We start from the raw sequence: 144,179 nt of genomic DNA, 5'->3' as shown, positions 1-144,179 counted from the left end.
GCTTCTTTAGGAAAAGTGTGGTAAGGAAGTATGGTAAGAAAAGAAACGAATAACTGCTCCTGACTGTTGTCTCATTAGCCAGCACTCAGGCAGAGGGGGTGATGGGGAATGAGTTTCTGGGAAGTCAGAGTTTCTCCAGATTTCATTTGGCATAGATAGGGCTTACATTATCCATTTGCTAAATTCCAGCACACACGTGCACTATTTATTTGAAACTGTGAGATGATCACAAAATAAATCATTCAAGCAGTAACTGGCTTCCTCCTTGGTGATCTCTGCAAAAGTCAGTGATTCAGTGGGAGCCTTTCTGCCTACTTCCCAAAGTCAGCCTGTTTGCTTCACTACCATTGGCATTCCCAGACACTCCTCACAACCCTTTTTAGTCCTTTCAGATTTCTCTCTTTTGAATCTTAACATTTTTTACTCTAATCCACTAAGCATGACTCCTGAAGCGTGTGAACCAGGGCTGCTCCTCAAGCTTCCTTCACCAGAAATCATCAGAGAAGCAGTGTTATGTGTATCTTTAATCCCCAAAATCATCTTTTCCTGAGCATATCTGCTTCTATCAGGCCACAACTTTACAGCACCAGTTTGCCAGCTTCACGTCTGCCCCTAGGGTGTATGGTTATCTGGTGACCCAGGCCAATGCCCAGTGTTCTGTCACACAATGGCTACATAACACTGCTCGGTAAAAGAATCTACTTTTTATTAAAAACAACTGAATTAGAAGTTGCATTGTAAATTGAATAGAATATTCTCTTAGAAAAGGAAATGCTTTGCACATATTTATTACAGTTCACCTGATGACACAATGCCTGTGACTGTGAGGAACCAACAATCTTCTTTCGGAGACACTGTAAGTAAAGCAGTGAAATTACAGATGATACTGACATGTGTCAGCCCTGGGTGTTCCCATAACCTTATCATGCTCACTGTACTGAATAGTGGTCTTAATAACTAATAAAAAGTAATTCATGGCAATGTAAAGATAATTACAAGAGAAAGTAATTATATTGTGTAGGTGAAATATGTCCAAATAAATAAAAGCATTGTCATCACTATGAGAGTGGTAAGTGCAACTCAGCCATCAATAACTTTCTGGATGTGTTTCTGAATGTGTTTGTCTTTAGGGTTGAACAGTTACCAGAATGAAATAATGGCTCTCTTTCCAAGGCACTCATAGATCTGAGTAAGAATCTGTTCATGGAGACCAGATTTTTACCTGCAGAGTCATGACCCTTCAGGACTTCTGGAAACACTTGAAGATACTCTTTGCTTGAACATCAGAGACATATAAATGTTCTTAGGTAGCCTAGTCCATCACACAGTAGTTCTTTGTGTCATATATTATAGTTCAGTCTCATCTCCTCAGACATCAACCTCTGAAGCTCACCATTCTATGTCATCCAGCAAGTTTCAGGGGTAAATTCCATCTTGGTTTACTTATTCCTTGACTTTAGAGGTTCTTAGTCAAGAAACAAATTGTAAAATACCTAGAAGCTGCATGAACTCAGGCAGACAGTGCAGGTCTCACACTCAGAAAGCTCTTGTGGCATTTGATGCTTTGCCATCAATCTGGCAGGAGGCCTTGGACAAGATGTTTTACATCTCTGTATCTTAGCTTCTTGAATTTTCAGGTGGGTATTGTGGCTGCTGGATGCAGCTACACAAATCTGGAAGGGTACTATTTGAAGCAATTTTTGTGGATTTCCTAGTGCACCACTGCTTTGTCAGGTTAGAAGATAGCTTTGACTAGGTAAAACTGACAACTAAAAGCATCTACAACAAATAATGACAACAGAAGATGCTTTTCTTTGAAGAAAAAACAGAAGCAATAAAATTTTTTTACAGAAGTGGGAGCTTCCAGTACACAGGCAAAAGAGCAGAGAAAACATGTATTTTCTCTCCACTAGGACATCAGGTAGCATGGAGGTTTTGGGCCATGGACTACTGGTAGCTCTTGGAAAATGAACCATGTTTAGCTCACTAGGAATCAAAAAGAGACTAAAAGAACACACTTCAATGTGTTAGAATTATTTTTGCTGATCAAAGAGAACTGAATCTCAATTTTTTTTCTGACAAAGCAGTATTTTCAATAACCAAAGGCAGAGCTGTGGAACAAACAGAGGATAAACAGCATATGTGCATTAAAGGGTAGAAACTATTCCAAAAAGAAAGGCTAAAATCAATCCATCATATTTTCATTTCTTTTCCTTAATGGGGCTTTAAGCAGAAGTTACTATAAACAAGCCGTAAAAGAAAGTTAAACAAACAAAAAATGGAGGTCTAACTGGTAATGAAAACTTTTGCTAAAGGTAGCACAACTCCCTGTACATGCAGAATAGCAGCAGTAAATCTCACATGAAGGAAATCCAAAATCACTGAGATGCATTAGGAAGAATAAGGCCTTGTTTTTACATAGTGTAAGTAGAGATACTGCACCTCCCTGAAGAGTCCTTACAGTCTTTCAGTTGCCACTACGAGAACTGCTAGAAATGTAAACTACAACATGGAGTGCAGTCCAAATTTCTCAGTCTGTTTGGATCCAAAAACATGGCTGGGCTTTCTCAGCTAGAACGTGCCCTTGAATACATGTATACTATTTAGTTTTATTTGTTTGTTGCTTTTGTTATTGTTTTGTTGTTGTTGTTTGTTATTGTAAAGCTTCATAAATTCTCCAGGAGAAAGAATGGAAGGAAGTTTATAAACAATAGGAGGGTCTCCCATGTACCTCCGTTATTCATTTTGCTTCACCTTACCTCCATCTTCAACAGAGATACCATAAGAAAGGTACACTATTTTCCTTCTTCTGCTCCTTCAGCTGCATGGAAGCTGCTGCCTTCCTTGGTCCTTTCAGTGCTGTCTCAAGGGGGCACAAGAAGAGCATAATAAAAAGGACCTGAAAGAGGAAAGCTCAACAGATGGCTCTGGTGAACAGTGGAAACAGAGACAAAATTCCTCTGACTCATTTTAAGGCAGTCTGAGCAAGGTTAGGGAGTAAAGAAACAGGGTAAGCCAAGGAAAAAGCAACTGCAGCAAAGGGAAGAGCAAGCATTCCCTCAGCAGTCTTTTTTCCTACCAGATGGAAAAGCTAGGCAGCTATTTCCCCCTCCTCCCCTGTCTCTACCACTGCCCCTTCCATTCTTGTTGCTCCAATTAGTGCATAATGTACTGTTTCAATCTTTCCAAACTATTGAAAGAGAGCATTTGAGTTGCTGATATGTAGAACCACGATGTTTTCAAGTTCCTTTGAGGTTTAAGGGCTAAAAAAGAGTTCTTCAGAAATGCAAGACAAAGCAGAGCAAATCAAGATTATTTCACACGGAAAAATGTTAGGCCTCAGAAACGGAAATGCTTTGTGGGCATGCCTTGCTTCTTAAAACTTTTCTATTCAAAACTTTCCCATGCCAAGACAGATATTTGGGTAGAATCTAGTGGAACAGCTTTAAGAGGAGTTTTACTCTACAAAGCCTTTTCTGTGGTTAGCACACAAAATAGTGGTCTTCGTATTACAAACATGTCTTAGCCCTGCAGTTTTGTCACTTTTGTTTCTTTCAGAAGAAACTTATTATGAATTTGGCTTCACTGTTCAGGACTCTGGATTTGCAAATTCTCATCTGCACTTTCAAGTTGCCCACCAGATAGATCCATTGTTGTTCATTTTATGGGGAAAATGCAGGCCACGTACAGGGGCTGATGATGATCAGAAGAAAATGCAGGAGTTAGAAGCCTGGTAGCTTAGCCTACAGACAGAAAATCACACCTTGTTCCTCGGTGTCCTGGTCATTCTCTCTTGTTGCTCTACAGAGATCACAGTTGCCATCTTAACTTCAAACTAGACCATGGATTGCCTCTGTTCATTTGCTTGACTGTGTTTCCTCATTTACCAGAACCTATGCTAGTTTATGGTGATCTCTTCATCAAGCTCTTTTTTTATTAAATCCTGAAGATAAGAGAAGGGAAAATAACCAAACATGAGCACCAGTATTTGGTATGTACAGAAGTTATTGGCAGCTCTGGAGATTTTTCCAGGAGGCTGCATCTTAACTTAAGTAGTACAAGACTCAAGTACAAGTAATACGAGAGTCAACATTTTATAGCTGGTAACATCAGCGCCATTACAGATTTCAGTGCGCACTCTGTACAGACTTCGTCTTTTCACATTGGCACCAATGCATAGCAACTTGATTAGGAAACACCTAATGACATTTTACTTAAAGGTAAAAGCTCAGTCAGCTCTCTTCCCTGCTGATTCACAGTCAGCTCTGCTAAGGCAACACAAACTAAGCCGTATTTTGAGGTGAAAGGTGCTTTGAATTAGAGAATCACATGTAAGAACAGTGATGTGCACTGCAAAGCTATCTCTAACAGACTGAGTTTTGTAACCTCCCCTTCTTCTGCTCATAGATTAATCCTTACCCAACAAAACCATCTATTCCCAAAGGAATCACTTTTTTTGTACAACAGCTCATCAAAGATTGCTTGAACTGCGGGACAGAGGCTGTGCTTCTAACACCGACTTTATTTAAAGCTGAGGAACAAAAACCAAAAGGAGGAATCTTAAATATGCATGTATAAATATTCTGCCATCAGCCATGATAGTTATGATGTGATTGAAAAGCTAATGTATGAGTGTCGATGTATTATGTTGCTGGTAGTTTGTGCTACCAAGTGTCCTCAACTGCCAAACTTAACCTGAGTGCAGTTTTTGTTGCCCACTTGCAAACCCTGTGCATGTTTCTCTTCTGGCAGATAAATCACCCAAATGCAGTCAGCTAATGGATTTGCATAAACCATATTTTGAGAGATTTAATTAGAAGAACATTCATTACTAAAGCATTTGTATGAAGGGTTATGAGTATTAGAAAGGAAACAAGAAACACAGAAAGCTGATCTGAAGTAAACCTGAGAAATGTCTCACTATGTACAAAGAAAATGATTCAATAAAAGGGCACTGCAATCAAATATACTTTTATGTTTCAAATGGCTCAACCTAGCATTGCAGTTTCATTTAACTTAATGGCTTTTTTGGACACAGTAAGAAAATACACTAAAACCAGGGATTCCCCATGGATACAAGTTAGATTTAGGTTGCAAAGTCCCATTTTTTTGCATAAAGTCACTTATACAGTATAATATGAAGTTAGAAAAAACAGTGATCCTTGAAAGCACAACATGCAGCTGGCAGCTATGCTTTTCCTTCAGGTGGAAGGCTCCTCTCTCAGCCATTCTTCAAGCACTGCAAGCAACTCACAGCCACCTTCAAAAAGCACAGGGTTTTACTGCATCAAACGAGTGTTCCTCATCTGTTAAAAACTTGTCATAAACAATAAGGCTGAGCCAGCTAGGTATAAGTCTACTCTTGGAGGGTCTTTCTACATCTACTACAGTACTTGGTTGCATCCCTGGTCTATTCCCCTCTCCCAGAACTTCTTCTTTTAAGGCCATATGTTAGGAAATGTCTGAAGTTGCATCTTTTGCCCACAGTGCCAAGTATTGACAAATGAGCAGCCACCAGAAGTGCTAGGTTGACTCAAAGGGGCCTCCCAAAACTGCACTCCAAATGGCTATGGAGGAAGGAAGGTAGGGAAAGGGAGATAAGGGGAGGGGAAAGGAGACGAAAGGAAAGGGGAGGGGAAGAATGGGGAGGGGAGGGGACGGGAGGAGAGGTGAAAGAAGATGAAAGAGGAGGAGAGAGGAGGGGAGGGGAGGGAAACCCTCAGAAGTTGGTGTGTTGCTGTCAGTCACAGTCAATGTGCAGCACTGCTCATTGATCTCCATTTCTTCATCCCTGGGTGCACGTCAAGCCAGATGCCACTGGCCCACTGCCCACACAGCTGCCTGTGGTCAGGCACTCCTGTCCTGTTGCTCCCCAGGTGCTTTGTTTGCATAGCAGAGAGATGACATCCACAGTGGTGATTTCCAAGCTAATGTGGCTGTCCTGATGGAGTCCACCTGAGAAAGGATCTGTTTCATTGGCCATGCTAGCAAGGCAAGATGGTTTAAGTTAACCCGATGAGATTGGTCAGTGGATCTCTTCTTTAGTTTCTGCCTCACCTTGAATTCTCAGAAAGCCTCAGAGGGATCTTGGCCTGGCAGGCAGCTGCAGGTAGAGACAGGTAGAAGCTGTCACATTAAAATGTGTCCAGAAATACTTACTACAGACATATCTTTTGAACTAACTGCGATTTGACCCCACAGGCAGTTACATAAAATGCTGTGTATGCATAAAAGATTGCACAGGTACATGAGTAACATCTCAATCCTATAGCTCTCAAATTCAGGCTTTCAATGTTTCTAATTCCCTGTGTGTCAAATGACTTGTCAGCAGGTTTAGTATTAAATGAGATTTAGCTCATCAGAATTCAGCTCAGCATATATTGGTTTTGAATAGTACCACCTCCAAAAAGGCACGAACACCAGCTACTATTTGTGTTGTCCATTGTTTTTATTAGAAAGAGCAAATAGCAGAACACTGCACTAGAAAAAATCTGCTTGGAACATCAGCAGTCTCGTACACATCTTTATAGAGAGATTCTTCAAATAATTAGGCAATATTTTTTCTGTCCATTCTGCTGATAAGGAAATACCTGTTGCAAATGAAAGCTATCCTAGGTAAATAATAGCATCTCTCTTTATCACAAATAAAATTTCTTTGCCATTGCCACAAGAAATTGCTTCTGAACGTAGAGTCATGTTTTACTACTCACTTTTGTTTATTAACTATATTGTTATGTGAGTTCTTAATGCTCACAGGCTATAAATCACTTATCATCCCATCTCCCTCACCCTTCTCCAGCCCCTCCCAAGCATAGGACTACACCAAGCTTTTGCAAACACTGGCCCCATCGAGACCATCGAGAATAGAAAAAATGAGCATGAGTCCTCCTTGGACCCCGGTCTACAGCCAATGTCCTGCCCTGAACTGTTCTGGAAATGCACTCTGATAGCAGCAATGTGCTAAAGACAGCATAAGACAATAAAACAGGTTTGGTATCCCCTTCCCACAGCCTGCAGAAATCCCTCAGAAATTTGAGGCAGTAATAATCATCATGCCATCAATCAGTTACTGTTATTTCAATCTGCATACACAAGATTCAAAGTGAAATACTTGCTGAAGACTTCATCAAAACAAATGATTCTTGCCTTGTTTCCTTTGTTACCAAAGGAAGGAGAAAAATGGATATGGTGTTAATATTCATATAGTGTAGAGATGGTTGGAGAAATTTGACAACATAAATAAACACAGAATTCTAAAAAGAAAAAGAGCAGGACAACAACAAAGAGAAACAGAAAACATAAATTCTGTCTTGATCTGTCTGTACTCAAATCATGGGGTGTTTCAACAAGGAAATACGAGAACAAAAAAGAAAGTTTTTGAGTCCAAAGAAACTTCATGAGTAGACCTTATAGTCCTTGTCCAGAGCAGTTCTGAAAGGTGCTGCAAAACACAGTGTGCAGATCTGTATTTCTTGCTTGAAACATTGCTTGCAGATTTTCCCCATGTTCACACCTGGAGAACAGCTGCACTTCAAGGTCACATCTAGGACCCTGTGCAGGAGCAGAGAATTCACAGAAAATAGAGTCATTGCTAGTGTTGAGTTCTTCCTATGAAGAACTGGATTTTCTGCAGTTTGCAGATGCTTGCTGGTTCATGTGATGCTGACTCTACTGAGTTTTCTTGCCACAGCACTAACACAACTATAAACCCTTTGTAAGCTATATTTTTATACAAAGTGCTTAGCTGCTGTAGCTTCCACATCATGCAGCTAGGATGTGGCAAGAAAGGAGGGCATAAATATCCATTTGCATACCAATGAGGAGAGAAATGGACAAAGAAATAGCAGCATAAGCTGCTCTCAGACCGGACTGGCTTTGAGGTCTGTTGAGCAACACCATGCCTGGTAGTAATGATCACACACTGAGCATCCTGGTGAAGGAGAGAAAAAGCAGACAGCATGAACATGAATTTCTGCATGTTTAGATCAATCTGAATTACTCTTATTGCTTGACATCAGGGAAGATGTGTGCAGCTGCCAGGCAGGATGAAGTAGCTTGCATCTTCTGCTTTCTTCACTGTCTTATTTCTTCACATGCTCAGCTGCATTCTGATCTCCATGGTGTTTTTGTTTGTTTGTTTGTTTGTTTGTTTTTTGTTTTTGTTTTTGTTTTTGTTTTTGCTTATTTGTTTGCTTTTTAAATAAAGAGCATTATAGTCATTGAATGTGAAAAAGGCCATCATTAATTACACACATTTTCACTTTTCCGCACTCCCCTTTTCCACTTGGGAAGTTAAAGAAGATTTAACGCAGTACACAAGACAGCCAATGCTTTCTCACACTCAGGGCGGAAGGAACTGCTTGGGCTGTCAAGAGCCCTGGCGTGTAAGCTCAGTTAACTCATTCTAATTTAGGGGTGGATCAGCTGTCTGCCAGCTCTAGGTAAGGAACATTGTATGTACACTGATATATACTATACTATACTCACTATATATGCCTACACTATACTCACTGAGCATGAAGTCACTCCTGAGGAAGAAAGAATGAAAGACGTCAAAAACGCTCAGCAGATGCACAACCAAATGTTGTAAACATTGCTCGTCTTCACTGCCATGCAAAAGATCTGCTTCTTATTTTCAGCTACCAAGTAATATAACAGATAAGCACTTGTTGCTTATAGAAGTATATAGACATAGCAGTAATGAGCTCAGTAAGCTGTGGCTACACTCAGAGATGAAAAGGCAAGCTGAGCGTATCTGTGGCCCCTGTTCAGTCCTGTTCCCTGTCTCACTGTGAGAAGGCACACATATAGGCACCATTTCAACCACTGGCAATCCTTATAGACTTGCAAAAATGTCATTGACATCCACTTCCTTATTTGGTGGGACTGTTTTTCAGTTCAGAGTGGCATGAATACGGGCCCAGATGCTTACAAGAGCAACGATTTTAGTGGCTAGGCACAACTGCATGCACAGAATACCGGAGCGGGAGCATGCACAAAACTTTTGATTTGACAGCATGGTTTACAAGAGCAAAAGGTACAAGCACAAAAGGCACCAATGTGCAGTGTTTGTTCATAAGAAATGACTACACACTTGAAAACAAGTAGTTACAGTATTTCTAGTAATATATATGGATGAGCTGCAACTTGTCTGCATGCACTGGGACATGCTATGAGGTTTCTCACTCTATGCAGTTGTCAGGTTTGCATGTGTCACAGTTTTCTAACTCTTCTACACCTTTCCAAATGCTAGTACAGGTTTGCACCTTTTTCTGCTACCTCTGGAGCCAGGCATTCAGTTCTCTGCAGACCTTTACAAATGAGAAATAATGTAGCTGAAATTAAAAGTGAAGATATTAGTTCTCATATGCACACAATATCAACAAGAAAGACAGATACTGAGAACATCCTGTCTTTTTATGTAAAGCACACTGGCAGTTCACAGTGGAAGAATGCATCACAGTTTTATTCCCCTCATGATGATTTACGCATTAAAAAAATTATTAGACCTCAGCAGGAAAGACCTCAGCATGTATGTATATACTTGTAAATGTGTATAACAATATATCTCCTGCATAATGGAATTTCTACTGCAGGAAAAAATTATATACATGAAAACAAAGTACTGTTGTCTGTAAATGTGCAAAAGACTGTGATGGCTACTAAAAAGCGCATAGAAGTTACTGTGCATTTTAACTTATTAACAAAGTTTTGTGAGACTAACTGTATTCAAAAGCAAATGGCAGTAGTTATTGCTTAACCACATATTATTATACACTCTGGTTTTTTTACATTGCTGTGGTTCTCCCAGGTCAGAATTTGTTGCCAATAACCATATGGATATATGCGTGTATGTTTGAAGAAGACTACAAGCACATTTTGCAGTGCACGCTAGCTAGGATTAGGTACAGAGCTGTACAGCAGAGGTTACTGCTGTCCTATGATTTTGACTGCCAAAACCCAGCCATAGCACCCAGGTGATTTGGAAAGATCTCAGTTCTTGGGACTTCCTCCTCTTTTGAACTTCAGAAAGCCCTTCTCATCTTACACTTTCTTCTCACACTTCTGCTACAAGTGAAGCCCATCATCCTCCTTAAGAATCAGAAGCCCCCAGCTCCACTTTGATGACATGTGCAGCTGATTTCAAGGTGCTGCCAAGTTTGTTTGCAATGAAGATAGTGAGGACTGGCCCCCACCTCAGGTACAAAGGGAGAAGGCCCTGATGCAGTGTTCTGCTCTACTGGTCCGCCTCCACTTCTTCACAACATCAGGCCACTGCAGTCCTGAGCCTTTACAGACAAAGCAGTCTGCATGTCACTTTTAGTTTTTCATGGCTTTGTAGTAAGCCTTATAGCCACCAATCACTCTGCATATGTGTTAGGAGAAAGAGAAAAACTGAGGAGGATGTGTGAGTTGATATCAGCTCCTTTCTGGTCTTCTGGGCCAGAAAGATCAGATTAGCCAACTTTCAGCTTGCACAGACATCAGTCTGATGAAATGTGTTGGATCAGCAAACCTCACATTACTGGAAGCAAGGTTACTGTCCTGTGTGCATTTAGAATCACAGAATCATAGAACTGATCAGGTTGGAAAAGATGTTAAAGATCATCAAGTCCAACCATGACCTAACCATACTACCCTAACAACGCTCCGCTAAATCATGTCCCTGAGCACCACATCCAAAAAGTTTTTAAACACATCCAGGGATGGTGACTCAACCACCTTCCCAGGAAGCCTATTCCAGAGCTTAACATCCCTTTCTGTAAAGAAGACTTTCCTGATATCCAACCTAAACTTACCCTGGTGCAACTTGAGGCCTTTCTCCTTGTCCTGTCACCAGTGCGAAGAGACCAACCCCGCTCTCACTGTAATCACCTTTAGGGTATTGGAAGAGAGAAATAAAGTCCCCCTCAGCCTCCTTTTCCCCAGACTAAACAATGCCAGCTCCTTCAGTCTCTCCTCATAGAGTACATTCTCCAAGCCCTTCACCAGCTTTGTTGCCTTCTTTGGACCTGCTCCAGCACCTCAATGTCCCTTCTGTACTGAGGTGCCCAAAACTGAACACAGTACTTGAGGTGAGGCCTCACCAATGCCGAGTACAGGGGCAGGATGACTTCCCTAGTCCTGCTCACCACACCATTCCCGATACAAGCCAGGATGCCACTGGCCTTCTTGGCCACCTGGGCACATTGCTGGCTCATATTCAGCCAACTCTCCATCAGTACACTAAGGTCCCTTTCCTTCAGGCAGCTTTCAGCCACTTCTCCCCAAGCCTGTGGGATTCCTGGGGTTGTTGTGACCAAAATGCAGAACATGATGCTTGGCCCTATTGAAACTCATATAGTTAACCTTGGCCCATTGACCCAGGTCCCACTCTAGTGCCTTTCTCCTCTTAGGCAGACCAACACTCCCTCCAAATATGGTGTCATCTACAAATTTACTGAGGGTACGCTCAGTCCACAGGCGGGCACATTCACGTTCTCACATCATCTTTTCCTGCCAGAGAGCAGGCAGTCTGTCATGCTTGAACCATCTTCAAGACAGCTATTCCATATTCTGTGCAGAAATAAAAACTGTCCCTCAGGTCACAGTGTATGTGGTGCCTTCCTCAGTGTCCCTAGAGTTGAAGTTCACTGAGGGTGACAAGGTATATGTCAGGCATGTCCAGCCCACTGCACAAGGTCTGCATGCAGCCCTGGACAGCTAGTAATGCAGCCTCCTAAGATTGTAGAGAGTTAACATTATTAGGTGACTTCTAGTGATGTAATGATTAAACATGGGTTGTGTTAGTGAAATAATTAAATAAGACAAGATGGTTACTGTGAAAGAAAAGCACACGTTATTGTGCTGATAAACTTTGTAATTTTCAGCATCTTAAAAAGCTCACAAAAAGCATAAAATAATTTGTGACGTGTTTTTTGATGGGTTTGACAATTCATTTAAATGAGTTAAACTACTATCTTCAAGGTGTAAATTAAGTCAACTGTGCTATCTTTCAGGAAGCATTTGAAATGAACTACTTTTGACTGAATGTATCAGCAACCTTTCTTCCCCACTGAGTCTGAAGATCCACAAACCCTTTTGTCTGCTGGCTTGTTCTGTAGGGTCATGCTGATGTTTTGATTTTTATTCCTGTTCTTGTGCAAGATTTCAGTTGCTGGTACTGCTGTGGAACTAGGCATGAAAGAGGAAGATACTTGTCTTCTCTCTCTAAGAAAACAACAGCAACAAAGAAGCAAGAACATAGAATACTTCTCCATGTCAGAGAGAAGCATGTTTCTGTATAACTGCCACTAATTTTCTCCACAAATTTTGCTTTTCACTCCCCTCAGTACTACCTTGAAGCTCAAATGAGAATTGTGGCAATAAGAATGCATGTCAGATTGCATATGGCCCACAAGAGGCAAACAACTATCACAGTTATTACTACAACAGTACATGTGAGACTGCCGCAATGCAGGCTTAGTGCCTTTGTACATACAACTGCAACAGTCAGCAGTAAGATATAGCCCAAGAGGCTACGGAGGATTGGAAAGAATACTGCATACTACCAAAGGCTCAAAATTATCACCTTCCAAGCATCCAATGGCCTCATAGCAAATTAGTACTTCATGTGAATGCTCTTAGACATGTAAAAAGATAGAGTTAGAGCAAAGGGACATTTGCAAGGAGTAATGACTTCCTCTGTTTGAGGGAATGGAAGTAAGAGAGGAAAAAGAAGCCTCTAAAATTATTCTAAAGGCAAGAAACTTGAGATCAATATTTTATCTTTTTCTTTCTTTAATGTTTAAACTTAATTATAATGACTCTTAGTAATTCATTCCTTGATTATAGAAAGCAGAAAGATGTCACTGAGACATAAATTCTAATTCATTTTCTGCCACTGACCTTTCAGATGACCTGCAGCAAATCATTCTCATTTTTCTTTTTCTTTACTCAAGAGAGGACACTCAAGAGAGCATAGAAAAATACATAATAACTCACAATTGCTATATAATACATAATGCTATGTATGTAATATCTCACTTCAAGATAGATCGCCTCCGAACGTTGAAGAAGTAATGCTGCATGGAGCAATATTACAAAGGGGAAATCATGCTTAATCAACCTGATATCCCTCTGCAAGGTGAAATGTTCAGTGGGTGATGGAAAGCAGTGAGTGTTGTTTTCCTTGACTGTTGTTACACTTCTGACATTGTCTTCAGTAGCATCCTTGCAGACTAATCAAGGAAGGTTAGGTAAATGGACAGTGGGTAAATGGACAGTACTGAAATCTGGCTGAACTGCCAGGCTCAGAGAACTGTGGTCCATCTTGTTAGCAGCCACCCCCTGCATGTCCCAGAGCAGGATTCTGGGGATAATATTATTTAGTATCTTCTAGAACTACCTGAGTGACAGAACAGGTTGCTTCCTTAGCAAGCTTGCATACAACACGAATCTAAGAGGAGCGGATGCTAGTACAGCTGAGTGTCTTAGCAACTTAGAGGGACTTGAACAGGCTGTATGAAAATGCTGACTGGAATCTCATGAAGTTGACACACTTAAATGACGAACTTTGCAGTTGGGAGATATCATTTCATGCACCAACACATGCTGAGTGCTGTGTGAAAAGCAGCTCCATGAAGGTCTGGGGTGTCTATGTGAACAACTTCTGACTGTGAGTTAGCAACAAACCCTTGCTCTAAAGAAAACCAAGATCCCTCTGGGATGCACTGGGAAGTGCTCTGTCATCAGGCTGAAGATGGTGATCCTTGTCTTCTACTCCTCTGGTAGGACATGTCTGGGTGGTAAGTCCAATTCTGGGTTCCTTGGTAGAAGGAGTAGAAGTTGTGAACATGATGGAGCAAGTCTATTGAAAGCCATGAAGGTGATGAAGCTGCCAGACCACTTCTCATATGAGGAGATGCTGAGGGAGCTAGGATTTCTCAGCCTGAAAAAGAGAAAACTTGGAAGGATCTTACTCATGTGCATAATGGAACAATGTAAAGACAGGAGTCAGGCTATTCTCAGTGATGTAAAGAGAAAGGAAAGGAAGAAATGGGTACAAGCTGAATTACAGGGAATTCCACGTAAACACAGCAGCACACACTGTTGTGGTGAGGGAGGCTGTACATAAACAGGTGTCTCAGAGAAGCTGTGAGTTCTCCATCCTTGAAGATACTCAAATCTTAACAGACAATGACCTCAGTAATCTTTTGTAGTGAAATCTGCTCTGAGTGAAAGGATTGGTTTAAATGATCCTAAGGCATCCTTTCCAACACCTACTCTTCTGTGATCCTGTAAATGTTGGGATTAGCTGTAAATGTTGAGATTAGATATGACCTCCAGTAGTTACTGAGAGTTAACGGAATTACCAGGAAGTAAGAGGAATGGACTGAAATACTAAAACATTCCACACTGCTATGGATATATCCTCAAAGAACATTTTCCTGATCACCCCTGCCATCTGCAGTGAAGAAAAAGGTATACTATATATTTATACATGTATAAGGCTCCCTACATTGAATATGTATTTTCAAGCTTTTATACATCTCTGCAGAAAGTTTTATCAAATGATTAGATAATTTTTTTTTCTATTTATCCTGCTGTTAAAAAACTGTTGCTACAAGCAACAAGAAGAGAATTTAAGAATTTAAGAAATTTAAGAATTAAGATTTAAGAATCCGCTTTATCTGCACAGCACTGTCAGGTTTGCAGCTCAGGTTAGTTCCATGCTGAAATAAGAGACACAGATTTTTTTATTATTATTTTATTTTTAATGACATTTGAAGATGATGCAGGACAAGCCTGTGGTCTGGTATGCAATATTTTAAACTATTATCAACATTTTGACAGTCTCAGTTTTAGGACAGGCATATTAAATGTGATTTCAGCTGCAAAATACCCCAAGGACAATCACCTGCTGCTGAAGCATTTTCACCTGTTTCACTCACAGACAGCTCCTTGTCATTTATATCAATGAGAGGGCATAGAATGCATTCTAAACTCCAATTCTGATCATAATGCAAGTCTAGCCCAAAAAAGATGTGCATTTGTAAAACAGCCTGCTGAAACTGCCATCTGCTTCACCACAAATCCAGAGGATAAGGACAAGCAAAAGCAGTTTACAGTTAATTAATGAAGTGAACTGCTATGTTCTTTAAACCATCATAAAATTTCCTTCTGAGGTTCACCAATTCCTTTTCACATATTAGGGAGGCAGAACACTGTATCAGGTTAAGTGACTGCAAGAGCCTGGGATTGCAAAAACATCAGCAAAAAGGAAGAAGAAAATTATTCATTGAATTAACAGTTGTGATGTATAAAATTTTACAATGATTACATTACTGTGTGAAGATGAACATGTTAGCAAGGATTTCTTTTCCAAAAGAGAAAACCTTTTGGTAACATTCTCAAATTGTTTTGATTTTTAGCGAGGATTCCAGGCATTTATGTCTACCCCCTCTGTGTGAATATTTTACCATGAGGGCTGCAGTTGTTTCAGATTTCCTACTCGCACCAAATGGAATTGATGCCAGACAGCAGGTTTGCTTGTACAGCTGAGCTGAGTTTACAGCCATTCCCACTTTTATGGACCCATAGTGCTGACTGGCTTGCATGCCTCATCCACTTGAAATATAACTAGGGCATGCTGGTGGAGAGGACAACTGGTGCCTAAATCAGAAATGATTAGATTTTCATCAGTTCATTCCAGTAAAGCAAGTAGTGTTCCCAGACTGTTTAAAATGAACTGTTGTCAGTCCTTTAAAAACATTTAGGTCATGAGTGTTGCTAACTGTAATGCTGAGAGCTGGGAAGCTAAAGTTAGTGCAGTATTTGTATAAACTGCTGAACTTCTACATCCCCTGATAACACTGCAGTGAGCTGCAGGAAGTTCATTACAGAATAACGATGCCATCTTTAATCAAGTGACAACTTTGAAACAAAGACTAGAGGAGCTGTATCATAGAGAAAAGCTCATCAAAATAAAATAAGCAATCAGAGCAGTAAGCATGAGTCCAAAGGAGGGTTCCAAAGATAATGTGGTTGAAAGTTAAGAGTCACGAATATTTTATACGCTTTCAAAAAGTGACCATCTTGAGATTTCCATAAGGTAGCTGAGAAATAATTATCAGACTTTATTTTTCTAATTAAAGATATTAATATGTGTTGAACTTATTAAAATATATAATCCTTGATTAAGTTTTTTCATTCTTAAAACAGTAATTACATTCAAAAGACAATTTTAAAATGTTACAATCTATTAAATGTCAGCTTGTACACAGTCGGACAACACAGTAGTCTTTCTATATAATATTCTCTTCAGTGTGGTTCTGTCGAAATCCGAGATCACCCTGTGGAAGTGGTAGGCTGCAAAAAATTCAGAACTGGTAAATCCAGGATAAGAACCAGATATCCCTCACCAGAAACTTGTGCAGCTGACAGATTTGTAGTGAACTGGCTGATCAAGTTTGATGTGGCTCTTGACAAAATCCTACTGATCTTACCCATGTCTAGCCCTGACTCTGTGCCTGCCTCTGGTTGGCAGGAAGTTTACTCATTCTGGTCTAGTTGTTTCAAAATATGTTAGCAATTTCTTCAGTTTTCTAAGGCACAGGACACAATTGCATAAATATCAGTAAAAACTGCACTCCCTTGCTGCTTGGACATCTGATACCTTGGTGAGATATGGCTTAGGAGTTTTGAATAATTTCATTCAGTGTTTGAACACATCCGGCTCTGAGATACCAGCCTGCAGCAGTTGAACAGTGCATAGCATCACGTAAAAAGCACAGCATATCATTTCCAGTTGATGTGTGATGGGAAATAAGATAGTCAGAACACAGATTAACTGAGGCTGATGCTTGTCCAAATAACGTCAAAGACTAGATTTCAGTATGCATCTAAGCAACTGGGAAAATATGCCTATACGGGCAGAATATGATGAGAAACTAAGAAGTAAATAATGCAGCACCTACCCTGTTGTTAGGCTGCAATTATTTGGCGCAGACCATACTGAGAGTCATCGTTTTGTGATTTTTATACTTTTTACATGAAAAGGAGAATGTCCAAATTATTGCTAAATTGGAGCGTACTGTCTAGGGTGTAAGCAGTGAAAGTCTTGACTTGCAAGATATGCATGAGCTGGGTAAGTGGCAGAAGATGATCAAGGGAAGCCTTGAAAACCTGCTGCCAGGAAGAGAGAGTTTCCAGCATCAGTAAAGGTCAAAAATTTCAGAGGGTGAACATCTTGCATTAAATATGGGTTTGTCCAGTACCTCTAGAGAGAGGCATTTAAACTGTCATTTGGAAAAGTATAAGTTTATAAGTGATTTTTGTAGGCAAAGATCTTCAGACATACCTAAGGGTATAGTGACTTACCATTCCTGGACATTTCCACCTGTCCACCTCAGATGGTGTTTTATGCATTCACTCCATAGCAGCAGCACTATGTTCTAGCAATTGTACTGAATATACGTGGACAGAAATCCAGCCAAGAAAACATGTTCTGCAAGTTAGTGCTGTCTTGCAGCCATGCCAAAGAAACCGCTGTACTCAAAGTAAACGATATGCAGTGCACCCATCTAAACAAACACCTTTGGCCAACATAGTCTCCACCTTGGAAGGAAGCAAATGGTAATGCTTTATAAGCTACCTTAAAAGAGACCAGCTGTTAGAAGAAAAAGGTTCAGTTCAAGATTAACTGTATAAAATTTTCATCTCTTGTTCATTGGGGATCAGCATCAGTGATTTAATAACTTTCTCTGGTTCTACAAACCATGAGCTAACATTCTGGCCATCCACTATTAAGAGGGCACTAACTGAAATACTGAGAGTCATTTCTAGTCACAGCGTGGTCTTTCTGTGTTGAAGAAAAAAGGATCACTTTTAGCTTGTGAAATGTGTCTGTCTGTCCTATAGCCACCAAAAAAAAGAAAATCATATGGAAAATCATCTGGAAAGAAGCTTACTACACAGGGAAGTACTGAGAAGAGAACATATATAAAAGAAAGAAAAAAAAGAAATCTGTAATAATTTAAAAAAGAGACTATTCAAGTCCAATTAATACTCTAAAGTAAAATATATATATATCAAGCCCGTTGCCTCAATGTCATCTTTGAATCATAGGTCAAAGAATGAAGTGTGGCTTAAGGTTTATTTTCTAAGCAAGAGCTTGCAGTACAATGTTTGTGAGATTGTTAGGATAACCACACAATAGGAATAGAGTTCAATTCTATTTTTTCCTGCATAAAAGCAATCAAGCTCTAAAGAAAGGTCAATGTGGTAACAGGGAAAAAAAAATAAAAATAAATAAATAAATAAAAAAGGTTGGAAGAATACCGCCACTTTCAAATTTGGATCTACATTTTGATTACTCTTTGGTTGTACTGTCCATTTGGCCTGCTGAATTCATACTCTGTGTTTGCCAAGAGGTCGTGTCTCCATGACTAGTGACCCCAAAGATGTCTAACTGACAAGGTAATCACTCTTCTAAGGCTACCTTTAAAGAACCAGTGGTAGCAGACTGATGCCTACTAACCTTGATTATCATATTCTGTTATCTACCTTGAAATTACACACAAAGGTATTACACACAAAATGAGTTATAAAGTGTTCAGACTATTCCCACTTTTCAAGAAATTTCCATGGATTTTTTTATTTGCAAAGATAAGTCTTTCAGAGGACAGAATTATCAGAAGGAAAAGAGCAGTAGTTATCACAGAAGCTCCTCATGCTACAATCCAGAGAAATGCTTTGTTGGGCACAAGCCCCTAGCTTTGCTCCTTGCCACTGCTGCATGTCTACATGACCTTTAGTCTACTTTATTTTTCAGGGACATTGGTTATATTGAGTTTATTTTCAGATGTGCTGAAAATTTATTTCACTAGGTTTGTGGATAATATTCGAAGATTTACCTCTAACACATTATTGCGCTTTACACAGCCACTTGCCCCTGTTTAAATCTCAGATAATGAAAACTGTCCAGTGAGTTGAATAATACTTTGTATTCCATCCTAAAGTGGATGGAATTTTCATGGACAGCCATGAAAATGCAACTACTTCCACTGATCTTACGATCAAACGCTCTGAGCCCCACTAAAACTTTTCATATGGTTTTTATTAATTTTACAGTTGTATGCTTTTTTCCATGGAGCTCTTAGGTGGGTTTCCTCACAGGTTTTTGAATTTTTGTTGTGGTCTGGGTGTGATATTTGTGAAACAATTGTCCAACGATATCACATAATACTCAACACACAATGATTATACAAACCATACTAGATTCCATGATGGTGTTTGCTAAATTTAATTACAAGGCTATAAAACAGTTATGTGAATGAATTTTTTAGTCCTGGGTTACACATGTAGCAATTCAACTGCGTGCACCTAAAGTGGTTAGCTCGTTTCCACATGTAAGGCTGTTGGACATAATACAATATAGCACTTCTGTGATTTATCTTTAAAATATTCTTCCTTTCCTATGTCTTTGCTCTCTCAGTGTCTAAAATACAAATTCCCCGTGGCCTTAACTGAATACCACAGCCTTTCTGATAGCATAGGACCATAAAACTTGACACATCAGGTTACAGCTCACTGTCCATCAAATCCAGTATTCTGCTTCTAACGCAGGTCAACTACCACTCAGAAAGACTCAGGAAACCCACAAATGGCAAAATACATACCATACAAAGTGCTGTGATGTTGCACATAGAGCCAAAAAATCACCAGATTTTCTTTCTTTTTTTTTTTTTTTTAATAGTCCTTCTAGAATTCCTTTTTAAACTACTGAAACTGTAAAACGAACTACACAATAAATAACAGTTAAGTACGATGTAAAAGTTGAGCGAGTTTCCCCAATACATCTGCAGCATACAAGTTTTCATTGACATGAAATGAACTGTTGGATGAAAAAGTAGAATAAACTAGGGAACAAATAAAGAACCTCTGCATTATCAGGGCCTGATGCAAGCTTACACAGCAAATTTTAATTAACCTGAAGAAGACAGGGCTCAGATGATGATGCCATCTGTGTAAATATTGTGTGTCATTTCCTGCAACATTTGAAATGCTGATGAGGGAGAAGTAATCACCTCTAAAAAGGTAGCATTCCTGAGATGCTGATCAGGAAAACAGAGACCTGCTGAAGGACATCACACCTGTTGTTGGCCACAGGGAGGCTGTGAAGGCTGGCTGAGTGTGTGGAACCACCAGTGGAAGGAGGGAAATACCCCAGCAAAAGTTTTAACTGCAACTCATAGCTTACATGAGATGCTTTTTGCAGAACAAACCCACCATGGCAGCTTCTGTTTGAATGACCAATGAACTTCTGCCTTGCCAGTTACAGATGGCCAGATCCATCAGTGTTCCCAGTTTTCATTTTGTAGTGTAAACTCTCACTGCTGTCAACAGAAACTTGACTTTCTCTCAAAGCATCCTCCTCTCATGCCTGACAAACTCCATTGTCTGCGGTGACAGGACAGGGGGAAACAGCCATAAACTGGAGGACAGGAAGTTCTGCACCAATATGTGAAGGAACTTCTTCATGCTGGGGGTGATGGAGCACTGGAACAGGCTGCCCAGGGAGGTTGTGGGTTCTCCTTCTCCAGAGATACTCAAGACCCACCAGGATGCCTAGTTGTGCAGCCTGCTGTGGGGAGCCTGCTTTGCAGGGGTTTGGACTCAGTGATCTCTAAAGGACCCTTTCAGCCCCTACGATTATGTGATTTCTGTAAATTTTTGTTACTCTAAGCCATCCATGAAACATCTCTTTACATCTTAGCCGCAGATACGATAAAATTTGCTTTAAATGCTGAAGCAAGAATTACCTCTGAATATATGGCATTTAAAACACAAGTACACAAATCCCGTGGCTTTGTGCCAAGTGCTTTTGATCTGATTTGGAAAAAAAACCATCATCTTTAGAAAACAGACTTCAGTTAGCATTTGTTCTTCAGGATTCCTATCTCCCTAATGCCTCTTGAACTAGACATATAAAATATTCATAAATCAAAGAAAATAAACACATCCCCCAAGGAATTTTACTACACAAATGTTAAGTTTGTAGAAGGCAGATCAGTTCTTGCCAAGATGTCAGCGATCTCTGTTTCCATTAAATATAAGGTAGCTGAGAATAAGTCAAGGAGGATTTAAAATTTGAGCAATGTTATTCACCATACAGATGTCTATTTTATCCATTTAGATATGCTATGAGCCATAGCAAAAGAGATTTCTTTACCTTTAAGAACAGAAGAATGAATACATGCAAAGTTAGATATTGAACACAACTACCAACACAGTGCAGGTGCATGCAGAGGGTAGTGTTGCCAAGAACTTGAGAACTTTAGCATTTGGTTTTACAGCACCGAGGGCCTGACCCTTGCAAACTGATCGGCCAGCCCTCAGCCCCTCCTTTGGCAAAGATGGGGCCCCTTCGGCTCCTGGACAGAAGAATGGTCTGTGACAGCCGCTTTTCATTAGTGCGCTTTGTGTACTTCATCGTTCTTCACAGAGCTCTTACAAAAAAAAGACGGCAGAAATGAACTAAGTGGAAAGTTTTCCCTCTTCATTTTATGCAAGCCATCTTGCTAGCTAGCTGTGATGGGAAAAAAAAGACAGGCCCATTTGCTCCTATCTTCCCCCCTTTAATCTTCTTTTGCTCTCTCCAAATGAGTCAACATGCCATTCTTGTGCATTGTTAATGATTCAGAAGGACAAGCACCTTGGATAGAGAGTAGAACTATACCCTGTTATGATGTTCATGAATGGATAAACTGCCCATAAAAATCACTGATATTAATTTGCCAGCTGTGTGGTTTCCTTTACCTTCCTCTCAATAATTTTTCAGTGGTTCTTAGGAGAAACAAAGCGTTGGAGGTCTCTGCCTGACAAGGATTTCAGGAGCGTAAGTGTTTCAAATGAGCAATAGTATTGCAGCTATGTGTTTCCCATGAGATCAGGTATTTAATCTTGCAGTCCTCTAAGCAACCAATAGGAGACTCTTTCATCTCACATCATGAAAATGAGTGTATGACCAAGCAAAATGTAATGGATGTTTACATAGACATGTACACAAAATACTGCCGCACTCTCTTGCTCCCAGGGGTGCCACAGGAGAAGCAGCAACTGGCAACATTTAAGTGGTTCCTTTGCTTATTTTAACATTTACGTACCAGAGTCTCAACGCAGGGCTGAATCACATTAGCATAAATGCATCTATATGGAGATCAAAAAACACACACAAAGATGTTTAGAAGACTGCAAACACTGAAAGAAAAGTTTTAATTGAATGAAAGCACATTTTTCCATTAGATTCAAGAAATATAAACAAACTGCAGACTTATAGGTATCTTATTCCATTTTAGGAAATTTAAGACCATGCAATCTCACTTGTGCTAAAGGGAATAACAGATGATCCTAAGACACTTGCTGGCACAGAATCACTCACAACATTGAAACAGCTTTTAAGCAGATTAATATGTTTTGTGCCATTAACTTCTACTATTCCAATTTTCCGTGTATTGAAGCGTCGTTACAACATCCATAGCAAGATTACCCAGTATAAAAAAGAAAGCTAGAGGACAATAAAAAGGTAATCAGCCAAGGCAACATTTTTAATGCCCTTGCATGTTTATGCATCATTTGTTTTTGAAATTAGATTTCACTCTACCAACCACCCACCTAGTTTCCTACTGCAATTATATTTTATTGCTCTTTAAAAGAGCAGGGCCATAATTATTAGCCACTAGTAAATTTCTGCATCCATGCCAGAGTCACTGGCAGCATAGGAGGGCATTCTTCCCCTACCTAAGCCAACAGACTACTGCATTTCATCTGATTTTAAACCTTATATCTATGTTTTCTTTTATCTCCTTTACCTAGGCGTTAATTTTGGCCCCATGTTAAATAAATATGATGGCACAGAGGAAACAGAGCCTGAAATACAGAGACAGACGTAAGAGAGCTCCTCAGATGACAGATGTGTTTACTTTATCAAACACAGCACTGCAAGCTGGTTGTTTTTTTAGAGCTGCAGACGTGAAGGCAATGGGGCAGAAGACTGGGAGGTAATATAGTTCTTCCAGCAGCTCTTTGGACAACTGCTGTCAGTGGTTATGCATGACTTGGGGTCCTCTGTCACAGAGGAAGCATCTTCAGGCAGAACATATCAGGCTGGAGGTCATAGCCATCTCAGAACAAAGTTTCTTCAAAATCTGATCGACTTTCATGTCTGCATTCATCTGCCAACATCAAGAGAGGACAGTTGCATTACTTTTGCACATTCAGTATTTGGGATACTGCAACACAGTATTTTCAACCTCCACAGCTCACTGCTGCTGAAGGAGAACTGCAAGTGCCAAGTTGACCTACAAAGCTACACATCCTGCTCTACCTCACCATGACTCTGCTCCTTAACAACTTCCATTCTGGTTGCTGGACCAGAAACAGATAATAGTAGAGACATGAATCAAATGAAAAACTAAGAGAAAGGAATCAAAGCTTTAAAAACTAAGATAGAGAAAAGAACTTGTTGATATATTTTTATAAGCCAATGTGATTAACTTTTCAAAGAAACTTTAATGAAAGACAAAAGTCTTGAAACTGCTTAAGATTCCAAATCAGTAACAGACTCATGTTTGCACATGCCTCTCTATGAGTGCTATACACATTTACTCACAAACTCTTTCAAAAAGACATTTAAATACGATTTAATTGTTCCTTTTCTTCTTCCTCTTTTTTTTTTTTTAACTACTAAAGCCATCTCCTTCTCTAATTGCATGCCAAAGGCCTGAGAGAGCTTAGTGTTACTTGAAAACACTGCCCAAATAAGTGAACCAATTAGATTAATTGGCACCAGAGATTACTGTATGCTTTTGGACCATACACAGATGGAAAAGGCTCTCAATGTTCCATAGCTATCAAGTTGTTAGTAAAGCTTTGTTTTCTTTGAGGATTGTGTCTGTGTATCGTGCTGCTATTGATTTTCACAGAAGAATGTGATGCACACATCCTCCCACAATATGTGTCCACAAAATAGGTTCCATATCCGGAAGTGCACACTCTGGAAAATATTTTTCTCTGCTTATTTTTGGTCATGAGACAAATCAGAAACTATAATGTGAGTGTTGGAGAAGGTGGACACAGAAACTGAATCCTCAAATAATTATTAGATGATTTACATTCATGTTTCAGCAGTACCCTAGCAATCAAACGCTAAGCCAAATTGGCTTATAGGCACAAGCCAAGTTTCAACACAGGAAAATTCTATGCTTTTTTCAATCCTTTTTTTCTTTAGTCCTTAACCTTACAACACTTGAAGGAATGGCAACAGGAACACTCCTTTGGGTTTTGCAACATTCTTATTTTTCAAAGGTACTCACATACACTGTGCCTTATACATTTCTGCATCAATAAAAAGGAATTCAAACTTTTTGCAGTCTTTGCACCGAGCAGCTCCAAGTGCTCAGAAAGCTTCCACAGCTACAGTAGATGGATGGGCATCATGAGATGAAACAGCCAGCTCAACAGCTATTGCAGAATTGATGGTGTTTTGGACAAGTTAGGTAGCCCTTTTGAGCATGTTTTTTAATAGCTCTGAACTCTCTCAGTTTAACTGAGAAGCTATAAAGAGAAAAACTGAATGACTGTAAAATAACAATAGGAAAAGTTTCAGAAACTTACATTCAGAAAGGAATACCACTTAACCCTTACCACAACCATTATTGAAAACAGAGCGTGAGCCACAGAGAACACTTCATGGAAGTAACACTAAATTCCAGCAATCCTTCCCACCCTGTGCAGCTGTGCATCTATTTGCACCTCTTCACCAAACTTACAGTGAGCAGGGGACATACCATCAGAGCAGTGAGATTGGTAATTTGGTGGCAAGCGGTTAGCAGTTGCAGTCCTAAAGCTTCAAAATACTTTTTAAAAGTTAGCCAAAGTTGAATACAGAAATGATCCATGATTTTGGTCGCAAATAGCACCATAAGGGAAAGAAAAATACCTAAACCTCCCCATGACAGTTTTTTTTTTTTTTCTTTGTGTGTGTGTGTGTGTGTGTGTGCGCGCGTGCGCTATAGGAGGGATTAGAAGCATATTTAAAATGCAAGTTGGAAGTAACTGCATGATGGGATTACTGATTCTGGACCCTACACACTTCGGAATCCAGCTTGATCCCCTAACGTGATGTAAACTTGCTATGGAATAAGATAAGTGGCTATGGCCTGTTAAAAAAAGAAAGGATAATTTTTGCTCATGAGATAACCTTCCTCAGACAGATAGAAAGAGAAAAGTTCAAGGAAGATGAAGTGCATTTCTTCATGATATTTTCCACAACTGTTCTCAACTTACAGTCGTCTCATTTGTGAAAATGTTTACCTTGCAGATTTTTCCACTGAATGCTCTTCTGCAGTCACATCTCCAGGCCAAGGTCTGTGATGGTACAGCACTATCTAGAATCAGGCTTAGACTGTCTAGCCATAGGAATATGAGCTAGAGGAGACACGGAAAGAGAACAGTATTTGATTCTGTTTCAATTGCTTTATCTATTTGTTTCCAAAAATACAGCATATGGGTTGAACAGCCTGGCATTGCTAACTTTTCCTGGTACAGCAGCACTTTTAAAACGGGCATATTGCCTACAACAAATTCAGTGCAATTACTTCTGAGCTTCTCAATTTTATTTTTTTACTAGCTGAATTACATCCTATTTAGATGGTACATTTCTCTGTGATGTTCAGGCACCTGTGGAGTGTCGGATTTACTCACGCTGAAGTGCAAACAATACTTTGATCTTGAAAGTACCGTAAAAATGATTTACTGCAAGTAGCTGTAAGTGATTTAATAACTGTTTCAATTAAACCTGTAGGGTCTATAGTAAACACCTTCCCTGCAAAACCTATTTCACCTACTGTATTTCTCCAAAAATCCATAAAACTCATGTGTTTAGTTACTTAAATTTAGACACAAAACAAATTCTCTTGAAAGCTTCAGATGCTATAAAGTGACCACACCATTAACAATTAATTTAAATTTTCTTGATTTATTCCTGTGCAATAAACAAATAATGCCTTCTGCAAAAGCAAGGAAACACAACCCCAAAGACTTACATTCATTTTTTCCACTAGTAGAGGTTAGTTGTTGGGCTTTGATGATAAGAAAATTTAATTGGAAAAAAACAAAAAAAACAAAAAAAACAAGTGCAAACACCCCAAGGCTTGAGGTAAAAGAGCAGACTAAACTTAAACATTTTAGGTTCAATAACGTTTCAGACTAGTATCGTATATGCAAGCTGTACAAAAAAAGTTGGCAAATTGATTTTCTTCTGTACCATAATAAGAGTAAAAAATCTTATTTACTGTTTTATTCTTCACTTTACTGTTATATTCTTCAGCTTCACAGTTTATAAAACCTCTCTCTTGAGACTGTTGTAAAGATTACATACCAAACACATACTCAGACCTACAGTTACACCTTTATTTCTTGAGCACGTTGCTCAGGGTCCAGTGTCCTTCTATAAACAGGTAATTGCATTCAGTAGAAGGCACATGGGTGTTATTCTACAGGTCCCATACTGTGGTAAATGATTTGAGCAAGACAGAAGGATACCAATGACAAATACTTTAAACACTTACGCACATGAAAGTAAAAGCTCAGTGACTACGGTATCTGACTGGAAAATATCACCCAAATGCTGTAGAGAATTTTACCATGCAGTCTTGGCAAAAAATCTTCCTACGGTTGTTATGATGGAACAGCAAGTTGTATAACCCCAACACTTTTCTTTCATTTCAGAAAACCATGTGCAAGTCCTGACTTAGCTGCTTTTAAAGCTAATATTCAGCACATAGTATGTTACACTGGTTAAGAAGAAATGCATTCTCTCATGTTTCAGCAACCAGGGTTTAAGAAAAGACAGAAGGTTCTTTGAGAGCTATTTTTGGCTTCTGTTGTTTAAAAAAAAAAAAAAAAGAAAGAAAAGAAAAAGAAAAAGGGATAAACTGGAAAATTACCAATAGGTTAAGCAATCATTAAGTAGGACACAATGAATCAGTAGCTCAGCTGAGAGTTTAACAAAAGCGCCATTGTTCCGCCACTCTGCAGAGGTGAAAGGTTAATCAGAGGTAAGAGCATACTAAAATTTAGAGACAGGAAAAGATACTAAGCCTTCTGAAATATATCAGAAGCTCACGCTTGAACTTTTTCACCCTATTTCTTTGGCATCTTTGCCTCCTAGACCTTGTTCTCTGGAACAAATCAAGATAGGCTGATCTCATTAATAGATGGCTAAAATTGCTTTTCTCAGATATGTATTCCATGTCACCATAACGCCCTAAATGAAGAAATACTGTCAGTTTTCTGTATTGACTCAACTTCCTACAACACAGACCTTATCTGTGTTTCAACTCTTTATCAGTTTTAGAAAAAGTTGAGGTAGGGTCACAACTCCATTATTCAGTTTTTGAAAGTGCCCACAAAATTATACCTGATATTCTTCAGCTTAAAAATATTCTCTGATAATTAGCCCCACAAAGTCCCATTTTCTTAGTTCACATCTTGCTTTCTTACGAGCCTTTTGATTTTTTCTTTGTCAGAAAATAAATTATAACACTAGTATTAATGCCTCATACTCCCCAGTCTGAATTCAAGCTCTTATCTGTCAACACCCTGAATTCTCTCCTCTCCATCCCTAATGATTTCTGGATTTTCTTTGGGTATTCCCCTTGAAAACGTTTAGCAGCACCAAAGCTCATTTCCTCTTTCCTCTTGGCAGTTGAACTGTACCTTTCTTCTCTGCCTGTTTGCCCTTCAGGCAGGAGAGTGGCAAAGACAGTGTTCCCTGTTCTTGTCACAGCTTTTGGTGGGGGCAACCTGTGAGCTCCCCTTCCTTCCAGGAGACAAAGTCAATAACTTCAAGATGGAATTGTTGATCAGCTTTCAGCTTTGGTGTTACAACTGCTTGCTCCTTCAACTGCACTGTGTTACCCTTCTTCTTACATGCATCTGTATACTGTGAAGGGGTATTTATTCTTATTCCTATTTATTCTTCTCCCTCTGATCTACTTTGTATTCTGCAGTAAAAATAGCAGTTTCACCAGTTCTTTAATGGTCCTATTTTTTTCTCCTTTTTCCTTATAAGTATACTTTTAAAACACCTTAATTTAGCACATATTTCAGATGAGTTCTTAGTGCTCTAGGGGATAATACTTTGTTTTGGTCAGTTTTGAAGTATAGCTGCTACCAAGTGCTCTGTAAATGAGTTATGTTTGTTCTTTCTGCAATTGAGGGTTAAAGGTCAAATCCGGACATATGTTTTCAGACCTCCTGGATTACTCTTGACAAACTACTTTGGTAAGATGAACAAATGTCATAGTAGAAAAAAAAAAATAAAAAAAAATAAAAGAGGAGGGGATGAGTATTTTCCAAAAACTGTACTCTATGCAACCAGATTAAGCAAAGGACAGAGAGTTAAATTACGAACATTGATTATAGTTACTGGAAAGATAAAGCCATGCCTTGCAGACAACAAAGGTTTGTTATGTCTGATTCAGAACATAGAAGTTATGCACTAGAATAACTAAAGAAGTATGTAGTCTAAACACCTCAAACTGCATGCTGAAGATGAAGGGAAGGTTGCTGATTTTAGGGACAAGGAACAAATGGACATTTTTTGCTTTCTCAGATAAAAAATAAGTATCAGTCATGTCATAGTACAGCTACATGCTGTTGGGAACAATCACTAAGAGATTAGTATTATCACAGAGTCACAGAATGGTCCGGGTTGCAAGGGACCTTAAGGATCGTCAAGCCCCAAAACTCCCACCACATGCAGGGCTGCCAACATCCACATTCAATACCAGACCAGGCTGCCCAGGGCCCCATCCTATCTGGCCTTGAACACCTCCAGGGATAGGGCATCCACAACCTCTCTGGGCAGCCTGTTCCAGCACCTCACCACTCTCTCTGTAAAGAATTTCCCTCTGACATCCAACCTAAATCTTCCCTCCCTCAACTTAAAACCATTCCCCCTTGTCCTGCAGTTATCCACCCTTTCAAAGAGTTGATTCCCCTCCTGTTTGTAGGCTCCCTTTAGGTACTGAAAGGCTGCAATGAGGTCACCCTGCAGCCTTCTTTTCTCCAGGCTGAACAAGACCAGCTCCCTCAGCCCCTCTTTGTAGTGGAGGTGCTCCAGTCTCCTGATCATCTTCATAGCTCTCCTCTGGACCCTCTCCAACAGCTCCCTGTCTTTCTTGTACTGGGGGTTCCAGAGCTGGACACAGTTCTCTAGATAGGGCCTCACAAGAGCAGGGTAGAGGGGGACAATCACCTCCCTGTCCCTGCTGGTCATCCCTCTTTTGATGAAGCCCAGGATACCATTTGTTTTCTGAGCTGCAAGAGCACACTGCTGGCTCATGTTAAACTTTTCATCCATCAGGACCCCCAGGTCCTTCTCTGCAGGGCTGCTCTCAAGCACCGCTCCTTCCGGTCTATATGGGCCTGGGATACCTCTGGCCCAAGTGCAAAACTCTGCACTTTGCTGTGTTGAACCTCATCAGGTTCACGCAGGCCCGCCTTTCAAGTCCAGTAGGTCCCTCTGAATGGCACCCTTTCCTTTCACTGTGTCAGCTACACCACTCAGCTTGGTGTCATCAGCAAACCTGTTGAGGGTGCACTCAATTCCGTCACCGATGTCATTGATAAAGATGTTAAAGTTCATTGATCTTTACTTCAAGTAAAAATGTATGACCACTAAATGACATTTTCACTAGATCTCCTAAACAGATACTTACCCAGGTTTTTACATTTTCTACTTATTTCCCATTCTAGTTGTCCTTAATCTTTCTGGCCAAGAAAGCCCACTGTCATTCCTGATCGTTTATGATACACAACATTACTAGCAAAGCAAAAACTATTTAACTCATTAAGCTTCTATACCATTGTGTTCCTTGCTTCTGCTATTTCTGAGAAAATGATGTATGCAGCCCTAATTTCTGGACTCTTCCTTGGGGAAAAATAAAGCAAAAACAATAACACCCACAGCTCCACATCCAAGCCCACCGAAAATAAACAAACAAAACAACCTGAAACCAGCACAATAACAACAAAACCTGGAGAGAATCACTACTTATTTTCAGTTAAAAGATGAACAATTTTCCTACTCTGAACTGTGAAGTGGTCCCTGCTCAGCCTGTGTGTGATGAAGCTTTATATTCTGACAACAGTCCTAGATTCTGCTTAGTGGCTGTAGGCACTGTGTGTTTGTGCTGTGAGAAGGCCAGCATTTTCCCAATGGACTTCACTGAAAAGGCTTTTCAGTCTTCTGTTTTTAGGGATGAGTTCAAAAAGGAGAGATGCTGCTGACAGCAGATGATGACTAAGTCTGATGTCTCTTGGGAAATCCTTATCCTAAGGTGCTGTTGCATGCTGTCTGATACCTTAGCAAGGCTACTCTCTAAAATCTTGGATAGATGTTGGGGGAGTATCTCCTAATAGGTAGAAAAAGACAAATGTGGTGCAGATCCTTAGAAAGAGCAAGAAGTGGAAGAAGTAAGAAGAGCAAGTTCTGTTGAACCACAAATCAGTGAGCTTCTTTGCAGTACCAGGGAAAATCACGTGAAGAGTCTTCTTGTAAATCTCTTCTAGCGACACAAAGGTGGTGGTGGTGGTGACAGGTGATAATCACCATGTGCTTACCAAGAATGAAACGGAGAGGAGTGAATGCCACTTACTGTTTAGTGAAGGCTTCAGTTCATTCATTTACAGTATTTTTGTATTCAGCTTTGGACATTTATGGTCTGAATGAGACAGCTAACATAGGTTAAAAAATCTAGTTGGGCAGTGGGGCTTAAAGATTATTAACAGTGTGTGCTCTACCTGAAAACCAGTTGGTGGTGACAATCCTCAAGAGGTATCTGTTCTGTTTAATGTCTCTATCACTGGCCTTAAGGAGGAGATAAAGTACACCTGCCTCAGCTTTGCATATAGCTAGTTATGGGCCTACTGTTAATCACCTAAGAGCAGGACTGCATGACCAACATGACTGGGAGGAAGAGAATGACAGTGACTCCAAGAAATTCTGCAAGAACATACACTGAGCTCTGCCCCGGGAAGGCAGAGGGACTGAGGGCGGGTAGAGACTAGGAGCAGCCTCTTCCCGACCAGGATGGCCCAGCCCTGGAGCCAGGGCGCAGGCCTAGGAGTTTCACTCCCTGCTTAGGTAAGGCCTTGAGCAGTCCAGACTGAGCCCCCGCTAAGCCCACTCTAGTCAGGATCTGGAGACCTCCCCAGGGCCTTCATTATTTTATTTTATTAGTATTATTATTTTGCTAGCATGCTCTCTCTCTCTCTTGAGATTACAATCTTGTGCTAGAAATTGAAACCGTCAAACGTTAGTGAGTGAAATGAAAAGTGGTCAGGAGCTTTCAAGGAAGATTAACATCATCTACATCACTGTCTCAATCCTATAAAACAAAGGTCTTTATACTAAACTCTACAGGGAGTACTCACAGTTCCTACGTAAATGTGCTACATTTCCTATTTCTGAAATTACCCTTTTAAAAAGCACAGATTAAATCTTTATCCAAAGTTGCTGTAACACTCAAGTCAGAATTATTATTTGCTCAAGCTTTCACAATAATTACCATGGTAGGCAAGTCAGGTTTCACATTTGCTCTTCTTGAAGTAACTACTGAAAGTTTACTATGGTGCTGGGGAGGCTTACTGGCAGTCAGCCATGGCGATGCAACAGCATTACAAGCTTCCACCTTAAGTTTCTACTCTTCTAAATAACTAACAAGTTTGGTAAGAATACTGAGATCATTCTATAATTCCACTGTTAACAGCTTCATCATTGCAAAGAATCATGAGAACCTCATAGATCAGAGGGCAAACCACATGCATCTGTTTTCACAAACTTGAGAAACATCAGAGCAGTATCATTAAATCTTTCAGTTAATAGCTACTTAAAAATCAATCCCCAATACAACAATGAAGTACTGGCACAAGTTGGCCAGAGGGGTTGGGGATTCTCCCTCCTTAGAGATCTTCAAGAAGGTCCTGGGCCATCAGCCTCATTTAGGTGGCTGTTCTTGAGCAGGAGGGTTGCAAAAAAAAACACCCCCAGAGGTCCCTGCCAATCTCAACCACTTTGTGATTTTGTGACCTCCACTTCACTAGACACTGTGTGGCAAACTGAAAAGTTCAAAGCAGCCACATTCTTTGTTAATAAAACCTTTTAAAAAAAAGTTTTAAAATGCAAGTTTCTTACTAATAGCACAGATAGTTTTTTTCAAGATAGCTAATGACACAACTGTTAGGGAGAATAAATAGCGAGCTTGAGAGTTTCTGTAATTAAGTAAGTCTTTAATTCTGACAAGAAATACCTCATGTAATACTGGTACACATGAAAGGCTAGATCCTCCCTAAGTTGAAAAAAGTAAGCATTCAGCAAGAGACACCTAACATTTAACCACACATGCTAGCACAAACGAGTTCTGCAAAGGATGCACTCTGACACCACTGGTATAAAAGCAGGAGATACTCATCAGATGTAAGATTGAATGAGATCTAAGGACAAACGATTCTCACAAAATCCCTTGTTTATAAGAGACTCCTTGAATACATCTCTTTAATCTTCTTCAGCCATCTAGGTGATGAATACCAGAAGAGCTTTTTTCAGCAAACAAGAGCAATATCTACAGTATCTTAAGGGACATCACCATTCTAGCCTCTAATAATGTGAAAGGCATTTTGTAGCTGGCAATTTCACTGAATTCCTCTTCGAAACCCCATGACTACTATGAGCAGATTATGTGAGCCATAAATTAATCAAGTGAGTGCTCTGATAAAACTAGAATAAAACAATTCCACAGGTCATAGGGTGAAATTTTCTCATAGTAATTAAAAACAACAATGATGAAAATGATTGCTGACCAACCACAGTAAAACAAGATTTTCCCTAAAGTTTCCTCTAAAGGTTCATCCAAAAGTCCTTTCATAGCTTTGAAGTCAGATGACTTGTGCTACTCTTCTCTGCATGCACCAGCAAGAAAGTCCCATTCAAGGGACATTAATGTAGAAGAGAGCAAGATTATTTGGAGATACAAGAGTTTAAACTCATGATGAGTTTGATGACCCAAAATACACTCAACTATCCTGTGCCAAAGTGAGATTATCTCATAGTATCTTTTCAAAAGCATAAAAGAAAGAACACAAGATTAGGTGACGGATGGAAGGAAATCTGGTTATCTCCTGAATAAACCTGAGATTTTTCTGCTGCTATAATATTGTCAAAGAACTGTCAGAAAGCCTTATTACAAAAATACTGCAGTTAAGACTAGGATAACTTTCTATGAAATCACTTCAAGACAATGGGAATTCTGATGCTCAGTGAAGATGGCAAATTTTTCATAAGTTCCAAGGAGAGATCCAATACTGAAATGGCACAAAGTATTTTTATCAAATTTAATACGTCAGAGGATGATATAGTACATGCATAATAATGATACAACAAGTAGCAATAGTTAGTGTAAAATCCATAGCCAAACAAGTACATTAGGACTGTAAGGCCAAATACTTAAATTGTCAAAAAATAAAGCAGCACCTTTAAGATAATTTTCATTTACTGCACATAGTAGAGGAAGACCTGAACCACATCAGGCCTTGGAGAGAAAAAAACATACACATCCAGAAAGAAAGAATCCTGTTCAGAAAGTAACAGTAACATGACAGCTTTGAGATATCAACTTCATGTTCATAGCAGTATTTACTCTACTAGGACAATGATAGCATGAGAAAGGCTCAATGCCAGAAGTTTCCCAAATAGTCTGCTCAAGGCCAATCAGATTTGCAGATAGAAATCATGAAATTGGACAAGATGACCCTGCAAATGTCCCTTCCAATCTCAACAATTCTGTGAAATAGCATCTTGCTGTCTTGCTTCAACTCAGAGGGAGCTGTTGAATCAGGCCATCAAATGGTTGGTCAGATATATAGTATATCAGATTGCCAAGACAGAAGGAAAAAGTGCTAGCTTCGATGTTTTATTGTTAATTATTTTAAGAATCTGAACCTCTATGGAAGACGTTGCTAGGTGGTAAAAGAACAATTAATTCTCTCCAAAATTTTTAAAAGATTAAGTTCTGTAACTGCAAAGGGTAAAGGACAGAGACTTATCTGAAGAATCAAGATCATGACTACTCCACAACACAATTCAACTTAATTCCAAGCAATACACTGCAGAGCTCTGTCTTGTAGTTGCAAGATGACTACAAGTGCCTGCCCTAGTAGAGACTCTTATTACACATGGTATTTCAAAGAGAGTGCTGTGAAGTACTCAAAAATCCCAGCAGATACTAATAAAAAGTCATTTATACATAGATGGTGTGCACATGTTCTAGGGAGCTTAGGCAAAAGACAAGATCTAATTCCATACCTTAATCACAAGTACCTCTTACCTCACTTGCTCACATGGTGAGAAAGTCTAACTCACACATTTCTGTAGTAATAACAGCAACACTGCTAGGTCCCTCTGCTCACAAGCCACATCCTATCTTACATGTGTACACATTCAAGAGGAACTTCATCTTAATTCATCTTCTGAGCCAAAAGACAGTGACACTAGTGAAAGCAGCATTAACTTCTTCCAACACCTGAGCGTTTTCAAAGGAAAACATTTCATGTTTGTGTCAGCTGAACAGTGCTGAGAAGAAATAAAAAGATTACCACCTTCTATCTTCTCATTTTCTGCCCAAATGAAGTAACCACAGAAAAATTATCCCACTCCTGACCTAACCCTATCCCTAACAAAGATCAAATTCCTGAATGCAACTAATAGCATTGGAAAAAATAAGGTTTATTCAACTAAATATTTTCAAAGTGAAAGCTTAGCTGCTCAAGAATACTGGAAGAAAACTGCTTTATCACATATAGTCTGGGTGGTGCTGGCAGAATCCACTCAGAATGTCTTCTCTGCACTGCACAAAAACTAAGCCCTCCTGCTGCACTTCGCACTGTTTTCTAGACCACCCACGCAGACATGGATACACAAACCACATGTGCTAGGAATGTCACCCCTGCACTAAAAGCAGTATCAGCATTACAACCTTATTGCTTGCACAGTCAAGCTTTTAATACAACTCATTTGTTTTATCTTTTCAATACCTTTGATTTCTTAATGGTTTGTATGTAGTTTCTCTGCTGGCCTTGAGATGCTTAAGGATTTAGAAAGGGAATGTTACTGTGGGAAAAATACATTACCACTGTGAAAATATTTTTTGTGCATTTTTCCTCACCACATTCAAAGATGAGAATTATTTATAGGTAAGACTAAAAATGTAACAGACAGCTTCAGAAACCATTTCCTGAATAGGACCCAGACCTCTAATTTTCTTTCACTGTCAGCAGTGATAAAAAGTAATCATTTATGCCTCACAGCGCAGAGGAAGGCAAAAACTGGTAGGACCAGTTTTATAGCATCAGTTCTCTGAAGGAATGTAGGAAAATGCACAACCCATTTGATGCAACATTCTGGAAAGGGATGCCTCCACTCGTAACTATACTGACAGATGGTGAAAATAGATCTGCTGTATCCACAGGCTTCCATTTGACTTTGCTCAAATCTCCAGGCTAAAAAAAAAAAATAAAGGTAAATGAAGAATGGAAAAAAAAAAAAGCGAGATTATCACTTTGCAGTAAAATAAATTCAAATGGGGCAAAACACAGACGCAATACTCAAACGTGAAACAGACATTACCCTTTCAAATCGTAAGGCAACTCAGATTATTGTACTATACCGCAATATGTCTAATCAAGCCAGCAACAACATAATTAGTACAGCTGTGAACTGAAGAAGCTGCCACTTTGCAAGCTTTGTCATCGTGGTATCTTACAGCAGACAGAACCAGCGAACTGTATTCCCTTTGTTCACATAAGAACCACTTTCAGTTACTAAGAGATGCCTTTAACACTACTCCCCTCCTTTGTCCTTTTTTTTTTTCTCCTTCCTTTTCTTCCTTCTTGAAAGGGTATTGTTCTCACTCTAGTAATATTTCTTCTTCCTGTCTAGTCACAGTGGCATTTCTGCTGTTCAAGTAAATGTAAGGCCCTTATACGACTGTGCTTTGATGTTAATTTATCTGCTCACTCACACAGAGCTGCCTTGTAAATGCTATTGTTTTAGCAGTGTTAATGCACTGATTAACTCCCAAGCCACACAAAAGCACTGCAGAAATATGAGTAGTAGTCCCTCCCCATCATCATGTTTGTGGCCTTTCATGCCCAACAGTACAACCCCTTGTACAGTATACAGAAGAGCTTCCTAGCATACACTATATACAGCTGTATACTGCTTAGCAGTTAAGCAAACTGAGACACAAACAACAAAACCAAAACACGCAAAACACAAGCAAAAAAAAAAAAAAAAAAAAGGCAAACACATGCACTAGCTGAGCTTAGGAACATGTTTTACACTGCTTATTTTTGCGGATCCTGCTAGCTTCTGCTATGGATGAAGGTAAGACAGAATTTTCACTAATAAGCCCCAATTTCAGTGCAACATACTACAACTGCCAAAATATATATTTAAACCATAGAGAGTGGTGTTTTTGTCTTTCCGATTTAAAACCACTTTCTCAAGGCTACCTCACAACAAAGCACACAGAGCAGCACTGAGAAAATAACAGCAGTTCAAAATACACTCCAGCTTAGCACTGAATCATGGAAATTAATGGACCAATTAGCAAGCACAAATAAAAACTCTTTCAGACAGAAGCAAGAATCCGCCTAAAGATAGAGGGCTTGGCATTAAACAGCAAGACATAAAATACAGAAAATGAAATGTATGATCAAAGACAGCAGGAAGCAAATCAATACATTACTCAAGATAATGCTCTGATGGTAAGATAATGCGTATGACCACTGAACAGGGCGGTTTTCTATTCAGACTGGTCTACAGTTTTCCCATTCACTTTGCAGACTAATGGGACTCAAAATCAGTGGTTTGCTCAGGAGACCCAAAACAGTAACACAATGTTTAAGAAAGCACAATTAATACTTCTAGGGACCTGAAACAGATTGTGGAAATACTTTACTTCACTGAAAGAAAGGGAAAAAGGGACAAAGGGTGAGGCAAAATCCAAGAACTTGCCATTTTCCTTCTCCCAGACTAAAACAAGCACTAATAGAAATAAAGTAGGGCTCTCCAAATGCACTGCAGTCTGTATACTCTGCATTGAAAATTAAAAGAATAGACTTAACCTAATGAACCAAACCAACAAAACAGTAAATTCACCAAGAGAAATAATTGACTGCTTCTTACAATCCAAATGTTCTGGCAGAGGAAGCACAGGTTTTATTTTATCTTGAAAGACTCTGATAAGAGTACACTCTCGCTTTCTTTACTGTGAATTATGATGCCTTTCAAATTTACACAATTGAATATCATGTAAGGCCTTTCAATGAACCCAGACATCTAGAAAGATACTAAAACTTGCCTACTCATCTGGATGTAAAAATTTAGTGTCAAGAAAGAAAACTGTCCTTACCAGCTGGATAAAACATTCTAGTGACTCACTGGCTCTGAAACTTGCAACTCACTGATAGCCCTCTGTCCAGTTACTTCAGTGAATTAACCCAAATTCTCCCAGACAGCTTTGTTTAAATAGCTTGATGTTACATACAATTCCAAAACATTTATTGCTAGAACATTTAACCAGTCCCAAACAGTGTATTTATATGTTGGTAGGGTGTCTTACAACAATTTCTTTAAGAGAAATATCACTGTTTGAAATTAATTGAACAAGAATTTATTTTGTTTCTGTATACAAAATTAGACGAAAATAGCTAACGTATTTTTCAGATCAACATTTGGTAACTTATTCTATCAGAATTTTGTGGAAAACTCAACATGCATACACACACAACTCTTCAGTCTATTTTTTTTCCCCTCTCCCAACCTCATTGAATTAACAAAATTAAGAGTTTATGGATGCTCCATGATTCGCATTAAATTCAGCAGTAACTTGATACTACAATTGTGTAGTCTCTTATACCTGTTTTCCTACTTGCTGTTTTCTTCTACCCTTGTCAATGAACATTAAAGCTTATCCAGTAGTTTAAGGGTAAAAATGTATATTTTACCATTTCTAACAAAACAGTTCAATATTCTTACACTAGCAGTACCATTGAATCCTTCCCACTCCCCTAAGACTGAAGTAGTTGTAAACATGAAACTTGGGAAAGTCAAAATGGAGAAAATTCCACATGTATATGGTGTAACTAAGAGACAGGATGTTGAACAACCACTAGTAGACCAAAAGTTAAGGTTGTTTTTAGATTTCCAAACATTTTCATATAAAATATTAATAAAAATTGAAGTTAATCCCCCTCACATGCACCCCTTCCTCCTCCCAACTATCACCTGCCTTATGCTAGAAGTAACTTTAAAATGATCCCCATTTCCCTCCAACAATTGCACATTAAGACATGGACTTAAAAGAACAACATAATGCTTCAAGTATGCTTCATGCCAATCGTCAATAAGAGTCATAACATTACTGAAAAAGTACACTTGTTCTTTGGAAGCCTGAGAAGAACTTCCTGCAGAGTGTGGTCAAACAACGTTTTAAATAGGAAAATAGCCCCCAGCCCAATACCCAGCTCACCCTCTCAGAAACAGTAAAGTGTAAAATTTTCTTTGGACTTAAAGAAACAGTATTAAGATCTACTATTTGAATAAGAAATAACCCCAATAGGAATTTAGTTTTACAGTGCTACACAAACAGTGCGCATGAAACAATAAATCATACAGATGCTACTGTTCAACACTATACATAGAGCACATGTGGCATAAAAGCATATACATGACATATACTGGCCTGTCCAGAAATAAGATACATTTTTTAAGGCTGGTAAATCTGAATAAACTTTTGCATCCAGAAGTATGTATTTTTTTCTTCTTTTCTCTTTTCAGTAGGGGTTTTATTTTAGCAATTATTTTAGTGTTCAGTCATTAGGAAGGTAATGATTTCATCAGGAAACCATCAGCAATGTAACAGCACCAAACTTTGTTATGAAACACTTCCTCTAGTTTATCATGCGTGAACAAGGACTCCCATTTTAAAGAACAAAATATAGCATGAAAGAAAACTCATTTTTATAGGCAAGAAATCCTTCTGGAAGCACAAGCATGTTAGTGAATCTGGGAAGTGTAAAAGACAGATGTGTGTATGTATATTTATATATGTGTGAATATGTGTACATATACACACATATATATGATATATATATTTATCCTAATATGTAACTGTGTAACAACCAATTTTTTATTTTCAAATAAAGGTTTTTAATTTAGCAGTTGTAAAAAAAAAAAAAAAAAAAAAGCACAAACAAAAACAACAACAAAAAACCCACAAACAACAAAAACAAAATCCCCAAACAGGCTAAGGAGACCATTTACTACATGAACAAACAAAAAATGTTATGTCAATAGTTTTATGGTAAGAAGCAAAGGAGTGCAGAAACTCATAGTAATAAATAGCTCCAAATTAAGAATTTTCTACAACATTTCCATAGAAGACAGGATCAGTATTTCTTCTTTTACGATGATCCTGCAGAACACCTTCACTCATATATAATTAATTTTATAACATTAAAACAGACAAAAATGCAGACTGCAAAAAATTCTGGTTTCAGGACAGTATACATAACATTTTTTTTTGTTAGAAATCCTAATGGTTTATTCACTAAGGCTAGACAGGAAGTCATATGATCCTATTTGGTGCATTTTCTACCATGACCAATATCAATAAATGGATAGAGCCAAGGACCTGCAGTCCAACCTGCCATGGTCCAACTTTGGCAGATTGGAGGCAAAATGTAGGACCATCATTTGGTCCCTCACGTTGTATCTTGATTTCTGGAAGTGCAGAAATGAAAACAAGACTGCAGTGTTTTCATTGTCTAGAGAAAGTTAGCAAGAAGTGGGATTTCAACATGAATAAGATTACTAGACTTTTGATGAGACTGAATCAAAAAAGCATACATGGAATACCACTACTTGCAACATCTGGTAGTATCATTCAGTGACTCACTGACTTTGAAATACATGTATGCAGTAATAAATAGATCAGTTATGCAATAAGGCAGTGTGTTGAACATGCATTCATCTTGTGGAGTGGAACACCACAAAGAGACACATGATACCATACACATTCATTAAGACCAAGTTTTCTGTTTGTTATTGTATTTGATTTTCAAGGCTATCCAGGTAAACTCTTCCGGAGCATTTTCTTGTTGAGAAGAGCAGTCCTCTGAGTCTTGTCACTTCTCCTCTTCGTTATTAAGAGATGATGACTGGCTTTAATGAAAAATAAAACTGAACGAGGTTGTTTTGTTTCTCCATCGTTTTGGTTGCATCATTCTGAATGTTTCATTTAGAGAACAGTTTTTGATGCATCCAGATGCTGAATCCTCAGGAGGATCCAGATGTTTCCAGATAACTCTGTAGTTTTCGGACTGTGGTTTTGTCCAGTGAGCAAAGATCAAAGTCAAAGGTTGTATTTGTGATATGAAAGTGTCCAGTTTCCTCTATTAGATTTACTATCTGAAAGGAAAGAAAAGATGCAGCTGAAAATTTCACTTTCACTGAGTGTATTAATGGCATAAAATAAACCCACTTCACTAATATATGCATATTAAACCATTGTCCTTATCACTATGTCACACAGAACCATAGTCTATACTACAGCTTTTTTGTTGTTTTTCTTTTTTTTTTTTTTTTAGAACATTAACATCTTCATATTTTTAAGGTCAGTCTCTACTATGAAAAATAAACAAAAAAACCACCTAAACTAAAAAAACAAACAAACAAAAACCCTTCATCTTCACAGCATACAACAACAAAAACCAATCACCGTAACAACAAACAAACTAGGTAGATCTCTATGGAATACATACTTTGTGCTTAGCTTCCAAACAAGTTACTTTAGAAAATAACTGGTATGGACCTTTCCACAAACAAGAAAAAGAAATCCTTAAAGAAGCTAGTCTAAATCAAACAACAACAACAAAGTACTCAAGAGCTCTCACATCTATGGTTAGCTTGTGTGCTAGTATTATTTTCCTCAAATAACGTACTTAATTTTTTTGTAGAAACAGATGAACCATGAAGGACTAATATTAATGGTTTAAAATCTATGGTGACCACTTAATCTATAACCACAATTTTCATTCCAAGAAGAAATAGAAGAGCTGTTAGGAGTCCTTGAGAAGATCAAGAACTGGTACACTTCATCTGTGATGAAAGGCTGATTTGTTCAGTCTGGAGGAGCAAAGGCTCTTGGCGATGTATTTCATATGTAAGTACCTGAAGGGTGCAAAAGAGGATGAATCCAGGTTCTTTTCTGTGGTGCCCAGTGATGGAACAAGAGACAATGGGCACAAACACAGTGGTTTCTGTATAAACACTAGGAAACATTTTTTTTTCTTGTGATGGTGACAGAACACTGGCACAGCTTGTCCAGAGCATTCGTGAAATCTCTCTCTTCAGAGATCTTCAAAACCTGGACATGGGCCTGGACAATCTGCTCTGGGTTTCCCTACTAAAGCAGTCGGTAAGGACAAGAAGGTCTCCAGAGGTTTCTTCCAAACTCAACCAGTCTGCAATACTGTGAAACCAACACTAATATCCTACTTGTGTTTCTACACTTTCAACATTTTGTAGTCTCTTAATTGTAGTGTGTATTTTTAAAGTGCTCATTTTCAATACTGAATTTCCTGTAACAAGTAATTCCACGTGTATTATATGCTAGGATTTTCATCCACCTAAACATACACTCAGCATCCTGGAAGGCTGAAGTATATTTATCTGACTGGGCTGACATGGTGCCCACACTATAGCTATTGATCTCTTATGCATTTCTACATTCCAAGAGATATATTCCAAGTGAGCACTGAAAAGGCATACCATCCTGAAAAGAGTCTCTTTGTAATGGACTGACAGAATATTGTTCTGCTTCACCCTCCCAACCATTTCTTCTGTGCTCAGGCTAGTATCAGTATTTCTGTCCTTCCATTTGAAACCCACATTGTTCTAGGGTTTCCAGATAGTCCTCTACTGAAATGCTGTTGCTAAGTATTCTTCACTTTATTACTCTGATGAGTTTTTCTATCGCTGAATGAGCTACCTATTAACTCATGGCAAATAGAATATACCTTAAAATAATAACCCTGGAAGGAATATACCACCTTAGAAAAGAACTAAATGTTGGAACTAACTGTGTTATAATTTCTCCCTCTCCATTTCATTATATAATGAGCTGTTTGGTTTTTTTTTTGTTCAGACCACAAAAAGAGAAGATTATGTTGGTGATAAATGAAATAGCTTCATGCGTACTGTCTGATATGGAATGATACAGCCCAGAGTGGATTAAATAGATTGGAAATGAGAAAACATAAAGAAGAAAATGCCTGTTACAGTAAAAATCCCTTTCCAACCATTGCTTTCTACTTTCCACGGACTGGGGAAAAAAAAAAAGCAAACTTAATGTCTAATTTCCTTTGCAGATGTGCAGAACTCCAGAAAGTACAAAGAAACAACCCTCCCCTTATTAGCACTTTGTTTAAATCTGTGCCACTTGGCTTTTTTTGTTTGTTTGTTTTTTCCCCATATGGGAATTTTTATTTTAAACTTGCATATTTCATTTGTCCACTTATTGATTCATTGGTTCTTGTCACACTTTTCCATCTCCTACTGTCCCACAACCAACATGAGAGAAAAATTCAAATGGAATACAACTGATTGTTACCATTGGGAAACTTCCATATATATTATTCTTATCTTAAGGCACTCTCTGAAGCCTCATTTAAGAGAGAATCCTACTTTGTAAAGTTCAGAATCTAATCATAGACTTGGTCCCCAAATATCCACTGTATGATAACTAACTAGCTGCAAAACTTTACAGAAGCTGTGGCGAAGAGGACATAGTAAGGCTAAACAATTCTGCCTATGCTTTCTTGTTTTACTGTGGAAGAACAGCACCTCCCAAAATCCCCACAGCAATATTCCTGATTTTAAGAACAAAGATTATGCTGAAGTGTTACCACATGTATTTTTAAGCAGCACTGCATATTTAAAAAACAAACAAACAAACCCGATAAGCACTTTTTACTGATTAGGTTCTGCTTTGGGCTTTTAAGCCCTAGACCAAAGGAAATATAAACATTTTTAATATATTCCTCATTCTGCCCTCACAAAATATAGCCACCGTGTCATGGCACCACACTGAAACCACAGTAAAGACGATTGAAATGAACCCCAAAAGCTTTAATGGATGTATAAAAATATATCAAGATAAACCCAGACAGCTCAATGAAAAACATCTGCCTGTATGCCCATGAATGAGGAATTCATGAATTACAGTATTAGCATTTGCATCTCTGTACTATTCAGAAATATTTGAAAAAGAACAAAAGGTTGAGATTAGTTGCCAAGTAGTCTGACAGTTGCAATCTTAAAAACACAGCACTAAAATGTTATATTCAGAGAGCTCAGGCAGCAAAATACAAAAATAACTTCATTTGCTCCCAGTGTAGTGATCTTTGCTTTTCTGCTGTAATGTACATCTCTGTATACATCATGTTTCTCCAGCTCAGTTTGATCATTATCCATCATAGCGCAACTATTTATCAGCCTTTAAACAAGCAAATGAGCGTGTATGTTTAAGGAAGCCAAAGTGCAATTAATGACATAGTCATTTTTCAATTTATGGAGGTTTTAAGCCATTTGATAGTTTCCAGACCTGCAAGCTGCCCCTTGAAGAAAATTCTCAGAAGATAGCTGCCATCTGAAGTTAAGCATCTTGTAGACATGAACAACACAATTTTAAGCAGAGCTGCATACTCTCAATTTCTTCCTTACGCCTGTACTGTCTAGTACACTGGCTTTAAGATGAAGACATACCTTCTGATGCATCAAAATAAAAGGCAAAGCCTACCAGAAATCTTGTTTTCTTTCACGAGTCATGATAACACCATCTGGTCAGCAAGCGCTGCTTTAGGAGCCCAGCTTCAGAAAGCCAAATTTGAATATATGGGACATCCAGCATTAACCATAATGTGATTTCAGACTCAATCATCCCTACTTTTTCATGGCAAATGATGAAGGGAAAATAAAATGCCTAATCACTGTGAAAGATGCTGGAGAGAGTGCTTTTTAAAATGTAATTTCAAACCAATTTCTATCTAGTTATGGTCCAATATCTAGATCAAATTGCTCAGGAGGTTCTCACAGAACTAATTTCTTGGTCAAATGTTCTTTCTCATCCACCTTCTCCCTATTAGACATTTATTTCGTATCTTTAAGAATCACTTGATATCACAATTACTTAGTTCTTATTTAGGCACTTCCACCTCATCATCACACTTTTGTCTTCTCTTTCTTTTGGTGTATTAATTTTACCTTTCTTTAGAAAGCAACTCAAAGAGAAATACCTCTCTTGAGGAAAAGTCATATTCTCAAAAAGATGCATTTATGTCATTTCCAGCCAAGCCACATCCCTACTTGCTGTCACTATCTATAGACTTGTTAACAATTTAGACAGCAAAAAACTTTCCATTCCTTTCCACATCCCTCAGCAGTTCAAGTAGAACTTCAAGTTCTTTGACATTACAATTCCTTACAATCCTGATTGATATGTTCATTATTCTTGTCACACACTTCTGTAAAAATTCCCTACAAATCTGCAGGTAAGACTTTGACATGTGAAAGAGACTTTCACCTGCTCCAACAAACTGTAGGTACTATAAACATCACTTAAGAACACACATGCTGTTGCCATTCCACTTCAATGCCAACATTATGTTTAAAACTACTACAGCTAGCACTGTGCTTTGACGTTAAGAATGTACTGGTTTGTACTAAGGACAAAATGAACTTGGGAAACAACAGTACACTAAATATGAAGGGTACCAAATACAAGACAAAGGACACACGACTGTGTATTATAAAACATGAAACTTGACATAGCCATCAGTATTTTTTTTTTAACTAAGAATATTCTTAATCATGATCTTCCTTTTCATTGACCTCTCAATTTTTTTCCTGATCTTTGCAAACAAAGCCAGGACTAACGAGCATTCACAAATTATTGCTGAGGCTTACTAAAATATTTTTTTCTCCTTTTCTTTCTTTTTTTTTTTTTTTTTTTTTTACACCCTTATCCAAGTGTTGAGAAATTTGATGAGTGATTGCAATCATTTAGAAGTGGTAAAAATATCCATATTTATAACATGTCCACAAGAGGCATTTAAGTGTGAGAAATATAATATAACCATCTGTGCTAGAATTACATCTGTTTTGCTACTATGCCTTTATTGCTTCATCGTCACTATTTGAAATCCAATGGTGTCTAAAAATGCCACCCAAAACAAAGAATAAAAGTTCTTACTATTGTGTAATTTGTAAATATATTTCAAGCATTCTTAGTTCATACTTTTTTTCTTTTAACTATTTCCAAGACTTTAGAAGACTCAAACTTTTTTTTTCTAGATTGAGATCGGCATTAAATTCCATGCTTTCTGCTTGCCAAAAAGCACATCTTTAAAAGTGTATTTGAAAAAATGCCTGTCCTTTTCAGCAAAAAAGCAACAGTACTTTCATGAAGAATGGTGCACAGATGAATCTATTCACCTATCCTGTTTCCATTATTATTGGTACAACACATTGAAAAATATAAATACAAATTGGTTAAAAAAAATCATCTCAGATACGCTTTTGTTTGCTTAACTTTTAATCTTACCATTTAGTGTGGCAACACAATTTAAATAATGTCTAAAAAGCCCCTAAGCTACACTGAAAGTGTAATGGGCAGGAAATAGATTACACAGATTTTAAGGCTGTCAAATCTGATGATAGAGACTTAGACAAAGAGGAAAAAAAAAAGTGACTTCACAACTTCAGTGAGCACGCTGTAACTTTTCATGAGAATGCTCCTCACCTGCTGCAGTACATGTCTCTCTCTCAATGTCATTAATCTTCTGTGGAGCTCTACCAGTTCATCAAGATATGCCTAGAAACAAATCCCCCCCATAAACAACTTGTTAATGAAATCATAGCCATGTATTTCAAAAAATTCACACACAAAAGGAAATTTTATTGTACACCTTCCTTAAGCTAGATTTTCTTACTAAGCAGGCTAGTTTTCTTAAGCTTCATACAATCCACCTATAAATTTTTGTGGATTTCCTTAGATACTTTATGACACTGAAAATTTTAAGGCACTTAAATTTTAATGGGAGAGCTGCCTCTTCCTTTTGAAAGCTAGGTGACCCTTTACTCGAAAATATTTCCATCTTAGCTATGGCAAACAGTATGTAACAGACTTGAGCTGCCCAAGCAGCATATTTAAAATAAGACAAGATGAAAGTCTCACAACTGATTTCCTCTCTTCCTCTAAAGCTGAATAATGAATTTTCTGCATCAATAGAGAGACATAAGGGGAGAAAGATAAAGAAAAATCAATCCACTAGCAACTTTCACTTTCTTAATTCCTGGGGCATCACATATGCCCCATCTGTCCATCCAAGTATCAAATGTCTCCTTCAGTCTGAGACATCAAACACCATGTTTGCTTTTAAGCCCAGAGAAATACGTCACCCTGCTTAAGAAATTAAAGAAGTGTATGGATCATAATGCTGAAAATCCAGCAACAGATACTGCAGCATTGGTCTCCTACATCACATTAGCACAAAGAAAATACAACACTATACAAAATTTAAGAGGAACTTGTCCATGCTGGAAAATAATGTTCTCTCTCAAAAGGATTGAGAACTCTTAGCAATGACCAGGTGACATGATTTTGAACAAAACCACCTAAGTAGTAAATGGTAACCGTTGCTTCACATTATCTTGGTTAATGCCTTAAAACACATAGGCATTCCCTACTGCACACTACCAAAAAATGATTCAGTAAAATGTTTATTTCAGTTCCTCACTGACTAAAAATACTACTGTAAAATTTCCTGTTCAAAAACCATCATTTCATCTGAAAAGCACAATGCAAATTCATGCAGGAGAGTAGACAAAATAAATAGTATAGGGCAGATTCTCATCTGATGATACTTGCTAAATCACTACATGTTTTCAGGAGAAGGAAAGCATTTTCAAAATAGCACAGAAGAAAGAATTACAGAAAAGGAGAACAATCTCCACTTTAAGGAGCCCGAAGCAAAGATGTTGCAATGACAGCCTTTCACTCTAAGAAGTAGTATTTTGTTTTTAGTAAATAGATAAATATTGAATAATTTACTGTTATTTCATTGGCATTTACCTTATCACAATCACCATTCTTTATTTGTTTATCAGATTTGTTTTGCTTTATTGGACTTTTCACTTCTAAAATCTGGGAAAAAAAGAAAATCCATTAAAAAAATAAATGCATAATTGGATACAATGACATACCAAAAAAAAATCTGCTGTTAATAACACAAAAAATACAGCATTTGGAAAAATCTAAACTCAAAACCAGGCTTTTCATTATTTCTAGACTACCCAGAAGCTTAACAGGCAGCTATCTTAAAGTTCTTTCTGATTTCTACTTCACTTGGCATAAACAGTTAGAATTGTATATATGTTCCCCAGTACAACCAGCACCATAAATATACAGTGGGGCAGCAGTAAAAGTGCTTTTACTTAGTCAAAAGCAATGCAGAAAGTAAAACGTAATTTTCTGAAGAAAAAATTAATTCTTTGATTCAGCATGTACAGTGTAGGCCAGTGGAAAAAAAGTGTCTGGTCTTGAAAAGTGACCTCTAGGCAGGGATCTAGCAGCTTTTAGATACTTTCCTTGATTTAAAAAATAAAAAAGAAAATTCTTTGTATTAGATAGGAACTCAGCAAGGACATACTGCATTTGAAAAAGCTGCTTTCTTAGAGTGCTCTTGATGCATAATTAAAATAGAACATCTTGTTTGAATGAGATAAAGCACTAATCATACTAGAAGACACTTCTAGCAATGTTAACTTGTTCTATAAATGGACTTACTTTAACACAAGCCTAATTTCATCAGGTAGAAGAATGATACTAGTAAGCAGCTTTACGCTACCAAGTAGAGATTTCAATTGCAACTAGGACCCACACAAATTGAACTCCTGTAATAGAGTCACAGAATCCTCAGAGTTGGAAGGGATCTTTAAAGACCCTCTAAGTTCAACTGCCCTGCAATGAACAGGCACATCCACAGCTTGATCAGGTTGCCTAGAGCTTGGTCCAGCCTGATCTTGAATGTCTCCAGGGATGTGGAATCCACTACATCTTCAGGCAATCTGTTCCAGTGCCTTCACTACTCTCACTTTAAAATACTTTTTTCTTATATCTACCTACATCTTACATCTACCTACATCTACATCTTATATCAACCTACATCTACCCTCTTTACGTTGGAAATAATCTCCCCTTATCACCACAGACCCTGCTAAAGAATCTGTCCTAATAATTCCATAAATTTCAGATTCTCAGCTCAGTTGTAAAAAAGCAAGAAAATGAGACATTCCATTCTAGCTAGCTCACTGCTACTGATCGGCAAGTAGACATACTGTTAGCACAACAAAAAGGAAAGGAACGTGAAATACATGACTGAGTGAGATGTTGCATATTAGGACTTATATTTATGGACTTAACATTTATATTACTTCTTTAGAAGTAAACACCTTCATTAAACAAAAAAAATTGAGAAATATGTACAGATGATCTTCGAAAAAACCTATAGAATCTGTATCTCATTCAGTAAGAATACTTTTTTGGTCAAGGATCCTCCTTCCTTTGCTAAATACAGAACCTACTCCATAGGTTCTCCAACATATATTTGACTTTCAGTGACATGAATAATGCCAACTTTTATTGAAATGGATTAAGTAGTCTTTCTGTGAAGTAAAGACTACTGTATCTTGCAGTGAAAGAAAAAAAAATACTCCATCTTCAAGTCAGAAACTGGTGAGGGAGAGGGGAAAAGCGGAATGCATAAACTTGTGAGATTAATCCTATCAATTTCAACTGGGTCTAATGCTAAAATAAACCAAAAATAGTATGAACTGTACAACTGATGTTGTAAAGCCAGTTTAGACTGTTTACCTTATGAAATTAATTCATATGCAATGAAGACATTCCTTATAACAGAGATAAGAATGATAACTTGCTTTTACAGTATTTTCTAAGCCAAATATTTCTCCATCTCCTGAAAAAAATGGCTTTGTCAATTTTCAGATTAAGTGACTTCTTTTAAGTAATCAAAGCATTATATGAATTTGTCAGGTGCAAGGCATGTTCCATGTGAGGCTTGCATTTATGAATTCTGACTTTACCTGGTTGCTGTTAGTTTTTAACAAAGGTGGTGCTGGTTCATGATGTAGTGGTGAGGAAGCTGAATTGCTGTCACTGTCACTTCCATCACTCAGACTAACCCTATGGAAAAACAGAGGCAAGAGATTACACTGCCAGTCAAAGGGCTACTTACAGGAGTGAACCAAGCTCATATTTGAGGGAGGAGGCCAAGAATAAATCCTTTCCTATGGAAGTTATTATTCAAAGTAAATTGGAAAAGTGCTGCTCAGTAGCACAGCAGCAGCCAAGTAAGGCAGCATTCTGGAAAAAGTCCAGTGTAGCATGGCATCCTTTTCACTGGGCTGAGATGTCACTGTCCAGCTAACAACAGTTAACATCTAGAGAAAGAATTAACTATTTTTGAAATATTTATGCTGTTTCCTTCGTAAGTGGAGTAAACCTGTATCTCAGACACATATAAGAGAGATGATGTTTTTCAGAGATATTTTTCTACTCTTGTAAAAACTTTCTAAAAACTGTGCTTTTGTTTGGAAAATTGCTTCAATTAACAGTTCTTTGTTTCTTGACATAAATAACATTATCTTTCCTGGCTAAAATTTAAAAACTTGGTATCTCAGGATATGTAAAGGCCATGTAAAAAAGCTCTTATTCTAGTAGTCTTATCCTTCATTTACTGAGGAACAACAGGAAATATTTGCTAATTGGAAGAAAAAATACGGTAATTGAGGATAAAAAGAAGTTAGAAAAACACAACCTTGAGTTTTGTTAAAATTAGGAATAAAATCTCTACACTGAGATTAAGCTGAGCCTAAGAATCCTTTCTAGAACATAACCTGACATGAACTCTCAAACTGCTAGGCTTCTTACGTTTTTTTTCCCTGTGATTTCAGCTGCTGAAGTGTTCCAGAGAAGCAATTAACCTTCACTAGTACTTGCCTATCACCTTCCCATTTAGACCTGATGCTGATGGAGTTGCTCAGGTGCTATGCATCCACAAATGGTGGAACTAGCAAAACGTTTTGGAGCAGATAAAGTATCCACTATGAAAAACTTGAGGGAGTCCGGGATTCAGCAGAAAGAGCTTTCAGCTGCCTGAAAAATAGCTGACTTTTGGAATGCCCACATGAAATTGTAGCTAGGAAGCAGAACCCTTTTTTAAGGAATAAATTCTGTGACTGACAATTGCTTTGCCATCTGTCTGCACTTTTACTTATTATTTACGATATGCAGTGCAGAAATTGCTCTGAATTCAATTTCACTGATTCTGATCCAATTTAACAATCTAAAGCTGGTAAGCAGAGGGGTTGTGACAATGTGACATTATGTACAGGCTGGCTCACTCAGCAATCAAATTCCTTAATTTTACCTCTTATACCAGAGAGTAATTACAACTGCTCTCTGAAGTCAAATGCATGAAACAAAAGTCAGATGAATGTGGTTCATCATATCCATGTGGATTTGTACAGAAACAATTTTTACTGGGAATGGCTGATTCTAACAGTTTTTTGTTTGTTTGCACATCCTTTAAAAATAAGAATCTAAACTTTGTCCATTTGCTACTCAGTACTCTATGAGAACATTAGACTTCATTCCACTAATAATAAGAAAAATGTTTTAGCCACCAAACTATCTGCCATCAAAAGACACTCACCTACGACTCCTGCTTCCTCCTCGTGTATTTACAGGTCGTTCCAACTCAGAATCATTATCGTTGTCATCCGGTTCCTCTGATTCGTCTTCATTATCATCCGAATGCAGATCTTTCATTATAGACCTCAATGGACCTGAAACAACAGAAACAAACAAATTAAAAAAAAAGAAAAAAAAAAAAAACAACAGGCAAATGAAGCTCTCTTTGCAGTGTGACTACCCAGATTTGTAGATAACAGAAGCGACTTTCCCAGCATTGAACTGGGAGGGGAGAGTCAAACATTAAACATATGAAGTAAGGCACTGGGGGCTTATGCTGCTGGCATTTATTTATGAATCATTTATTTACATGGGCAACACAGGAAGCTTCAGGAGACACTCATGACAATGAAGTGACTTTGCAGGTTTGGTTCCCTGGAACACAGACGAAGTAAATAAAATGCTGTCACAAACAGGCATTCTCTATGCATGTTTTAGTTTAGGAGAAATTTATTATTACTATACTATTAGAAGCAAGATTATTTTACATTGCTAAGTTTTAGTTTTTCTTGCTTTATCAGATGGTATTACTTGCCAATACAGATCTACAGAGACCTACTGGTAGCGGTGTATTTGTTAGGTTAATCCACACACTGAGAAGCAAAGTCCAATAAATCATTCTGACTGTAACTTGTACTTGTGAAGGCAGACTTTGACTTCCTGTTTTTGATAAACTTAGATTTAGTAGCTCCCCTTATTTCAGGATCAGTTCCAGGTCAAATAAGCACTTTGCTGATGTTCATATGTAAAAAATATAAATTAAAAAAAAAAAAAAAAAAAAAAAAAAATCAGTAACTCTCCCAGCCCAGGAAATACAAGTACTGATGTGAATGAACTCCCCATTGTTCTCCAAAGGGAGATGAACCTTTCCACTCTGTATTTGCTAATGGCAGAACAAAGCCAAGGAGCATTACCTTTGGTCACAGCCAAAAGAACAGACAGACATCTGTCTGCCTGACCCTTTAACAATAAGGGTGTTCCCTCCTCAGGAGTAATAGCTTTGTGGATTGCCCAAAACCTGGCAAAGCACAGGTCAAATAATTTTGGCCAGTTTTCTGTATGTGACTTCAAAGCCACTGCTGAGTATGGTTTACAACCAAGTCTGCACAAAAATATTTATAAGTTGAGGCAGTTTGGTTAAGGTTTCTTTTATGTGTTTGCACACCTTGAGGGGTGGCAGCAGGCACAAATGGTGCTGCTGGGCCCGGTCCTGGTGGACCAGACACTCCACAGACCACAAAAGAAGGCAAGTTACACAGAATTCTTGTCCGTACAACCATTGCTGATCTGCAGAAGCAGCTGAGTTGTGCTTTGCTTTCTGTTTCTGTGTAAGTAGGAGACAAACAGTGCTCAGATATTTGCAAATGCTAAGTTGGAGACAGATTATCTAATCACTTGACACCTTGGAAAAAGGCTCTCTCCAGCACATGGCTGAAGGAAGAAATCTGCCTATTTCCAACTTTTGCAAAAGCATTCTTACTGAGAACTTTGGCTGTTGGGACGAAAAAATGAGACAGGAATAGGGGGCTAAATGAATTGAGATGAAAGGTAAGGAAGGAACATTAGACTGCAAACATACAAAGAAGGAATATACGTTTAAAAAGAGATAAAAGGGAAGAACATATGGGTATTTCCCATAGGCCAGCTCTAACCTAGAAAGGCTAGTTTCCTTACTGCACAAAGAGATACTACTAAATACTGTAGAAATTCTGTTGAAGACAGTAGTCTTCTGTCTGTTCTGGCAGCAGTGATGTCCTGCTTCAGTCCATAGGCCAAGGTCAGCTCTTGAGAATATATTCATCTCCTCTCCACAAAGAGGAAAAAAAAAAATAATACAGAAGAGACTAGGTAAAAATGTGGATAAAAGAAAATCTCCTTAAGGAAAGAGCAGAGAAGAAAGACAATGACGTGGAAGTTAAAACAATCAACCAAAACCCAATTTTGTAAAAATATTTAGTGTCACAAAAATAGTTCACTTTGCATTAAAGACCAGCACATAACTCAAAACTTTGGAAACTGGTAGCTGTGTTGGCAGTGAGCTGGAAGACATTCCAAATAACAGTCCTTGATTTTATTTTTAAATAGAAGAAAACCAGCACACATACAACACTCTCCCCACACAGTCTGTCCTTCCAGGTTTGAGCTAATTCATTATCCCTGCATGTCTTTTTTCCACATGCAGGAGAGGACCATTTTGACTTGTTCCATGCTGCTTTCTGGGGCACACAGTCCCATCTCAAGCTGGAAATGGTCTTGTTCTTCTGCCTTGAAGAAAAAATGAATGCAGACTCCTGACAAACAGCCACAACTGACATCCCCAGCCAATCAACAACCTGCCGTTCAAATATGCTTTCACTGAACAGAGGATCAAGTCTGCAACTCTGAACAAGACATTTCTTACCTAGCTGGTTGACTTCAGTCGGCCTTCTTAGCAATCTGCAGTGTTAAAGTTTTCTGTTTCTAGCACTGGTAGTCATGCTGCCATTAGTACTCTGCTCCTTGGTTGTACTTACAACTTTTTTTTTTTTTTTTTTTTTGAAGGGTTGTAGAAGCTGTTCTCTCCAAAAAGGTCAGAGTGGCTCACAAGAAACTGAAAACTAAGAGCTGTCCAAGAGAAAATATTCTTGGCAAGGAAACACAGAAAACCCTAAGTAAGCCCTGCGGGCCAAGGAACTTGAAAAAACTTCAGTTAGCCCAGTATTTACCCAAAAAGTGGTGGAAAAAGCCCATCTTGCAGTGGTTCTGACAGTTGAGTGAGCACTTGATTCTGAACCAAACGGAAAAAGAGTAACAGGCCTTGTAAGTTTTAGTTAGAAAATAAAACATGAGTTTCCACGAGAGCACAACATATACAGGGCAAACATGTGCTTCATTGCTTGCTGTACAAATGCACAACCTGGGCAACAGATGTTTTTAGTTAACTGAAATTCCCAGTAAGAAAGCATAATTGCTATTTACTGTGACAAGGAATCAAAGAGGTATGTAATATGTGTATTTTAAAATAGCTCCCATCAGAGGGAAAATCTCCCATCTACTCTTCTGAAGGTACAGAAATGAAAGACAGTCTGTGATTTGCTTTATATATGACCCAGGAGAAAACGACAAATAGTTTGCTCAGAAAAAAACACTACATCAACAGGATTTTCCTCCAAATAATGTTTCCTAACAGGAATACTGGTATCAAAACCTACTGGATTGTAATAGACAGCTCACATCACTAACGATGTTTTCATGACTGCAAAAATGGAGTTTCAGCAAAAAAGGGTTTTGTTTAGCATTCATTATAAAAAAATGCCTAAAGCCAGCCATCAACCACAGTTCATTTCAGCTCTTGCTTTCTTTCACCTGCAGTAATGCTGCCAGAAACACATTAGAAATTCAGTGCCAGTCACCTCCAGAAAAGTAGCAGGACAGATACAGATCATACTACATAAACCTTTGTAAAAACAAACTGTCTTCCTGAGATACTAATGTATTTCCATAACCTTAAAAGCAAGTTAACCACTGAGGAATATAAATAGATAAAACAAATGCAATTTTAATTAGCCCAAAGGCTGTGTTTTTTTAATGCTTCTGTATCTAAAGGACAAAACAAAAGCTAATTAAGAATGTATCAGTTGTACAACCTTACAAAAGCAGGGGAAAATGCCAAAGTGAGGACTAAGAGGTTTGATACATTGTGCATTATGAATCTCAGCTGATCCACAGAAGTATTTCTTTGGAAAGATCACTGAGAATAAGATTGCATTTCTTTACTGAGGTCTGAGTAAACTGCAATTATTAGCCAGAAAGCCAAAACTTAACGTCAACTTCTAACGTCATTCTTCCCCAATCACACTTTCAAAGGAAACACTGTATGATCTTAAAGCCTGCTTATAATACAGAATATCACGACTCTTTGAAAGGGCCCACATATACACATCCTTGCACTTTCCAAAGAAGCCATGTCAGCCTGAGCAGGGCTCCGGATGGCACACAAGTGCCACGCGACATGAGCCTGCAAGAGACAGCTTCAAGAAGAGAAACTCTTTTAGGTTTAACATAAAAGTTGACTGGCACATACCTAACGCTTCAGAATATTCTTTGTGCCCTTTTCTCAGAGATACATATCTTCTCCCCTTTTTTTCTGCCCTTACAGTCAGATTTGCAAACACTTGAGGAAAAGCCTCTAAAGAATAACCATGGCCAATTCAGCCTATGAAAGTCAGTAGAAAAGTGATAATGAGATGCCATCAGTCTGTTTTTATTGACTCATTGATTTCACATGTTCTTTTCATATTTGTTTTTCCCTTCCTGGGTACCTTGTTGTCTGCTGTTTTGAGATGGTGTAAAACTGGAACTGGAACTGGAGCTGGAACTGGCAGGACTGGGCTGTTCAGACTTAAAAGAAAGAAAAAAAGAAAATAAATAACATCATAATGAAATTTTTTTTTTTTTTTTTTTTTTTCCTAAAACACTTACTGTTAGCTACTGCTTAAGGCATTCTGTGAAGAAAATAGAACTCCTGAACAGAGCAATACTTTCAGATCTTTGCTTCAGGTGCCAGCAAGCCAAACAATATAAAAATTGCAAAGCGCTCAACATACATATGTACTATATAACACACAGTGCTTTAGTAAAGTGTAAATCCCAACACAAAGTTACCATGTTTGAGAGGCTCTACAACATGTAAGCCTAAATGACGTTATAACAGAATGCATGGATATAAGGCTACTTAGCCCTGCAGATATGACACTTTCCAAATAAATGATGCTTTAGTGGAACATAAAAAGAAAGACCTGAGCAGATCAAGCAGAAAACTCCAACCAGTTTTCTTTCAACTTCATTAGAAAGTAAGACTTAAGATGAGCAGTTAAAACAAACTTTTATGCTGTTAATTGATTTCCTCTTATGTCAATATTTTCCTTACATAGTAAGGTCCTATAAACTGCAACAGTGATTAAACTAGAAAGACTGCATTATTACACAAGAAAATTCTAAGTCACTGAAAACTAGATTTTTATCTCTCTTTAGAACAGAGTAATTAACATAACTTTATATGATTTTACAAGCAGTCACATACATAGTTTTCCAGTGCTGTTTAAACTATATTCTTCTCTAATATTCATAAAAATTTCTTAGACAAATTAATCTGTTCTGATTATTATTCTGATTGTTCTGATAATTCTTGCCTCCTGCTGGTATACTGTATGCCTCTATACACCTCTTTGGTGGTGTATCAGGTTTTAGGTAGGTACACACACACATAACTGCACATGAGAGAAGAACAAATCCGGTATACGGGGATAGGGAATGCTAACAGAACACAGACAGGAAATGTCCACCCACAAAGAATGGTGAAATTTGAGGCAAGAAGTAATAATAGAAAAACCTACTACTGAAAACAAAAGCTGCTTAATCTTATACAGTTGCATTGCTGTGAATTGTTACACAGGTAAATCAGAGATTTCAGTTTCTCCTTGCCTATACAAAAACCCTTATGATTTCTCTAGAACTAAATCCTTCTAAAAAACAACAGCAGTAGTATGCAGTCACAGTTGTCTTTTCTCCATAAAGCAATCTATTGTTGGCATTCATAAAGAGCAGGCAGATTTACAGCATCTTAGTGCCTTTTTTCACACTGCAAGATGCCTCGCTGGACAGCAGAATGTTTAAGAAAAAGACCATTGAGATCTACTTTCCTGAAATGTAAGCTTTCACAGAAAAATCAGTCAAAATACAAATTCTAGACAAAGACTCATAGAATCATTAAGGTTGGAAAGACCACTAAGATCATCTAGTCTAACCATTAGCCATGACTGAATGGCTATATATCATTTGTATACATGGCAACCAACCCTCTGCTGAGAAACACAAACCAAACAACTATAAAATCCCTTTCTGACTAGCAAGTTTGATTCTAATGTTGTTGACATGATTGGACCATTTTGGAACATATGGCAGTATCACTTGACACTCGTTAAAAAAAAAAAAAAAAGTAATTTTCTGAAGCAAATTTTTACCGCTCTTTTTTTTTTTTTTTTTTTTCCCCCACAAAATAATTTATTTTTTCCTGCCTGGATTTCTGAATTTAATTGTAAAATAAGTTTAATGACATGATACAGACTGTACTGGTAAAGAACAGGAGTTAATGGAAACTTATTACAATTCTGGAAACGAATTTCAGCCTTCTAGTTGTAGGTTACCCTTATACATCTGGTTTGCAGCAAAATTACTGGCTGGCAGCCAGCGAGGTTTCCATTAACTGCATTTTTTCCTTTATTAGTATTCACATGAACTGTAGCATATATAAAATCCATTCTTTTAAAAAATTCCAAACACTAATGACATTATATTCAACTTAAAATGCTTAAAGAATTTCTAAAGCCATAAAAAAAAAAAAAAGGACCGAAATAGAAACATTTATTTGTAAACTTCACCACTTCCATTTTGAACTAGTTTACTAAAGAGAGAAAAGGCCTGATTATGAAATTCCTGCAAACGTTTAGTCCCAGCATTATCTTAAGCAAAAGGATCTCAAGCAAGAATAGCTAAGAATAGATATAACACTGGTATAATACCCTCCTCATAAAATTTCCTCATTGCTTCAGTAAGAGCACTTTGAGAGGTCAAACCATGGAAACTACTAATGAAACAACTCATCCCTTCTCTTTTGAAAAGGATGCTCAATGCCACTTGAAGCCATTATTTTATTAGACTGCCCTACCTGAAAATTTACTCCAAGACACTCAGATTAGCACATGTATGTAAGAAGTGTCATTTGCTGGAAAAGAAACTTTTTTCTGCATTCTGATGTTCTGAATGAACATCATTAAAAGACCTGCCTTTTAGAAGGAGCTAAAAATCTTCCTTCCATATATAAAAATGGATTAGTCCCCATAGCATTGACTCTTCTTTTTACCAGAGGGTATCTTTTGTCACTTAACCAAGGCTTTTTGACAGCTTTACAGGATGCTACCCCAAGAGCGTAGGTATTTATAGCTTTATTCTCTTCAGTTTTCTGCTCTTACCCACTAGTTACTAATCACCAAGTTGATTTTTTAATGGGTCTGAAATGAGCTAAAGGGTATCCTTCAATGATAGAAGCTTAAGACAGCACCAGCAAAGAGCTTCTGTCATATGTCCTTTTCCTGTTTTACTCATTTTCTCTTCTGGCAGACAAGCCAATGAGAGCTCAGACTCAAACTGCTCATTAGTGCAATGAGCTGATACAATTTACTGCACTCAGTTTATTCCCCTTTACTGCTTTCACACTGATGTACAGGAGACACTGCCTTCTTTATTAGGCCCAGCTGAGGGATTCTGTGTTTTGAAACTGGCAAGAAAAGGAACTTCTCTCTGGCTGAAGTTTTCCCAGAAAAGGTACTTTTTCTGACCGGTTCTAAATCTCCTGGCTTCAGTTAGCTCAAAACATTTTTGTTTCTATAAGTAGGACAACAATTTATTCCCAGGCAAGAAACAGTTTTAAGGTGAACTCACCTGTTTATGACGTTCCATATAAAAGGACTGTTTCTATAATATTTTGTGGTTACTTGGAATCATATAACAATATTAAAAATAAAGTCTATCATTTAAAGCTGTTTATTCATATTAAAAAAAATAGAAAATATCTCTACATGGATGACAGAAGCTTTTCATGCCTTCCTCTGAACTACTACTAGAGGACCTTGCATATTACTTCATATTATCACAAAATATAAAAGTAATACCCCACATCCCATCATCAGGTCTGCACATTTTCTGCTTTTATGCAGAACAGTCCTAAGACCGAGGTCTCCCTGTACTGTACACACTGAGAGGTTAAAGCAGTCAGAGTATTATTTGTGTTCCCATTTTTCCAAAGTGTCTTCTCAAGAAAAGGGCATACTGCATTAAGAGATGCCCTCTTCTGTAATGGAGCTTCTGGACTTGCAACTTCTACTGCCTCACAGGGGCCTGTCATCAACCACCACTTCAGCTTTCAAGAGAGTAATCACAGCCATCTGTAGATCAACAGAGAGAGCAGCAGAGTAATTCCGCCATGTCCACCAAGTGTCCACATCTGTCACAGCCAAGGGAAGACACTATTTCAGCATCTATAGTTCTGTAAGCCTGCCCCCATCAAGTTCTACACCACCACATTTCCTCTCAAGCAACTACAATTGCAATTAACCTGCCAGGCAGGGCAAAACTGTTCCTTTGTATAACCAATGAGGAAAGTTAACTTACTGAATGCAAGCTCACAGAGAAGATGGAAGAACGAGTGTACTGAGCAAAAAGTTGAATTAATTCTGTTCTTATAGAACAAGAAATATTTATTTCTAACTATCATGTTTAAAGAACCAAAAAAATTATTGGGAAAAGTAATTTGAAGTGTAAGATTTTAACAGAAAATGCAAGAATATTTGTTTTGGAGAGAACAGGTAACTAAAATGGAAGTTGATCCATCACAATGAAAACTAACATACAAGTCACATACCAACAGAACCTTCTCTTGCATATTATTGTGTTACTCACTTTAAAAAGGAAAACAAAACAAAAAAACATCACATGCCCATATACAAATACATACTAATGCGTGGAGGACATTTTACCAATTAAAACAATCATTTGGCAGAACATGTGACCCTACAATTAGTTGCCTTTATTTATAGTCTTGTTTCTTAAAAAAATTCTTAATGAATTGGTGGGGATGAGGCTATTTGTTGATTAACATGACCCTGAATCTGCTAACTGAGCAGTACAATGCTTCTCCAGGATCATCTCTGGGGAGAAAGTAAGAGAAGCTCAATGTAACTATAATCCATAACATGCAGTCCTGGGGATGTTTGGCTCTAAATCAGCATTACATTCTACCACCAGTAAATAATATAATACTAAGATTCTCCAATTCTAGTACTTAGAAATATTACACAATACTTGTAAACTCTTTTGAGGGAGAAGGATACCATGAGATGAACGCTATACTGATCAGAATAAACAGTGTTAAATTAATACATACTTCGGAAGACAGGGGAGAGATACAGGGACAGTGATAAGTAGTCAGTTCCTTCTCAAAGAATGGCAATATAAAGTATACTTTTGACAGCTTTCTCCTGTGTATAAATCTCTTTACAGAACTGTAGGGGTTGGAAGGGACCTCTGGAGATCCCCTAGTCCAAGCCCCTGCTAAAGTAGGTTTCTTACAGCAGGTTGCACAGGAAAGCATTCTGACAGATTTTGAACATCTCTAGATAAGGAGATTCCACAACCTCCCTAGGCAGCTTGATCCAGTGCCCTCTCATCTCCACAGTAAAGATTTTCCTTGTGTTCAGATGGAACTTCCTGAGTTCCAGTTTGTACCCACTGCTCCTTGTCCTCTTGCTGGACACAATTGAAAAGAGGCTGGCCTCATCCTCTTGATATCCACCCTTTAGACATTATTAAGCACTGACAAGATACCCTCTTGGCCTTCCCTAGACTGAGCAGTCCCAGATCTCTCAGTCTTTCCTCATAAGGGAGATGATACAGACTCCTGATCACTTCTGCTGGACAATCTCTAGGAGATCATTGTCTTTCTTGAACTGAGGAGCCCAGAACTGGACACAGTGTTCCAGATGTGGCATCACCAGGGCAGAGGAGAAGGAAACGATCACCTCTCTTACCTGCTGCCACACTCTTTTTAATGCATCCTACCCTTCTGACACAATTTTTTAAAAAATCATATGTTTTGTGATACATTGCACACCGCAGTTTAAAGGATGAAGCACTTATTACATCTGTTGTCTGTAGGAGTATTTTAGCTGAAAAATCTCAAGGATATTGTGACTGAAAACATACAGAAAAGCAAAGAAGCTCAAGATAAAAGATTACTGCTTCTGATGTAAAGCAGCTGAACACTGGTTTCCAAGAATACTATGCCAACAAGATACTGCATAAAGTTAAAATACACCAAAAATGCACATTACCATTAGTGTGAACATGGTCCTTAACATAGCTGGAAGAAGTTGAAGACAAACTAATTCAGGTTCTTGTTAGAGGACTCCAACCAACACAGATAAGAACTCTGTTCTAAAGGTGAAGAAGGTATGGCTATCAAAGACATGGGCATATAGTATAAAGTACTGGGCATCTCAAAATTGGAAATAAAATCTGTGTTTATCTGGACCACATTTTCCCAGAACTGTACAAAAAACTTCATTATTTATGAAGCATTAATACAGGATGAACACCATAATATGGGGAAGTTAACAGCTCTACATTCCATTCAAAGTCTGAACTATGCATACAAATTCATTTACATATTATAAAAACAAACCAAAGTATGAGGGCCACTGATGAAAGATGAAAACATCCTGAGTAAATTACTTGCGTGTTGAGTTCTCTGCATCTGTAAGCACAGAGTCACAAAAGTCCTGGGTGGAAAGAATGATGACTACTTACACAGAAGGGCCAAATTAAGCTAGAAAGCAATATTTAAGTGCTGATTTTCTGAGAATATGACTTTACAACTTCTTTACTTTTTCAACAAAAATTCTATATGCAAAGCTCTCACAAACCCACTGGGCACAGAGGAGAGAAATGTGTTGTAGAAATAAAAGTCTAACTCTCAGTTTTAGAACTACATAAAAAATAGAAAACTCAGCCTAGGTTTTAAAGCCGATTAGACCATTTTGCTCAACTGATCTGTGTTTTCTGTTGTATGACTGAACTAATAGCTATAAAAGAAGCTGGGTGGTAACTGCTCTGGTCAGCCCTCACAGCTGCCATGCAGGAAGAAAAAAGTTCTTTATTTTCTTTTGTTGCCCTATTCTCTGCTGTGCCCTATCTTACGTATCAGTGCTGAGAAGGACAGATGTTGATGCCATCCCAGTTCACCATTCTGGAGAGTAAACAGACAGTTTGATGTCACTTTTGGTCTAGTAAGAAGGCTGTTCATTTAAGTTCTCCCAGATCCAAGGCTAGGTATTAGAGAAATCCACACACTCACATTGACAAAGAAACAGCTGGAGAACCATGTAACTACATGTTTATGTCCCTTTTTCCATGTTATTCTGCACTCTGGTACATTTCCATAGCATTAGAGAGCAGGTCTTCTCAGCAGGTACTTACACACATCGCAAATACACTGTAGTTCCTCTCTTATCTTGTTTAGCTCGAACTCTATACAGTGCTTCCAAAACAGCCCTAAACTAAATACTCAGTGTGCAAAAATCTATGAAAGTCATACATATGAAGTTAACACACGCCTAAACATCTGGAAAAAACAGCTTCTCTTCTAAATTGCTGCTGCAGAGTGCCACTGTAGCTTACATATCATCTTAGCTATTGTAGATCACAGGCTCCTAAATCCATGTCCCAAGGGGGGAAAAAAAACGACAGATATTCCCAAAATTTCACAGCAGGCTCAACAGAGTATCAAAGCAGCACTTTCCATGCCATTGGTGTTGACCCTGTCCATTTTACAGCAAGTTTTATTATATTTAATGTTTGCTCAAACTTGACTCCTGGAATTTAAACAGTTACATTAGGATCTCAGCTTTCATCTCCGTGTTTTCCAGAGTTTCAGTGAAAAGACGCAGGGAAAAAATATAAAAAGCTTTGTTATGCCCTAAAAAAAATTCTCGAGTGCCCAGAACAAATAAAAGCCATGTAAATGGCTTACTCTGTGCTAACATTATCACACATTTGTGTTGCGCTTTCACAAAAGTTCATGTGTATTATACATATGCAGAACTACATCATGATGACTGTCTGAGAAGAAAAACACAGGCCAGACTGCTGTCTTTTCAATAGCCTTACACTAAACTTTCAAAAGTTTTCTTTGGGAAAAATGTCATGTACAACTGTAAACTTGACAATTCCGCATTTAAAAAAAGAAGAAAAAAAGGAGAAAAGGAGGAAAGGAGGAAAAGTCATAAAAGCCTCAGTTAGATCTAACAAGACATAGTTAAACTATTTCAGCTGGTAACTAACAGGTGTTGGATTTTATAGTAGTTATATGGAACCATTTCCCGGGATTACAACATAATAGATGTAAGCAGATAAAGCAATTTAAAAGTAATGAAGTCCATACCACGGAGATTTCACATGATCATGAGTAAAATAGCACATTTATAGCATTTTTGCTACAATCATCTCAGCTCCAAAACTGCCGTGATTTTTCTGTCCCAGCCATTTATGCCAGAAAAGCACTAAGATAATAAAATATTGGCACTGCATACACTTCAATAAAATGCTTACTTGCTGTGGGCTAATGGGAGAATAGAATTTTCTGGGGCTGAAATACAGAAAAGGCGGCCCCAGTAAAAAAAATAACAACAGTGTTTATGCAAATGATTGGGTTAATCTACATGATTAGTCTACACTTCAGGAGATGCAGTTAGTATGGTCACATACTGAAGACTAAACCAGTAGCCTAATATGATGATATTCCCACTTTTTGTATGTCATAATATGATAGTTTCTAAAATTAAAAAATAAAGAAATAAAAAAATGTAATACCCATGACTTTGCCTTAAAAATGTAAAATTTCCTACATTTTTCAAGATTGTAGTTGTAACATGGACTCTTTAGCCATATCTATATAATTTCTCTCCTCTGTTTAATTCCTAAATCCTTACTATTTTTGTAAGTCAGTGAATTCCAAACACACCATAGCAATAAAACCACAATATACCAGCCTGCTTCCATGATGGAATCATTGCCTGTTGATCTCACTGCATCCTTATCCTGCAGCGATTCATCCCATCACATAGAAAGCAGTTTAATAGCTTCTACAAGTGAAGCAAAAACATTTTTCCCTTTGTGACTACAGCTGATGAAAATAGGCTCAGTAGAATCTTTTGAGTTGGAAGGGGCACTTGAATATTATCTGTTCCACCTCCCCAGCAATGAACTGGGACACCGTCACTCCAGAGACAGGACATCTGCCACATTTCTGGGCAACCTGTTCCAGTGCCTCACCATACATACTGTAAACATCTGCTTCCGTATGTCCAACCTAAACCTCTCTTCTCTTAGTTATGAAACCATTTCCTATTTCACAAAATTCTGATTCTGAATCTTGCTTCAGCACTGTTACAGTGAAGGATAAAATAATAAAGTGTGTCTGAAAGTGGCATAATGCCTCCGCTTTTCAAATAGCCAAAAGTTTCTGGTTAGGAAACAGATGCCAGGTAATTAATTTACTAAGATTTCCCTGTTTTTCCTCACTACTTGACCGATTTCTTCCTCTACTCTTACTCTGGAAGATATCTTATTTACACCAAAAATTCCCAGAAAAATGTATACCATTGGGAACACATTCCCTGAGAAAAGATTCTTAACAGTTAAAAACCTTTCAAAAACCTTACACATCTTCTAATATGTTTACAACTATTGACTTTTTGAAGGTTAATAGCCTGGCTGAACAAATGATAAATCTGAATTGAAGGACATACTCTGCCAGGTATCAAGTTGTCTCCAAACAATTGTTCAGAGACTTGACTTTTTTCCTATATTTTCCTTGGTCCCACTGTTCCAAATGCTGACAGATTTTCTGAAGGGGCTCTGGGCAGGCTACCCTTAAAACCAGGGAAAGCAGTCAGTCCAAATTCTGCAGTGGCCAAAGGTGTCCACCACTGTGGAGGTTTTCTCTTCCTCCATTCCACATGCTGACCTTGGTGCTTTTTCTTAACTCTAGATGGAAGATGGGGTTTGCTCTGTTCTTACCCCATACAGCAGCTAAACGGTGCCATACTAACATGGCACTAACAGGCACTGATGGCCATTCAGGCTTCTGCCTACCATCTGCCTAGCCTTTCTGCAAACAGAACAGATCATCTTAAGCCACTGTTTATCTCCGAATACAATCTGGAGGGAAATATCTTGGACTGTACAATATTTTTTCTGCTAACACCTACTTCTGATTGCAGTAACTGTATGGGTTAACTACAAGAAAATACCATGTGGAGCTGTCTTCAACTACTATGAATCTAAACTGTGTTATCTGAAAAAGATCTATCTTTGGCTCCCAGCCCTGGTTAATAGCAGGATTTTTCAGCTAACAAGGGCCTGGAGGTTTTAAAAAACAAAAAGGCATTTTCCAGATATTCTTGCACATATGTAATAGTTAAATTAACAAACCTGACTCCAGATCTAAAGTGGCATTTTATGGATTACTTTAAAAAGGTGCTCATGTTGCACCTTTAAGACTGCTTAAAGACACACAAGCAGTTAATTAAATACAACCCATAGTCTATAACATCACTGCTATATATTCATTGTTTGGTAATCGACTTACTAAGGAGTTTGTATTTTACTGAAGGTAAATGGTTTGGCTAAAGTAACTCTGCTTAAAAATGAAAAGTCCTCACTCTTGAGCTGTCACAGTTTATTAGCATGCTTTTCTTCCTGGGTTGTATTCCAACAGGCTTAGGCATTCCAAAAAACTCCTACTACTAATCACAATGTTATAATTGCAGAAAGAAAAACACATTATGCACAAAATAATTGGTCTGGAGACAGAAATTCATAAAACAGAGCTGTGTGTCTTCAAACTCTGCCTTCACACATAGTGAACTTTGAGAGTTTCAGATCACTGCAATTGCAGACGAGTGAGAAGATGAGCAACACTGACCAGCAAATTAGCATACACAATCTGTTTGATCTTCTTGATGCCACTGTGTTGCTGCAGCAACAGAGAGAGGTGTGCACTACTTTTTCTCCCTACAAAACCTATAAAAATGGGTACAGAAAGTATCAAAGCATCCCTTCTGCAACCACTGCACCATTCAGAAGGGACAGCTGTCTTCCAAGGCCTTGGAAGACACCTCCCTTGGATCTAAACCTTTGTATTTCCCTATTTCACAAAGCCTACAGTTTACATAAATATTATGAGAACATCACCATATTTCATGGCCAGAGAGCAAAAACAAGGTCATGTCTTCATTTTTATTTTTTCAATCGTACTGCTGCACTGTCCCATACAGAAAGCAAACAGAAAGTGTACTTCAACTAAAACATCCTGTTACTGAATTTAAAAGCATGATCTTTAGAGCTTCCTACCTGAGCTAATATTCCTACACCTCAATAAAACTATAAATCCTCCACGTTTTCACTCACTGTCCAAGTCAGGAAAAATGTGGAGCTGTTGGAGAGGGTCAAGAGGAGGGCCACAAAGATGATCCTTGGGCTGGAGCACCTCTCCTGTGAACACAGGCTTAATGAACTTGGCCCTAAGGTGCTTGTTCAGCCCAGAAAAGAGGAAGCCACAGGGAGACCTCGTTGCAGTCTCCCAGTATTTACAGGGAATAAACAGCTCCATGCCAGTCCCTCACATCATGTTACTGTCACCAGAGAGCAAAGTTCAGAACTGCCCCTACACTCCCCCTATGAGAAGCTGCAGCTGCCACAAGGCCTTCCCTCAGCCTGCCCTGCTCTGGGCTGAGCACACCTAAGAACCTCAGCTGCTCCTCGTAAGTCTTGCCCTCTAGTCCTTCCACCATCTGTGTATGTCTTCTTTGGATGCTACTAGTTTTATATCTTCTAATGTGGTGCCTAGAACTGTGCACAGTGCTGGAGGTGAGGCTACACCAGTGCAGAGCAGAGCAGAACAATCCCTTCTCTTAAATGCCTAGCAGTGCTGTGTTTGATACACCCCTGGATATGGTACTTTTACTAAATTTCATGTGCTTGGTGATCACCTAGTCTTCCAGTTGTCAAGTTCTCTCTGCCAGGCCTTCCAACACCTGATGAAGTCCACAATTACTCATAATTTAGTGTCCTCTGCAAGCTTACTTACTATGTGTTTGAGTCCTGAATCGAGATAAAAACATTACAGAGGACTGGACAAAAAAATTAAGAGCCCTGCAGAACCTTTCTATTTACTGCTCACCAGTCAGATGTTACTCCATTTATTATAACCTCTGAGTCCAATCCATCATTCAACTGTTAGCCTGTTTTAGTATGTACTTGTTACACTGGATCTTTTGTCCAGAAGGATACTGTGAGAAACAGCTTTGTTGAAATTCAGAAAGATTACATCAACTGCCTTATCTTGGTCAACTATGTGGGTAATCTCACATAGAAAGTAATTAACTTTCTATGTAATTAACTACATAAAACAAGACTTTCCCCTCAAGAACCTGTGTTGTTTATGAACAATAATTGCACGGTCTTTTAGGCATTTTTCAGCAACTCACATAATGACCTCCAAATTTTATCAGGCACTGAAGTGAGACTGATGTAGGTACCAGGGTCTGCTTTCTTGAAAACAAGGACAATATCTGACAGCTCCCAGTCAGATGGGTACTATTCATATTCCCAAGGTCACAGCAGAAAAACTGAAAGGTCTTGTGATTACATCAGTTAAGTAAATAAGATTGGAATGAATTTTATAACATGCTATTATGTCAGAGCATGCCACTGAAGACACATCATCCCAGCTCCGGGCAACTAAAATAGTTAATATCACAATGCACAAACAGACTGTAACTACTGACATAGTAAAACTCTCTAATAAACATTGCAACTTTTCAATCTTTTTTCCATATTACCTTGTTTATAGCATATATCATTTGTTGAGTTAGCTGTATTTTTTTTTTCTCTGAAATACTTAGAAACCCACCAACACAATAAAAGTTCATATTTTCCCATCACATAATTACCTCTATTACATTATAACATTGCTCAAATGCCTCTTATGGTGCTCCTTGGTTAAAACTAACAAAACGTAGAAGGACTTTATGAAATTCTGTGGATATTAGTTAACCACACTTACCAGCTCTCCCATAAAAGTGTGAATCCACAGGTACCTTCAGGTACTTTGCCAGGATTTTTAGATATATTTCCTATAAATAAATATATTACTGGTATTCTAAATATTATCTAATCACTGACCAGAGCCATAGTCATCTTGATTTTTCGGTAAGCATGTTCCCAAAGCTGTTTTCACCCATACAATGACATGGACCATACTTGCCCTCCCACTGAAGAGCCAACTGTTCCATGATTCAGGATGTCAATATTAATATAAACCAGAGCCCATATCTGTAGATTCTTCTCTCTGAGTGGAATTTAGTACTTTACTTTTTCAATAAGAGAGGTGTGAAAAACTAGAAAACTCAAAATCTGCTTTAGTACAGAATTAAGGCACCCCTCATGTCCTGCAGTGACAGCATTCCAGTTGGATGACAAACATCAGGACAAGAGGATTTGTGTAATCTATGAAAAAGACAAGAGTGTGAATGTTATAACATTGATAAAAGGCAGGAGGTTGCAATACAAAGATGGCAACACACATTAACAATTAAATCATCTGCAAGCTGCTATTCAGCACACACATCTGCAACGTCTGCATGTGTAAGATTCCAGTTATACTGCAGTTGCTTTTCTTAATTCCTTCCTGGGTGAAGAATATTGAAGGTCTTATGTAGAATGTGAAGGTCTTATGTACCTGAGTAAATAGGAAGTCTAAAATCAAACTCGGTTCTGATTGGCTGGCTACATCAAGAGTAGGTAGTGAGTCATAGGATATTGCCATGACTCATAAAAAGCTAAATATTCTATTTTAAAGACATTTAAATATTATTTACGCTAAGGCTGTTAAGTATGAACGTTTTCAGGTTTAAAGGGAAGATCACAAAAACAACTTCAACAGTGCTTTAGAGAGGGGCCTATCATTTTACACACCTTCCAAACTGTATAGCCTTTGCATGACTTAACTGTTCATGCATTAAAATGCCAATTTAGAAACTCAACAGATGTGAGATCTTTCCCGGCTACATGTTTCTATGAAGAACCTAACCACTGCTACATCCTCACAGGTGTAGTTCCAGAGAGTGCAAGCACAGCTATGAATCTGAAGGCAGTAATGGAAGCACAAAAATATAATAAAAATCAAAGAACTGTTGAATAAGCTAAACTAGTCGGATTTTCTCTCCATCCTGCTTACTGCCTCAAGCCTTAAGTACAAATGAAGACACCAAACAGGCCTTCTCTTCCTATTCTCTTCCTTCTCTACTCATGTATCGATAAAAGATGCTCCTAAAGCTGAACTCTGCCAGGAGAATGATTTAAATCCTAATCATCAAAAGAATACTGTGCTTGAAACAGATGAGCAGGCATGGAAGAAATATTTTCAGGAAAGCAAACCTCCATTAAAAAAAACTTTCTTGTTGAGTAAGTCTATTAACTTTGGATAGATTCCCCCCTTTCAAGGAACTCTTTGTCCAGTAAGCTGGCATCATTTACAGAACTGCCCTTTTTAGCAGAAAAATAACAAACAATACTATATTACTTCAGTCTTTTCCCAAATTCACTGAATTATCTAGTGTCTGACCATAAAAACCTTAGCATGTGAGATATAAGTATTCAAACCAACTCCCTTCTAACTTAAAAAAAAAAAAAAAGCATGAAATTAAAAAAGAACAAGATCAAAAGAACACTACTTATAACCATCTCCCCTTTGGTCATTGGTCATAATGCTGACATTTATAAATTACATACACTTGATTAAGAAACACAATTCGAACACAATATGTGTAAGTTTTCACAGCCAGTAGTCAACACCCTTCAGCTGGAACAATTTGCCAGCAGAAAGGAGAAGAAAAATGAAAATACAAATATGACACACAATCCCGCAGACTAGAAATGCTTTATACATACGAAAAGAAACAAAACAGCTCTTACTTCAGATTTAGAAGACATGTTTTCCTCCATGTCAGAATCATTGGGGTCTATAATATCATCAAATGGTGGCAGAGTAGATGTCTTCTTTTCCAGTGTATCACTTTCAATTTTGACTCTCCCCATCTTAAGCTGAGACCTGTCCTTTGTTTGTTTTTTGTCAGCTGAACAAGTAAGAATTAGTGATGGAGCATTAGAAAAGCTTTTAAATAGTGACTCTGGCACACTTTTTTTTCTCTTTTTTGCAGAAGGTTCATCAGAATCCAGAATGGAGGGCCTTTTTGTAGGAGTCTTCTTTTCTTGCTGTCCACCTGTGATGGTAAGGACGGGGGTGTTTTCAGATTTTGGCTCCTTGGACATGGATTTAGGTTCCTTGAAGGCCATCTTAGGAACCATTTTTTCATCTTTTAGTGGTTTATTTTCTTTGGGTTTCTTAGAGGATTCTTTGGAAGATTTATTGTGTTCCCTGGAAGGTTCTTTGAAGGCACTTTTTTGTTCTTTTGAGTCTTTAGAAGTTTTTTCCTTGTGCTCCTTTGTTAACTTGTGGGGCTTTGAAAAACTGTTACTACTGCCGCTACTGCTATTTATGTTCAGAATCTTAGTAGGGTCCTGCAAAAACGAGATGTAAAACTTTAGATAAAAAAAGAGATAAACAACACAGACACAAGATTCATGTCAGAAACTTTAAACTGCAGGGTGAAAAAAAGAAACAGTAAATGACCATATAAGAATTGATAAAGAAACTATTACAAAGCTGTGGAGCATGAGCAGTTATTACTGCCTTTTGGCATTTGCAAGACAAAGGTTAGTTTTTACCGCTTAAGAATCAGATATGGCCTTCAAGAAACATTTTAAGGTGAACATAAAGATTAGTTCACATTTCCTAAACTATGATCATTAAATTTCACAACAAAGATCATCATATCAATCATATACTGTTAACAGAATTACTTCAGGACCAGTGTAAAACACGTCGTCCTACTGATATTTCAGGCAGAGCTTGAGTGCCATACCGTGATCCCCTCTTCAACTTTAGCTAGAGCCTATCCTTTATACGGAATGGTAACTGTGGATCCAGCCTGGTTATGTCAGACATGATTTGACATGCAACATCTCAGTAGTAAATGCTGTTTAACAGAAAGCCTCTACTAAGAAGGTTTTCCTTCTTTGTATTTACTACTGTTTATATTGAGCATTTGATTGCATTTTTTAAATTCAGTAGTTATACAATGAGATGGATCTCTGAGAGGGTGACAACTCAGAGGTCCTGCAAGACAGAAAAAAAGAGAAAACTTAAACGTTGGACAGAAACATCAACTGACCCTGCAGATTTCAACAAAATAATCATCCCTAACTGACTGAAGAGATGCGGACAAGAAGAGGATTGTCTCAAAAGTAAAGTACAGTGCGTTATGGATTAATTCTAAAAGCACCTCTAATGCTTGCTAAATGTCTGGAGAGCCCATCCCTAGTTCCAGAAAGTAAAAAATGTTCTACCAGTAACCTGCAACACAAACTTGGTGGGGAAAATAAGAGTGAATGGAAACACTATTTTTTTTTTTCCTCCTGTAGACCTATTTTAAATGTTGGGAGAAAAAACTAATTTAAAAAACTGAAAATGAAATAATTGCAAAATAGTTTGAGGAAAAACTTCTGCAGTACAACCGAAATTTTTTATCACAAATAAACAGAATGGGTCTATGATTAGCAAGCCGAAACAAAGACTCTTTGGCAAGCTTACAGTGCCAAGCTACTTCTAGCAACAAGTCAATTTTGAAATTTCCGTATATGTATACATTAATACAAATACTAATATCTGCTACAAATACAAATACTAACATCTGCTAATATCCCATACTAATGAAAGATAAACTACTTTGAAACACAAAGTTGTAAACACAAGTCACTATATTTCTAAACAATAAACAAGGTTCTGGTGACATCTGAACATATGAATGTGAAGCACTTCCTTGTTTCCCAGGCTAGTAATTAAAAACAGAAATCCCATTTCCATCCCTGAATCTCCTAATACTACAACGGACAATTAGTATTCCATCCGGGAAAAGAGGAAAATACCTGTGGTTGTTCAAAATCTAATAAAGCAATACTTCCCCTAGCACCAATTCTCACTTACATCCCTGGTCTGCATTATTTTGATGCAGCTAACAGTAAGTTTACACTAAATAAATGTTCTTACCTATTGATATCACTGGATTATGTCACGATCTAAAAAATACCTAGAGACACCTTTCTTCTCATGTTATTTCCCAGGAAAAGCCTTATTGGCTCAAATATTTTCTATCCAATTAAATCTCACCTTTGGCCCATGAGATGATTTCTTCTTCACTTCAGAAAAAGATAGGGAGTTACTAGGAAGGTTGGGGAGATGCAGGCTCTGCCCTGAAGAGAACGATGTGCCATCTGTCATAACCATAATCTGTTACAAGAAGGAAAGCATGTTAAATCAACTACCAACAATCTCAACTAAGTAACCTACAAATCACTTTAGTATGAAAACAAAATTCATACAGCAAACAGTATCCTTGTTTCTTTTCAACAAGGAATGAGTTAATGAAATCACTCGGCCATCCACTATTGAATGAATAAATTATATCCTTCAATTTCATACAACTACAATGCACCCTCAGAAAACTGCAAAACTTCTTCTAATAGTTTTTTATATGGCACTGTGTACTTAGGCTTCTTCCCCTTGTCCCAAGCAATGTCTGGTAGAACACTTGAATGTCTAGTCTACCTGCTCTAGAAAGATCTGCAAGCCACTGATGTCCCATACAGAAATACAGAAATGTGTATATGTCTTTGCTCTCCACTAAACAAACATACATACAGAATATACATATGTATATATATATGTATATGTACATAAATACAACAGAAGATTATTGGGCAAGGGTGGCAAGGTGTGGTGGCAGGGGTGACCTCAGAAAAGAGACCCATACTGGACAGAGTGAGTTCCAGTTAGTTCCACCAGCCTCACAGCAGGACATAGCTGAATGTCAAAGCAAAGCTAGTTATGCCTCCAGGAAAAAATTTAAGGCTGAGATGAAGAAAATCAAATGTTAAGAAACTGCAGTGCGAATACCTAAACTGGAGAGGAAGCAAGGAGAGAAAATGCTCCAGGTGTCAGAGAAGATATTTATCTGCAGCCAGTGGAAAGAACAGTTCCAGAGATATTCATACATAACCCAGAGAAGATCACATACCAGTTCAGGTGGATATACCTAGAAGGGCTAAAGCACATGGAGAGCCCTCACTAGAACAGTTCTTGAACTATGATCTGTGGACAGAACCCACACCGAATCAGGCAAAAGCTTAGAAGAGGAAGGAGCAACAGAGAACTGTTAAGTTCTCCCTTGTACTGCTCATGGAGGAGGAAGAGAAAGAGGTGTCAAGAATGAAGGAGTAATGTGGATCACGGGAAGGATGGAGAAAGGAAAAGTTGTTATGATGTTCAATTTTTAATTTCAAGCTTCTGCTTTACCTGGTGTGCAGTAAATTGGAAGGCTGACCAAACATTTTTGCTGAAACGAGGGTCTAACTGCCTGTCTTGATTTGAAGGGCTCCTAAGTACAAACTGGTAAACCTCAGGAACCAGAGATAATTCAACCAATCGTAGAATAGTACCCTATAGTTAGCACATTCAGTAGCACATCTAGGGTATAGATATGTATGCTTTATATTTTAACTCTCCAGTCAGTACAAGTCAAAAGGGACTATTATTTACTATCCACTGCTTTTTCAAGCCAGGATTTCAATTTCTTTGCTTATTCATTTATTTATTAAACATAAGCTCAAAATAAATCTTTCTGCAGTCAACACTGTTCAAAAAATGTTGTGATAGCCTAGAGAATATTAAGGGACATGCCTAGGTAATAAGTATTACTTTTTGTTTTTGCCTGTAACTTCGACATATGTCAACACTGCAACTACAATTCTGAGAAGGATAATGCAGGTAACTTAAGTCAAAACTTCCTTCCTTCCTTTTCCATAGGCTCATGTAATTAAAAAAAAAAATTAAATTATCAACTATTCAGCAAATGTTGTGAAGTAACATTCCACACAGGCACATAAATTTAATCTCGTTTCCCTTTTTCATTTCCCAGATTGGTAAACGAGAACATACGAGACAGAAATTCAAAGACTAACAAGGCAGAAAACAGTAGCATCCATCTCGGTGTCAGGACAATGTCAACTGCAACTAGCTATTGTGAATCACAGTAAGAGAACTTTTTTGGCCTTGTGAATACTATGTAACCTCCACTTACCTAGGGTTTTGGCTGGATTCAGCACAGCTGAACACAAGGAAGGGCAAAAGTAACAAATAATCAGTGATAAGAAATGTGTAGCCGCATATAAATATCTATTGTGGTGTAAGCCAGCAGGTAGCCAAGCATCACACAGTCATTTGCTTACTCTTGCACAGTGGAACAAGGGAGAGAATGAAGAACAAAAAAAAAAAAAAAAAAAAAAAAAAAAAAAAAGGTAGAAAGGTTGAGATAAAAACCACTTAAAAGGACATAAAAAAAAGGGAAAATTAAATAGATAAGAATAACACACAAAACAAGTAATGCACAATGCAGTTCTTCATCACTTGTTGACTGATGACTAGCCAGTGTCCAAGCAGTGCAATCTTCCTTGGCCAACTCCCCCTGTTTATAGTTCAATATGATGCCATTTGGTATGGGACACCTTTGGTCAGTTTGGGTCACAATTTGGTTTTTGTTTCCTTCCAGCTCCTCACACCCACCCCCTCAGCTCCAGTCTCCTTGCTGGCATGAGAGTGTGAGAAGCTGAAATACCCTTGGTTCTGTGCTGCACTGCTCAGTGTGTTTTCTCCTAAATCCAAAACACAGCATCAAACTAGCCACTATAAAGAAAATTATCTATCCCCGCTGAAGCCAGGACAATACCATAAGCCTGTACTGCAGATAATGATAGAGACAAATTCATTTTCTCTATCTTCTCTAACAAAACCAATCAAGTGGATTGTTAAATAAGATTGTTCTCCTTTAAATTGCACTTAATGAAATGTTTTAAATCCACCAACTTCATCACAGAGAATACCACTTGCATTAAAACTAATTAATCTTTCAGCAAAAGCAGATACAAGATTACCCATTATTACAGAGTTTAAGGAAATATTTTGTTGAAACAAGCAGTTCTGTTCACTCACTCATGCAAGAAAATGATACATAGGTATGTTGTGCAGAAACGAAGTATGGAAGATGAGGTTTTGTCCTATCTTCACACATAAAAGCAAAGAAACAAAAAACGCTGCTAAGGATCTTTCTCCCATAGTTGGAAGCTGCCATTTTCTCCCTAAAGTACAGAATTCTGACTCACCGCATTAAGTTGGAATTCAGTAATTGCACAAATTTTCTTTTTAGAGTTAGGAAAAGTTTCAGTTTTGAAATACTTATATTTTCTGTATTTCTATTATTTGTACAATACACATTCTTAAAAAGCTGACACTTAAAAAAAATAGATGGACTCCTCAGATAACTCAGTTTCTAGACAAGTATTAAAGAATTATTTGGATCATTAACAGCCTCAGCATGCAGATTATATATTTAGAAACAGGATGACTCTCTAAAGAGAAATCTACAGGGCTTGGACATTAGTATCATCTGAGGTCAGGCAGCTACAGCAAATCTGTCATAGTTCTACACATATGGTTTTTTGAAAACAAAACCTGGACATTCCAAATGGTGAGCCATAAAATTTTCAGATTATTAACTCCTGTAGCCTACTGGTTCATTATAAATCCCCCCCCCCCCCCCCCCCCCCACACACAAAAAAAAAAAAAAAAAAAAAGGCAGTTGTAGATTTAAACTTTTATTTTGTGTGATTAGTAATGTGTGTGAGAAGGCAGAAATCAGTTTGTCATTCCAGGTCAGCTCTGTAAAGATGACAAAACACCAAGAAAGTCTTCTACAAGTTTCATTTCTTGGGTCCTGTGATAAAATACACACTTCTACCTTCCAAACTGATCACTATCAGATTTGTTCCTAATTAAAATTTCCTAAGTCAGAGAGAATCACCGGTCTTTCCCCTCTCAAAGAATAAAGTCAACATTAACAACTTCACAGCTCTCCTAAAATGTTTGATCTGGGTGAACAAAACATCAAAAAAGAGCAAAAAGCCTCCAGAAACATATATATTTTTAAGTGAAATGCATTTCCTCTGTGGCTTAACTTAGGAAAGAAATAGTTTAAACACTAACAAGTGAAATAAATGAGCTGTCAGAATTGCAGCAGCTTCTGCAGTAGGTTACTGTTCATATGTTGTATGTACGTACATAGCCACGTTAAGCCAAACCTACACAAAAAGAGCAAAGGATGAGAGCATATAACAGCAAGATAACTGCATCAAGAACGTAAGGTCATCAAAACAAAAGTAGTCTCCATTACATCCACTCTATTTAGAGGTTTTTTTTACTCAGTTCCTGCTTTCTGCACTGTAAATCCCCTGCTAGTTCAGAACTCAGAGAAGAGTTTACCCTAGAAGGGCACCATAGCCAATGCTTAGGCCAGGAATCCAAGACCAGCCGGGACTGGTGTTGCCATGCTCTACAATTAGTTTGGAGACATAAGACAGCAAAAGCATTAATTTCTCTTCTCAATTGTTGCACAAGTTACTGCTCTGCTTTGTAAAGATCATCAGCTCATTAGGATCAGACAAACTGGTGGGATCAGATACCAGTAAGGGTGTTAGTGAAGAAAGGTGAGATGATAGAGGCAAGAACCTAGCTTTAAATGAGTAAGTTAACCAGCCATGTAATGACACCATGAATTCATCATTACATAAAGCATGAAGTTCTAGTTATAGCCTTGCTATTGCCTCAGAGATTTAGCTTAATACTGACTATACTCTAGCAGATCAAAGGTCTAACTTAGTTCACAGCATGTCTTTGATGTGCTCAACAGGAACGGTTTGAGGAAATATACAAATACAGGACAAACTGCAGTGTTACTCCTTTCTCTAACACTTTTCCCATTGTTATTCCTACCTCCTTTCAGGATTCCTTTCAATAAATACCAGTTCACAGAATTTCCCCACCAGAGGCTGAATCCACACTGTTATTTTTAACAGCCTCATGGAAGTTCATTATACAAACTGTTATACCCTCATCTCACTGCTTTATATCCATCATATTTATTTCCTGGATCTGAAATGTGTGGCAGCGAGTTCCACTACTTAATCATGCATCTTCAAAAAAAAAAAAACAAAAAACAAAAAACACACACAAAAAAAACCAGAATCGTAGCATGTTTTAGAATGGAAGGGATATTTAAAGACCATCCACATTCCAATTCCATTGCCATGGGCAGGGCTGCCACCCACCAGATCAGGCTGCCCAGGGTCTCACCCAATCCGGCCATGAATGTCTCCAAACAAGGCACATCCACAGCTTCTCTGGGCAGCCTGTGCCAGTCATCACCCTCTGAGCAAACAATTTCCTCACATGCTGTAAGATGGAACAGTCAGAAATCAAAGTGGGAAAGGAGAAAGGAGAAGGGGGTCCCATTATGAAAATGTTTCTCCTCCCAAATAATGTCAACAAATGTCAAGGTCCTGGATCTGGCTAAACGTCACCTGCTAGTGAGAGGTAGGAAATAACTGTTATCTCTCTGTCCTTTCTTCCATACATACTTTACTCCCGCCCAACTAACACAACTGAAGTGACTGTTACCTGTGGTTGGTTTTGTGCATGTGGGGAAAGCAACAGCTGTTGTGTATCTTGATTTTCAGCAAAGGTTTGTGAGAACTGCCACAGCCTTCTTAGATCCAGATCTATGAGATATGGACTGGATAAAAAGGAGATGAGGTGTGGAGAATTGGCTGGACTGCTGAACTCAAACACTACTGCTGACATGTGAAGGCCAGCTGAAGGCCAGTGACTACTGGTATTCTTCAACTTAATCAACACTTGATTCAAAACTATTTAGTGTTTTCATTAATGACCCACAGGGAACTCTCAGCAAGCTCACAGATGATATACAGGTAATTATTTCTCAGGGAGGCCCCTGCAGTCTCCAGAAGAACATGAGAGTTAGAATGGAAGATCTTCAAGGGAGAGAACAAAAAATACTAGATTAGCTATTTCCTAACACGCACAGAAGGCCAGAGGATGACACCAACTCCCAAGAAAATCAGTCTTAACATTGTGCTGCTATTGTCTAGTATAGTGACTAACTCCCACTACATAACAGCACACGTACAAGAGATAAGCTGTCTTTTACACTCATTGGCCTCACAAGCACATAGAAAATGGCATTATGCATTTATTTTTAAACATTCTTCTTAATAGTCCAATGCTAGAGAATGATTATTTTTTCCTCTGTACAACTGTATGTTATGAAGCACTATATACGTAATTATTCAAACTGATCTGCTGGCAATACTTTCTGGTCTCTAGCTCAAACAGCCTTGACTAGCCAGCAGATGTTGAGTTTGTAATTAAACACCTTTGTCCAGGAGTTGCTTCCCAGACAAAGGCAAAATGTATTCTATCCTTGCCATGCCCCCTTCCCACCCCCCACCCCCCCAAAAAAACCAAAACCAAAACACAGTAGGTTTTGAGTAGGAATGATTCCACCTTATTCATACACCTGAAGTGACCAGTCTCCATAATACTCGATCTGCAGGCATCCTCTAAACCTATTCTAATTTCCTCCTCAGAAAACTGAATGCCATGGAAAGAAAAGTTGTTATGCATTTTATTTATGTAGTTCCATATGCCACTGAACAACATAACAACTGTATTCTACCAGCTAACTCTACATAATCACAGAATCAGAGAACAGTTCATGCTGGAGAGGACCTCAAAAGATCATCAGGTTCAACCTTCTATGGAGAAAGGGAGCCTAAATAAGATTATCTAGCAGCCTGTTCAATCATGTCTCTGAGTCGGATGTTCCAGTGATTGTTCTTACTGTAAAAAAAGTTATATCAAGACAAAACTTCTGCCATTGCAACCTTGTCTTCTCCATGTGGCTTGTGGAGAGAGAGACCTCTGTATTCTTTTAGCCACCTTTGAAAAGGCTCCCAAGCATTCCATAGTAAGAAGACCTACATTCTTCAGTCTTTTCTCATTGTACAGGCTCTCCAGTCTTTTGATCATCACATCCCTTCATCTGGCCCTCTCCAATCTGCCCATGTCCTTTTTGAATTGTGTGGACTAGAACAGGAACTAGAACTATACCACAGTCCCTGTGAATCCTGACAAGTACTGAGTACAGTGGTATGATCATATCTCTGCTAGCAATGCTGCTGCTGGTGCAGCATAGAATTGAATTTGCCTCTGTTAGTATAGCAGTGCTCTACTGATACATTGTTCAGCCTGTCCCAGTCTCTCTATAAGACAGTTTTCACTTCTGACATGTCCATCCACTTAAGCATTATCAGTAAACTTGGTCACAGTGCTTTCAATTCCACCAGTCAGATCATTTATGAAAATCTAGTGGCCTTCCATGACAGAGTAAATACTTCAGTGTTCAGGGCAAAAAGAACATATATGATCCATTGTACTTCTCTAAGGCCTCTGACACAAACCCATACAACATCCATGTCTTGAACTGATACTGATGGATTCACTATTCAGTGTACAATTACCTCGATGGCTGAAAGCAGAGGCTGGCAGTAAACAACTTAATGTCCGCACGCAGACGAGGGACAAGTCAAGTCACTCTGGGGTCTGTACAGGGACTGGTTCTGTTTAACATCTTTGTCAGTGATGCAGACAATGGAATGGAGTGTAAGCTTAGCAAGTTTGTGGACAACATCGAGCCGAGTAGTGCAAAAATAACAACAGAAGGAAGAGACGCCATTCAGAAGGACCATGACCGGTCAAAAAGCTCAGCTCAGATGGGGCATTTCTAAGGTTGAATACAGTGTGATTAGTGCATTAAGAGCAGACCTGCACAGTAGGACTCAGGGATACTTATGGATGAAAAACTATGAGCTGGCTGTGTGGGCTTGTTATCTAGAGAGCCAGTCATACATTGGGTTGCTTCAAGATAATAGTGACCAATATTTTCTCTCTGCTCTGTTCTTGCAGGGCCCCACTTGCAGCCAGCCAGCTCTGGGGCACCCAGCACAAGAAAGGTGCAGAGCTGTTGGAGTGCGTCTAGAGGACAACCAGATTACGATCAGAGGGCTGAAGAACCTCTGGTATGAGGAAAGGCAGAAAAAACTGGAACTGTTCAGCCTGGAGAAGGCTCTGGGGAAGTCAGTTTGGATGGGGCTCTAAGGAAGCCGATCTAACAGAAGTTCTCCCCATGTATGGCAGGGAGATATGAACTAGATGATCTTTAAAGGTCCCTTCCAACCTAAACCATTCTATATCAAACTGTGAGCCATTTTTTGTCGACTCTTTTCTGGCAAACACTATAAAATTGTAATACCTGTACAGAAACCTACTTAAAACTGATTCTCAAGTTGCCTTATAAAAACTGACTTGCCAAAGACAGTAGTGTCATCTACCAACAAGAAGAACATCTTGGAGTACCCACATAACCAACAAGAAAAACCTGCTTTCAGAACACTAAACACTGCTTTTCAGATCTCAGCAGAGAAAGCAAGAGGAACAGTCTCAAAGTCTTCTATTACTGAAAATTTCTAAAAACACACATACTGTCTCCCTCTGATATGCAGGAATCACAGTCCACCATTCTATACAATCACTGTGTTAGAAACTGTCTGAGCTGCCACAGTTGTTCCACAATAAGACTATGTTAAGGCACATCAGAGCTCCTGCAGGGGAATGGAGCACTACCAAAAAGCTTGTTTGTCTTCTACTTTTTATTTTCCTTAATGCAGGGAGGCCATCAACGCTGGAATAATCCTGTCTCCGTGGAGTCTACACCTAGCTACCTGTGGTTTCATCTAATGAGCTGATAATTTATCAACATCTCCACGAAGTAGCTTCTGAATAGGTAGAAAAATTTCCCCACACTGAGCTGCTGAAAAATTTAAATTGTACTTTTAGTCAAATCTGAGATTATCTATTAGAATTCCAGGCAAAATGACCCATTACTACTGCATTTCTGCAGCAATAAAGACACAATTATACTTGTCTGGCATATGGAATAAACAGATTTCTTTGTGTGGTCCTGGGCTGCTGCCACCCCACATCATTTTACAGTGAAGAATAAATTCATTCAGTACTGAAAGCACTAAGAGTAACAACGAAAACAATTGCTCTGAACAACTGTTTCTATACAAGAAAGTAATATTAGCATTAAAAGAAACCCACAGCCTAAAGGAACAGAAAACTTCTTTGAATTCTTTTAAGTTATCTGCCCAAAACTAAATTAACATATCATTTAAGAAAATTCAATTACCTAATTATGAAACGTACAAGCTTAAAAATATAATACTGCTTAGGGCAGGGATTATCTAAAGCCGGCTCCAGGTAAAAGCCAACTATTCTGACATTGAAGGATTGAAAGAAAAAAAGGGAGCAGGAAGAAGAGCGAAATCCTCATGATTTCATCATGTGTTAAAGCATGTATTACGTAGATTTATGAAGCATCTGGAAATATTTCTTAAATTTAAACAGTGAAAACACAAAGCTTCCAGAAATAAAACAGAAAGTAGTGTTTTGGTTTTTTTTTTAATCTCAAAACCAAAATTTCTACTCTGATAGTTTTTCCTAAAAACTCCACCCCTCTCAATATTTTTCCTCCTTCTGGCCTCACTAATAGATCAACTGTCTTTAAGGAGAGTAATCTTGATGAAGCTACTTGTATTTCCAAAATCATTTTAAAGAAAACAGACAATAGCAACACTTTTGTTGCTAAAAAGAATCATTGGTACTCTAAACACGACCTCTTCCTGAATACTCTGAGTCTGATACCTCAAACCATATCATCACTAACCATGTGAGTTTGCAGTAATGTTACGAACTTTCCTTTTATGAAAGGAATTCCAAGCTTTTGGAATTATGGAATTCCAATTCCATAATACTTTTGAAGGAGTAAATTACTGATTTTGATTCTCTTACCAAAAAGGCAATAGCATTTCACAGTACAAGCATCATTTACGGCAGAGAGACAAAGACACATTAAACTGCTGTCTTAACTTGAATTGACAATAGTTTCACTACCTTTTCCTGCAAGATTCAAAAACTGCATAGCACTGAAGTGATGCTTGAACAAGCCTAAGCTTTTCAGAGACAAAATCTAATTTAAATATTACTCAGTTATCTTCAAAATTAATTAGCTTCTATTATCTGAATAAACAGATTAGGTAGCATTTTCATTTTTTTTCTGAAAGTGAAAGATGTGCAATCCAAAATAGCAATAGAATAAACACTGCTAACAACATTAAATCATTAAGTCACACTTTGTCTATATACAGGCTCAGTGGCTTTCAACATACAAAATCTACTTCGAACTGAAGGTTATCATTAACCGAGAATAACTTCCCTGCTAATATCATAAGTGTCCTGGTTAGCCTAGCGTGCTGCAGTTACAACTAAGTTAGAGTTTCATGGATTAATTCAGTGGTCTATTCTAACTACACTTGGAGGTGAGAATCAGCTTTCTGTGACATCAACAGAAGCCAAAGAAAAATGATGATCACTATTTCAATTTAATAGAAGTATTATGGGCCTTTCAACATTGGGCGATTCAAGAGCCCTTCATAAAGACTTCTAACATTGAGACAATGTTATTAGATCATCTCTCCTGAGTTAGCTGGACATACTCGTAGGTCAGAAAATCTGGAAACGGAAGCCTGAAAGACTGACAGACTCAAGAAAAAGGGACTCATTTCATGGAAGAAAACTGGGAAATATGAAAAAAGAAAAAAAAAACCACACAGTTTTCTTCCTCCAGAAGACAAAAGACAATGTGAGCATTCAAGGAAACAATTTCATTGAAACATCCCATATTTCATTGCTTACAATGAAGTAGCATTTTTGTTTTTATTAATTCATGAAACCTAAAAATAGAAGGTGCAGAAAATGAATAATGAAAGGTCACTTAATGTTTTTTCTTTCTTTCTTTCTTTCTCTCTACCCACTACATCCTCCCGAAGTTCCTACCAGCATACATTAAGATTTATTACACTTGTGGGTAAAACTTGTTTATTAACAACTGACCTGATATGATTAATATTAAAGCAGCTGCTCATGAAGCTTTCCAGAATACAATCTTGATGTTTTATTTGGAAACACACTAAAAAGCCAATACACTGTCCAGACATGGATACCCTCTTGCACCTAACAAATGCAAACACAAAACACAGCTCACGCTTCTACTTCAATACCACTACAGACTTAACAGTTCTCTTCTCCATGAAGATAACAAGGTCTTTCAGACTATGCCTGCTACTTATTTTCACTTTATTTTCACAGATACTATTCAAAGAGATTATTCGCAAATCAGCTCCCTCCTATCACCACTCCCCAATCTACTTTTATATAATCTTACCAGATAAGGCTAACCATTTGTGTTATGACTAGTCAAAAGCACAGATATTGGCCTAACGTAGAACCACAAAATACTGATTTGCTTATCCTATGAGCTTACTGAGGAAGTGAAGCAAATGACACTCAAGAGCAGGACTGCAACCAAGAAGGACCCAGACAGGCTGGAGGAACAGATTAACAGAATTCTCATGAAACACCATCAGGACAAACTCTGAGACCTGCAGCCCCTTAGTCCTGTACAGGAAGCTGGGGCACTGGTGACATATAGCTGAGCTGGAGCCAACTGTGCACCTATGTAGCAATGCCTGGAGTTGTTGGACCAGGACACAGCTCCAGAACCAGTGAGGGAGGGTCTGGGGGTTTTGCCCTGTGAGACAAAGTTATGGAGCAAGATTGATTCAGCCATGAGAAGGGGTAGCTTCAAGGATACCCAGCAGCAGCCCCAGCACCAGGGAACGTAGGAGAGGCAGCCAGACTCTACACATAGTGTGAGGTGGGAAGGTGAGAGGCAGAAACACAAGCTGAGACACAAGAGGCTCAAGCTGAAGATGAGAAGCCTTTTGACAAACAGGAATCATAGGATTGCCTGGTCATGAAGCCAAGGCTCCAGTCTGGGGGGTTTCACGCCCCAGCTGGCTGAAGAAGCCCTAAGCAGACCTGCTTGAACCCCAGCAGATTGAGGACTGTTGATTCAGCCAGAATAAGTGGTTCTGCTATTACATGAAACTTGGAGTGATTTCCAGCAACAGGCAAAACATTCCTGACATATTCCTGAAGTTCTAACCCTCTACACCTTACAAAAAGCCTAACTTCAGGATTTTTTGTACCCATTAATTCTACAAATATGTGAAGATTTAGTACATTTTCTGGCTCAGAGTATTCGTACATTATATAAATTCCAGTGTGTTTATTTATAATTACTTTCTAACTTGCTCTACTACTACTGAATTCATTTTGCTTTATGTAGAATCTACCTTTTAAAAGAGAGACATTTTATGTTCTTTTTGCATAACTTTAATCACAACAACTCTGCTATACTTCATCTCTGGAGTGGCAAGCAAGTAATGCTTCATATTTAAGGCTTAAGTTCTGCTTTCATAGAAGTAAACATGAATCATTTCCTTGTTAATAGGTATCTACTACATTAATCACAAGAACACTTCACTTAGTTTCACTGCCTGGCCAACCTTTATCACAGTAATCATGCACCAGCAATGAGCAGCAACATCTTTGTGACTGTTTTTGACGTGGGTGCAGGACTCACCCCTCCTGCCTTTAGTAGCTTTCTTCTGAATTCTTCTGTCGGGTTGTTGAATGTGAGCTTTTCACAGCGGAGGTGATTTACAGGTGGATGGCCTTCAAGATGCAGGAATAAGTCATAGTCAAATCGAACTTTCTTAGGTTCTTCCTGAGGGTTGAAAATAACCAGATAAAAAGTTCTAACGCCAAAACTAAAATATGGGCTACATCAGTCTGTATATCAAAATTACATCATTTTTAACCATCCTCTGTGCTCTGAGATACATGATAGAATTTACCGAACATCAGCTGGACTACAGAAAATTAAAGAAGGTCCTATCAGCCCATCATAATACATGGGAATATGCATGAACTTCAAGCTGTCTTGACAAGGCTTCTTTGAAGGTGATGTCTGGCATAGGCTAAAGACATACACAAAGCCAAATATCACGATTCAGCTGCCACAAGGTAGCTCAGTCACCAACACAATCATTTGAGCTGTAGGTAATACAGAAGATGCTGCAGTAAATCGTTGGATACAATTTCCTCCACAAATTCAAAATAATTGTAAAATAAGGGTAAGATTGAAGCTGCTGCAGCAAATAATATTTGACTCCTAAGTAAGGTTTATGTTTATTTATTAATGGAACTTCATTTCCTTGAACTGAATTGGGCAGCAAGATTTCAAGTATTCCACCACAGCTTCCAAGCATTTAAAATTCTTTGCCACTATAATGAAAAAAAGACAAATGTTCCCTGTACCAATGTGGAGAGAAAAAGAACAGGAAAGGCAAATTTATCTTGGACATAATCAGTGCTCTGCTATTCTAAGGAATCCTCAGCTGGAAAAGGACATTACTGTAACCATATAAATTTAAATTGCTAATACCAGAGACATTGAGTATGTTTTGTGCAACACATTTACACAAATGTGTTCTAGGCACTGTATAAAACTTAAGTGCTCTTCTAAAGCAATAGCAAGAAGCCCTTTCTTCAAAGGTGCAGATGTACCAAAGAAGGCACCAAACCAATGACAGTCTTAAAGCAGAACACAAGTAAAAGGGCAAATCCTCTAGGAAAAAAAAAAAAAAAAACAAAAACACAAGGGAGGAGAAGGAAGAGATGCAGCAAAATTTCAGCCTATAAACAACAATGCATCTGATCTGTGTTCTGTTCAGTGACAGACATCCCCAGTGCTCAAAAAAACCCATCACATTAACATGTTCAGCTTTGATTCAGGACATTATGGATATGAAGAATAGGAAGTGTAAAAGTCTCAGGTTTTCAAATACAGCCAAGGGATCTCCTCAGCATCTTGTCTTCAAACATGGAACAAAGACAACAAAGAAGCTGAGACAAAAAGCTTGCAATAGCTTATTTTTTGATGGCTGAGACTATTTTCTTGATAGACAGTATTCAAAGGCAATCATGGATGAAGATATTTCTTATTAAAGATGAACACATGATTTCTTGCATAAAAAAAGGAAGACTGCACCACAGAAAACTGTGACATTGCTATAGGCAATCCGTATTGGCAGCTTTGTCATAGAAGTTACAAAAATCATAAACTGGAGTCTTCAAAGAAATCTGTGGAAAGTTTGTTGAAGTAATAATTTCAAAGCAGAGTTTCACTAAATATATCATTCCCTGTGCCACTGCCATTAATTCAAACCAGTGAAGTCCTGACAGTGAAAGCAGAATATACTGCAGTTTATGAGCCTTATCCTAAGTTGACAGTAATTTCCAGAGTAGAAGTCTTTCAATCTAAAGCCTTCTTCCAAGGAATTTGTCTCAGTGGCTATCAACTACATCTTGAGGTTTATTATATTTGTGGAAGGGGATGCTTGTTATTTCCATAATCTTTAAACATGTGGAACATTTTTTTGTCAAGTTAAAATGCCTATTAGATTTCCTACCAATTTCTGCTTTGTCCTGGGAAGGAGAACAGTATCATTCTCCATGATCCAAGTGGCATCCTGCACCACTGCATTCTCTCTTCATTAGGGTTCTTTCTGAACCAGAAATGGAAAGGTTATCTACCTTGAGTAAGTGATGATGGTCTGTCTCCTCTTCCTCCTTCTAGCTCCTCTTTTTCTGTACTGGAATACCTGTGAAGTGGCTTAGAGGAGGAAGAGTAACTGAACCAGGAGAAAGCAGTAATTTGCCTCAGGAATGCCAGTTCAACTTTTGTGCCACTCCTCCATCATACTGCACTGAGCCCAGGAAATAGGAAATAGGGGTGGGGGATGTTGCAAACTTCCTAATTCCACATGCTGCTTGAGGGTGAGGTGAGTTGTAATCACTGATGCCCTCTTGATTTCAGTCTAAGCCACAACTCCTGCTGGAGAACTCCTGAGACTTGCAGTCAAAGGCAGCCAAAACTGAGTGGAAAACAGAAAAAGAAATGTCGGGGGGGAAGGCTTCTGTAGAGATGCTTCAGTGAATCACTGCCTTCTGACGTTACGGGTCTGCCTGGTTATGGGATGACCTCTTAATAGCTGAGTTAAAAAGCATGCCAACGAAGCCAGCTAACTCAATGAAGCAGTTCCGTTTCCCTTTCCAACAGCAAATGTGGTAGACTGAGCCCTTCTCTTCACAGATTGATACAGGGAACATTTCAGAATTAATTTCTAAATCTTTATTTAGAAAGTGCCTCAGTAGAATTATCCACACCTCACACTTCAACAGAGTTTCTATGAAAGGCAGAAGAATAATGGAACTGAAGGCAAACAGAGTTAACCAAGTTGTACTCTACACTGAATTTTAAGTGTGCTCATTTTCAGCAGAAGACTTGTTACTCATTTTCATTTGTTTTTAAGCTTTTCAAACAAAGCAGTTGGCATTTTAAGGAAGGTGAAATACTGACTTTATTAAAACAGTGTTATATGACATCTTGGAATTAAAAAAATATGTATGCATGTATCTTTGAAGCATGCATGAAGTAAAACAACAGGTCTATTTTTCAAAGCACAGAAGGAATCCAAAATATTGAAACTATTAAAATTCTGTGCATTAAATCCACAAAATTATTAGAGCTTCTTCTTTAAATTCTACCCACGTCCAGTTCTTATCCAAACAAGTTATTTATTTGCAATACAGAACCTACTAGGTGCATTAAAAGAAATCTCTGTATTTGCTACCGGAAGACTGCAAAGTAAACACAGTATTTACTTTCACACTAAATTTGAGATATCACAATAATGCATACATTTTAGAATAGCACTAGATTCCAATTTACGCCCCCAGTAATGTTGAGTAGAACCAATGTTCACATTCACTCTAAGAGAATATATTTTTTTTCAGACTGAGGTGGCAGTATAAAAAAGGTTCTTCATGAAAGACCAAAAAAGAAGAAATTATAAAGATCAGCAATATTTAAAATGAAACAATGGGTTCATTATGATTCAATATGATCAAGATCAGCTTCCTCTCCCCAAGTTTTTTAAGTGGCTCTCGAGCTTCCTGGCTTTAAAGCCTGTCTACTTCTCAGTAGAAGTAGTTATTCTTCTAATTACTGAATAATTCAGCTTCTGTACTTCATCAAGTAATCCTAACTTCAGAGAGTTATCTACAAAATACAGTCAGACATGTATAAAAGTTACAGTGACCGTGAATTATGGAACAACACTTTGAAATGTATCTTTAAGCCTACATTCAGTATTTATGAATCAAAATATGTATGTTTGAATATGTGTATACATTGAGTTTTACTTCTCTCTTTGATTGTTTTGTTGTTGCTAGGTTGTTTTTTTTTTTTTTAAGCTTTTAAATGAACAAATATGCAATTCCATACCTTATTTTTGAAGTAGACCTCAATTGGCAAAATGAAACCAGCATAACCAGATTCTTCAACTTTGTAGGGTGGATCCTTGCACACTGAAACAGAGAAAAAGCCTGTATTTAACACAAAATGTTTAAAAACACAATGTGAACAAACAGTCTGCAGCAACACTTCCATGAAAGCATCACTACAAAATTACTCACATATACACACACACATCTTTCAGTTTCTTCAGTCTCTTGGAACACAAGAACCAAGGGATATCAACTCCTGGTGGACTTGCTATCACGAGGCCTCTCAGAAAAAAAAATTATCCAGGAAAAAAACTGCCAACAGATTCTCCAGAGTACTATCAGTACATCAGCCTTCTGAGGAAATGCAAGCTTAGTAAATCACAAAGTAAATTTAAGCAAAGTAAAGCTACCTCACCATTCCCCTCCTGTTTTGCTGGCACTAACCCCACGCAGGAAATTCAAGAATAAGGGAGACTCCAAGTGCTTGCTAACCTACTGCAGCTGTCTAAGGCGACTCAGTTTTCTCCACGCAATTGATGGAAAGGGAGAAGCAGTAAAAAAAGCAAAGGAAGAATAATCTTTTCTGACTTGCTTTCAACACAGTTCTCTTGAAAACAAACAAACAAAAAAAAAAACCCCAGAACTTATTTTGTCTCTCTTAAAAAGAAGAGAGGACCTGTTATTTATAAGGTGAGATTTGAAAAGATTTTGAAGAAAATATTAAGATAACATGTCAAAACTGGGAGGTGAATTCAAACAGAAAAGGCTTTTAAGTTATAAATTAAGCATTTTATCTTAGAATCTCCAAGAAAAATTACTTCATACTGATGTTTTTCCTTATGAGAGCTTACCAGCATTTGAAAACGTAAACATAGCAGCCCTACCTAAGGATAGTTAGAGATTATGGTAATATATACTGACAACATTTCAGCTAGGGCAATAGCCTTCCTTGCTTCTTTAGATTCAGAAGATGACTTGAGGAAAAAGCCTCAAGTGTGACATTGTTTGATTGCCCATGCAGATATAAACACGGGACACTGAAAGCCACTCACAAAATATGAAAATTATTAAACATCAGATATTTATAAACTGTAATAATACATTATTTCGTTCAGAGATTTCAGGCTCCATTGCATGGCATACCAGAAATCACCTTCCACTTTATTTAAGAAATAAACAAAAGTCACAGCAATGTCTTCCTAAGAATTTTATTGGTGCAGACCATACTGTCAGCACAAAATTTTTTTTATTCTCTCCCTCAAATCGCTCTTCTTTCATACTCACACAAGTGTTAGCAAATCAGTTTGACATCACAGTTCTGAAAACAAAGTCTGTTATAATTGCAGACATTGGTGTAACTTGGGTGGCAAAATGCTTAGCACACGCAAGTGATTGAGTGTCTTCCTAAACTGAAAGATGGGCAGAAAATTCTACAGTCTTGCGCTTGAAAATTCCCATCCCTCTCCCCTACCCCCATGGAAAAGAAAAAAAAAAAACAACGAAGAACAGGTAATGGTAAAACTGTATTATATTGCATATACAATTACTACAACTAAAGTGTAAGCTAGTACATTATCCTCACCTTTCTTGTAGAACACTTAATATACATACTAGCAAGAGCAACATGTCTGTGCAGCCTGAATCAGGACCCACTGGCATAACCACCTGGTTGGCAACCAAGGCTCCTGCAACAGCACTGTAAGTTAGCCAGCAGCTAACAACCACCCAGTTCAGTGGGTGGAAAAGAGAGAGGTGGTTCACCTAACTGCTACCACAGGAGATACAGAGCAAAAAGTAACAGAAAAGTAAATACTGTAGTGGGGAAGAAAAAGAAAAACTTGATACATCTTGGCTGTCAGGTGAATAAAAAAAGGGAAATATCACTCCTGTCTTTATGAAGGGCCTTTTTTGTGAAGAAATGAAGACCTGAGGAACCACGGGCTGGTGAACCTTGTGTCTATGCCTGGGAACATCATGGAGCAGATCCTCCTGGAAGCTACATTAAGGCACCTATGAGATGAGGAGGTGATCTGAGACAGCCAAGGGTCAATCACATAAATCCTTCCTCTCTGCTATCTGGTTTGAATAGGTGATCCAACTTCAGTACTTTCTCAATAATAAGTGAGACCCTACAGATTAGTACAGATCCTGTGAAAAATTAGTTCCTGCACTGAGAAAACAGTTTCAGAGAATATCATCATTGCAGTGCAATGAGAAGCAGCCACTGGTATACAGTCTCATCTCAGGAGAACTATAAGGTCTGGGAGAAGTGAAGAAAAAAATAAGACAGGTAAATTTCAGCAAGTTCAGTGCTCACAGAACAAGCACGTCTCATCTATTGCGTAGAACAATACAGAGTTCATGATACTATGTCAGAATGAAAGATCTTACCAATAAGTGAGAGCTTGAATCTTAGGTATCTGCAAATGCATTTGCTAAACATAGACCAGATTCCCTGAAGCAATTTTTCATGCAATTTCAAAATAAATGCTGCGGAAGCATATGTATACGCGCATAGATCTGCCACTGCACAAGTACTGACTTACAGTAATATGCAAATCTCAGGTGTTCATCTACACTATATAGCCATCTAATTTCCCCTGATAGGGGACTATTTATACACCCAGCTGCAGCTATATTAAAAACAAAAACACTTCAAAAACCTGTAGGAATAGTGAGAAGCACATTGCCTAATGCGCTTTAAACAAAACATGCCTTCCAGAAACCATGTACAAAATATTAATGTGCATTTTATAATAAAAATTGCAACAACAACATCCGCATTATCAAGACAAATTCATTAACAAGGATTTCTTCCCTGTATGATCTCAGTACCTGTTTTGCTACTATTCCCTAATACACTCATTATTCACAAATAGATGTGAGTGTATAAGTCTCCTTCAATGCACTTTACAACTAAATTCTTCTGGTAATGTCAGCATAATGAGATATACAAAATTACAGCAAGCCAGAGCAGGAGTTTGTAAGTTCTAAATTATGTTTATCTCCTACTTGTCAGGCAACTTGTCTACAGCTGACATAAATGGATTAAACCATTTATTTCAAGTAGTTTGCTTCCTTATTGCACAGGTGAAACATTATATTTAAGCACACACTCCCATGTACTGTGTCAGACATAACCGACACCTGAAGAACAGCTGTAAACCAAAACATGAAGATGTATTTAAGTAATATTAACAACTCTGAGGGCCATAGAGATTAGAATAACAAAATTGTGGTATAATAACCATTAGTTTTAAAGCTTTAAGAAGATATTTGTTTGCCACTCCAACAGTCAAACATTTCCTTGATGAAAAATATGGTCAGAAACAGTAAATAAAGACAGAAGTTCATTTCTAGCAGGGCCATGCAGAATTATAGCTTTTACAATTCACATCCACTTTGTGCACCCTACAGGACAGATAGTAGGCCTTGTGGGTATTTTATAGATTCCTGCCTATGATTTGCTCACATTGGTCACTGTCTCATTTTTTCCTGTAATTACCATCTTCATTGAAAGAAGTGCCACAAATGAACAGCATTAATTTTAGATGAAAGCAGGCTGCAGTACCAAGCTTCTCCTGACATAAGAAGCCAGCTTTAAGTACTTGGCTGTGATATTTATGAAAAATCTTTTACCTTGGTACAATAACTGGTGGGCTCCACTGTTCTGACTCTATACAAAAATGAGGCAAGAAGGATGGCATGTGTTGTACCCTAGCTTCAGGCATACCCCAGCCATTAATACTAACAAATTGCCAGACAGGTTCAAACAACAGCTAGCTAAAATTACTACATTGAGCATGCTTTGAGTGGTAGCTCATGCCAGGAATAGGATGTTCAAATCTGCTTAATTACTTACACTGACAAGTCTTTCATGAAACACATCGAACACTGAAGCAAAATTACAGAGAAAGATCTAAGGGAGAATTAAAATTGAGATTTCAGCATTGTATTTACAATCATATTAAGTTTCCTATCCCACATACTGAATTGCCTACATTCCTACAATTTCACAGAAAAGTGAATCCTAACAAGGTTAGAGAGTAACACTTCCTGTATAAAGTGTCTACATGTCAACCACTGGCTACCATGGCTGACCTGCAGACACTGGGGAAAATGTTTCCAAACTGAAAGAGGGGAGATTTAGATTGGACATGAAGTTTTTTACAATACGAATGGTGAGGCACTGGCATAGACTGTCCAGAGATGTGGTGGATATCCTATCCTTGGAGACATTCAAGGCCAGGCTGGATGGGGCTTTCTGCACTCTGATTTAGCTTAGCTGTAGGTGTTCCTATTCACTACAAGGAAGTTGAACCTTTGAGCACCCCAATGAGCTCCAACAATTTTATGGTTCTATGATCGTCATCAATTGAGATCAAACTGATACACAGGACAGGAAGAAAGGAAGCAGAAAATCTTCTGTCACACCTAACAGTGCTTTCCATACCAAGTATCACTCAACTACTTAACTCTGCACTGGCCTTTAAACACTGCTATAAGATCAGAAGATAGAGTTTATTAATCACTCTGAACAGTCAAAATAAGGTCCATTTTTACACAGTTAAACACACAAGATGAATTAAAGCCAACTTAAAAGTCTGCATCTGCCCTCTTACTTCTGATTCTTCACACATAAACGCAGAAAAATGCCTTGAGCACACAATTGACGATGTCTGGAACACAGCATGGAGCTTCCTACTTCCCCTGACTAAAGTGGAGCAACCAGAAGTTTCCCACGTACAACGCTGCCAATAATTTTGAAGACTTCACAGGTGTTAATTTAATAATTTCCAGTGCATATCTGTGCAATCTATGTGCCCAAGAAACAATTAAGAAGATGAAGCAGCAAATTCAGCAAATCTAAGTAATCCTAATTTATTTTTTTTTAAGCAGCTCATACCCTCTGTCCTTTAAAATACAATCCCTAAGTGTTTGACAAACTGTTTGAGATTAGTAGGGACACCTAAAGTGTCTTCAGCAATTCATAGTGCTGTGCAAGCTAATTTGATGCAAATGTGCTGCACATGCAAAAGAATATATTCTCTGCCACAGGTACAGGAGAACCACACTGTCAGAGGACAGACAAGAGCGACCTCTGACCAAGTTTCATCTTGTGTGAATTTCAATAGTGTAACATTGCATGACTTATTTTTTTTTTTCCTACAGTATTTTCCAATTTTGCTGAAACAGGAAAAAAGTGGGCCAAGATTAAAAAAACTTCACCTAACAGATTTCGGAGCAATACTGCATAGCCACAAATCACCCACAGGACAATGAAGTGCCATATTAGACACTCAGGTCCCGCCTGTTTCAGGATTTCCACCAGGGAAAACACTGATCTTAGACGCTCCAGCAACTACAGGCATCTAAAAATCCTTTGCACCTGTGAGCTTTCCAACTTAATCTCCTTTATAAATTGTGCAGAGCTTGTCTTGAGTCAAGTACACAAAAATACTGACCTAGATTCTGCAATGTACATGCATGCAACAATCCTTTATGAAACAAAGAATTTAATGGAAATGTCTAGGATGGTTCACAGTTCAAACCTTTCCATCCATCTGCCCCATCAACTTTCCATCATTTCTGATAACTCATTTTCAGAGCTATAAAAATTACCCGTGAATTGAAGTGACACCATACTTGCATCAAACACCTCCGCCAAACTGCAAGCCAAAGCTGAGAATTTTCCATCACATCTCTCAGTTCTCTGAGATTATCTTACTGATTAGTAAGTCATTTATTTCACCTGTAAGGTTTATAATATTATTGAACACATCCTTTAACTTTGAATAATATCAGAAAAATTCTCTTGTTGAGTGCAGTTTCTCATGAAATGTGATTTCATCAGCCTTAGAATGGCTGGAACAGCTCCTGAGCTGAAGTTGGAGGCTGTTGCAGCAGACTCTAGCAAAAGCTAAGTAGCAAAGGACATTTCTTCAAAAGGGTGAAATAAAGTATCTAAAATGAGAAACAAATCAGAGATTTCACAACACCGTGAAAGCCTCAGTTGCTGTTCACAAGAAAAAGAGCATTTGAGATAATATCAATTAGTATCTAACTGCAAAACAGACAGAGTTAGCACAACCTGATTATCTGTGGCAAGAGCATTTCACACTTAAAGAAGCAATATCCACTATTTCCCTATATTGCATTTTGAAGTCTGCAGACAGACTGCAAAACATTTTAACTTCGGTCAGTAGGAAATTGCCTGTTACTCAAGCATTCAGTATTAATCATAATGACTCTTTCTTCATATTGAATGTTTCGGAAAACATTAAAAATGTTGCTTCTATCATTTACTTGATAGCCTTCCTGATGCTGTTCAGAGCAGCTGCATACAAGATCATGAATAATAGTCTATATTTCATTGCTACTTCAGCAATTGCAGAGTGAGTCTAGGAGAAGGAAAACAAAAAAAATAGCGTTCCATATATGTTTGGTTAACATCATATATAAGCAGCTGGGAAAAAAAAGTGTGGTATCCTAGTATAAACAAATATCTATATTATATTAATATGATATGCACTTAAAGCAATAGAAGGGTACAGCTAAGGTTAAAATAATTAATTATTTACACATGTTTATATGAATGTGTCTGTTTGCTCTGGCTTTCACTTAACATTTCTTGCCTAAGAACCTAACAAATCTTTTCAACTGAAAGTAACCAGTAAGCACAGATTCCAAGTCTCTGTGCAATTCATTCTATTACGAATATGATGTAAAATACACAGCAGGGCATAAACACAACTTAAGAGCCACATCTAGGCAATGCACATGTTTTATCTGTTGGCATGCAGGTAATTATCACAGCTATTATATTATTTTGTCATTGAACATTTTGGGGGAAGAGATCAAGAGAACATGCTGCCAGATGAGCATAATACGAGTACACTGTAAAGAAGGAACATAGAAAATTCAGATTTTCCTCAAAAAAAATTTAAAAATTGTAACGCTTTACTACAGCGCACTCAGTTTTATTTCTCTGCCTTTAATAAGTACAAGATATTAATTACTAAATGCCAAACGTAGCTCTCCTGAAAGTTTGCAGCCCCATTCTCACTATGTAGGTGGCAAGCTTTCCTCTGTATTACACGATGGAAAAGGGAAGAGAAAGAAGTATAGATTATAACTTCTAAGCAAAAAATCTTCAAAGCTGTACGTGGTCTAATCCCTAGTAATTGATTCTGTCCTAGGCCAATTCTAGCATATAGTGAACAAATAGTTTTAAAAAAATCCTCACCTTAAAAAAATGCTACATTCATGGGACTCTATTTGTATTACTAATCTGCTGGTAATCTGTAAAACGGTAACAAAAATAAAGTGACAATGCTGTCCAAATATACATGTGATAGATTTTGTCTAGGGATTTGTCTAAGAAAGCAAACTGCTTTCTTAGGCATTAAAGCCATTTGTTCTGCACTCTTTCAACTCCGTTCTCAAAAATGCCTGGGAAAAAAGTAGACAATTACATTTGCAAATTGGTAAACAAAACAAAAAAGAGAAAGACTACAGACTGAAATAATTTTTGATTGCTTATATATTATTGAGTAAAAATATTTTCCAGTTCAAGCACAAAAATTTCCCATTGGAGACTTCCAATTAGGAGGGGAAACACACATCCATGGTATACGAGAAGGGAGTGATCCCATAAGTATAACAGCATCTGCAAATTCAAGCTGGTTGCAAACAAGGCAAAGAAATTGAGGAACACCTATTCCACTGAATCCTTGAAGCCAAGCAACTCTAAGAGACCATGGTACAGAAATACAGAAGTACAGAAGTACAGAAATAATGCTGCTTATCAATGTAACATGCTTACACATGCACAGACAAAATACACGCAGTCGATACTCTCACATGGAAACTCCAGACTTATCTCTAAAGTTCTCTTTCTAAAGGAGAAGACCACTCGGGAATCTGGCTGCTGGCTTAGTTTTGAGCACCCAGTACAGTCCAAGCATGAGGAAGCCCCATTTCAACCTCTGAATTTTGTTATGGTTCACAAGTAGCTGAAAAATCTCACCTTTGGAACTAATGAAACCAGACTTTCAGCAAAGATAAATATCTAGTCTAGAATGGAAGCTATGTTCCTCAGTTTCCCTGTAAAACTTAGCCTGTAGTTGTTTCTGAGAAAAGATATGTACCCTTTCAAACACACTGTGTCTGCTCACAGCTTTTCCATATCAAAGCATACTCCTGTTGGACTTTATTTATCCAAAGCATGCTTTCCCACTGTAGATTCAATTGATGATACCTAACCACACAAGAACACTTTTTAAATCTAGCATTTTTAAAGTCTAGGAGTTCCTTAGTCTGTTTTACTTATTTTTAACCTAACAATTGAATGACTGCTCCAGGAAACTGTGGGAATAGATGGATCTTAGGTTATATTCTCATCTGATTTTCTCAGTGTTGAAGACCACCCCTAACCACAGTACGCATGCAATCCACTATTAAATTAAATAAAAAGGTGAAGGAAAGCACTTTAGAATTATGCACGAGTCCTCTGGCAATTCCATACGCTTCCTTATAACTATTATAAAGTTACAGGGATGGCAGCCAGCAGAGGGCTGCCCATCAGCAAGGTTACCTAGTTAAGACCTCTGTCTATTCTTATGAAATGAGAAAGAGCCAGAACTTGTGGCTAAAATACATGTCCTTACATGAGGAAAATTTAAGAGGTAGGTGGAACAGAGAAGGGCAGACAAGCTCTACTTATCTCAAAAGCTGGCCAAGAACAGACTGAGCAGGGTCAACAAGGGTAAGAGTGATGAACTGCATGGAGTAGTGTAGGGCCACGGACCTCTTGGGTACAGAGGAACCTTTGCTACATCTGCCACTTTTTGTCCATGGCAGAGGCTTGACCGTCCACCACTGCACAGCCTTCACCCCAGCAGCAGAAAGACATACTCCACTGGGCCTGGGCCAGTGGTGCACAGGCTCACTCTATATTTTCAATTGATTCCTGGTTGCCAGCTGCATTAAGGGAGACATCATAGTTACTTCTGTGAGAAATGAAAACATCTTTAGTAAGGTGGTCACAGTGTGAAACATGCCTGTCTGAGGGAGGATGTATGCTGGGTGACCATTAAGAAAACCTTCCCACGTACATAATCCAATATATGAAAAAAGGAAACACTAACAATAACACTGGGACTGCAAGGAGATACAATACACAGAAGCAGGACAACCTGAAATGAAACTTCCATGACAAGCTCCACAGGGTGCCCTGAAAGGGTTGCAAGGTTCAAAGGAGAACAATGAACTGGAAGTGGGTGAGGAAAGGGAATTGTTCCAACAACAGATTTCCATTCCAGATCTTAGGAACAGATTTTTGTTATTAGCAGAGGTTCACTCACATGCATCAGAAACTGAAGATGCTTTCCTAGCTGTTCACCAGGGTAATTCACATAGACTTTGAGTGCTCTTTATACACACCAAGTCTACCAGAAGTAGACAGAACAAATCAGTCGTGCTTGTCAACCATGGAAACAGACAGATGGGCTTTCCACTGGTTTTAAATTATGAGACATTAAGATCCCTGCTATACAATGACAATTCACTCCAAGCAAGGTCCTCCAAGCAAGTCCCAGTTAAATATAATTAAGAGGAAGACTAAAAAAAGAAACAAAAGGACATTGTTGAAAACACAGAGCCACCAAGCATTTTTACAACTCACTCTCCAAAATGTACTTGCTGGAGAATATATATATAGAGAGAGAGAATATATATATATGTATATACACACACACACACACACACCAATGACATTGTGGTAAAAGGGTAAAAAGTATCATAGTCCACATAAGACATAGTATAGTCCTCGTGAGATTAGAAAATGAACATCTTGATTCTACCCAGTTGTTTACATTCCTTTTAGAGCTGCATAAAAGATGAAGCCTACTTTCTGTTTCAGGGTAGACTCCAGAGAATGAAGAAATTAGCCATGTATTTTTCTTTCAGGCAACATTTTACTTTAGTTACAAGAAAGAATGAGAGACAGAATGTGATTTAGTTTTCTTTCAAGAACAATTCTGACCAGACACTCTTAAGCTTCTTCACATATATAGTAAGCTTAAAGATTTCATACACCAGCAACAACAGCATAGTAGAGTTGTCCACTGTCCACGTTATGGTTTGAGAAACTAGGTACACAAAGAAAGTACACTGCCTAGTAAAACATCCTACACGGCAAAGTCAGATAAACAAGTCCAGAACTTGAAAGCAGTGTTGTGATGGCACTACATACTCCTATTTGAAGACTTCAGAACCAAGAAAAACATCAAGAGGTGGTCTGTAGAAGAAGCACATAGATAAAACGTAGTACAGGAAAAAAAAAAAACTTCAATGAAATAATACAGAACACACAAACTGGTCAGACATTTATTTTCCCTTTTAATTAAAAAGGTAGTTAGCTTAAAACTTGGTAATTCTTAATGAGCTATTTTTCAACATGAGACTGCTAATCACTACATTTATTAATGATTGGTTGTAAGGCAGGGAGCACACAGGGAAGAAAACATCTCAGTAAAAGAAAAGCAGATTAAGCAGCAAGTGAGCACTATAAAGAAAACCAGGCAACTTAACTGCCTACACTGAAGAAAGTAACAACATATGACAATCAGTGTAGAGAAAGACATAGAACAATATAAAATGGCAGAATGTAGAACTGTAACTCCATTTTAAGTACCTATCAGTCACTACCAAAGCCTACTTAAGAACATAAAAAGTCAAAGCGATATCAATGTGAATCCAGTAAACTGGAAGATTGGCTATTTCAATTAATTAATATGTCTGTTCTTCTACAGTGTAGCATAATTTCTCTGAGTAGCTGAGTTGCTGATACTGATGAGACTATCTTTTTATTTATAAGATGCCATTTGACACAAAACCTCTTGACACCTCAAGCCCAATACACTTCTGTATTTGTCATTTTCAGTTTGTCTGTGAACCTAAAAAAAAAAACACAAAACCAAACACCTTATGTTAAGTTCTCATACTCAGTCCCATTCCTTGCTTGGAGAAAATACATGTGTGCTAGGTTAAACTGATTAATCTCTTTGACATGCTAAAGTAAATATCATACTACCAAAATGCACAAATTTTATCTTTGTATCCTTACTAACAGCTTCTACAGCATTCAGAGGTGGTTTTGTCCAAATCCACAGACTTTGACAGTGGCTTAAACGCTTGACACAGACTTTGGGATACAGTTTTACCACAATTAAATGGATCGTTTTTAATGGAGATACAGAAAATAAAACAACTGGCTTGCACTTGCACAGTCTTATACTTGTACTTATTTTCTCTTATTTGTTTTTCTCATCTCTCAACTAACACTCTTCCCAGAGAACTGCACAAGGATGTAAAAGTGTTCATAATTCTAATCCTGTTAACTATACTTCATTGCAGGAACAGCCTAAGAAATACAGCTGTAACTTCTCACAGGTGTTCAGGTAGCCTTCGCTATACCTCAGTGAACACTAATCCATTTTACCCTTAGAAAACATGCACAATAATGCAGGAAATGTGATGTCAGGACTCCAAAACTGTTTGTCCAACTCATCCAGGATGCTAAACCAGCAACAGAATTGCCAATCTGAGGGTAACAGTTTCTCTCCACCCCCCTCAGGATCCTATAAATGGTTGAAATAATTATTTTATCAGACTGAACATTTTCAATATTCTTGGTTCACCAGTTTGTGGCCAGTAGCTCAGAGAACAGACAGAAAAATTCAGTTCTGGTTCTCTTCTGTAACAGAGGTAATAACCAAAAACATTTATCTTCGGCAACATACTGCAAAAGGTTTGCTAGTTTCTCACTTCTCTACTTAAAAACAATTTATAAATGAAGCAGTTTGATTGCTTAAGACGCTTTTTTTTTTTTCCTTTAATGCTTTGATCAAAGAACAGGGTGCTTCATTTCATGGTTTTCTCGTGGGAGGCACATGAGGAGGTCTTTTTCACCACATTTTCACTGAGAAAAGGAAAAAGGAAAAACTAGTGGAAAAAAACAGTTAAAAATGCACCATACTACTAGGAAATAATTCTGATTTAAATTATGACTAGAATCATACCATTTAAGTTTATGTAGGTCATTTTTTGTTTAGTGCTTCCGATCTTTTCCACATACAGGCAACTCTTCTACATAAGGACTTAACAACATTTTCCACCTTCTGCTGCTTGTGTTCTCTCTCCAGTGGATTGTAAATGTCCTTCTGTTTTTGCTTTGCACACTCCCCTCCAGATGTTACACTGACACATTTTGAACATGGGACACAAGTGAGCTGTCACCCTCTGCAAAAGTGGCTCATTTACCTACTTACAAGCTAGCTGACATCATTAGCAAGCAAAACACTGCTCTGAATTACAAAAACAAGATTTTTCTCAAAACTGCAGACCTACTCAATCCAAATTTTTTTAATGGATATGGAGCCAGGTGCCTTGGGCTTCTTCACCTTATCCTCAAGACTGCTCCGCAGAGATTTCCTTCAGCTTCTCACCTAGCAAGACAACCAGTCAGCCTCCCACATTTGTAAGCAGGCATTAGCACATGCCAGTATGTAATTCAGCTGATGGGTCGTAAAGACCCTATGGAAAAGACCAGTATCAAGCTCTGTGTTCTGTCCATCACTAATGGCACTCATTTGGGCCTGTCCTCTCCTCCCCAAGGAAACAATTTTAACAAAATGTGGAAAAAATATATATATCAGTGCCTCCATCTCTCTTGTTAGGTTTGGCTGAAACCAGCTGACTTTCAAAGGTGTATTTAAGTCAGGAAGCAAAAAGTCTTGCTCCGCAAGGAGACCAGTAACATTGTTTTTTCTTTTTCCTAGTCAGCCATGATGGTGAAGATTCATTTATGTATTGTTTACAATACGGTCTGAACTTTATCTCTTTCTACTGAATTTGATCTATTTGTCCATTCTTTGCTTCCAGTAAAAATTGCACTAATCTAGAAACTGTATTCTGACCACCTTGTGAATTATATTTTTTCAATAACAATAAAATTTTCCCACAGGAGCTCCTAATAGGTACCACATGCATCACAATGAAACTCTCAGAGGTTAGGAGCTTATTCAACTTGTGGGAGTTTCCTTGGCATTTATGCATTTTTACTTTAGTTAAGTAAGCTGTTGTAGTAATTAATTATTAATAACATTAAACAAAAATTTAGGCTCTTGGACCTTGAAATTAGGCTGCAACCAAAAAAAATAATATGCTTCTGTAGGAAGGTATGTGGATGCTGCTTACTTTTGCTACTCAATACCCTCCAAGTGAAAATTTCAATCACTAGCTAATGCCCTCTTTTATGTGAGTTACATACCTAATTCTAATCTTAAGGAGTAGTAACATGAATAGAAGAAGGCAAGCCTCTTTCTACCCCATGCTTTTTATACTCAAATAAATATGATTACTATCAACATAGGAAATACTTACAAGAGATCAATGAAAATTCTTTTTGGAATCTTGATGAACCTATTTCCTCTTATGGCAAAAATACTGTGTTCTACTATACTAGGAAATATTAGTGTTCAACTGAGTCTTACTTCATTTCTTTTGTTCTCCCCTAACAAGATATTATATATAAACACCACATTATATTATACAAACACTACAGAAGACCAGGCACTTTAGAAAACTGCAATATGACAAGTGCACATATATGTGGGTTTGGATCATACACAATCTGAGCAGCTTTAGGATCTTCAGTGCCAGTATTTTCTACACCTTTTCTTCTACATATTGCATGTATCATCACCATTTCTCCTTATTTGTAGACAGTCCACTCAGTTCCCAGTCATCACATCCTCAGGATCCTGAACACAGCATGTCTCTTTCCCTTTCCTCTGGAAAACGAGCTCTATAACATTATGCACAGCTGCTGCATGTACTGAACATCTTAACATTGAGGAGAGAAATATGGAAAGATAAACCAATTTAACATCAACACTGTGAAACTCCATAGTGTGGTTGAAGCTACGTTCTAGAAGCCACCATAAAGCACTCTGGAAAAATGCGTGTAAAAAGGCTTGCAGCACAAAAGTTCACCATTGTGAGCTAAAAATAGATGACAAAGCAGGGGCTGAAAAAGAACTTTAGATTTAATTTAATTCATTTAATTTTCATCTTGTCAGTACCAATGACAGGTTTAGCCATAAGCCAACTCACAGTATTTACTAATGGTGTCAAGTATGCATGATCCACGCCCTATTTTCAATCAGTTAATAAATTATAATTGTAATTTAATTGGTTTGATAATTAATCCTCTAACTTCTGTATCTTTTTTTTTTTTTTTTTTGACACTTAGCACATATAAGTAGCCACCATCCTTCAATCAATCAAAAAGTCGATCAAAAGTGTCTTGATGATTCACGGAGAAGCATATAGTTTGCTTTAACAAGAAAATCCTGAATTAAAAACAGTATACAGGAACAGAATTTGACTTTAAGAACCATGCTAGTGTGAAATTTCATCATGATTTTATTCAGTTGAACAGGAAATAGGATAATTTTAAACCAGTTCAGTGCAAGTACAGTAATAACAGTTACCTCAAATTACTTCACCACTGGCAATAGCTTACAGAAGATAACTGCTCACTCATGTAAGGACATGGCTCTTTTCACAAGGATTTGTATTTTGCCAGATTTTACAAAGGAAAATCCAAACCAGGCTGAACTAAAATATAACAGCTATTTTTCTAGTTACATGAGTCTGGGGGCTTTAGAGGTTGGCTTGCTTGTTTTTATTATCGCTGTTTTCCTTTGCTTTGTTTTAGTTGAGTTTTGGTTGGCTAGTTAATTGGTTTTAAATCTAAAAAGCTAGGTGGGATCATTTAAAAAGTGAAATATAATCACAAAATGTTTAAAGTAGGAATTTTCTGAACACGTAATTTGCCTTTTTACTAAAATAAAGGAGAAAAGACAAATAAGCATTCACTTCAAGCAGCAAAACACTGCAAGTCCAACACATACTTAAGTCACAGCACAAGACCTCCTATTATCACAGGATAATTATTAGCAATTTAATAATGTCATACTCAAACAGACATTACAGTTCAGTGTGTTTAGCACAGGGAGTGCAACAGCAAGAAGTACCTAGGTCTCTCAAAAATATGACAGTACTAGGACTTCCTAACAAGTTTCCTATTTGATTTGATTGAGCCCCGTACTGACAATTCTGTTTCCAAGAAAAAAATTATTTGCAAGTCTTACATCAATAAACTGCTTTCCTAAAAAATCATTTGCTCAAATATTCTTAATAGATAAGCATGTATTCCTAAGAATAAACTTCCAAGCTTTCGATGCAAGTCTTAAAGAAGAAACTAGAGTCCTACGCAACAATAATTGATGTTTTAATGATGCCCTTTCTTTTAAACACTTCACTAAAAGACAAGCAAGCGAAAGATTACTGCAACTATTTTAATTCCACTAAAATTCAAAAAGCCATAGCACTGCATGTCAGCCACTGAGGGTAGCTCAAGGGTTTCAAGAGAGAAACACAGTTTTGCATCGGTACTCTTTGCTGGAGTGAACTGCATTTGTACAAAATAAGGTCATTCTGATTCAACTTTACTATGCATTGGTTCTTACCAACATATGGTAAACATATGTGGAAGGAAAAATATATTGGAAAGTGCTCTGTAATTGGAATCTGCAAGCAGGAAGCTAATATGATTAAATGGAAGTTCAAGTATCAGCTAATCATCTTCTATTAGTCCTCCTCTGTTCTGCAAAGAGAATGCTTGCACTTAGGATGCTTTGTCTTCCTATTCAGAACAGTTATGTAATTTGCAGAAGACATATTTTCCACGTTTTATACTTGGGGGGAGAGTTAATGTGCCTAGAGACAAAGTAATTACCTGTCATAAGGGTAGCTGCAGCAATTGCGATTTTGCCATCAGTACCCACATACTGCATCCAGTGAGAACAATAGCACAAGGGATAGTGCTTATAATAGCACTAAGAATAACTAAGAATGCTAGAATAACACAGCACGTTATATTGCAGGCTATAAAAGGCAGAAAGCAGAAGGAAGCACTGATTTTAAAAGCAAAGCATCACAGCCCCAAAAGCATCTTCCTTTGGTAAGCACCACTCACTGTCTTATCTAACCACCAAGATTACCTATTGTGTTCTTAATTCAGATAATTACAACAAATTACAACACATATTCAAAAATTATCCCATTTTCAGTCAAGACATCAGCAATGACGGAAGCATCAACAGCAGCAAGACACAGAGTAAGAACAAGCTGTATGATGTATTCTTCCCTTCTATTCTAGGCTGGAACAACGGCTCAAATAAAAAAAAAAAAGCAGTTTCCACTTCATTTTCCTAATCTCATATTGCTTTTTATCCTACAGCTTCGCCCGCATAATTCCAATTCTTTAATGTTACTGTAGAAACAGGCTAGTATCTACATGCCAGAAAAACTACTGCTGTGAATTCTCTGTTCACTTGCAAAAACAATTCCATCCCTGACCTCCTTTCACTCACTTTAACAAATACCCCAGAGTTTGACTATTTCATCTTGAATTCCCAAGTAAAACTGATGTTGAAATACCTTTTGCAATACTTTCTCCTTTTCACAATTTGTTTTTGTGTGCAGCTGTCTGCACAGAGGATACCACCCATGTGGATATCTGCATCTTATCAGCTGTGGAAGTACATGTTCCACACATCCTAAATGCTCATCACATGAATAATATACTTTCACGGGAGTAAGCAAATGAATACAAGGTTTGATATTATCTCCCAATTGTGAAAGTCTAACCTTCAAATATAAAAGGAATGAGGAAAGAACAATTCAGTGGCAAGCTGAAAGTATCAACTTTTGTCCATCTAAAACCATTCAACTATGACTTCTCACTTTTCCTTCTACATCACAGCAGAGGTTAAAATATTGGACTGACAAAAAATATATTCCTTCTTTGTTTTCTATACAGATGTACTAATTGTATAATAATCTTTTATATTAGTCTAAAGCAAAGCAAACCATTTTCACTTCAAGGGAAGGCTGTAGGTTGTCATCTCCCAGTGCCATTATTTGCAGCTTGCACATTATGCAGGACATCTAATAAAGAACACCAAATGCTAACTAACAATGCTGGAGACTATTCCTTTTACCCCTACCTTACCATTTGTCAACTAAACCCATACAGACATCACTAAAAGCACAGTTGATATTCTCCAGGTTGGATACACATCCTAGTGAAATAGCAATATAAGGAGGAGATGACTCAAGAGATTCATTGCCTAACAATACAAGTTGACTCAATGAACCATTACCTACAGATCCACCCAGTGTAACACTTCTGAAGCTCTTCCATGACAAAACAGTGCCATCATATCAGTTAAACAGCACCAGGCATACACAATGATATTGATGGTGGTCACCTATCAAACCTGAAGTTATTTTTCAATGAACAAGGTGATATTAAGAAATTAAGACAGACATATAACAAACTATATTGTTTATGCAGTAACAGACTGGGGAGATCCCATAAGAAGAATTAAAGTCCAAGTCACTCAAAAAAAAAAACAAACCCAAAAAACAACAAAAAAAAAAACCATCAGAGATCCTGACCCAGCAAACTTATAACACAAACTCATAATAAAAACAGAAACAATATTTGAAGGGAGTGTATAAACAGGAGGGGATACAACTGTTTACAATGGTATATAGCGACAGAACAAGGGGGAATGGTTTCAAACTAAGGCAGGAGAGGTCTAGGTTAAATATTAGGAAGAAGTTTATCACTCAAAGTGAAGCACTGGAACAAGTTGCCCAAGGAGGCTGTGGATGCCCCATCCCCAGAGACATTCAAGGCTGGATGTGGCTCTGGGCAGCCTGGTCTGGTGGTTGGTGACCCTGCACATAGCAGGGGGGTTGAAACTAGATGATCATTGTGGTTCTTTTCAGCCCAAGCCATTCTCTCATTCTATGAAACTTCCAAGAAATTCTGATGTGCAGCCACCAATAAATGAAAATTAAGTTGATACAGTTATAATTTTAGCTTCAGCTGTCTTCTAATATTTAGAACTACCATGATCAGTAACTGCTGGTAAAATTTAAAATCACATATTACATATCTTTTACAAGCCCAGAACTTCCATACGCTTTCACACAATTTCAGCACACATCATACATTTCTACAAAACAGTGGTGCTCAATGAAGCACTGTTCCTTTACAACCTACTTGATCCAAACTAGTCTAACAGGCACTACAGTTTCTATTCACAAAGTCTGTAACTGAAGAAGAAAATCTCACCACATAATACAGAGCCACACAATTAATCCGAAGAAAAAAAAATAGTGAATTATCCCCTGCAAGCTCTATAGCAAGTGTAGTTCAAATGAGTTTCTTTCCCTAACAACAACAACAAAAATCCAACACAGATCTATGTTAATCTATACAATTGACTGAACGTGTATTCAGGCAAGAGTAAAAGCTGTTAATCTGTTGGCCTTGCATCTGTGTGTGGCACTTTCTACTCTTGATTTTTCTGGTTCATGTTATACTATTTGTTTTATTCTGTATTTTATGTCAGAAAGGGTGTACGTGCTTGAGTTAATGCTTCTGCTGGCTTTCAGCTACAGTCACAAGATGCTGGTAAATGTAATCATGCAGATTTAGTGCAGCAGTCACACTATCTTGTAGTAACTGCAAAACAGATTTCAGTGATAGCATTGTTAGAGTTTAGCACAGATCATAGTTATGCTGCGTTTATATAGTTGTTTATGCTGTAGACAAGAAAGAATGAATACACGCACACACTTCCTCTCCCCATCCTACTCCCTATAGTCAGTGACAACCACTAGGAAAGTATATTTTTACAACTGCAACTACCTTATTATAAAATGTAATAAATAAAATGTTCTATCAGTAGGGGTTTTTTTTGTTTGTTTGTTTGTTTTTTTTGCCAAAGGCAGTACCACTACCTTTAAAAGGCTAAAGGTCAAAAGATAAACCAGGAACATTGAATCTTGTATAATCTATTTTAATCATCTGTCTTTGATAGCCATAACAGAAACTGTTTTCATATCTTAACATCAATATTGCCTCTATCTACAGCATTTAACAAAAATGTGATCAAACAATTCCACGTGATCCTTAACTCTGAGTAAAAGGCAAATTTTCCAATAATCTTCTCCAATTAATAGTTCTGATTATATCACAGACTCTGCAATGCCTCAGCACAGGAATATAACACACGATCAGGCTAACCCATTGAGTGAAGCTTGCTATAAAACATGCAACACAAACACAACTTATGAAGTTTCTTCTTAAACAGGCTTTGTGTCTTTTCATCTCACTGTCAATACTAGGACATAGTTCTTCACTCTCTCTTTTTGTAATCAATATTTTCTAGTAAGTTCCTGCCCAGAACTATCTCTGGTGGCTTTGAGAGACAAGATGAATAGGAAATACCAATATTCCTTGGTGATCCACAGGGAGCATGCAGATGGGCTCTCATCACACTTAAATATCATCTCTGTTTGTCTGTGAAGTCAGGGACACTTGAACGCTTAAAAACCAGAAGAGTTGAGACCTCAGCTAGCAGTAAAGACACATCTCCAGATGTAACTGGTCAAAACTCCCAACAGCAGAGAGGGAGGAGTAGGATGAGAAGGGTTTAGTCTTGTAGCGCCTTTCCTAAAGCTCTATCATAGAAAGAGAGATGTGAAAAATGGAATAACTTATTCAGATAAGTGTAATAAGCAATTAGGTCTGAAGAACTCTGATTCCCTGTTCAACTGTGCACATACGCTAGGCACTAGGTGTTAAAATGTCCCAGTACATGGCTTCCGCATACTGGTCACTTCCAAATTTTTATCTTGTTGCAGTCCACATAAGCTGGTAAACATATCCAATGAAATATACCATTCTTCAATACACGCTGCATACACTGTCTTATTCTCCCACACCTCTCCCATTTCATTTATGAGGTACACAATTCGTTACAAAAAGCTTAGTAGCACAGCCATATTTTGGTATAAAGCAAAAAATAAACAAACAAACAAACACTCCAAGGACATCAAAAGAGAATGTATGATCATTATGCCTAGCTGTTCTCCCATTTATTTTCAGATCCTTAAGAAATCTTTTACAACTGAAAAGAACAACTCTGGCAACCAAACAACAATCACAATGTTTGTAGTTACAAAAAAGTGCAAAGAATTTTAAGCGCTAATGTTCTGTTCTCATTTCAGCCAAATGTAACTGTATGCTTACTACACATGCTTTTTATTTCTCTGGTCTGCAAACCATTCCCATCAAATCCCATAAGCCAGTGTTCAGTTCCAAGGTCACTACAAACACATGCTTCTCTCTCCTCCTCACTCTCCGTAAATCAGTTTTGGTAAACTTTTTGGAGGATTTTCAGTCTTCTTGAGGCAACAGTAAGGCTTTTCAGCATGTCAAATTGTTATTCTAAATCCCTTGAAGGCCTTTATTACTGCCTTATGGGCCTCTGTTATTGCACTGTAACTGCTACCTTCCAAAACTGTTTTCTATCAAGCTTGTCCACAGTCACTTCAAAAAAATAGTTGAAAAAATGTGCCAGCCTTGTATTTCGAACGGCCCAATCCATAAGGATATGTTTCTAATAAGACTAGTGCAAGAGATGGCCAACTACTTATTCCCTGCTAACTTGTGTCTCCGACTCCAAACTTTTGCCCTTACTTCCTCTTTCTCATGCACTGGATTTCATTCATCCAGCCTTTGACTTAGCCATTTAGCTGACCTTCACTCTGCCTCTCTCCGTTCACCAACCCGCAAATCATCCTCCGGACTGCCAGACACAGTAATCTCAAGCATGGAAGGCATGATATATGGTCACAAACTTGCTGAACAGAATGAAATAGATGTTTTCCACATAAAACTGCATATTAAAGTGGTCATTTTAATTTTTCACAATTGTTTTTTAACTGAAGGATGAATGCACACAACCACATTAATCTCCTAAGAAGCATAAACAGCTCACTGGCATTATTTTAACCTTCAGAATCTATATCAAATACTTTGAGAAGTACATTCCTAATATATTTCTAATTTTTGGAAAAATCACATAAATGTATATGGAGTTTTTAATGGAGAATTACGCCATAATGTATTGGAGATACTCAAGTTGATGTCCACTTACAATAATTTAAAAAAGCAGATCAACTATGAGGGAGAAAGATAAAACTCTTTCCCAAAAGGTATGGAAAAGTCATTCACAACCAAAAAAAAAAAGCTTCACCTTGATGTTTCTTTTTCTTGACTTCAGATTACCTCAATTTCTCTATGAGCATTATTTCTACTACTGTTCCTGTTCCTATCTTCTCCTATTTAATGAAGATACTCCTTTTCAGACACGCAAGGTTCTTCCCAATTGTTTTGATCCATAGCAGACTGACAGAACATGTCTCAAAGATTATGTACTCTTCACACTGCTCACACAATGCATGAGGAAGAAAGAACAGAAGCTACATTTAAAAAAAGGACTAAAACAAAATACGCAACTCTGCAGGGAGAGAAAGCCCATATTTTGATGCTGTTTCACAAATTCAAGACACCTCTCTTATAAACAATTATATATAAAAGATGGTGGGCATCTCTTCCTTTTGTGTTAAGTCCCTTACATCTAAGGGAAATTCTAAATCATGATCTTTAATTCTAAATTTAAACTTCACTCTAGAGAATTTTCTTTACTCCCTTTACTTTCCTGAGTAAGCCAACACTGAAGTGCTAGGGTGCATTGATTGAAAATCTGCTTTGCCTGACATTCATCTTGATTTCTAAGGGTTTTAATTTAAATTTATTTACCAGGGTTTAACTAATCTCTTATAAATGTTCTACACTATACTTCCTATCCATTTTACTGATGTTAAGAGATGAAACTTCTCATGAAATTTTAAAAGAGCTGCCTTCAGCAGCTCTTCAGAGAGGTAAAGCAGACAAAGCCAATCAGCTCTTCAATTCACTACTTAAGTAGTGAATTCCCAGCAGCTTTTTATTTTACATTCTTCATCTGCTATCAACACTACAACACATCTGATCTATCTGACTATACAAGTGACCTGTCAATCAAGCAAAAGACACAGCCAGAAAGAAGAACCTTCCAAACACTGTGTATACTCACTGCCTAGATGGCAGTTACCACTTAAATGCTTTTCATCTACATGCTAATGCAGGCCTATTTTGTTACCATGCTTTATATTTTAAGCTATACTACTAAAAATTTCTCAAGTATCATTCCTTGTTACAACCAAGATGCTGACTAAAACAATCAGAGAAGCTCAACAAGGATAACGCTTTTCTAACCTCCACTGTATCTAACATCAATATAAAGGAACATGTAAAGATAGGGATTCTACTGATGAGCTCCAAACATTACAAGAAAGTTTATACTTCCATGCTTCAAAAATAATTTATCCTAGTTTTGAGAAGCATGTTTTCATTTCTAAGAAAAAAATAACCCATGTTATCTAAACATTCATTTTAGCAAGTGTGCTGCAGGAACGCAGTGAGTTCAAGCACATCAAAAGCTTTTAGTAAGTCAGCATATTTGAAGTAGACAAATTCAGAAAGCTGATAAGTGTAGAACAGTCTTTTTTCATAATTCACATCGAAAGATGAGAATATTTCTAAAGCTTGCTCACTTGCTTCTCCACCTCTTACCTCACCTAGTAACTCCAAGCAAAATGTTTTCACAGAGGCTGAAGGGAGAGTACAAAACAGCAAAACCCACTTTTCAGACATCAGCGTAATTCTGGCACCTGATTAATCCATGTTCTCAAAACCCCACAAATAAGAGATATTAGAAAAAGAGCAATCACAAGACCAAAGCGGAAGTATCACACCAATGTGCCAGGTCTTCATCAAAGCTGGCATTTCCCCATGACAACAGCCCTTCCCATGTTTCACAAGGTTTGAGCCAAAACCCTTATTGGAGGATTCTTCCTCTTAAGCAAAAATACTAACCTTCTTCACAAGAGGAGTCACTTACAAGGTCTCTACTATTGTTTTCTTGAATTTGAATTCCTTAATGTCTTGAAGATTTAAAAACGGGAGAATCTGTTTTTTTCTTATTTTCTTAAGAGTCTGATTGCTTTGTTTGTTTGTTGTTTGTTTTTTTTTTTTGGTTTTTTTTTTGTTGTTGTTGTTGTTTTTGTTTCTTTTTCCTTTTTAAAGGTTAATTGTCGAAATGGAAAAGGTTGCCCATACCAAAAACTATGAAGAGGAGAACTGCCCACCACAGAGCATCTTCAGAAGTATGGAAAACATAAACGAAGAGCATAATTAAAAAGACTATGGGCAGAATTTCATTACGGAGTTGATTTACAGGCACTGCCATATCTTCCCACACTCAAGATGCTGGCTGAAACAGAAGCAGCATGCAATATGGAAGAGTCCAGGTGAGCTCTGTGATGGGCAAGTGACAACTCTGACTTCACAAACCTCCTATTTGTGACACATCAAGGGGTGGAGTCAGAGGGAGAGACCCAATTCCATCAAAAGAACACCTTTCTTCCTTTGATCACATCAGAAACGTTACCAAACAACTGCTCATTTTATGTCTCTTAAAAGTACTGTTTGAATTTTAACGAAAAATTTAGATTTAACAATCGCAGACTTTTATTTACATATTACAAAGAACTTGCTGGGAACGCCAATGAATCAGCTACTATTGTACATACCCAAAGTAACCTTTACTTTTTAGTACATTTTCTTGTATGACACAGACACGGGCAATATAAATGCTACATAACACAACAGTTTTCCCTCCACAATAAGCCTCAGTTAACTTCTGAAAACACAACCCAAACCCATACCGGTACTGAATTCTTCATTAAAAGAATGAAGCTGCCTCAATGGAGTGTTCAGTGTATGCTCCTATGCACTGAATTATTACACAGGCTAGCACCAAAGGAACCACAGTGCAAAAACCAATAGCATACAGATACAAGCTGCTGAAGGTAGCGGTAACTATCCACTGTTTCACATCAGAGAGGCTAAGAAGTATTTACACTGGCAGCCTCTCTGCCAGCTTTTTCACTTAACAAAGTAAAGGAAATTAAAGTGTAGTTCACCTCCTGAAAAAGGAAAAAATCAATTACAAATTCAAATCCTATTTTCCTTGGTCTCATCTTCCACATTTACACAGCTGAACAAAGTTGAATTTAGCATTAAAACACAAGAATTTTAGGTCTACAAGGAAGATGAAATCCTGTATTATACAGGGATAACACCTAATTTTAAAATCACACACACAAACACAGAAACAGAGAAGTGTTTTCTAACAGCATTATAGCACAGCTTTGCAAAAAGTAGTTATCATTGGGAATGGCAATGATGATATTGTATCCTTAACCAACCTGTAGGCCAAGGGATGCTTGTGTCTACAAAACTTGCATTGGGGAGTACTAACACTGTATGTCCTCCTTACTGGCATATGACACCATGCTTTGCAGAGCTAGGCATTTATACCTCAAATAAACTCAACACAATGGAAACCTCACAGCATAGAGGTAATATCTGTAGCTGAACTTCTCAAACATGAAAAGGCATTAGTTTGGAAACAGCAGTTTAGAGTGCATTTTGATGCCTTTTTGTAGCACTTTTTCCCTCTCTGAAACTTGGCCTGTTCATTCCTTGCCTCCCTTCAAAATTCTTCAGAATACGGGACAAGGACTAGAAAATGGGGGATACTATTTTCCACTAAAATATATTCATTCTGATGCACTAGGGAATAAAGTAGGGGGGAAAAAAAAAGTACTGAAAAACTTGGTTTTAGAAACAACAAAACTAAGCTAAAAATTTAACTACACTCAATTCTTTCAGAAGCCTACAGGTAGAAAAAGAAATTCCCCAATCAAAAAAAATCCACAGCTTTTAAAGAGTAGTTTTTTAGTTTTTTTTTCTTGTCTTTTAAATAGACAATTTTCTCAATGTTTCAGCCACCCTTCAATGTAAATTCATGACACCTTCACCTCTACACCAAAGACTGGCATAACAAGACATCCACTATCTCAGCTAGACTTCCCACTGACTGGTTTGGGAAAGAAAACATAACCCGCTGGAGATCAGTGAGGCACACTATTCCTCCTCAAATCCCCTGCTGTTAAAAGAGGAAACATGGGTCCTCTTGGCACCAAATGTGGTCTCTTAAACACACATTTCCACAGTTATCTACTTCCTTCACTGAAAATTACATGCTTAATAACAAACCAACTATAGTACATTACTTTAACTGCTTAGTGGGCAGAAATAGCACTGTTTATTTGTGAAAGATATGGTTCTTGAGTTTTTACTCCACTGGAAGTTACCTATCCTACCTAGACAGTCACTTAATAGTTGGACACAAGTAAGTAATAAAAGAAAGGAAGCAGAACAAAAAAATCTACACATATGAATCCAAAATAGGGCATTTATAACGCTGTACAGTTTGGAAATAAACAGACTAGTAGTGATCTGTGAGGTCTGCTCTGAAAGTATGCCTCCTATTTTATTGTGTTGGTCCACAATTCCAGAGGAAGATGTGGGTATTACAGCAGTAGAGGCTGAACCTTCTCACCAATATTCCACTACATGTTGATGTCATGTGACTGATGGCAGTAGAGGGGCAGTGACACAACGCTGTCTGACATTGATGTGCAGATGAAGCAAAGCAGGTGGCAATAAATTCCTTCATCAGTGAAAAATGGCACCCACTGACATTCACTGATGCTTGCTGAACATTTATGCTTGCCAAACAGTGGATATGAGCACAGTGACTGGTGATTTTAGCAGTGGTAACAATGGGTCGCCTCTACTGGTACAGATTTTAATAATCACAGCATGCAGGCTCTTGTCCCTCACTGGCAAAAAAAAGCTTTAATGGTAATGACTATGTTGAAAAGTAGCATATTCTGTAGCTGAGAATTTTGCTCTATTAAATACTATTATCATTTTCTTTCTATCTCCTGTAGTTTCCATGTAAATAAATACAAGGCATTACTTTCAGATGACCTATGTGCATTCTGCTACCAAAGCAACACCCCAGGAAGTGGTACAATAGCTCCTGGAGAAAATAAAGCAGAACCTATATATAATAGTTTCAACAATCAAAGCCTGCCATTCAGGCTCCACCAGAATTATTTAATCAACACCAAATTCTCCAGGTTTATATTAAAGGTAACAATGTTCAGCAGTTCATATAGGCACAGTGCAACCACTCCTCACTCTCCAGGATAACACAACTAATCTCTGCATTGCAAGAAACTTTCAGTCCTTTCTGGTTGTATCCAAATCCTAGCTGTCTGAAATTCCACATCTGTGTTATTTAATTGGCATCACACAAGGGACATCACAGTTGCTGAGTAACATTCCTTGTAGGCCCCTCATTATAGAGGCATTAATGACTGCAGTCAGCCCAGTTCCACTTCCCTGCCCAGTGATTTAATTTCCTGTACAGCATGGCTTTTAGCTTGTCTTTGAACACTTCTTCGGCTGACACTGCACAACAGACCCATGCTCTCTATCACACCAGAGAGCTTTTGATGGCCAATATATAGCCAGCCTGCAAACAGCTAAGTCACTCTCCTCTGTCAGGAAGATCCATGCTAAAACAAGAGTTCTCAAGTTAATTGGGTTTACCGTTCAGCTTTGCATTGCCCAGCCCATCACAGAGCAAAGTAAATTAGAGTAAGATAAATAAATAAATAAAAAGAAGTCACTACTGAGCACCTCAAACAGAGGCTTACACTAGAGGGACTGCCATCTGAAAGTTGAACAACAAAAACCTGATAAAACAAAAAAAAATTGGTTCTGAGCAGCTAAACTTTTAGCTGCGTTATCAGGGTTAGAAGGCTAATGGAAAAACACAAAATACCAACCAACTAGCAAACTCCAAGCAAAATACAGAAGTATAGCCTGAAAAATATACTAATTCTTGATAACTACTCATAAACAGGATGGACAGCCCTGACATACATGTCACATACAAATAAATGGAAATAAATCACAGAAACAAAACTTTCTGGATGTTCAGTGTATCAATTGCAAATGACTATTATTACTCTTTCTGCATTACTTTGCCAACTTAACTTGAACTTCAGTGTCCTCAAAAGTACTCCATCTTAAGAAGTTGCTTCCTGAAGAATTTTAGCTGCAATAATTTAAGAAAAAATTCAGCAATTGCATGAAGTGAGAGATAATGGGAATAACAAAACATAGAATGGTTTGGGTTGGATGGGTTCTTTAAGATCATCTAGTTCCAACCTCCCTGCTATAAGGGACACCTTCTACTAGACAATGTTGCTCAAAGCCCCATCCAGCCTGGCCTTGAATGCTTCCAAGCAGGGGACATCCTCCCTGGGCAACCTGTTCCAGTGTCTCTCCACCCCTCCCCCCCTCCCCCCCCCCCCCCCCAGTAAAGAATTTCTTCTAGATACTTAATATTTAGTCTAGATCTACCCTCTTCCAGTTTAAAGCTATTTCCCCTTTTCCTGTCACTACACTGCTTTATAAAATGCCTCTCCCCAGGCTCCCTGCAGGTACTGCAAGGCTGCTATAGAGTTCCCCTGGAGCCTTCTCTTCTTCAGCCTGTCTTTGTAGAGGAGGTGCTCCAGCTCTCTGGTAATCTTTGTGGCCCTCCTCTGGGCTCCCTTCAACAGCTTCATATCCTTCCTGTACTGGGGGCCCAACACAATATTGCTGTAATACTCCTCTCTTTTTACATTTAACAGTGCATTGGTTTTTTGAATATGATCACTGAAAAATTCTTAAAAGCACATTTTCAGTCACATAAGCTGTTAATGTTCAGCTCCCATCTCCCCCTACTATAGAGTGCGTGCCATGTCAGCCTTGTGGACTAGTCCAGTTACTAACTTCACTTCTCTGGAGCTTCAGTTACATTCTGCTGTAGGGTAATAAAAATCAATCAGTTGCTGTGCTTTTAAATTGCTTGAGAGGAGGGGCTGAACTGCATGCAGCACTGCTAAAAATCACAAGGGCTATTCACAGTGTATGAAGATAATGAATGTGTTTCCTAAGAATGAGAAATGTAGTGTAGGCTCCCAGTTAGGATGAAAGATGGGAGTACCTAGCAGGGGATAAATGTGCATTTAGCTTGCATTTTTAGGTGTCCCAAAATATAAACATAATTGCCTGATGGTCAGCAGTTATTGCATTACTCTGGCAGTCACGACACATTCTACTGAAATAAAGATATTCCTTGCATAGAGAGCCTACAGTTATCCTGCAGGTATTTAATAGGTCACAGGTGTTTTTTTTTTGAATAATTAAAATCAATTACAGAACAACTTTAAGACATTTTGAAAGGACACAATAACTGTTGATCCTTAGTGACTTACTGTGCTCTTAGGAAATACAAAAGAAATGTATATAAGAGGATTAACTTCTTGAAGAGTTTAGAATTACATGACCAGGAAAGTGACAGATCTGGTACAGTCAATGTTGAAGGACATTTCCTGTTGAAAGGACAATTTAGAGCCCTCCAAAGAAAAGGTGTCCTGCCTGCTACTACTCTGTGCACTGTATGAAAAGTGGTCAAAAAATGCAGCTAACGCCTTAAAGCTGTTTACAGATTTGCCTGCAGGAGTAAAACTCCTAGCATCTCTTTATCACCTCAACTGGGCAAGTGACTTCCATACCTACTGCTCATTTGAGATTAAAAAAGGTACTACAGACCAAGCTGAGCATGTCCTGTAAATCCACACATCAATCAGTCCACACAGTCATACTAAGGGACATACCGTGCATTTTTCATGGCGCTGGCAGCACAGAGGAAAATATAGTGTGGGTCACTGAACTTAACCTAGACTGACGCAAATGTAGCCTTCAATGTCCTGAGAAGATAAAGTAAATTTTGCTGAAGTCTGACTGTCAAGGGCACTGTTGGAAATGGGGGGGGGAAAAAGTGAAGGGGGCTGTAAATATAATCCCATAATTCAGTTTAGACAGAGCTAGGTTTTGCATGCATGCTCTTTACCAATATTGAAGCAAGGTAGAACATGCACAGCCTCACTGCCAGCACAACAGAATGCTGATCTTGGCTGTCACAGCAACTGACAAAGCCTGCTCATATGCCAAGAGTAGTACTGTATGTTGAATGTCTACAGGTCTACTGGTAAAAAAAAATTAAATGACATTTTATTTTGGAAAAGGAATGTTTAAAGTACAGAAAGGGTACAGTAGCAGTAGCAGGAAACTTTCACTCAGGACATTACAAGGAGGGAAACAGGTCAAGTGCTAGTTAAGAACTTCCTCCTTTGTATGCAAGCACATACAGGCCCTCTGGGCAGAGAAGCTTGCTATGTTTAAAAGAAAAAAAGCAGGTAAACAGCAGTTAAAGCCTTTTCAAATGTGGCATCAGAGCATCCAGCTTCCATGGTCAACTGAGTGACCACAGAAGGCTCAAGGAGAGACTGTGAAGCTGCAAGCATACCAAGGGTGTTTCCATCTATTTGTTTAGAGAAGAGAGAAGAACATGCAGTGTGTATGCACTCTCCTGTAAGGCAGAACTGTGACATTCTGTTGTTGTATTAGCCATGCACAAGTGTTAGAGCTAGGTCTTTCACTCTATGAGAAAATGAACTGTGAAGGTAGAGAAAGCTTGAACACAAACACAGACAGCACACAGCTGACCCCAGACATATGGACAGAGAAAGGAGACACTAAAAATACTTGGTTAGACACTAGCAGGAAGACAATATGAATAGCCCCGTGAATGATTTTATGGAAATCCCACTTATTCTGACAGAGAAGATAAACTTCTAAATTTATGACAGTATACAATGGTTGTGCATGGCAGAACATATTTGCAGAGACAGTGAAGTAACCATTGTTCCTCATCCTGTCAGACTAAATTTAATAACAAACCAAGAAAAATTCCCAGAAAATACATGTCAGAGTGTGATTTTTTTTTTTTCTTTTCACTTACTCTATAAAGGTTATTTATAAGGGTAGTGGACTACTTGAGTTACACATTTTATCTGGAGGTAACCAACTTAAAACCTTACCTTTACCCTCTAAGATAATCACAAACACTGTCTAATCCAGTATTTCAGTGAAGCACATTACCAAAAAAAAAATCCATTGAAGTTTTCAGTTGGGCGAATAATATCCATTTAAATCACTAACACCTCAAAGCAAGACTGGCAATCCTGCAATGAAGGCAGAACAATAACTAGTGAGTCAGTACAGAAAACTGCTGACAGTGAGTTGCTATATTTCTGGGTGGAAATGTCTTGCTTTCACCTCTGAACAGCTGTCCACCTTTTACCAGCTTATTAAGTTACATACACTAGAAAGTGTAAGTATGGCTGGGCTTTCAGAGTGCAAATCCATTGTCTCATTAACAGGCTCTGTTCAAATCGCATTTGCTAATGATCATGTTTCCTTAGGATTTAATTTCCTCCTGTCCTTAATCCATGATCATCAACTCTTAAGCCTCTTTGCAGCAGATGTACACATATTTCAACTCCGAGCACTTACATACCCTTCGCTATTACAGTTCCAAGGAGATCAGATCCATTGAAGTTCTCCTTACACAGAGTAAATACAGGCAATGACAGGAACTTGATTTCTTCAAACCCTCATACCAGTAACTTTATGATCACGCAGGAACTTACCCTGCACTTGTTTCTCTTCCAGCAATACTCCACACTATTTTACCATTAAATGAATGCAACCTAAGAGACCACATACTAAAATACTGTTTGTATATTTTCAGCATCTCTGGAAGCTCAAAGGAACATCTACACAGATGACACCGTAAGCCTGCATGCAATATTCATTTTAATAAAATCATACCTGATCAAAGGTTTCCTCTGGATCAATACTCTAACTGCAGTTCTCCATCTTGAATATTTTCCGCCATCTCTGAGTTTCTGCCAGGGCAGAAAGTTTCCCGGGGGCTTTACCTTCCTTACAGCTACAAACCTGTCTAAACCTCTGGTCTGCTGAAGTAAAGAGTAATTGCCAGCAAGATTAAAGATTGTTATACTTGATAGTCCTTGATGTAATGAAAAAGATGTCTGTGGCCTTCATAATAAAGTAAGTACTACAGAATACTCAGAAAATTATTTTGTAGATCATACTGGTAAAGTAACTTAAAAGCCAGTCATAAGTCAGCAAGTTATCTCCAAAAGAATAGTAGAAAATGTAACACTATTTCAGACGTTTTGAGAAACAGTAAAGAGTTTCCAATGTTTTTATTTGAAGGAAAATCTTCAAATATTTTTAGTAATACTACTTTTTATACTGGCATGCCTTTCGTATAAAGCGGACAAAATTTTAAATTTACATAATTCATTAAAACACAATTAATGAATATCCTATATGCCCACACAGAACTACTTTTACTCAAAAAAGTTAAAATGGGGTAAAGTTTACAACAATTTTTTCTCCTTATCGTCATGGAAGATAGGGCCTATTAGTAGAGCCATGAAATAAGTAAAAGCACTTCCATGTCTTTATACACAGAAGGGAACTGTATTGCAGAATTTCCATCTAGACATAAAAACATGAGAGCAAAGCAAATGAGAAAAGAAACAGTGTCATAAGAAGCATGTGTAAAAAAATACAATTCAATGGAAAGATTCACAAGAGGAAAAAGTGGAACACTTTCTAAATTTGGAACAGCAAAAAAAACAAGTATTTAGATCAAAATTACTTCTTCCACCAAGTTTCATTCATGTGCTTCAGAGGCATGGAAAAATGTATGTTTCCCAGAGAACAGCAGAGCCCTTGCTACTCAGGTAGACAGTTTTTAAGCATTCCTTCCTCCCCTTCTGCAGAGAAATCAAGCAGAATGACTTTTGGAGAGTTTTTTCCCTGGAGGAAAAAAAAAGGTCACAAATAGATGTAAGGCATGGTAATATTAGTTTGAACAACTAAAGCTTTCAGAAGTCATATTTCTTGCAAGACGACACATCTATAAAACACCACTGCTGACTTCATCAATCAAACCTAACTCAAGTGACTTTTGAAAGTATAAACTATGTATTTCTGAGGATTAACTCTCAAAACTATTAGAATTATAGTTAAAAAAGCAGACTAGAAAACTGTGTATGGTAAAATGAAAATCAGATTATTTACCACAAGCTGTTCTCTCCTTATTTAGCATTCATGACTCCTTGAAGTTTATGTTCTTCAACCTTCTATCCCCATCCCTAACTTCTGCTGTTTTACTTTTCCAGCCTTCCAAAGTCAACTTGGCGAAATCCAAATTGTTCCCACCTTTACTCAATCTCAGGAACAGTATCCAAAAACTAACAGTTATGAAAACATTATAAGAATCTTAATTCCTCTAAAAACCCTCACAAATATGCCCTCTCCAGTATTTTCCTTACAATTAAATAAATTCCAAGACACAGATCAAAACAGAAAAAGGAAGATTTTCACTTACTTCTCAACTCTTCAGCTATGCTTATATTAGTGAATTTAACTACCTATCACTAAATAAGAAACAACACTGGCATTTTCTCCGTTACAAATACATACCTAAGCAACAACTACCCTTTCCTTCTCAACATGACGTTGAATATATACTCAGTCTTGGACATAACTTCTGACCAGCCAAAGATGACCCACTACACTTACGCACCTTCCCTCACCACAGACACTTAGAAGAAGCTGCTCCACTACATGTACTAGCAGCATACCCTAAAATACATCTGCAGGGCATAAGAACAGTCATAAAAAAGGGATGACGCTATTTTGCAGGCCTCTTGTGTGTCATCTCCTATAAAGAACCAAATTACACTGCTTTGTGCTTAAGTACCAAATCGAGTCACAACTTGGTGTCTGAAGTTGCTCACACTTCCCATTTGTCTGCTCTAATTAGCAGTGTGGTCTGAAGACAAGTTAAATTGAGAACAGTTCCCTGACTATAAGACCAAGTTTCAGTTATCTTCCCTAAAACATCAGTCTTAATATAACAGAGGTTTATTTTTAACCCTTTCCTTTATCAATAAATTGAACCCAACTACTTAAATACTGTGCACACTCATTTTTTGCAGGAATTTCCCAGACAGTGAGAAGTCTCAGGGATTTTCTGTGCACTTAAACTACAAATTCAAAGGTCTTTTCAACACCAGCTCTACAACAAAGCATTTTTTGACAAGTTAAAGCCCCTTTCTTCTCAATGTTTTTTGCTAGTCAGTTTTCTCTCCAAAATCAAGTTTTTCCATTTTAAAAGGCCAAGCACATGCTCCACAGATGGCTGAGGAAGTGACTTTTAATCTTAACGGAAGGACTCAGCTTCCCCAGATCAGTCTGAAGACCATCTCCCCATTTGGATCACTGTCAGAGATGAGCAAAAGAAATATAAAAGGAGAGAAAGTAGTAGGATGAAGCTGGATAAGTAGTTTCAGTATCCAAGTTAAAACTGAAAGACAAGGAGTAAGGATTATTCATATTTCAGAGGCCACTATAAAGAAAACAGCAAAAAATCACGTGCCTGCATGTCTTGTCTTACTAGTTTGGAACAAGAAAAAGATAAACAAATGATCTATTTTTTTTAAAAATAGTATCTATGAGAAAGCTTATGAATGACAGTCACACCAACAGGAAGAAACGGAGAAGGCGTTAATAAGTGTCCAAACAAGCCAGGAAAACAATCGATTTTTTTATTAAGTTTCAACAAATTATGACTAAATTAAAAATCCTATCAGTGTGAAAGAAGTTGTCAGCCCTGCATTTCATTATGAAGAACTACCATCAAAAAAAACTACAAAATGCTGTTGCTCCCAATCATCTTAGAAAAATTAGAAAAAAAAACAAAACAATAAAACAGTACAGCCTAGAAATTTTCACCAGAAAAACTCTTCTGCAGAACTTCAAATACACCCAGCATTTTATTGAAAGACTCTGAGAACAAAGTTCACTTTCTTTGTATGTGAAGAATCAAGTTACAATTTTTTCATCTTACATCCAATCGAAATTTTCAGTACCATAGTCATCCAATTGCTAGATCATTTATTGTGCAGTTTTCACAGCTTGTTTCCTGAGAAAGTCTAATAGTATCCTCAGAATACAAAAAAGGGTTTCCAGCACAGACTAAGGACAGGATTACTCACATCAGATGTGTAAGACACAGTCTTTACCTTTTGATAGTCAAGGACTGATTTAAATATATGTTCAAAGTTTCTGTGTTCACAATATATGGCACTGAGTCTTTTCCTTAAAATTCACTTGCCCTCTTTCCTCGTCTTCTCTTTTTGTTGAGAAGTGCTTAACACCCTGATGTGCAGGCTGATTGCTCAACAACACCACCCAGAAAAGCTGAAATGAGATAGCAAAACAAATCTTTCCATTTCCTTCCATTCGATTATTTTCTGCAAGAAACTGACAGCCTGGTGAGAAGTGACAAGAGACTCTCAGACAGACCTTAAATTGAGGCCTGACACACAGCCAAGGTGACACTACCTAGCAGAAAATAAATAAATAAATAAATAAAATTAAGGCCTTATTCATCTCCATCATTTCTGGATACAGAGTTGCACCTAACAAACACAAGTGTATGTTTCCATACAACTCTATCTTACTCCTTCAGTTTGTTATTTGTTTTTTAAATAAAGAGATTGTCAATGTTCATCATCATCTGCCTCTCTCAAGGGTCAGCCTTTCAGATCTTTGCAAATCTCAAGCTTTTCATATGTAGTTTATCACCTAGACATGACAGAATGAAAGACAGAAACTAAAAAATAGAACTATGAACACACACAAAAAAAAAAAAAAGACAATGAAAAGGATCTGAGTTGTTTGGGTTATTTTGTTGTGGTGGTGGGTTTTGTTGTTGTTGTTTTTAATAGGTTTTGGTTGAAAAACTTTGCGGATCTGAAATGCTTCTGTTTCCTAGAATGTGGTCAGCCATTGGCTTTTTTGGCCCAGCTAACTGAAGGGGTCAAACCATTTTCTGACCAAACTGCCTCACCCAAAGCAAACTGCTTACAATACACTTGGCTTCTGCTGTTAGTCCTGTGTTTGTTGTTCCAGGAAAGCTCTTGCTAAGGAACTGCTGCTTTGCATTATGGAAAAAAAAAAAAAAAAAAAAAAAAAAAAAAGATACCAGCAAAACTATATTTTTGTTACCACTGAGTCTTGTGACACAGTTAGCCCTTCCATTGTTCAGTAATACTAACTGATTAATAAAGAATAAGACCTTCTGCTTGCCACAGGCTTCTTTTCAGACTCAATTTGAGGAAGGAAGGAAAAATACAGACCAGATTCTAACCATTTCCATCTAATGCCAACGCTGGTCACAGTTGCATGGTGTTCAGCATTACCTTATACTTATGTTACCTCAAACAGCAAATATCCAAGTTGTCCATCTGCCTCTTTTTGAGGCTTATCATACTGACACTGCTCAGCTGACAAATATATATATATATATATATATTCCAGTCAGAATTTTGCTTCCAGCAATTGTATTAATTTAGATAAGGACAGACTTCCAAAAGTAAGTTCAATAAATTTATATTCTGGCACAAACATTTCAGCACACCAGAAAGAATATTTAATATTTAATTTACTTTAATGTATAACCCCTGATTTTGCCAAACAAATGCCTTCTTTACTTAAGTCTTTACTGCTAAGGGTGGCCTTGGCAATTCCAGATCCTGAAGGTAAGAGACAGTCTGGAGAACAGAAGAATTCCCCTTGATTGAGGAGTATCCAGTTAGAGATCTAAGCAAATCCGATACACACCAATCCATGGTCCCAGCTGAGGAAGCTGTCAGAAGTGACTGCGAAACCGCTTCCTAACACTTTTGAAGGACCACGGAGGATGGGAGTGGTGCCTGAAGACTGTAGGATATCCAACGTCACTCCAGTCTTCCAAAACAGCAAGAACTCAGGAATCAAAGAATTGCCAAGGCCGAAAAAGATTTCCAAGATCATCTAGTCCAATTATTTACCTGCCACCAACATTTCCTCACCGTGTCCCCCAGTGCAACCCATAAAAGTTTCTTGCACACCTCCTGGGGTGGTGACTCAGCTACCTCCCAGGGCAGCCAATTCCAGCATCTAACCACTCTCTTGGAGAAGTTTTCCCAGTATTCAACCAGACCCCTCAACAGATTTACTGCCCGTCTCTGGACACAATCCAGGGCCTCAGTGTCTTTCTAGTAGCGAGAAGGTCGAAACTGAACACAGGTATGCTTATGTTTCCCCATGTAAACCTCCTGCTACATTCTCGTAAACTTACTACACTTTGTATAATGAAGTTTAAAAACATTCAGTACTGAATGTATTTTGAGTAGTGTACATGTAGTATATGCGTATTGGTATGTCAGTAAATGTATTTCAAATATATAAAGTAGTACCAGCACCTTCAGCAATCAATACCAGAAGCTAACCCTTCACACTCAGTTACCTGAACTTTCCTGGAAGAGATATCTTCCATTAAGTCCAATTATTTTCTAGATATAGAAAGCCATGAAATAATAAGCATGGGTATTTTTTCTTTGAGCTACACTATTTTAATCACAAGGCCTAAATCAATTTTATGAATATTTTAAAGAAAATGGCCATCTGATTTGGGAAAAGTTTTTATCAATAGAAGAATCATGCTTTATACTCTACCACTAGAATAATATTCAAATACTTCAGTAATAAAAAAAATGTATTTCTATCATAGCTGTCCACAAACCACCTCCAGGCAGTTGAATGCAAGTAGGAAAAGAGACATGTCGCAGAGTTTTCCCACTAAGTAAACCTGGCAATGACATCTTACTATTCTATTTAAGTCAGAGTATTTTGGGAGAGGGAACAAAAAACAGGATAGTTAAAGGGTTTTTCAATGGTAGAAACGATCTAAGAAAACATATTACATTAAAAAAATCATTACATTATCTTAGTATTACGTCAAAAATCAAGCCAGTTCAAATCACTAATCAATGCTGTTTCACATTCAATAAAGATTCAAAAATAAAGGGAGGGGGATGGGGAAATGGGATTTTAGTCTGCAAATACTTAACAAGTACACGCAAAATAGAGGGGAAAAAAATCTGCTTAACAAAGTCATAACATAAAAAAAGGATCATCTTCCTAAAAAAAGAGGTGAGGTTTCCCTCATGACACTTGTTAAATCTCATTAAGATGAATGAGTTTGCACTAGTTGATCTTGTTCCCTCAGAACTTTGCTCTAAGAGAGGTTAATTTTGTTATGTCAACAGTAGATATTGTTCATAAAACAGGTACATAAACCCTAAGTAACCATAAGTAACAACCAGATGAACCAAATCAGGGAAATATTCATTTTAGTGTTATCATTCATCAGGTTGGCTTTATTTTTCTTTTTTTTTTTGTTTTGTTTTGTTTTGTTTTATTTTTTAAGAAGTCTCTTCTTCAGCATTTCAGATTACAAAAGTTTTGTGAAAGTTTCTCTCTGACAAATTGGAACACCACAGGAGAACCACCATGGCAATGCCTGTAGGTAGCTACAGCGGCTTTTGTCTTTTTCATTAGGGGAGTTAATACAGAGCTGTGTCAGTGTCACATATAAATCTAGGAATTGTACCTGCCCTTAGACAATTAACTTGGTTCACTTAGCTCAGAAGAAAAAATGACAGCCCTGAAACTTCAGTCTCCCTGTCCATTCATTCATGAGTTCATTCATCATTTTTCTACCTGGACACCTGGCTGTTGACAAACGCACAAAGCATACCTTCCCTCCATAGGATGAAATGGGAAGTAGTAGCAAGCCCAACATTTATTATACGAGCTTTTATAAAAATATTCTTCAAAATCCCTCAAATTATTTAAGTGAATTCTTTAAGACAGCAAATATTTGAAAAAGCATTTAAAATTCAAGAACTGAAAGATCAGCGTGGGCTAACATCTGTATACTGAACATGTTTTGAGCAGCCAACATATTTTTTAACCTACTGTTTAGTTTATGTTCATCAGTTCTAAGGCCAGGATTCTCAATCTGCCTGAGAACTTGATAAGACATTTCAGTTCTAAACTAAACATATTTCATTTTTAAAGAGATCACTGGATTGGTTTCCAACAATACCCTACAATGAAAATACACTTTTTGCAACAAATTGTCAGAAAACACTTGCATCTGACCCTATCCACATCACTATAGATGCATGATAAGCCAGTTGACCATTCCAACCAAGAAATTTTCAGACATGCCAATTGAAAAGCTTTCTCCACTTCTAAAGTGCTTCAGTAGAACACCTCTGTATTCTGTACTTGCTTGTTAGGTCAGTCCTGATGTCACCAGAACTCTCCACAACTCTGATCTGACATCACGTTTCGTCTTTCAGACACCAGTGGTTTGGGAGCAACCAAAAACAGAAAGGAGTGGACTATTCTGTTAAAATGCTTCACAAGATAATAACCAGCTTTACTAGTGAGAAAGCATTCCCAACGCTTGTGTTTGCACTCTGCAACAGAAAGTCAAGGTTGTGGGGGTTTTTGCATTGCTAGTTAGGCAACTCAACTTTGAATCATACACAAGGTCACAGACAAATAATGGAAAGCAACATCTTTTTGTGGGGAAGAAAACATCATATAACCATGAAATAATGCATTTTGAAGGCAGATGTATAGGAAAGGCTTTTGAACCAGCAGGTACAAAAACATATACGGCAATTAGCTAGTGCTCCACATTTTGCTAATAACATTTAGATTTTGCCAAGCAACTGTCAAGAGTCTTCACCTTTGCATAAAGCAATGGTGTCTGCAGTACTCTAACCCATTCAGATCCTACCACTGCCAGCAATGTTAAAAAAAAAAAAAAAAAAAAAAAAAAAAAAACACAAAAAGCAAAAAAAAAAAAAAACAGGATTCCAGGATTCCTAACACTGTTTCTTCTTGGATTCAGTATTATTGAAGAGATATTAGATGTGTCTGATATGGTATAACAAGTCCTGGAAGCAGTACTGGAAGTCCTACACTAATGTGTTGCAGATTCAGGACCAACAGATTCATTTTACTTTCTTGGGTCTAAGAGATGATAACCTGCAGCATAAGCAAGCAAGCAAGCAATATAGTAAAAGAAATCTATCAAGTATATAGACTTCACAGCAACAAAAAGCCTCTCAGTTTCAGATATCTACAAAACATGCGCTGCCAGTATAAGTTCAGTAACCGGCAATAAAAACATTCACTATCAGAAATAAAAAGTTTATATTGCTTTTATGAAGTCAGGACTGTTTCCAAAGTATGAATTGATGTAGGAAAGATGAAAAATTAATTCAGCTTTAGTATGGATCAATTCTGCTACAGAAAGTGTTAAAGTTGCAGTTTTATTATATTACTATGTACCTGTACTGAGATAAAGCTTCAGTCAGTGCTGGCCTCCTGTGTTTCTGTTTAGAAATTAACATTTAAAGAATAACTATAACATGAAACAATCATAGAACAGAATTACAGAATATTTTGAGTTGAAAGAGATATACAAGCAATGAGAAGATCCAATTCTTGGCTCCATACAGTACCACCCAAAATTTAAGCCAGATATCTGAGAGCTGTGTTCAAATGCTTCATGAACACCATACTCAGTGCTATGACCACTGCCCTGGGAAGCCTGTTCCAGAATCTGACCACCATTCAGAAGATTGAATCTTCTGAATGAAAGAGATTGAAAGATTGATCACCATTGAAGAGCTTTTAAATGTTTCCCATCACAGCTTCATGCCATTACTCTCAGTCCCACCAGTTTTCATTCAATTAAACTTACCAGAGGCAGACCAAATCAAAAGTGAAGTCATATTTTAATTACAATCCATCTTCAGGAGGGAGATTGATTATTATTATTATTTTTTAAACACAGTCAGATGATGCGCTTTGTTTTAAACATGCATCCTACCTCATCTGACTTTAAGTCAGAAGAGGGAGTCTTGTTTTCCTTTCCAGCTCTCAGCCCTCACTCCCACCTCTCCAATTAGCACTGGATGCCTGTAGTTCTATAGCCAGTCACTTCAGCCCACGAACCCAATAGAAAATGACTTCTCCAGAGCTCAGAATCAGAAGTAGTTGGAAGGACTTAAAGTTCTTTCCTGTTGAATGAAGGTCCAGCTCACACTGCTGTCACATGAAAAACAGCAGCAGTTCACATACAGAAGAGCACAACCATCTTTGATAAGGAGGAATAGAACAAAAAAAAATTTAATAGGAGGTATTGAGCTGCTCTGGAAGAACATATCTTCAGCCTTACCTAAAGCACAGTAAGATTAGTCATATGGGAATTCAGCCTGGTAGGTAAGCCCACAACCTGCATTTTTCACCAGGTATTTTGTTTTATAGATGTTTAAAAGGAATTATGTTCCTTTTCGCTATAAAATTTTTACAGAAAATAACGGCATAGCTGTAGCACATTAGAATGGATGGTATCAACAAGAACTCTTGTAGTGACCCATTACTATTTAAAGCATCTTAGGCACTCAAAGCTCAGAATAAGAACAGATACACTCCATATTTTTCTCTGAGAACTACACTGCATTGGCAACAATAACTAGCAATGAAAAATAAAACTCTTCAGGTTCCCTCAATTATTGTATTAAGACTAAAATAACCAGATATGTCATATTATTTATGTTTTAGGAGCTGACAACAGAGAAGTAACTAAACAGAGTATTCACAAAGGCACTTCACTTACCGTATGCTGTGCACAGCTCCTTGGCACCCTTTATGCAATGAAGAAAGAGGCAAACTACAACTGCTAACTGAAGCAGAAGTACTTCTTCTCTGGAGAACTTAATACAGTTCAGAGATTCTCACCAACCAGAATAAATATTACTACCTTTTAATTGAAACCTCTTTCAGGACACAAACCAATTAAGAGCTCATAAAAACGCGTTAGTAGGAATGTGCTGGAAGTTCTTCATAGAGGAAGAGTAACAGTGTGAGATTCACATAGGTAGGCCAATATTAGAGTTACTAAACCTTGTGCACGTACTATGCGAGCAGCATACAGCTGTATTGACCTCATTGCTTTTTAAGATATCCTTAATGTCTATCCAGGCACTGGTGCTTTTGAGAACCAGAAAGAGCAGGGACAAAGAAAAAAAATAAAATCAGACATGCCTAATTTATAAAAATAGTTTGGACATTACCATGCACTTACAGCAGCACAGGAAGAGCATCAAAGTGGAATTTTGCAGGAATTATGCACCCTCCTATTGTTTTTATGGACCTTAAATTCCCACCCGTAGGTTGGAACACTTTTTACTCTCATCACGATGAATGTTTTCAGCTTTATTTACAGAGCAGAGGCTACTGCCAACTAGGTACCAACTATCTCAACAATCCTCATTTTGAGCAACACTAATGCCTTGATGCCACTGTAATTGCAGAGTTCTATATCAGTTAGCAACTGGGTTTGTTACTTTCACAAACGAGATGCAGTTTCATGTCTTTATGGATACATATTCAGACATGGCAGTGGCTTTAGGGTCAGTTAGGAGAGCCTGACACTTATTCACATATTTTTAAATGCTTTAAATGAAGGAAAGAAGGCCTCCCAACACTTGACATGACCATAAGCCAAGGAACAGTATCCCAGAGAATACTTTTTTACATCACTCCTCTAAACAAGGTACTAGTAATTCCTCCAACGCTCCTATGGCAAACCCATTAAGGCTGCTGCATTGTAGAAAGATACTGCTTCCTGGGTAGAGAACATGGTTCTAAAAGCAAGTCACATAGAAGCTCACGTATCCAAGAGTTGGACTGCTGAAGAACATCAAAACAATCAGCAAGTGAGTCAGGATTTTAGTTGCTCCAATAAATCTGGACTGCAATATAAGGGTGAATTATGTGTAGGCTGGTGGGTCTATGGCACCTCAGGCTATCGAAGGAGAGATGCAACATAAGGATGGGCTCAGAATCAAGGGATGGACTTGACCATGGACACGCTTTGCACAAGTTTTCTGTAAATGTGGAATATGCAGCAATTAAGCAAGACAAGAAGATAAAGCCCCCCTGGTATGGAGGACCTAGGTACATATAGTGAGTTATACAAAAGGATGGAGAAGTCCAACATGCACCTCAAGTAGATTTGATATGAGCTGAAACTATTCAATTATTTCAATCACACATTCACTAAATATCATAATTACTATGTTTATTATACATCATATCAATGACATTACAGTAATAACATTGATACAGTGGTACTGAGAATTAATCTTGATGGAAACAGTAGAGCACAGAAGTGATGAGACCAAAGCAAGCTTTGGCATTCAACAATCCAGCATCACACATCATCTCTCCTGTCTGGAAGGATCATTATGACAGAGGGAGCCCAAAGTCAAGGATTAAAATTATCTCTGCAGACATTTTAAAGGGATAGTCCAGAGACTAAGGGAATGATCTCTCTTCAGGTATCAAAGGACAGGAGGAGCAAATAACAACAGTGGAAATTTTAAGATCTAAGCGTGTTGGAGATGGCATAGAATAAGTGATGAATAAAGACTCTCCCAACCCAAGCCATTCTGTGGCTATCTTAGGCATCAGACAGCTAGTGATGAGTAACTTCATTGTGAATGATCTGTTCTGTTGACTCTTTTTGCTGTTACTAGATTTGTTTGTTAGCTTTTTCTACTTCTTCCCCTCCCTCCCTATTTTTCCTACTTTTATTTCCTATTTAATTGTCTCATCTCTCAAGTTCTTTCATTTTCCTTACTAGTTTCATCCCCATCCCACTGCAGGTTAGTGAACAAACAGCTCTGGGGTGTCTAGCTGCCTGCCACTGAAACTGTAACACTAGGGTAATCCACAGAGTCACAGAATTGTAGGGGTTGGAAGTGATCTCTAGAGATCATTGAGCCCAGCCCTCCTGCAAAGCAGGCCCCCTGCAGCAGGCTGCACAGGTAGGTGTCCAGGCAGGTCTTGAATATGTGCAGAGCAGACTCCACAACCTCCCTGGGCAACCTGTTGCAGTGCTCCCTCACTCTCACAGTGAAGAAGTTCCTTCACATATTGGTGCAGAACTTCCTGTGGCTCCAGTTTGTGGCCGTTTCCCCTTATCCTGTCCCCACAGACTGCTGAGAAGAGGTTGGCCATGTCTCTGACTCCCACAGTTAGGATACTTATAAATATTAATGAGAACCCCTAAGTAACTCAATATAGTTAACAGAAAACGAACACAAATACAAGTAAGTTGTTGTCACCAGATGCATGTCAATATATTTTAAAGCAACAGAACACTCAAAAACTCATTACTCAGGGGGACCCAGTGCCTTCTTTTTTACCCTCAAGTATAATAGCCAACATGTTTCCAGGATGTCTTCCCCAAGCAACTGAGAAAGAATTCTACTATACTTTCCAGTCTTCACTTAGCTGCTGAGACTTGAATCACACTTGGGCATGAATTTAGTGCAAGATTTTCAGAAGACAAGGGGATCATACATATACTTCTAACATAATATGACTTCTTTCTAGTTTCCAGACTTTGTCACCTAGAAAACTTACTCCAGCTACAGCATAAGTTTCCATGAATTTACTCATCTCACTACTCAGCAATTAAGTCCGTTTAATTCTGCATGTTTGATTACATGCTTTTGTACTACGAGAACAAACAGTTTCACAGAGCAAGTACAGTATTATGCATTCTTAAAGTAGACAGGGTCCTCATTAACTTTACTTCAATAAAAAGTTTCCTGAACTATTTCCTTCTTGTTCCTTTGAGAAAACAGAAAAGCAATTTTCATTTACAACTTAGTTCCTGTTTTCAAAATACCCATTCAACTGCTTTTTTTTTTTGTTTTTTTTTTTTTTTTTTTTTTTGTTTTTGTTTTTTTTAAATGTTAGAGATAAATGGCACCAAATTGTCAAATAACAGCTATTTTCTGTGCTACCTATACAAATAGGTCTGATTTCTGGCAAGCCATAAAACAATTATGGCTGAATTCCTTTAGCCCTTTGATATCCCAGCTTAACTACAGAACTTCAAAGCCAACTTGGAGAAATGCTAAAAACTAACTTCAAAAAGACAGAGGGCAAATGAAACATCAATTCCTGGACATTCTAACAGGAACACATAAAAATCTTACCGTTGGGATAATCATATTTGAAAGGAAAGTTGTTCAAATATTCTTCTGGCCCAGTAAGGAAATCCATACACCACATTATTTTCATGAGCCTTGCATCATCCCCATCAGTTAGAAACTACCAGTTGGGTTTGAAAAGAAAAGTTCTCTGCCTCATAAAAGTACAATTTAATAAGACCTGAACTGTAATCCATCTGCTTGAGTATATAAGTACTAGCCAGAGTTCATTATTCCTTTAATCCAAATAAGAAAACTATTCTAAGTTTGTTACCTCACATCAATACACTAAGCTGACTTAACTGTTACAGGGAATGTGTAACATACAGCAACTGCTTAAGTCAACACTGCTTCACGGAAAGCAGAGACAGGGATAACTGGGGAAAGCTGACGGAAAGCATACCAGATGTGTTTTTGATTCTCTAATATTTATTTGCAAGTTTGGAAGCCCATTTTTAAGTTTAAGCATTCTTCTCACCTTCTCTGGCATGAAAGACAACGAACGGAATGGGGAACAATCATAAACAGTAAAGGGAAACAGTGAAACTACCTAACAGTGCAGTAGAAGATATTATTTCCAACCAGCAACATTACCAGTGATAAATTAGAAATACACTGATAGTCCACTGTAACATGTAGCTAATGATATGCTAAAAACTAAAAAACTAAACTAAAAACTACACACCTGATGTGTGTAGACCATACAAACTGCTAGGCCAGAATGTTCCTGCACTCCTGTCCCATTTTTTCTTCAACACGGAGTAAATTCATAGGCAAAACATAGAGTGCTACATAGAGTTAATACCATCCTAACAAAATACATAATTTTGGTTTTAATCCTTCCTTTTAAGAACAAACAAAAACCTGACTGTCTCTAGCACAGGAAAGAGTTGTTTCATAAAGTCCCCATGGAAAACAAAACAAAAGGAATAAACTGTAATCCATGCCTTTTCCCGATTTTCCTCTTCATTCTTTCAAGGCACTTCTGAAGAAACAACCTCTCATGATCATGCAGAGTTTTGCCTAATTTTTTTTATGAAGTCCGCTATTTTCAACTTTGGCAGGAAAAAGAGTTGTCTTTGAACCACAGCTATGTGATTAAAAGCTTGTGTGTTTTTTACTTATTTTATCACTAATTCACTGTTAAGCTGGTGAGACACCACATTGCCTCTGTGAAAATATTTTATTAGAGAAATAGTTTAGAGACCAGTTACTTAAGATTAATGGAAAGTGTAACAAAACATTTGAAAGAAGATAACCCTGTCTGGAAAGCTGGAAGAGGAAGGTAAACTAAGCCATACCTTCAATGCCTTACTGTATGCCAGTCTTTATTTGCTTCACTGTTTTTCCATACAATGACATAGATGCCAGTTTTCGTTTTACTGAGTAGTATTATTTTCAAATAAGTAATGTGACAGAAATTTGCGGCAGAGTTTAGATTACACGACTGATGCCTGAAGGCAAACATGCTGATCTAATCACTGCATTGAATTCCAAAACACTTACGGTTCAAGCGAAAAAAAAATAAGCTGTTAAGCTTCTAACACTACAATACATATGAACACATTTATGGACTATATGGTAATTATATACCTAAACATTAACATTTACATATTGAATGCATAATTTGAAGGACATACAAAAAGCAGTGATCAAGACTTTGATCAAGAAGCTGTTGTTAACTAGACTTCAGTCAGAACACTAAGAAAGAAACTAAAACCAAAATGTAAAATTTTCAGTAGTCTAGATACAAAGTGACAACTTCCCAGATTCAAACCATTCATAAACACACAAAAGAGAAACCAAAAGCTTTTAAACATTTCACCTGAAGTTGACAGACAATTTGGACTATATAATCAAAATATCAATCAAGTCAAACAAGTACTTTGTTAGTACTCCAGTTTCAACAAAACATGCAGCTCAGCCATTAATATAGAAATATCCATAAAAACCAGTATTAGTAGAGGAGTATAACTAAGCAATTTTTTGTTACAGAACTTGCTGTCTGCAGCCATTGTTTAACCTTGCTTTTATAATACCAAAAATTCAATTAAGTAACCTAAAGCAGTTCTGCTCCAGGGAAACCAGACTATTTTTATTTCATTTCCAGGCAGTGGAAAGGATAACAAAAACATCACACAGCTTATTTGACAATCTTTCTTTCTGTCAAATTTAAAATCTTTACTCTTGTATACCTTCAATGGAGACATTTAGCTTGTTTAGAAATAATTTTGCAAGTAAAAATTAAAATTTCCCATTCCATACCCTAAAACGTGCTCAACATTTAACAAAAAAGCCTGAAATATATTCCAAAATAATTGATGACTACCACTCTAAGAACAGACTTTGAATAAATGCAGCATCTCACAAATACTTTCAGGTTTCTTAAAGTAGAGGCATTTAAACACAGTAGGTGTAACAACTTGAACTGCTGGACAGCTACGGAATCAACTCAAAAATGTGGTCAATATTTGTCAGAAGTGTTTGGATGTTGGTATTTGTGGTGGGTTTCTGAAATTCATCATCCCGTTAAAATTGTTTGGTCACTGCTTGTCTGAGCAACAAAACTGCAGTAATCAGATTCACATAGAATATCATTACACAAAGCTCCCTGCAGAAGCATCAAGACTGCAGGTCACTGCAGCTTCCCTGGAGTTATTTCTGACCTCCTGGGGTGTCCGGAATTAAAACCTACTTCCCTGCTAGGGCAAATGAGATCCAATGCAGTACTGCATTAATGATGGATAGGGCAACTCTCCTTCCACCCACTCAGTAGAAGAGTGGTGCTACGACAGCTCAGCAATGCTTGCAGAAGCAAACTAATCAGCTATACTGTTGCCAGGCTATTTTATTCGATTTATATTCAAGGGTTGGTCTCAGTGTATTTACACGACTGCCAAAGGCCCACAGAGAACTTGCAGAGAATCACTTCACAGTAAATGCAAATACCTTGCAGCATTTGTTACAGTGAGCTACAGGTAGTTTCCTACATTAAGATGACATGCATTTATTGGAGCAGTATGGGGAAGATTTGCTGTAAAGAATACTAAAAGCCAGTCACCTGGTAAGAAAGGATGCTAGTTCAGTAAATAGAAATGTTGGCTGTAACAGTGCTGCCTTCTCATACTTACAAATAAGAGACAGACAAGGCTAATCCCACATGACACAGAACTCATTTAGATGTTCCAGTTATCCTCTTTATTAAGCAAGGAAGTGCACTGGTTCTCACAGCAAGACCAACTTTAAAAGAAAAAAATCTTGGACTGAGAAATCAAACTCCCTAAAGTATCTTTATTCTTCAGTCAGTAAAGACACCTAGCCTATTGTTGCCTCTGTTAGCCCAGCTCAAACAAGCTACCGAGCAGACTGCAAGTTACAGGTAAAATCCTTTTTTGCTGAGGAGACATCACAGCAATGTTTTGCTGAATGGGATAATATCCGGCTCAACAGAAAGGAGGAAAAATTTTCAGGAGTTGTACTTTTGTTCTGGCACATTTGCTAGGTTCAAGCGCAATTCACAGAAACCACAAACCTTAAAAAGACATTCTACAGCAATGATAACAGCCAGGCAACAAATTAGTAGTTGACTGTCAGAAGGATTTAGAATTCTAGCGGCATATGAATTGTATCACAGATGAGAACAGATTACTACAGCTAAGGCAGGCAAAGCTGTAACAGAAGCAGCATCAAAACATATAAATAATCTTCATGTACTACATAATTCATGAGATTTTCTGCCACTGAGGTAGCACATAGATTTCCTTCTAGACTGGATTTTTAAATGAAAAGTAAAAGCTTTGTTTTGCTTTACAAAAAAAAAAATTTCAAATGCTGTACATGCTTGTTACTTCCAGATATTACTACTATCGTTAGATTATGTCTTTATTTCTCGATATCACTTATTTGTGAGATGACTGAAACGTATCTGGTTTGAGTTTTTATGCTGCTGCTTTGATACAAGAGAAGGAATAATTACTGATACTACCACAACTCTGCTCCCATCCTCTGGTCAGCCTCTCAACTAAGGCAATGACTGGCACCAATACTGTCAGTGTTTAGTTTTCAAGCATGTGAAAGTTCTCCCTCAAAATCCAGGTGTGAATCCAGCACAAATTTATCTGCTGGCAGCAGAATTCCAATCCTTTTTTGTTTCTCCCAGCACCATGCAGTCAGCCCTGAGTGAGCTCAGAGGCAAGAACAAGCGAAACAACAATCCCGAGCACCAAGACTACAGCAAGTGAACATACACTGTGCACATATCCTAAACGTCAGTAGTACCTTGAATGCCTGTGTGGCCTTCTGATAACAAAAGACATCAGCTGGGTGTTGGCTGAAAACAGCTAGATGCTGGATTTCGCTAAAAACAACAAAACCGTGCATACTGTTACCTGCTTATTTCCCCAAGTTCACGCTCCAAAATACTGCAGTGATGGCTTAAAATTATGAGTATGCTGTTCCCTTTTCAGTAAAGCATGATGTCAGTGCTGTGACCACTCTGGAACAGCCATGCTATAAACGGATTTTATCGAGTGCTTCAGTAAAACACTCACCTGAAGTAAGACTATGCGCAAAGACTGTCATTAAGTTTTGGTCCAGTACTGAATACCAAGATTTACCTATTCAAGAGGATAACATTTACTAAGCAAAATTCCCCAGTAAGACTTTGCCCTCTTTCAACAGAAAGGCTCCTCTGAGTTACCACAAACATTTTTCAGATCTGCCCCACTTCCCACACGCGATGGAAAGCTCCAAAATTCAAAGCCTCCAGCACACATTATGGAAGTAGTTCTGTCTCAACTGAATCTCAACTTTACTCTTTTCTGGATTATCTGTCCTTTAAAGTTAGCAAGTGAAAGGTAAAATAACACCTCCCACTAAACATACACAGAAGTAATACTCAATTTCCCTCACAAGTCTACCAACACGAGCAGCTATCTAAAAGCCCTTGTTTCAAGAGATATTCTGTGTTCATAATACTTCTGTTCAGTCACTGAGGTGCAGCAGCAGCAGGCCACACTGCCACAGCAAGCATGGTCCAGCAACAACAGCAAGGCACAGGCCAAGGCTCCCCTGAGCAGACCCTTCTGCACCAGTGCTCCGCACAGGGGCAGCAGCACAAGCTGGCTGATGAAATAAACTTACCAATGACTGACTGAGCCTGCTAGCAGCAGACTTATCTGCTAATGTGGCTTAAAAAAAACAACACGGTACAATTAAAAAGATGGCACACCAGAAATAAGCAAAGGTGGTGTTGCTGTTATTTTTGTTTGTTTTTTTAAAAGAAGTTTTAACCAGCAACATTATGTTTTTTGAACCATGTAATAAATAGCATTAGTATTATGTATTAATATTTTAGCTGTATCTTTTAACTGCAGGCAGTAAAAGACACTTAGAATTTCCCACACAGAAAGTACAAATATTTCAAATACCACTCTGTTCTTCCTCCCTTTCATGAACAAGAAACCACAATGAAAAGCCACGAGAAAAACAAACAAGCAAAAAAAACAAATAACATTTTCGATGAGAAGCCAAGTGTTTCCTCATCCTGCTGTAGAACATAATTTTCATGCAAATGTACACAAGTGCTAGAATTTGATTGTTACTTTGTTCTCACACGTTCATCAATCACTGCTGGGAAGTAAAGAAGTAGAACAATCCCTTACAAACTAAACCTAGCTGTTTTAAACATAACGATGCTCAGCATAAGAATTTAACAAAAATGCCGCAGCCTACAGACTGGATTAAGCCTTTATAAATTAATCTGCACTTTCCTTGTCTGTTTGGAACATTATCAGCTATGTAAAGTTTTTAGTCTTTTCCACAGATCCCGACACAACAAAGAACAGAATGACTCTCTAGCACTTCATTCCAAAGCCTAAATCAAAGACAAAACAACCTCAAATCCCTAATCACAGTGTACAACACTGTTTAAAAGAACACTCCCTATACCCTTAACAGTACCATGAAGAGTAACTGACCAAATTAAACATCTTACAAAGCACTAGGTGGAAAAAATCCCAACTGTATCTGAAGCTCATTTTATCTATCCTGTAATAATAAATAGATGGATATTAAAAATAAACAAACAAAATCTTGCTCCACTTTAACTTTCCCAAGGATATAAACTGTACAGCAGTAGACAGACCAACAACAACAAATAGCAAATCCAGTTGTTTTCATTTTCTGGAGTAAAAGCTAATAACTTTAACAGTCTACTGATTTAACAACGTTGAGATCTTCCCATTTCTCTTGTGAAGATGCAGCAGATCTCACCTTACACAGAACATCCTTAGGATTGTTCTGTGTTGTGATTCACGATTGTCCTGAAACTACAATTCACTTCCTTCCTTTTAACACCTTTGAGTCTTAGTTACAGAGTATCAACATTCTACCTTTAGAAGAGACCTAGCCACAACTTCCTAAACTAAAAACACTGTATTAGCCATGAAATGCTATTTAAAATTGACACAAGACAAATTCCATAGGCCTTCACTAGTAACCTAGGCTCATGAAATCAATCAGAACAGATACAGGTCAGCACCCCTGCAAAGACATGCTCTATAGGAATAAAAAAAATCTAGCACAAACTTGACATTCTATCCAGAAAAGTGAAAATAAAAGCTACAGAACACTTAATTCAACCACAAATAACAGGTGTGCAAATTAAAGTTAAAAAGCATAACTTAGTGATGCTTGAAATATTGCAAGTCTTGTTACTCACATGTACAGTTACAATGATGCACTACAGACTGCACAGTCACCGATTCCTGTCTGTAAGGACAGATCATCACACTTCAGTCTTCCATTTAAACTTCAGTTGAACTAAACTCAATGCAAGTCACCCCACACAGCACATCACTTCTGATAAAATAGATGTGGTTTTAAAGAAGAAAATGGATCACCAGATCTGTTTACTTAGAAAACATCTGTATACTGCTCAATCTAGGAATCAAGTCTATTACACTGTATACTTCCAACTAAAGCATCGACATGTTTAGAGACTTACCAGAGAAATAAAATTACTTCTTAGGACAAGGTTTTCCTAGACAAGTAGCATCTTACCGTCAGTCCTGCCAGTACTCAGCGATGGCACTCATGTAATGATGAAACTTGAGAGCATCAGTAAATTCAGCTGCTTCTCATTCACTTTGAGAAAGAACACTGTGAAATGCTCTTGTAACTTACGCTGGACTGAATTACAAACTGCACTTGAAAACACCAATATACCCATAAAGCTCTTCAGCCTCTTATTAAAGCAGTAGCTACATTAAATCTCAAGAGTTTCCTGTTGAACAAACATGTCCACTAGACATCAGAAGTTCTCTCTAGCTGCAGCTGAAATCCACTGATAAGCTAGTCCTCAGCCAACAACGCTCTTGAAGTTAAAACAGCAAGGCCTGCCATGACATTGCATTATCAAACCTAGCACTGTGTCAAAAGTGAACCTGTAAGACTGACAGAAAAAGAAATTCCCATCTAATCACATGTGGTGGGCTAGGCAGACATGGGAGGAAAAAAAAAATTTCCAGGGAAAAAAGAAAATTGAAGAACTACAATTAACTTAAGTTCTTAGGTTATTTAGGCACACTCCTACTAAAATGTCTATCAGAAAACACAAAACAACAACAACAACAAGTCAATAATATAAACGCAGATTTTCTAAAGAATGTTATGGCAGAATAATAAGCAATTCCACTTCCATCACTCAAGATGGTTTTGTGGTATGACATGATGTAGTAACAATTGCTGCTCCCAGGACCACAAAGAAAAGCAACACATTCCACTTTCTAAGCTACAATCTTCCAGTGCCCAAACCTGCATTTTCACACTGTTCTTAGCTCAAAAGTATTAGTTCACCTCTTTTTCAGGTAGATTTTGTTTGTCAAGACTTATCACTACTTAATAGGAACTTAGCCTCTGAGACCATATCAGTTCTAATGTAGTTTTTGACATGTACTTAAAAAAAAACAAAAAAAACAAAAAAAAAACAAAAAAAAAACCCCAAAAAAACACTGAAGGGTATAAAGAGAAGCTTTCCCTTACTGAAATGCTGCAAGATAAATAGCAAGTGAAATTGCTGTTGTGGAGCACCAACACTCAGATAAGAAAAGTAATGAAGTATTTCTAAATTTCTTAGCCACTGAGGAAATGAGAGATATTATCAGAGAAGAGCACCAGCTTCTCTCTTCTGAACAGCTTACTTGCTGGACCAAAACTACCTATAATCCAGTGGCGCATTTTGCTCCACAGACATGCTTTAGCCTTGGGTCAGAGCACAGGGAACCAGGAAAACAGGGAGAATGGCTATGTGCTCCTTTGTGCGAAGACAAACTGAAGCACTTGGTCACCATAAGGCAAACAACCGAAAACAAAGAAACCACTTCCAAGCTCAAGTTTTTAAGGTGAGACACAATAAAAGATGAATGAAACTCCTTCTAGGTCACTCCAGTTTATACACACATTGTTCCCTGCCAGTCACCATCACTATCCTATCCTGCCTGCACACACACTGCCTTATCTGTGCTCCAGAGGCCAAATGCCATTCCTAGCTGTGCTCCCACCTTAAAAATGATGCAATTTCAGTATACTGGACCCAACTTGCATGCAGCAGCTACTAGTAGAGCAAACACACGAGCACAGCTTTGTTTGCAAACTGACCATCATCCTCCAGTATATCCAAAATCCTGGTTCAGGGAGAAGAGAGAAACAAAAACAACGCTGAAGCCAAACAGACATTCAAACAGCTATTCTCATGAACACGCAAAGCAAGTGCACTGAAAAGCTGCTTCAGAAAATAATTCCTCTCCTCCCTTGATGTTTGGAATGACTGCCAATAATAAGAACTGAGCTGGCAGCAGAAACACATTATGAGCTAATAAAACCTATGATTGCCTATTCATTTATTATTCTTGAATTGATCCGAGGTTTTAACAAATAGATTTAATGAATTAGAACTTTTTCTAGCAAGCACACATGTTAGAGTGGCCATTCACAGCAATAATCCAGAGATACAAAGATTACTCACCAAGAAGTTCAGTTTTACAACTCATCAGTATTCTGACACTCATCATTCAGAGCATGGTTCAGGATTAGTTTGAGAACTTACCATGCATCTTCTACTGGTAGGCTAGCTTATAGAGAAGGATTAAAGTGTGTAACAACTTCCAAGAGAGTGATGGAGAGGAAGTAGCTTGACTAGCACTAGTAGCAAACGCATTACTCCTGGTGAGCATGCAACATTTCAGCTACAGTGTTGAAGGCCACCTGAGGTTGAATCCAACTAGCAGCCCTGACTTACAAAGCAAGAAAACCTAGAATATTATCGACCAAATCTTAATTGTATTTGGAAGTTAAAAAAAAAAAAAAAAAAAAACACACACAGAACATTTCCATTTACAGGGCACATATCAGCACCAGCCTATTAAACACAAGCATACTAGATGACTCAAACACAGCAGCACCGCACTCCTCATTTCCACTGTGATTTCAAGAACCTGAGATTTCTAGTGCTTGCCCTAGCACACACACTCCTGCAGCTTCAGGAGGCTAGGCAAAGCCTAGGAGCAAGCAGAGTGCTCACCATATGGTCTTACTGCAACTGCTCCCACCAAAGACAGCATATCCTGTGATCTGAGTCATGTGCAATCACAATATGACAAGTCCCCTCCCGAGCTATATAAGCTGGCATCTTTCCCAGCAGTTGCCACATCATGAAAAAGATGCACATAAATAAAACTCCAAACACTTTAAAACAATAGCTTAAATGACTGCATAACTAAATTCAGCAGCTGGAGGCACAAAGCATTCACAGAAGCAAACCATGCCATCTTTCACTTGCAGAAGTCCTCAAATACATTCCTATTACCAAGATCCACATCACTCCTAACCTGGATTGCAAAGTCATGTCTCCTGAGGCCAGACAAAAATAAAAAAGAAAACACAGAATAGGTAATAAAAGCAGAGAGTGTCATAAGCCTCAGCTAGGCAGTCACAGAACTTCAAAGTATTAAACCTACATTCTATCACTGCTTCTAACACACCACCCCATCCACTGTGCACAAACAATGCTAGTTTGCCTATCAGGCTACTCAAACCCATTCTCAGTTTTTCTTCCAAGCTATTCAGATCAATCTAAAGCCACGCTTTTCTACACAAGAAACAGCGGGAAACAGGAAGGAAAGGAAGACTTCACTGTGCAATCTGGGCAATTTATTTCACCACACGTGTAGCAGTACTGCATATATGCCGTTAAAAACTATTTGTACAATACCTTTCTGCTTTCACGTAGGCTGAAAAAAAATGTACTCTGCTTTACAATGACAAAAATAGAAATATTTTTAGCATATATTCTAGAAGAGAATATCAACATCAAAGTGTTGCATTTCTTACAGTTCATTTGGTTAAAGCGAACCAAACATCCTCGAGGAATCGAAAAAAAACAAAACGGGTGCAAAAAATATGAAAGTCCCAGTTTGAACCGAGAAATGTTAAATGAGAATATGTGTTTTAACCTTGCCTCAAAAATCTTCCCCATTTCAATACAGAGAAACGTCCCGTCCTCCACTTCCCGAACACCCGATTTCCCCCAGGTACTCCGGACAGAACAGACTCCTTTCGATGTCATTCTACGGAGCGGCAGCTCTATGTGACAATAATGACTACCGATCCGACGAAAGACAACTGCAAACCCTCGCGCCTACACGAGTGCATAAACCTTCTCACAAACAAAGCACCTTCTTTTGTTCACACCGTTACCTCCGCTAACGGCCACAGCGCTCAGGACAGGACCGGATCGGATCTGAAGACAAAAGGCCGCCGCAACCTCCCGCACGGGCCCGGGCGCCGCACACGCTCACCGCTCCGCAAGTTCTCATCAACGCCGGACGCGGCGGGGTCGGACCGGCGGCGCGGGAAGGGCGAAGGGCCGGAGCGGCGCAGCCACGAACCCGACCCGCCCCGGCGCAGGAGGGTCCGGAGCGTCCCCGCCTGCGGGAGCAACGCGCGGGCCGGGTCCCGGAGGCGCTCGTCCCGCGCGGCCGCAGGTGCCCGGGGCGCGGACCCGCGGGCGGCTGCGGCAGCTCGGGGGAGGCGGCTGGATCCCTCGAGTCCGCGCAGGGCGACGAGCGGCCCGCGGCGCCGCCGCTTTTGTTCTGCGCTCGGCGGCCGCCCGTTCCCCAGGACAGCCTCACCTCTCTTGGGCCTTGGGAAGCTCTCATGCAGGTGGAAGACGACCTTCTCCACGAAGTGTTGGATGTTGCTGTGCTCGGGCCCGCGGACGAACACCATCCAGTCGTGGGTGAAGCCCTCCACAGTGGGTTTCTTCCTGACCTGGGCTCGGTGCCCCAGCTCCAGCTTCACCTGAACGGCGCACTGCGGGGAGAGGCGGCGGGCGGTCAGCTCCGGGCGGGCGGCCAAGGACGCGCACCCCGAGAGCCGAGCCCGCGCCGCGGGCACCACCCAGGGCAGCGCCGGGAGCCGCTTCGCGGTCGCGGTACAGTCCTGCTCCCCGCGCCCGGAGATGCCGCGCGCCGCGAGCAGCAGCCGGGAGCCCGGAACGGGGTAGAAAGAGCAGAACCGAGGAGGAACGGGCCGGGCACTCACCGCGCTGGCCATGCCTGGGGCGCCGGCTCCGCTGGGCGCTCACCACGGCCCCCGCCCCCACCCCGCGGCGCTAATTCATGGAGATGAAGGCGCGGAGGCGGCCGCGTAGGGCGGCAGCGGCGGGAGTGCGGCGGGCATCCTCTGCCGGCCCGGTGCTGCTCTGTGGCGGCAGCTGCCTCCGTCTCCTGCGCGCCTCGCAGCGCACCGACCCCCGGCCGGCCGCGACGGCGGCGCCGGCCCCCCTCTCAGCGCTGGCCCCTGCCCCGCCGGCTGGATGAGCGCCCGCCACGCATGCGCACCCCCCGCTCGGCTGACACCGAGACACAGACATAACAGTGCGCGGAGGGGGCGGGCACCCGTGCGGTGCGGACAGCCAATGGCACGCGGCGGCGCGGCCGCGAGCCGCCCGCCCCACCCCGCCCCGCGGCCCTTAAAGGAACAGGTTAAGG

General features: G+C 38.2%; 1 protein-coding gene across 1 annotated transcript; it reads right to left on the bottom strand.

Annotated features, from left to right (window-relative positions):
• Positions 1 to 40,447: 40,447 nt before the first annotated feature.
• MLLT3 (MLLT3 super elongation complex subunit) lies at positions 40,448 to 143,742 on the bottom strand (the record flags this gene model as incomplete). The annotated part of the gene is made up of 11 exons (XM_079548264.1): positions 40,448 to 40,579; positions 45,972 to 46,043; positions 47,304 to 47,375; positions 49,334 to 49,433; positions 50,965 to 51,097; positions 55,304 to 55,382; positions 69,633 to 70,238; positions 71,947 to 72,066; positions 84,353 to 84,496; positions 88,121 to 88,203; positions 143,319 to 143,742. The coding sequence occupies 11 exons, from the start codon at positions 143,740 to 143,742 to the stop codon at positions 40,448 to 40,450; spliced, it is 1,965 nt and encodes a 654-aa protein (XP_079404390.1).
• Between the last annotated feature and the right edge of the window lie 437 nt (positions 143,743 to 144,179).

The sequence above is a fragment of the Tetrao urogallus genome (assembly GCF_951394365.1).
Source record: "Tetrao urogallus genome assembly, chromosome: Z".
Lineage (NCBI taxonomy): Eukaryota > Metazoa > Chordata > Aves > Galliformes > Phasianidae > Tetrao > Tetrao urogallus.
The sequence above is the reverse complement of the archived record's forward strand: the minus strand, read 5'-3'. Positions and strand labels throughout refer to the sequence as shown.